This window comes from Mustela nigripes, chromosome 4 (genome assembly GCF_022355385.1).
Source record: "Mustela nigripes isolate SB6536 chromosome 4, MUSNIG.SB6536, whole genome shotgun sequence".
In the NCBI taxonomy this organism is placed as follows: domain Eukaryota; kingdom Metazoa; phylum Chordata; class Mammalia; order Carnivora; family Mustelidae; genus Mustela; species Mustela nigripes.
The window spans coordinates 49,719,993-49,864,171 of NC_081560.1; the positions used below are offsets into that span (position 1 = coordinate 49,719,993).

Consider the following 144,179-nt stretch of genomic DNA (forward strand, 5'->3'; position numbering starts at 1 on the left):
AAATTCTCAGTTAGCATCTAAGGATGTATTTTCTTTGTCCTTCTCTTGCCTCCCTTCTTAATTTTCTTAACCTCCGATTTTTAATGGGGCTATCTAAGTGGATGTTGAAACAGGCTGAATGTTCAGAAAGAGTACATTTCCTATGTAAACAAACACGGCCCAGCTTAGAGAGAAAGGAAAGCAGTCTTGTCAACCCGAAAGGACCCAGCACATGGTAATTTTCGTAACTGAAGTATTCCAGGGATCGCAGAGTACAGGAACCATCCATAAAACGGGAACTGGACCACACAAAAACACACCCATGGCTCCAGGCGGGCACGTTTGAAAGTAAGCAGACCTTGAGGAGTAGGAAGCAGGGGGCTTGCATCAAATGATCTTTATAAATGCCCCTCTAAAATTAAAACCCTCTCTAAGCTTCTTCCAGGTAAAAATGTTGTTGTCTGGGGGGCTGGAGGCCATGAAACCCAAGCGCTGTGGAGAGGAAGACAAATAGACTGCTGAGGTCGGGGCTGGAGTGACGTGACCTTGAGATTTTTGTTTCCTTTCTCAAGGTCTTTTGACATGCGTCATTGGATTACAGTTTCAAGTCTGGGATTCCGATAGAATTTGCCTCCACTGAGAATTTACAATGCTTTAAGCACAGTACTAGATGGTTGTAGACAGTCTCTCGTTTGAGTTCTTCAAAGACAACACCTAATTATCCCCAGAGAAATCATGGCCAAAAAGACGGGATGGTGAGAGTTCCTAAATCTAGACATGATTTTCTTTGGAATATCTATGCTGCTGTCAAAGGTGATTTCTTGCCCACCTGCTGGGAAAATTTTTGACTCTCTGAAGTCTCTGAATAATAAGTGTTATTGGAGCAATCATGATATTTTAAAAAGATTTTATTTATTTATTTGATGGAGAGAGAGATCACAAGTAGGCAGAGCAGCAGGCAGAGAGAGAGGAGGAAGCAGGCTCCCTGCCGAGCAGAGAGCCCTATGCAGGGCTCGATCCCAGGACCCTGAGATCATGATCTGAGCTAAAGGCAGAGGCCTAACCCACTGAACCACCCAGGTGCCCCTGGAGCAATCAGATAATTTTTTAAGACAGTAGGCAAAATGTTCATGTTTTAAAATAGAGTCTATCTGTGATTCTCATAGCTTCCATTCTTATTCCAGATGAAGTGCTGTGGGTGCCAACGTCCAGAAGAGCATTTTGTCACCTCTGAGGATTAGCAGAACATGGGGAGAAAAAGAGACCCTGTTATCTTTCCATAGTTGTGGCCATTTAACTTCCCAGAGATGGAAGTCAAAATTTCCTTTGGTGTAAGTGGTAGCTTTTGACTGGCTGTAAGGAGAGCCTGAGTTTGTTTAATTTGGAGTAAAGTTTTATGAGTTAATCTCCAGTGAGGGAAAGCAGCAGTAAACACAGAACATATTGGTCATTATTCCAAGTATTTCTACATTCTTTCTCATGCATGAAAGGAGAAAAAAATTTCAAAAAAATGGGGAGGCATGGTGTTCAAACATGTGTGTGTATGTGTATGTGTGTGTGTGTAGGTGGTTGAGTGCGCGTATACGCATAATTTTGTTTTGACCAAACCATCTGGTGTACAATATACTTCAGTAGTGTGAAGGCAAACATTTACCAGGAGATTCACATGGTTTCTGCTGTATATAAACATACTTGCCAAAGACTCTTACATTTCTAGAAAGTGGAGATAAACATAGATCTCTTTCGGCATATATTAACTCAGTTCAATCCTTTACAGACCAAACTGTGATTTATTTTGGTGGCCCTTATAAACTCAGGTGGGTTAAAATGCTAGAGAGACATACACAATCTGGAAATGATCACTGTCGTGTCTGAGGAAAACTACCATTCTCCTCAACTTTAGTAATAGAAGCGAAAAATTCAGGGCTATTGTGATATGACTGTGTGCTGAAAAGTGGATTAAATCTTGACTAAATTACAACATAAATAATATCTTAACTAAGAATGGTAAAAGTGAACTTGAAATGGTCTTAAAAACAAAGGAGGTAATTTGCCTGATTTATTAGGGGAGAGAAAAAGTAGCTTTGTGTGTGTTCTGTGGATTTCATGTTTAATGGGACAGACTTCTAGGGAAACTGCTGGGGTCTGGGGAAGCTAGACCAAGAGCTCCTAGCATGCAGGCTGGATTTTTAAGAGGCTAGAGGGAGGGAAAAAATCACCCGCCCATCACCCAAACAACCAGCCACCCAAACAAGCTAAGTGCCCAGGCCCTGGGAACATGGCCACTGTTTCCAAAGGGGGTCCTGGGTATCAGAAGAGCACTAAACGAGGGAGTACTTAAACTTCAAAAGGAAAAAGGGGATTTATTAGGTGGTTGGAGGGGAATGTTCCCGTAACTGGGGCCCCTGCTGCTCTCATTCTCAGGCTGGCGGGTTGTTGAAAACCCTCCTGTCAGATACAGATACGGCTTTGGCTCTTGGGCGTTAGAGGCAGCTTGAACATTTTGCACTTCTGTTTCTCTGAAAGTCCAGGATGTAAGGTGCTTCCTTCGAAAGCCTCTCTGTCCTTCACCAAGAATAGGCCACATTCAACTTCACTATGGGGTGGTAGTGGGGGTTGGTGGGTGCTGGAAGACATGCTTCTGGCTGGTCATGTGTCCGTAGGCAAGGGTGTCCCCTCTGGGGCCCTGTTCACTCATGTGAAATGGGGGAGTTGTTCCTTAAGGAACTTTCCAGCTCTAAAATCCTGTGATTCTCAGTGGGCCAAGAAAATCCAGCTTCTGAGCAAACAAAGCTCAGAGTGGTAGAGTGGAGTTGTTTGTCAAAGGTCCCACAGCAACTGATAGTCAGGTCAAAGAAGAACTTGAGACCATATCTCTCTTCTGACAACTAGACTCTGACATCCAATAAGGCTGAGGGCTTTGGGAGGGTGATGACCATGCCTATTTTGTTCACGATTGTATATCCCATATTCCTGGCCACAGCCAGCACTCAAGAGACATTTAGTGACTCAGTAAATGAAAGGATGAATAGAAAGCAGGGACTTCCTAGGAGCAACCTGGTTTTGAGGCTAGGATTTGCTCAGTTCTGAGGTGTGGAACCCCATGTGATCAGCGAGCCTGAATTTCATATAGAGGAGGGCAACCTCCCTGGCATGCTGGGAGAGAGACGGACAGAGAGGCTGTGTGGGAGACTAAAACATTGCTGTCATTAATTCTGACGGCAAAATCTGGCTTGTTGTTTCACAGACGCATATGTCAAGTGTCACACTTCTGGAGGCAATGCAAGGAATGTCGGATGAAAGCTCTGAATCTGGATATGGGTGAGTCAAGAGGCAAACCTTGAACTGTTGAGGGTTGTGCAACACAATCGCTGTGATCGGAAGTGTGGAGCAAGTAGGTTACCTGAGGAGTCTCCATAAAACATGTCACAAGTCTTTGAAATAGCACATTGTGACCCCATGCATACTCACCCAGTGAAGATTACAGATTTACGAGATGAAACTTTGCTTTTACTCTGTGCTTGTAACCTGATATTTTAGGATAATTCCATTGTCTTTATTTTGTTGTTTAAAAATGTGTAATGCAATGCACTAAAAGTTGATTTCATGTACTAATCCTTAATCTTCAAACAATAAGGGATATATGATTGACGTGGGACAGTTTGGGGCACGTGTGCATTAGGTATTGCCTTTGTTTCATTTTGATTTTAAAAAAATAAAAGTTTTACTGAGATACAGTTTGTGTGCCAAACAATTCACCCATTTAAAGTATGCAATTCCATGCTTTTTAGCATATTCCCAGAGAAGTGCAAACGACCCCCCGCGATTTTAGAATACTTTCATCCCCTCAAAAGGAAACCCCACATTCTTTAACTATCACTCCCCATCTCCCCATCTCCCCGGCTCCCTGGCCCCAGGCCACCACTTATCTACCTTCTGTCTCTCACAGATTTGCCTATTCTGAACATTTCCCATGAAAGGAGTCAGAGAAAATGTGGCCTTTAGCGATCAGCTTCTTTCTCCGAGCATCCATGTTCTCCAGGTCCATCCATGATGTCGCATGTGTCAGCCGTCCGTTCCTTTTTATGGGTGAATAGTGTTCCGTTGGGTGGGGTCTACCACGTTTTGTGGATCCCTTCGTGGAAGCATTTCATCTTTATTTACAGAGGCTGCTGTCTTTTGCTGCTTAAGTCTTTGTGGAGTAACGAATGTTGAGGTCGGACAGGACCGCAGGGTGGAAGCCCGGGACCCCCGCACCGTGAGAGTCTCGTGGTCCCACCGCCCCGCCTCCCTGGGTCCGCCTGTCGCGAGACGCAGAGGGAGCGCGCGGGCAAGGACTGCTGGTGCTGCTGGAAATGGGGGGCACAGAGCCCGCGCTCCTCCCTTCGGGTGGCGGGGAGCCACGAGCCGAGCGAGGGCAGGAGCAGCGCACGTGTCAGGGCCCATGAAGAACGTTCTGGAATGTCCCTTCCGTCCTGCGAATGGCCCTCGGGGCGCGGAGCCGCCGGGCAGGAAGGAGGCCTTGTCCGCTCGCAAGATTTCAGGTGAAACCCCTTCCGCAGAAGGAAGTTGCTCCCAACCGAGTTTTATCACCTCTCCTTCTTTAAACCTGCCCTTTGAAGTTCCTCAGTCTCTCCAGAATCACAAAGACTAACGACTCAGTCGCAATGGAGCCTCTTCTCAGGTCAGTGTTCCTGGTTTTTTTTGAAAAAAATTTCTTTTTTTTAAAGATTTTATTTATTTATTTGACAGACAAAGATCACAAACAGGCAGAGAGAGAGAGAGAGAGAGGAGGAAGCAGGCTCTCTGCCGAGCAGAAAGCCCAATGCAGGACTCGATCCCGGGACCCCAAGATCATGACCTGAGCTGAAGGCAGCAGCTTAACCCACTGAGCCACCCAGGTGCCCCAGTGTTCCTGTTTTTTAAAGCGTGTCCCTTCCCTGCTTGTAAGTGAAAACTCTAGAGGATACGTGTGCAGATCCCGCAGGTGGAAGACAGGGGGCGCACTCTCGCCCCCAGGGACCTTCCCACCCTGAACAGAGGATTTGATTTCACGTTCACCGCCTTTTAAAGGCCGGCTTTGGCTCGACCGGATTTCTGGAATTTTCTGGGGGTACTGACGCTGGGCAGTTTTTCATTTTCTTGGCCTCGGCCGTGACATTCCATGCTGACATGGCTGCGTCTGCCTGCTGTGTGTCTGAAATGTTCCTGGCGTTTTCCGTGGGTGTCTGCTCACCCAGCGTTGCGCAGATGGCTTCAGAGAGGAGAAACCGGGCCCCAGAGCAGGGGAGGAGAGGAGGTGGCGCCCCTGGGAGGGAACCCGGGGCCTGCCCACGCAGCCGGCGGTAAGCGGAGCAGAGGGCCGGGCGGTGCTGTGCGGGGCCCGGGTCGTGTCTCTCAGCCTCACCCCGAGGCGCCAGACGCTGGTTCCAGACAGGCCTTGGCCTGTCTGAAGGAGGAAGACCTGGGGGCGTGGGTGGGACTAGCTTTCTCGGGCAGTGAGCCCCGGGAATCAGCCGCAGGGATGGTTCTCGAGAAGGTGCAAGCGAGGGGCGCTTTTGGAATCGGGAGGATTTGTGTTTGGAAGGTGTTTACTGAATGCTCAAACCCAGAAGGTAGCCCCGTGGGCGTTCAAGGTACATGGCAGGACACACTGGAGATTGTCTCTAACTTTATGGTTTCCTTTTTTCCCCCGGAAGTGGGAATCCCGTGATCAGATATATAGGAATAATATGATTCAGGCTTTGAAAGAAAAAATAAAGCAAATACGGAATGTAGAGTGAGGTCCTCTCATTAACACACAGGTCGGGAAAGAGTCTTTCAAGGGGGTGATGCTTAGCAGGGATCCGAATGGAGCCAGAAATCGAGCTGGTGGATTTCTAAGGATTTATATTCCAGATCGAAGAGGTGGCAGGTGCAAATGTCCTGAGGAAGGTGCTTGCTTAGCATGCTAGAGGAGCAGCAGAAGGTAAAGTGCAGCTGGCACCAGGCAAAGAGCAATGGGGGTGGAGTTGCAGGGACCCCATTATATAGGGCCTTGCAGAAGTATGAGGCCTAATGTGAGTCTGGTTCATGCCTCAGTTTCCTTATTTCAAGCTGCTTGAGATGATAGGATGTAAAGCGAAATGTCTGGATGTAGGAGGCACTTAGGAAAGTCCAGTTATCATTCTCGTCTCCTAGGAGATGGCAACAGGAACATTTGTGATGCCTACAACCTCGCCTGACTTGTCCAGTTCACCAGATTATCACCCTTTCATTTTGCCTTGGGTTGGGTATTTAAGAAGTCTAGTTTATCTCTACTTTTAACTCTCCCTAGACCCCCTGGGTGTTGACTTTGATTATTGTGGAGAAAGGAAATGGAAGACCTATGCCGTGGGAATGCTTTCCTTGGCTAGCCAGCATTTCTAGTTGGTCAATATATTTCATGCCCATAGGAGGTAGAAATGTATGGTGCTTCATGAAGCCAGAGAAGTGGCCTAGTGCTGGCGATCTCTTGAGCTCTCTCCTGTGATTCTAAGATAGAATTCTGAATTTTCACTTTATGCTTCAGCACCTGTTTAGTTGGTTGGTTTTTCTCTGACAATACAAGACAAAGCTCTTCAGAGACCAAATGATAATATAAGTGGAGTGCCATAGGACCCAGTAATGTAGCTAGGAAGACAGTGAGAATGTTGGACCATCAATTATGATGTAATAACGTATTTATTTTGTCAAAGGTCTGGAATCATCCTGTTGCACTGAACCCCGTGTGTAATCTACAGAATCCATAACCCCCAAACCCTCCCAGAGGGCTTTCTGCCAGCTTCCAAAGGAGTAACTTTTAGGTCAATGTTTTCCAATTGGGTGAGAAGTGTAGTGTCAAAAATTCCAGAAATAATAAAAATTAAAACCAGGTCAGTAAGCTAGTATTTAGTAAGAGCTTATTTTGCACAAGAAGTACAGTTCACGAACTGGGAATCTTCAAATCCAAACCTGATTCAGAGCCCAGATCCATGTTACAGATGGCTTAGGACGTGACGAGGAGGACGTCATTGAACTTGACAAGGATTTCTTATCACAGCCAGAGTTTTCAGATGGTGTGGGGTTGGTGAAAAATGACCATCTTATACCATTTTAGGAAGATGAGTTTGAGTTTTTGGTTTTATTTTTGTTTTATTATCAGAGGCATTTACAAGAAATAACCCAAGTTTCTTGGGGCACCTGGGTGGCTCAGTGGGTTAAAGCCTCTGCTTTCGGCTTGGGTCATGGTCCCGGGGTCCTGGGATCGAGCCCCGCATCGGGCTCTCTGTTCAGCGGGGAGCCTGCTTCCTTCTCTCTCTCTCTCTGCCTGCCTTTCTGCCTGCTTGTGATCTCTCTGTCAAATAAATAAATAAAATCTTAAAAAAAAAAAAGAAATAACCCAAGTTTCTCTTACATTAAGTAAGTTACATTTAGTGTTTGAATGATTTTGTCTGCCTGGGGAATTTTCAGTGCTGGTCTCCATTTTATTTTATTGTGATGGAAGGAATTCCCCAGGAGTGGGCAAGATGACAGTGTCGGGGGAGGCTGGAAGAAGATGTGAGAACTCTGATTTCAGTTTTAAAGATCTTATCCTTTGGCAGTTCCTCAACTCTGCCTCCTGAGGTCTAGCCTGTCCTTCCTGTACTAACTTACTAGCTGAGAGATGAACTTTAGAACCAGATGACCAGGGTTCAAATCCCAGCTCTGACACTTCCCAGTTGTTTTCCTTTGGGTAAATTCCTTGCTCTCTTGGTTCCTTAGCTTCCTCATTGGCAAAATGAAAAAAATACTACCCTCCTGTTCCGGTTGTTGTGAAGATCAGAAGTGTGAACATATGTAAAGTGCTTGAAAGGGGGCACGAGTTACTGTTCTAGACTGCTTTGTTCCTATTTTCCTATTATTCTAAGGTGATAACTTATTGGTAAACAAAGATGAAAATATTAGGTAGGTGTCCTACATTTTTTTCAATGATGGGGTGGATGATTAAAAAAAATTGGAGATCACTCTTGAGATGATGAACACCTATGTGTTCATCTAACAGCTATGACATTAACCTTTATAAGGATATCATTTGCTAGTGGCTATATATTTTTTTAATAAATGGCACAGGTTTTTGTATCAACACTAGAGATAAAACATTTGAGATACAAAGGACCAAAGTCCCAGAAGAGCACCGAGTTACTTTCCAATTATAGATCTATTTTTCTGAGGCTTGTCTACAAAGAGCTGAGCTGCCTTGAGAACATACGGATGTTCTAGTCTCAAGAGCCTGGAAAAGCAGATTGTTCTGGAATAATTGCACTTTCCGTACTTTAGTAACAGATCCAGAGGGGATTAATTTTGAAAATCAAGATCTTGGAGATCCTTCAACTAAGAATGTCTATTGGGAGTGTTGGGGAAGAGAAAAGAAATAAAGTAAGATTCGTTTTAATTCAAGATATATTTGCCAGATACTTCCATTTTTTTGGCTCTCCAGTTCTCAGGGCTTCCATCCTCAGTGTTTTATGTTATAAGAGCCCTAGTTAACCCGTTGATTGCCAGATGCCTGACAGATACCAGCATAGACTGAACTTTCCATTTTTGAGCTGAAAGGAAGAATTCCCTTGAGAGCTAGGCGTCCCTCCTGCCCCTCCCTCCCCCTCCCCCTTCTCTCCCTCTCTCCATGGACCTGAGCCTCTCCTCCTCCACCAGGTCATCCTCTATGAGTCACTTGCTGGTGTGGGGTGGACAGGCCGAGGGCTCTCTCCAAGTGGTCTTCTATAAGCAATAGATGGAATTTTGCCTCGAAGGGACTCCTACAGTATGGGTTTTATAGGACTTAGTGCTGGCTTTGGCTCACAGATCAGTAGCAGCATCTAAAATGAAGCGTCTGTACCCTGACTCTGTTTGCAAAGGGCCACTGAGCTACAGCCATCAGAGTGGACCAGACTTTAGCGTAGGTGTCCAACAGCAGGTCAGTTCTCCAGCAGGAAAGGGAGGCAACAACCAAACCCCAAACAACAACACCATTTCCTAACAATAGTATTTAAATATCTTTTGTTATGGGAACTTTTGAATATAATACTCAGCCTTTGTACCCATCACCCAGGCTCCAAAATTACCACCTCAGAGCCAATCTTATTTCACTTACAGCTCCTTGATTTCCCCCATGCCTGGGAATATTTTGAGGCAAATCTCAGACATTGTATCATTTCACCCCCATACATTTGAAAAAAGACCGTTTAAGATAATGAACCACATGGTGAATGGTAAGAAGCAGAGAAAAGAAAGCAAAACCCAACTAGAAGCATCTAGTGTGTCTGTGAACTCAAGAGGGGCCTCTATAAAAAAAATTGGGTGAAGGAACGGCCAAACTGTACTCACTGCCCTATCTCTGACGCAGCTCCTAGGGATGCCTCTGACCATGAGTCTTCAACTTGTTCACAGTAGCAGTGGACTCAGAAGTAAACTTTATGCATTCAGCCTTTGATTTCACTTGACTAAATTACCACCACGACAAAGAGCATGTTAATGGAGGAATAAGCTAGAATCTGGGAACTGGTTGTAGTCTGAGAGGAGATCCTGATGTTCCTGTCAGCTTGGGGAGCGAGTTACGGATTCTCAAATCTATCGACCAGGGACTTTCAAATTTCTGCGGAAAAACGGCAACACTGGTATAGAAAAATAAATAATGCCCGATTTGCCTTCTACAAAGGAACCCAGGGAAGATTTCGGAGGTCTTTCAGTTGCTTTTCATTGTCACCTTGCTGGAGAGTGGGGTAGGCGCCCATTCCCTTCCCTCCCTGAGGATGCTGGTTACATGGGGACAAGCCACTCAGGTCATTTTTGAAATGTCGCCCACTCCTGATAGAGATACAATCTGAATCTGGAACAGGAAGTGAATAACTTTGTTGTTGTTGTTAGGAACTTGAAATTCTAGGATGTTTTATCCAGCATTTCTACTCATTTTTTTGGCGGGGGGTGGGGAGGATCCTAAACAATTTCTCCATATCACATATTTTGCTCAAACAACTCTATTCTTCTCTTTTACCACTATCTTAATACATCAGATTCAACTTCCTTTTTCTTTCTCTTTTCTGTTTTTGTTTTGTTCTGATGATTTTCATTTGGTAATCAGTGCCACAGGAAAAGACAGTTTTAACATTAAAGCGATTTCTCTTCCACCAAAGTAAACCATTAAAGACAATGGAAAGGAGAACAAATGTGCTTTTCAAGAGCCATTTTTCCTTTCCATTGTATCAGCTCACAGCAGATGGCATGTGTACAATTTACTTTTGACTGAATCATAATAAATGTGAGACAATATGGTATAAACCACTTTTCATAATGTGATGCTCACCAATAAATTCCAGTTCTAGCCTTAAATCAAATCAGTGCAGATGCAAAAATTATGTAAAGCTGGTGGTACCTGCTCTTGACCTTGTGCAGATGCCCCCCCCCCCGATTTGATTCAATAAACTTCTTCTTCCCTAATGATCTGGCAGTTATTCCTATCAAGAGAATACCATGGGGGTGCTGCAAGATGGGGGAGGGAAGCAGTGATTCAGAGACCACCAGGGCCCTAGAGAAGATTAATTTGTATGAGGAACCTGAAAAGTTGGAAAAATCTCAGTGCGTTTCTGAATACACATATTCATTTTGACCTGATTTCTGTTCCTCTGGTGCCCTGTAAAATTTCAAGGAATGTAGTTGAGGTCTGGAGATTTCCACAAAGAGATTAAGAGAGGCTATAAACTGAAGAAGTAGTTGTTTTGTATGATTGTTGGGCATGAAATATTTTCAGTACCAAGATGCCTTGATTTTCAGTATGGAAACTGAGTAAACACCTTATAAACATTTAGGGAACATTTCTATTAATGCTCTTAATAATAGGACATATGAGTTTAAGTCTAAAAAGGGTCTGCATCTGTTATCTTTACTTGGAACAACGTATAAGTCTCTTCTTGTCTTATTTCATGAACTAGTCAGCGAAGTGGCTGCATTTTGTGGAGACATCTTGGTCCAATTTTGTGTTTTATTTAGGAGCCAACCCATTGGGGAATCTAAATAAACACTTTTACTTAATACTTGCTGGGTTTCATTATACTAACCAAACTAATCTTTCACTTTTAAAATAAGGAGGGTCTGCCTGGCTGCATGGAACCCTGGAAGGTTCTCTTGCAACGAGTCAGGCAGTCGGCTTTGTGGCAGGGGCGAGACAGACTACTTCCAGTCTCTTCTGGCAGTCTAAATGCTGCCCCGATTCTGTAACTGCTTGGCAGAGGGAGAGCTAATGGAGCTCACTTAGAGTGGTAAGATTAGGGGATTTCATGGAATCTTATCCCAAATTTTGGGTATTTCTAGCTCAGAGAGGCCCCAGGGGGAACAAGAGTGGGGCAGGATGGGAGGAGGAACAGTTAGGTAGGCGTGAGGGGCAGCCCTTCTTGAGCTACATAAGCTACGTAGACTCAGGCAAGGGATGTCCTCTCTTTGAACCTCTGTTCAACCTAATAAATTAACTATAGTATTATTTACCTCTGGAAGAGATGTTAAGATAAAAGGACTTCACAAGTTGGTATGTAAAATAGAAAATTATTTTATTATCATCCTGTAGTTCAGAGCTGCCTAGCATCCTGAGGAATAAATAATAGTGCCACAACTTTGAATGACAAGAGGTTTGATCATTTCAGTACCCTTGGCCCCATCACAAAGTAATCTTAATTCCAAAGATATTAAATAAATGGTCTCTATGTGCTAAGGAGCAATTTTATTTTTTTAAACAATAGTAATTTAATCTATCGTAAGCTATAATAGACTCTAAACTATATAAACTGTTACTCTGGCTAATGAGACATGGAGGATGTCTATGGGGACAGATTTACTTCCCAGACAAAAAGTATAAAACATGTTTGGGAGAAAGCCTTCTGATCATCCCCTTCTTTGTTAATTGCAACAGTTATGGGGAAACATGATGCTAGAGCTCTCGCAGCCATCTTACAACCATGAGGCAATTAGCAAGAAAAGTCAAAATGCTGAAGATGGTGGAGCTGAAAGAGGGAATAAGTATGACTTTTCAATAATAAATTTGAGCTGCTGGAAGTGTTGAATTCACCCACTTCTAGACTTCATATTTGTGCTTTGGTCCAAAGCACATTTGATAGGTTTTCCCTATTAGATGGGTTTTCAGTTATTTGTACACAAATCTACTGGCTACCACAGGCATTGTTCAAAGTGGAATGTGAGAAGTGAAGCAGGGGGAAAAGAGAGGAAGCCTTTTCAAGATGAGCCAGGTGAGGAAGAAAGTTAGATGAACATTTCAGTTATAAGGAATAGAATAGACAGTGATCCAGAGGCACAGTATTTCATGGAGCATGTCAGAGGCTATCCGTAGTCTAGCTGTGGTTAAATTCAGGTCTTCTCAGCAGGCCTAACCCTCAGGGAAAATTTGGAAATGTTCCAAGGTCCAGGAGGTGACTCTGGCATTTGGTGAATGGGATGCTAACTGTTAGGGAGTTGGAAGGTTTCGGAATGAGTACAAACATCAAGCAGGATTCCATATGGAAACGAGATCTCAGTCGTCTTCCTTGTCTGCCTTGTGGATATAACATCTCCTTCAGGGACAAGAAGATTTCCTTTCTTCAAATATTGAGATTGAAGGGGTGATTTCATTTCTTACGGGTGAGAGACTGTAACCATGCTTAAAGAGCAGGGGGGGAGCTCCTGACCACCACTCTTTCGAATGTCATTAGAATTGTCTTCTTCAACCCTTCAGTCTCTCATTCAGAAATTTATTATTCTTTTTATTTTTAAAAAGATTTTATTTATTTATTTGACAGACAGAGATCACAGGTGGGCAGAGAGGCAGGCAGAGAGAGAAAGGAGGAAGCAGGCTTCTTGCTGAGCAGAGAGCCCGATGCAGGGCTCGATCCCAGGACCCTGGGATCATGACCAGAGCCAAAGGCAGAGGCTTTAACCTGCTGAGCCACCCAGGCGCCCCAGAAATTTGTTATTCTTATCGTTAAAAGACAACAACCTAGGAACAAGAAATAAAGAATCCCCACAAGTGAAAGGTTGTTCCTATGTTTAGAATAGATCCGCTCTCTGTGCAATAGGTTAATTCTAATAGGAAGCCCCCCCAAAACTCTGTAGCTAGCCTAGCTCATTCTTGTAGAATTTTAAGGACTAAAGGGTGGGCATATTTACAAATGTGAAATGTAACTTTCTTTACATTTACAAAATGTGAAACAAATGTTGAAATATTTATTTGTTTTTCTGATTACAAAAGAATACGTGCACCTGGTAAAACCATGCTGTTTATAAAGTGAAAGTTTCCTACAGGTTCCCTCTTTCCGGAGAAACACTATTCATAAGTTGATGAATTAAAATGTTTCTATGGATAAAGCAATGTGTTTACTTCTACACACGAAACACGAATGCAGAAGACCTATTTTTACATTTTGGGCAATGTGCCGTGTAAGGGAAGCCATCTCTTACAGGCTTTTTTTCCCCCCCAGAGGAGGCCAAGAGGAGAACTTTTGCTTCTTTTATTTCTTCTAGATCTGAAGGGTAAAGCTGGTATGCCCAGTCCAGTTGCAGTCTGAGCAGATGTGGCATCGGTTCTAATGCCCCATAATTAAATAGCTTAAATGTTACCCCTTTGCTATGGACTATGTCCTCCTCCCCTCACCCCCCTTCCCTTTCATGGGTTGAAGTCCTAACCCTCTAGCTTGGCTGTATTTGGAGACGGGTAATTCACGTTAAATGAAGTCATGAGGGTGGAGTCCTGATCTGATAAAATTTATGTCCTTATAAGAGGAGAAACCAGAGATTTCGCTTTCTTTTTCTGCCTCTCTCTTTTCCATCACGCGAGGACACAGCTAGAGGATGGCCGCTTGCAACCCATGGAAAGACCTCTCGCCGAACATGACCCCTGGCACCTTGACGTTGGACTTCTCACCTCCAGAGCAGTGAGAAACAAAGTTCTGGTATTTAAGCCACCTGGTCCGTGATACTGTGTTATGGTGGCCCCGGCCACCAGCTAAAAGATCCTCCTAACAAATATTGCTTCTCCCTGGAAATTCCAGCAGCGCATTTAGTCATTATTAGGGTATGGTAGCTTGGAAGAAGATTTTGTGTGTGTGTGTGTGTGTGTGCGTGTGTGTGTTGGTAGCCATTTGCAATTTGTCCATAAGTAATGACATAAAAATAGATTTCACACTCAAATTTCAATAACACCCGCTTTTCAGATTCTGTATATCCAGGGCACCACCTCTGTCTTCTATGAACAGCTGTGGGCAGAAGGAAGCCCCACTCAGGAAAATTTCCTCACATAATTACCAGCCAGGCGATAACCCAAGGCCATAGTCTATAGACATCTTTCCTTTGCCCTCATCCTCAAGATCTTAAAGCTTAAATAGGAAAAAACCAAAATCTTCCACATGGAAATATTGTACCTCATACTTTATTATCCAGAGATAAACCAAATAATAATTTTGGACAAGTGTGCTCTGGAGTGGGCCACAGGAGCAGAAGGGGAGAGACAGAAAAACATTTGCTTCAGGCCATAGTTGTTACTGAGATTTGTATTTGTGCTTATTTTTTTTTTTTAATTAAAAGTATCTGCTTCTCGTTGTCCATGAAAGATATTTTCCTTCTTATGTTTAGAAAGAGGTGTTTTCTGATGTGCATTGACATAATAGGACATGCATAAGCTAGGTGTTGGGACTTTTGGTTTGTTTTGTTTTCAACTCAGATTTACTTGAAATCTTGTTGTTTGACAAACTATTCTCTGAAAACAGTTGCTTAACTTTCTTAGGAAAAGTTGGACCTTCTCATATTTTCCTGAAGATAGCTTTATTTTACAACTTATTAGATTTCTTTCTTGATATGGCTCTTCAGTATTTCTTACAAAAACAGCTTATTGGTTTTTTTCATTTACTTCATTTCAAATAGCCTTTCAGAGGCTTCTTATGTAGATATGAGATTTTTTTGGTTAGATTGAAATTTATGTTAGCACATGATACGAAGCTACTTTTTACTCGTTACTGGAAAAATCTAGAGTAGTTTATGATGTCAGTATCCCCGAAGGGTGGGGCAGACCCAGGCCTCAGTTGTTTAATAGAAATTCCTGTTTTTCTCCTTGCCAATGTTCTTACCCATTAGGATTTGTCCAGAATGCCCTTAAGATGCCTGTGCACCTTGTTCCCCAAAAGGACCACACCATGTCTAGAATGGAGGGAAATTTTCTTCACCCCTGGAATTTTCTGGTGTGAGAAGAATAGAGAAACTGGGTTGTTCATGCCCATTCCCTGAGCAACGGGGCAAGTTAAGGTAGAAGCTGGATTATAATTCATGGTCATTGTGGCTTCACTGTGATGACCGGTTATCCATGGCTCCCTTCAGGAAGATCATCAATGCGAAGAACCCTCATTTCCCTAGTATCAGATGGCCTATTTTTCCCACGTCCCTTTCAGAGAAAGAATATATTTCATGTATTCTCTTTCTGAATGCAACAAATTATAGTTGAAAACCTCTATCATTTATAGGCCTTTTATCCTTGTGGAGAGAACAAAGCCACAGAATCTCAATGCTATGAGCCTGTGGCTTCAAACCACGGTGGGTTTTTTGGGAAAGTGCCAGAAACTTGTTTCTGGAGGAGAAACATCAGCATTTTTCTTGTGGAAATTTAATTGGAAATAGAATGGTGGTTCAGCCTAGACAAGAGATCAGAATGAAACGAGCTGTGTTTTCATCCTTGTCCCTTAATGGACCATAATCCTGGTCATAAAAACCCACCACTTAAACTTTGGCAGTCTTGCTTTCCCAGGAAGCTTTATTACTAAGTATTAGCTCGACTCAGGACATAGCTTCTCCGAGCCAGGTTTGAGCCAAGGCCATAGGGGCGAGTCGGGGCTCCCCTACGGTCCTGCAATAGCTAGACAGTGGTCCTTTGATGACATTTTTCTGGGTGGAGAGACTATGCTTTAGGCCATTCCAGACAAACTATACCTTAGGCCAAGGACACAAAGGAAGGCGTAGAGAATTTTGGGCCTCGGGTTCTTCTGAGAATGGCAAGCCAATACATAACTGTAAACCACTTCAAGAACACCTCCCCCCTTCAAGTGGATCCAGCATGCTCTGGATAATCTCATGCAAAAGGGTCAGGACCTGCAGGCCACCTGGGGATGGTGTTCCTAACCAGCTCTTGTTCATTTATGCCTAGTGTTCAGTCTGTTTATCTTGGTGCCAATCAGTCAATTCTGGGTGCTCTTGACCTTCCTTGGTGCTTGGCCCTGGATGTTTCCTGGTCAGGCTGATCTGTTCCATTCGTCCTGCCAATCAGGTCTTCTCCTGTGTAGGCAGTTGCATGTGGAACAAGGGTCCAAGCTTCTTGCCATCCCCCTCCCCTTCCCCCCCAATCGTAAGAAATGGAATTTGCTTCAGCAAAAACCCATCCGTGACTGCTTTAGGTAGCTTTCATGTCCAAAGTGGACCCGCGCCAGGGGCTGCCTAGATTGGGGATGAACCATACTTCTATAATTCCAATAAAAGACAATTCGTGTCCAAATTAGACTTCTTCCTTCTCTGCTTGCTCCTGTAGCTTAACAAAAATGCAGTGGAGATGAAGTATTTTCACTTGAGATGACTAAGTCTTATTTTTCCAAATATATTATTGAAACCTTTAGATCTCTGTTGCCCACCCTTCTGGTCCTCGAGCACTTTGCAGATCCCCCAGAGGAAACTGCTTTGCTACCCTGCGCCTGCTCCGCAGCAGTGGGGTGAAAAGCCAGGACAGTCCTGCCTGGCTAGCTTTCAGAGGGAGAAATGAAAATCATTTCTGGGTCTACATTGAGAGGGGGGGATATTGTGTAGGCGGGAGGTAATTATCCAGGTTGGACTTGGGCCAGGCCAGTAAGGTTCAGTTGCTCCTCTTGCAAAAATTACCATCTGGTCTTTAATGACCCAGAGTGGTCAGGCTGGCATTAATTTACACCTCATCTCAGGAAGGCACCTCTGAGAATGAGAATGCCTCGTAACGTAATACCGTTCCCTGGCTCCAAAGGAAGGGGGCTGGTGTTAAGTGGCGATGGAAACTGTTTGTTCACAAAAGTGTGTATTCTAGAATGAGGGCAAGAGTTCACAAAGAGGCCACCCTTTGAAACAGAAAGCAGTCAGAGCCAACACAAAAGGGCAGAGCCTAGACCCTAGTGACCCATCCTAAGGTGTGCTGGGTCCATTTGTATCATTTACCAGTTCATTTGGCAAAGGCTTATGGGAAGCTCACCAAGCATCAAGCCCTGAGTGTCGTGCTGGCGAGCACGGTGACTCCATGGCATACGGCGACCAGCAGACAGTCCAGAGGGACGTAGATGGAAACACATGCTTTCCTAGAGGTCTTTTCAAGGTGCTATCACAGTACAAGAGGGGCAAGGAAGGACATTTCCTGGGGTTCGGGGGGTGGGTGTAGAGTGAATCAAATTAAGGAGTTTTCAGAATCCATTGAAGGTGACCTAAGTGTTGAAAGATGTGCTTTAATGCAATATTAAAAAAAATTATAATAGTAGTTTACATTCATTTAAGGCTTACTCTACATCAATTGGTGTTCTAGCACTTCATATATATTATGAATAAACTAGATTAATCCTCCCAACAGCCCTGTGAAGGAGAGGCTGTAATTATTTCCATTTTCCGGTTGAGGAGAATACAGCACAGGGAGGTGAAGCTGCTTGGCCAGGGCTATCCAGAGGGGGGCAGAATCTCGATTTGAACTCAGAACAAGACAGAACATTAAATAAAAGAATATGATAAATTAGTGTAAGCCAAAAGATCGCCTTGTAAATGATGAAATTTAGTTATTAACGATGAAATATATCTTGTTAATATTAAAAATACCCATAAGGAGACTAAATTACCTTGTGATTCTTTCTGTTTGACCCATGGAATATTCCTTACCATGTTGTTATGAAGGGAAAAATGAAGGAATTAATACCAACTTTGCAGAAATCTTGTTTCAACAGCTGTTGAGGAACATTCTGCTCAATAGAAGTATCTGTAAACCCTATAAATAGTTGAAAGAAACCAGTTTTAATAAATTAGTCAATTTGGAAAACTCTGTGGATTGGGCATTCTGATAAATGGGTTCTTTGATTTTTAGCACATTAGTTTTCAATGAACTGATTCTCTGCTGCTGACTTAAGCTGATTCTCCCTCCTGAGAGAATTTAAGGTAGGGTCCTTCTCAGACCTGCGGTCTTCAGGCTGCAAGAACTGTCAGAGATCTGCCAATGTGTCATGATAAAGGTGAGGTAAGGTGGATTCTAGACAAGAGAATTCAGTGGCTGCTAGGGGTCCCCCTGCCGGGGGCCCTGGATCCCAGTGAAATACTAGCAGACCAAGTTCTGAAATCTCATTAGGGCTCCTCGCTGAGATAGCTTTGCAGAACTATACTTATGGTGTCTTATGTCTTACTGATTTCATGCAAAGAGGGTGGAAACAAATGGGAAGGAAATAAAAAAAACAAAATAAAGCGAAGTAGCTAACGTACCCACAGTCCCAAGGAGAGTAATAGATAATGTTAGAAAACACGGTGCCAACTCTCCTGCTACGCTGCTTGAGGAGGCCAGACATGGGCTAAAGAGAGCTCCCTCAGGCCCCCTGGTCTTGTCCTCTGACAGCTGCTGGATTTTGTGGCATGTTGATCGTTGGTGGGATCGATGACTCGGCCATACCGTCTGCAAGTGCTGCTGGGGTGTGACCTCCCTGAAACATTGCCATCAGATCTTTCCCCCTTTGCATTTGTGGACCCATCCTCTTTAGAATTTCCTAGAGAAGTTCTTTGGAACAGGCTCAGCCTGTGTTTCAGCACATCATTCCAGGGAGCCCGAGCAGCGCCCGGCATGACCACACCACATCAAATAGGTGCTGATGCTCGGTTGGCACAAGTTTGGCACTGCTCTGGGCCCACTGCACGTGTCTGGTTGTAAACAGAACAACTCTGAGCTTTCATGAGGGTATGAGGCAAGTCCTGGCACTTGCTTCCTGCCAGACTGCCCTGATGGCAATAAACTCGAGGCACTAACATCACCCTGGTTAGCATCTCTCGAAGACAAGCTCTTCTTCCAAGGATGTTGTAATGTGTTGGCCTTCCTCTTGGGAATTTCTGTGTTTGATATCTATTACATGTGCCCTGTCTTGGATCTCTCCCCCCTTTTTTCCCCATGAAGCTTCTCATAAAGTATGACGTTCTTAAAAACAAAGGGTGTTTCCTTCAAAATCCTCTTTGGTGGCTATCAAATGTTTTTTTCTTTTTTTCTGTTAAAGCATAAAAATAGGCTGTTAATACTGGAGGCATTCTATGAACAGGGCTACCCCTCGCCGGGACCCTGGAGGATTCGTATTTCCAATGGCAGGACTGTTGAGGAGAGGGAGCTTTCAGGGCTGGAAGAGCTATTCTGCTTTATAGTTGTGAAAACTTGTTTTCGAAACAGGTTTTTATGGATTCACAATTCCGCGTCAGCCTGGCGACCAGAGCCGTGTGTAGTTTTGCGAGATTTTTCTCCCTTCCCTTCTCCCACTATTGCCTTCATCATGGGTCACAGATAGCTCCAGGGGGTCCCCATTTCCGCTGATGTGGCAAAATATGGTACAAATTAAACCACCCTGGTGGTGCACAGAGAGCTGCCAACATTTTCTTTTTTGGTGCTTTTATCTTCCCAAGGGCAGCCAAGCCATGTGTATTTTATTTACATCTCGTACATACAAGGACAAGAATGGTTAACCAGAACTAAGCCATCTGCCATTTCTCACCACACATTTGGTCATCTATACAGTACAAATGTTGTAGCTGCTCACAGGTCTGTTTTGCTTTGCAAGCTATCCTGATGTACAAAGTTCTCCTTTCCAGCTAACACTTTGTTTTCATTTGTCAATGCAGATTTAGCCTTAGGATTACACTTACAAAACTGAAGTGTTTTCCTAGTGCTCCAAATAGAACCATCAGGAAAAAAATTGCAACTGTTAAAAATTATCATAGGCCTTGGGTTCCAAGATGGTAATTAAATGGATGTTACCAACTTGTTTTTCATCTCAGAGACCTTTGGTTTAGTTGTTTAGTGCTAGATTTATTATCTGAAAATAGAAAATAGAAATGGCTTGTGTATGGGGGATGATATCTTTTGGAAAGAGATCTTCCATTAATGATCTGGGAAATGGTGATGAGTTGGTTCTCATTGCCAGTGAATGGGTGAATGGATATGAAAATGTTTAATGTTCCTCTGAAGTAATAAGTGTCTCTGAACTTGAGGAAACATACAGAGGGTTTGGGAAGGTAGGGAGGTGAGTAGAGGCACCCTCCAAGACAAGGGATTTCTCAGGGCAAACAGTGTGGAAATGATTTCATCTTTAGAATTCCTACAGTGATTAGAGGCATGACTGAGAAAGAATGGGTCGTGTGGATGGAGAGATGAAAGGAAATAATCTGGGGTAGATGAGTGTTTTAAAACGTTTATGCATTAAATTGTTGGAATTATTAAAGAATGGTTGGGTTTATTAATAAATCACGAATGAGAAATGTTCTTGTGCATAGTAATAGGAAGTGTGGTTTGTTTGCCAAAGTCAGCTGTGTCCAAGCCATGGTCTCCCTCTGAAAAGTTTGTTTTAGAAAATCAAGGGGTGGAATTCCTTCCACTTATTATCGAGGAGCAATGCTGGAGAAGAGAACACAGCACTTGTCATATGCTTTGAACATCAAGGAGCTAGGGCCCCGCTGCCAGGTGGAGAGAGGCTCTCTGGGGACCTAATTTCCAAAGAGAATCTTCTCTTACATCACAAGTGGTCCCTAACCACAGTAATGCATCTTTAGCTTTTAAATATTCTCGAAAGAGTGCTCATTTTTCACAACAGAAACCATTTTTGCTGCATTTGAAAATAGGTTTTATGAATTAATGAGTCCCTGTTCTATATTTCCTGGCTGACCTGGATATGTTCTCTACGCAGCACACTCCCCTTTTAAGTTAGAAGAGGGAGTGATAAACTTTTTTTTTTTTTCCAAAGGAAATCAGAACTTTTTTTTTTTTTTTTTTTTGACAGAGAGAAATCACAAGTAGATGGAGAGGCAGGCAGAGAGAGAGAGAGGGAAGCAGGCTCCCTGCTGAGCAGAAAGCCCGATGCGGGACTCGATCCCCGGACCCTGAGATCATGACCTGAGCCGAAGGCAGCGGCTTAACCCACTGAGCCACCCAGGCGCCCCAGGAAATGAGGACTTTTATTTTAGTTTTCTAGTGGCAGACCTTTTAAAAAGTTATATACATTTTTAAACCAAAAAATAAAAGTGATACCAGCAGGTGATACCGAGCTTCCTATCCGGCTGTCAGGGTCATTACCGTTTGGCTGATCTTGTGCCACGTCTTTATAAAGTACAGGTATCTGGTGACATTTTTGCAATTAGACACATTCCTCTGAAGGGGCATGTGAATTGAGCTACTGTAAAGACATTTGGGATTCTTCTCTTAAAAATTGTTAAGGCGAATAAACACCCCCTTATTTTGTTTTGTAAGCGGAGTGTCTTCTATCTTCCCACTTTTCCTTTCTTCCTTGCCTTTTTGATTCACTAAGGAAGACCTCTTCCCGTATGTCGGACCAGGAGGTTGTCCTTCTCCACAGGATCGTGTCATCTGACAACTTTAATGAGGAAGTGAAGAGTGTTATTGAGAGGTTTGTGGTGGTGTTATTTAATAACTGTGTGTTTGGTTCCTGTTTTATGGTCAATCTTGTAAGAGAAAATCTTGAAGCTACTTGCTTGCAGAATTAATAACCTTAATCCCATCGTTGCTTGCTTTGCACAAGGCACGATATAACTCAGGATTTAACTTCCTAGGAATTGGTCAAAATTGCCCCTTTTATTTTTATCTATTTATTTTCTATTAACATAGAATGTATTACTTGTTTCAGGGGTACAGATCTGTGATTCATCAGTCTTACACAGTTCACAGCACTCACCACAGCACGTACCCTCCCCAGTGTCCATCACCCAGCCACCCCTCCCTCTCACCCCCCTAGAGAGTGAATGCCTCAGGTACTCACTGGAGTCCTGGGGAAGTCAGGGTGTGGCCCTCTCCCCTGGATAGAGATGGGTAACTAAGGATGCACTGTGGTAGACTCCTCTGGAGACCTTCCCAGCACCTCCCTTCCCCTTTGCCTCATTTGAGAGAAACCTAAGCCTGTTTGGGGTGGCGATGGACCCAGCTGCAAAGTGTTTCTGCCTCTCCAGTGAGATATTAGTAAAAATTTGCTGGGGATTGAAAGGAAAGATTTTGCTCTTCTGGCGTAGGCTGCTGTCACTTTCTTCCTTTCCCCTTTCTTTCAGTCCAGAACAGGGGGCTGGAGGTAGACTGCCATCGTGGGACCATGGTAAGAATCATGAGATTGAGGTGAGCAAGTTGGGGACTGGTTCACATTGAGGAGTTGCTACACTTGCCCCGATCAGCCACTTCAGGACTTCTTGTTATGTCTGGGAAATAATTCCCATTTGATTAAATTGGTAGAATCAGGTTTCTGTTGCACGTGTAGAAATGCAGTTTCAAACACACACACACACACACACACACACACACACACACAGAGCATATAGGAAATATTACCACAACCTCTTGGGTCTCTTAAGTTTGAGAAACTTTCTCAGAGAAATGTGTGACCAGGAACCAGCCTTCCAAGCAGTGAACATTCTCCTTGAAAATTTTCTCCATTTTCTATGGAGGACATGCTGAAACATGTACCTAAAAAGGGAAAAAATTCTTATTCCCAGTCTGTACTGACAAATTGGAGCAGGGCATTGAGGAAAGTGCCAAGAAAAACCTGACTTCACAGGTTCCTCATAGGAACTATTCATGTGATCAAGTCACAGATGATTTTTAGGCATTTTATGGGATCATTTTTTCCTTGACAGGTGTAGATCTGCTGTTAATGTCTACATTACTACTACTATTACATAAATAACCTGAGAAAGATTTGTATAGCTCTGTATTTTAAAATGCCTTTGTTGTTTAGCTGAGAGGGTACCACACAAGGGTGACTTATTCTGAGGTGAATATGCAGGGCGTCGTATGGTATCCCTGTGCCTTCAAATACTTGGAGAGCAATATGCATAGGAGAGACATTAAAGATTGGTCTTTTTGAGAAGTGACAGATTACCTAACACAGTAATCCATGCTTTCGGACAAATTGGTTTGAAAGGAAGACAGCTGGCTGTGTTCCAACACCAATAATACTATTAACAGCAGTGGCGGAGCGATGCCAGGAGGGCAGGGGGAGGCCTGCTTGGCAGACCTGGATCTGGAACATATGAGGGGAATAAGCTCAAAGAATTGTGTTTTTTTCTTGTTTTTCTGTTTACACTTGGCATTTGACAGCCACATAAGGGCTGTTAACATTGAATGTTGCATAAATCTATACAGCTAAAGAACAGAACCAATTTTTAAGATAGAGAATTTTCCAGCAATTCATCTTGAACACAGAGCTCCAGCATCCCTCATTCTCTGAGAGGCCTCCTGTTCCACCAGATAATTTATGACTCCCCCATTTTGGCATTTCGTTAAGACGCAAAGCATTTGACAAACTATATTTTTAAAAAAAGTTTTCTGTGAGTTGGTTTCGAGCAGGAGGAATTTATGATGAGTTGACTTAATCCTTGCTTTTCAGAGACTTCTAAAAAAAAGTTCTTTCTCTAAACAACGGAATTATGTGTAGTGGACTGTAGACCAGGCAGTGGGTAAGATGTCAGCGTTGCCGTGTGAAAGAAATCTCACCAAATGACTTCTTAAAGGCCCCTGTGTGCAGCCCAGTATTTGCGTCTGCCCGTGGAGCTAATTGCGTTGTCTGGGGATTGGCAGGCTTCCAGCTTCACCTGCACCACTTCCGCTCCCGAGCCCAGCCAGGCTGCCTCTGTATTCACTTACTACAACTAACCACTGTGAAATCATTCGCAGACCTTGGAAATAACATATGTAAGGTGATTTATTTATATATTTTGACTAATAATCTTAACTTGTCATTTCACTTTTAAAATTTGATAAACGGACTGGGGATTTGAAGAGGGAGCTGTTTGTGTTAAATTTATAACCCTGCTTCCTGGCATTTTGGAATTGGTTATTGCTTTTGGATTCCTTTTTTTGTCAGAGGTGTGTGCACACACATGTGTGTGTGTGTGCGTGTGCACATGCATGCGTGAGAGTGTGTGTGTGTGTGTGTGTGTGTAGGGTCCCCTGCTCACTCTTTTCTGGTTTTTCTGATATATGCGTATGATACTACGAAGAGAATATTTGAGAGGTGTAGACTTCATTGGATGCATTGGTGTTTTCCAAATCTTTATGCACTGACAAAGAGGAAAACTGAAAAACATGCGTAGTGTCTTATTCGTGCAATTTTGGCCTTTTCTTGCCATGCTACCCACTATAAAATAAAAATAGCATTTCAGGAACTGTTGTTATTTGACAGACAAATAGAAAAGTCAGACCCCCAAGTAGATGTGCTTGTTTGTTTCACCAGCCATTGCCAACTGCATGGAATTCAGTGATGTTCACAGTTACACTCTACTATGACCTGAATAGACATTGTTATCTTCCTAAGCCCTGTCTACTTCTATGACCAAAGAGCAATGTGTGGAGAGCTGTGACACATGTGTTTGGATATTTCATATCACAGTTGCAATTACTCAAGGGAAAAATAGGAGGACAATTATTTTGACTGAATGCAGTTGACTGATACATTTCCTGCTAGTCTCTGCCTATGCAGACACAGGTTTTTGTGGCTTGGGTAAACAGCCAACATTCTGGCAAAGAAAAATTAGAGGTGTGGCAATTATCTACAGATAAATTCAGATTCAAATAAATTCAGATAAAAAACTACTTGCCCTTGAAACACTTCCAAAGGGAAAATGGTTTTGTGGGGACTTCCTTAGATCAGAATCTAGCAAACTTTCTGTAAAGGCCAGAGAGTAACTATTTTATTTTATTTTATTTTTTAAAGATTTTATTTATTTATTTGACAGACAAAGATCACAAGTAGGCAGAGAAGCAGGCAGAGGCGGGGCGGGGGGAAGCAGGGCTCGATCCCAGGACCCTGAGATCATGACCAGAGCCGAAGGCAGAGGCTTCAACCACTGAGCCACCCAGGTGCCCTGAGAGTGAGTATTTTAGACATCGCAGACCACATCAACTCCATTGTAGCCGGGGACTACTGTACCCAGGCTGAAGCAGCCACAGAGTACGTAAAGGGATAAGCATGGTTGTATCTATAAAACTTTATTTATAAAAACAAGCAGTGGCCTGGATTTTGCCAACCCCGGATTTCGTCCTACTTCCTCATCTTACTGAAGAGCAAATGGACGCAGCAAGATGGGGCAAATCGCTCAGAATCACCCGGCCAATCATCTCTCACCTCTGGCTCCCGGATGCCAGATTCCTCACCCAGACGGCTTCAATTCGTTACTCCCTGAGGATCTTCAGTCCTGAAGTTGGATAAACCTCGACCGCCAGTGATCGCTCTGCCTCGCGGGAGTAGCGCGTACATGTGTAAGGATGTGTCCGCGGAGAGCTGACCGAGGCTATTTATGGATGTTCAAATGAATCAAGCTATAAGAAATCTGAAGTGTGTGCAAGCTACTTATTTTTTCAAAATCGGTAATGTTTTTCATGGTCTTTTCTCCTGTCAGTCTTTTCAGTGGCCCACGCTTTCCCGCACTTCTGCTGGTGGAGACCAGAGTCCGGGACTGGCTCAGAGTGCTGACAGTTCTGTGGGAAAGGTCTCAGGCAGAGACTGAAACATGGAGAACTGACACCGTACAGAAAGCAAAGAGGATGACAGGGTCTGCGATGGCTGAAGAAGGCAATAAATGGGGTGTTAAAGCTGAATTAGGCTGTGAAGCCTTCTGCTTGCCTGCCCCGTGCCTGTTCCTTAAGCCACTGTGACTAGGGCAGGATTGTCCCATGTCACCCACCAGGTGGATCAGAAAGCCTGGTCACACTGTGAGAGCATGGTTCTGGCTGTGAGGGTGTCCTTCCTCAGGCCAGAGCTTTCTGTGGCCATGCTCTCTATAACAAAGAAGGCCCCTTGGCAGGAGAGAGAATGGCACCAACGTTATATCACCCAGAGCTCGGATGAACAGAAAGAGTTCTGGTGTCCGGCTTTCCTCGGCAATGCCCAGATCAGCTCTGATCCCTGTGGCCTTTCTCTGGCTCTGTGAACCAGAGCAGGACCTCCTGAAGACTGCCACCGCCACCCCCCAACTTTGCTTGATCTATTTTTAGTTGAATATTTGACACTGCAAATCAAACAGTCCTGTTTTTTTTTTTTTTTTTAACCATATCATTGGTAAAAGTATCTGTCTTCAAATGTCAAGTTGTATATAAAGTGTATATTTTCATATAAAATCTGTTTCTTTTTAGCAAAACTGATGCCGCTATATTCCTCTGACATTCCTTATGCTCCTAAGAGAAGCAAAAGATACCTTTGAATGTCTTTTTAGGAAGAAATGTGTAATTGTATCCAGAACTTTATGAGTTTATGTGCACACGCTCATAGGACACACACATACCATGTCTATCCCTCCCTCTCAGTCTGAGAGCAAGGTTGTTATTTTGAGACACAGCTACTTTTCACAAAAATAAAACTTCACAGAGGTTTAAACCATGATAGAAGGATTGAGCTGTTGTTTTAAGAGTGCTTTCATTGCATAAGGGAATTCTTTGAGATTTGGATTCAGAATAGCTATATAACTGGGCTCCTCTGATAAAATGAAACAGAAGCTCCATGACAGAAAGCCAAGTGGAAAACTGGAAGAAAATATAAAATACTCAGTGTTCACAAACCATACATTTCAAGGAAAAAGATTCCATTAGATATACCAACTCTGCATGAGGCAATCCATAGCAATCTTGAGAAATAGCATATTTTCAAGTATCCTGTTGACTGTGTGCAACCAGACCAACAGTAGAGACAAATCTGTGGAAGAAAATGTCGATCATGCGGATTCCCCATAGTCCAGACATAAGACTTCATATACATGGAATCAAATGCCATGCGCTCTTTGAAGCTTGGCTTTTTTTCACTCAGTGTATCTGGTGAGAATCATTCATGTTATTGAATGAATCAACAAGCTTTATTGTTTTTGTTTTTGTTTTTAAGATTTTATTTTATTTGGGGCATCTGAGTGTATCAGGCATCTACCTTCAGCTCAGGTCATGATCTCAGGGTCTTGGGATCCAGCTCTGTATTAGGCTCCCTGCTCTGCTTCTCCTCCGTCTGCTTCTCCCCCTGCTTGTGCTCTCCCACTCTCTCTCTTTCTGTCAAATAAATAAATAAAATTTATTTATTTTAGATAGATAGAGGGTGAGAGTGCATGTTTGTGAACCTGGGGGAGAAAGAGAGGGGGAGAGAGAGGGAGAGAGAAGGAATCTCAAGGAGGGAGGTGGGGCTTGATCTCATGACCTGGGATCGTGACTTGAGCTGAAACTAACAGTTGGTCACTTAACCAACTGAGCCACCAAGGTGCCCCTGTTTTTTTTTTTTGTGTGTGTGTGTGTTGTGTTGTGTGCGTTGTTTTATTTTGTTTTGTTTTTGTTGTGGAATATTCCATTTTATGAGTATACCATAATTTATTTAACTATTTTGTTGCTGATGAAAATTTGGCTTTTTAAGTTTGGAGCTGTTATACATTAAGGTGCTAAGAATATTCTTGAACATATCTTTTTTTAAATTTTATTTTTAAGTAATCTCTACACCCAACATGGGACTTGAACCTGTAACTCCAAGATCACGAGTCAAATACTCCACCAAATGAGCTATCCAGGTGCTCCTCTTGTATTTATCTTTTAGTGGACACATGTACCCTTTTCTCTTTGTTAATATACCCAAGAGTGGAATTGTTGGGTCATAGGACAGGCTTATGTTTAGATCTGGTAGATAATGCTAACCAGTTTTCCAAAGCAATTATACAAATATACACCTGCCAGAAATCTTCATATCTTCATTAAAACTTGGTACTGTAAGTCCTTTTAACTTTAGTTCTATTGGTGGTCTTATACCGATATCTCCTTGTGGTTTTAATTTGTATTTCTTTGAAGACTAGTCAAGTTCAGCTATTTTTATATGCTTACTGGCCACTTGGTTAACCTTTTGGAAAGTTCAAGATTTTTTTTTATCTTATTATCCCTATTTAAAAAAAAATTTAATTTTTTAAATTAACATATAATGTATTATTAGCCCCAGGGGTGCAGGTCTGTGAATCACCAGGTTTACACTTCACAGCACTCATCAAAGCACATACCTTCCCCAGTGTCCATAAACCAACCACTCTCTCCCTATCCCCCTCCCCAGCAACCCTCAGTTTGTTTTGTGAGATTAAGAGTCTCTTATGGGGGATGCCTGGGTGGCTCAGTTTGTTAAGCAGCTGCCTTCGGCTCAGGTCATGATCCCAGCGTCCTGGGATCGAGTCCCACATCGGGCTCCTTGCTCTGCAGGGAGCCTGCTTCTCCCTCTGACTCTGCCTTCCACTCTGTCTGCCTGTGCTCGCTCTCGCTCGCTCTCTCTGACAAATCAATAAATAAAATCTTTTAAAAAAAAAAAAGAGTCTCTTATGGTTTGTCTCCCTCTCGATCCCATCTCGTTTCATTTATTCCTTTCCTACTCCCCCAAACTCCCCATGTTGCCTCTCAGCTTCCTCATATCAGGGAGATCATATGATAATTGTCTTTCTCTGATTGACTTATTTCACTAAGCATAATACCCTCTAGTTCCATCCATGTCATCGCAAATGGCAAGATTTCATTTCTTTTGATGGCTGCATAGTATTCCATTGTGTATATATACCACATCTTCTTGATCCATTCATCTGTTCATGGACATCTAGGTTCTTTCCATAGTTTGGCCATTGTGGACATTGCTGCTATAAACATTCAGCTGCATGTGCCTCTTCGGATCACTACATTTGTATCTTTAGGGTAAATACCCAGTATCATGATTGCTGGGTGATAGGGTAGCTCTATTTTCAACTTTTTGAGGAACTTCCATGCTGTTTTCCAGGGTGGCTGCACCAGCTTGCACTCCCACCAACAGTGTAGGAGGGTTCCTCTTTCCCCGCATACTTGCCAGCATCTGTCATTCCCTGATTTGTTAAAGTCCAATATTTTTGTTCACTTCTATAAAACATTGGGTTGTCATTTTCCTTATTGATTTGTAGGGGCTCTTTGTATATTTTGGGTACTAGTCATTTGTCAGACTTGTGAATTATAAATAATCTTCTCCAAATCTATAGTCTCTTTTTTTTTTTTTTAAGAAATGATACCAATTCTATTTTTTAAAATATTTTATTTATTTATTTGAAAGAGAGAGCAAAAGAGCCAGAGAGCACAAGTGGGGGGAAGGCAGAGGGAAACAGAGAGGAGGCTCTGCAGGGAACCCCCTGTGGGGCTCAATACCAGGACCCTGAAATCATGACCTGAGCCAAAGGCAGATGCTTAACCAACTGAGCCACATAGGTGCCCCCAAATCTAATTAATGTTGGGTTATGATAAACAGAATTTCTTAATATTAAGAAAGTTCAGTTTTTCAAACTTTTGAAGTTAAGGCTTTTTGTGTTCTGTTTAAGAAATCTTTGGCCACCCCAAGGTTATGATAATATTCTCTCATCTTTTCTTTTAGAAGCTTGATTGTTTTGATCTTCATATTTAAGTCTATGATCTGTATAGAATTAATTTTTTTATATAGTGTGAGGTAGGAGATCAGAATTCATTTTTCTATATGCAGATCCATTGACCCAGCAATATTTATTAAAAATATTCCTTACTGAATTACAATGTACTGTTACAGTAGATCAGATGACAATATATGTATGCATCTATTTTTGAAGTCTCTGTTTTTTTCCATTGGTGCATTTCTCAATGCCTGTGCTTCCATAACTATCTTTACTGCTATAGCTTTATAAGTTTTGTTATCCAATTACGTAAGTCTTCCAGATTTGATCGTTAAGATTTCCATGGCTAGTTCCTTTGAATTTTCATATACATTTTAGAATAAGCCTGTTAGTTTCCACAAAAAGCCTGCTGGGATCTTGATTGGGATCACATTGAATTTATAATCTTATTAAGGAGAATCAACAGTCTAACAATATTGAGTCTTCTAATCTGTGAATATGGTGTATCCTTTAATCTATTTAAGTCTTTCAGTATTCCCATCAGTGCTTTTTAGTTGTTGGTGTATGGGTCTTGCACATTTTTTGTTAGATTTATTCCTAGATATTTTATGATTTTTGGTGCTTTGTGTACGGCATTTTAAAAATTTAATTCTAATTGTTTTTAGTGTTACCTAAACATACAATTTTGTATTCAACAACCTTGGTAAGTTAACCTCTAATAAATGTAATAGTTTGTAGTTTCATTTGGATTGTCTCTGTATACTTAATCATGTCATCTATCAATACTGATATTTTGTTTTTTTCCTTTCCAATTATTTTACTACTTATTTCTTTTTCTTGTCTTATTGTACTGGGTGGGACCTCTAGTATAATACTGAATAGGAGGGATATGAGAGTGTTGGATGTAGAGTTTTGCAGATATCCTTTATTAGGTTAAGGACTTTCTCTGCTATTCCCAGTTTACTGGGAGCTATTTTTTTTTTTTTTAAATCATGAACAGTTACCAAATTTTATCAAATGCTGCATCTTTGAGTATATTTGTCATATATATAATCATATCTATGAGATATGACTATTTGAGATGAGCACATTTCTTTGTTTATTCTGTTAATGTGATTAATTATTACTTTATTTTAGAATGTTAAATCAACTTTGCATTCCTCAAGTAAATCCAATTTGGTCATGATCTGATATATATATATATTTTATCTACTGTTAGATATGATTCATTAATATCTTGCTTAGGATTTTTGCATCTGTAGTTTTCTTTTGCCAGCATCTGATATCAATGTTAAGGTCTTCACCAAAAAGTTGCGAAAGTCTTTCTTTTTTTTTTAATGTTTTGTGCAAGAATTCACAATTAAAGGCACTTGAATATGTGATTTGTTTTGTGGAAAGTCTTTATATATTTAATTTCTTTAATAGATGTAAGAATATTCAGATTTTCTATTATATTAGTTTTGGTAAAATGTGTTTTTCTGGAATATGTTTATTTCACTATATTTTCAAATTTATTTCCATAAAGTTCTTCATAATATTGTCTTATCTTTTAAATACCTGTAGGATTTCTACGGATATTCTCTTTTTAATCCCTGGAATTGTTTACTTGTGTTGTCTCTCTTTTTCAAAACTAGCCTTGCTAGGTACTTATGAATTTTATTAATAGTTTCAAGCTATCAGATTTTTGGTTTGTTGATTTTTCTCCATTGTATATTTATTTTATCATTGATTTATGCACTTACCTTTATCATTGCTTCCTTCTATTTTTCTTGGGTATAATTTGCTGTTTTACCTCCAAGTTTCTTAAGATGGAAAATTCTTACTTTCAACATTTCTTCTCTTAAAATATATGCAAATAATATATTCATTTATATTTTAATATTTGCCTTTAATTCTGTAAGTATGACTTTAAGCACAGTTAGCTGCATTCCAAAGGTTTTGATATACTGTATTTTCACTTCACTCAAAATATTTTTTCCATTTCCATTTTGATTTCTTCGATGATCTGTGAGTTCTTTAAAAGTGTGTTGCTTAATTTCCAAGTAGGTGGTGATTTTCTATTTCACTTTCTGGTATTGATTTCTCACTCAATGCTACTATGATCAAAGAAAATACTTCTATTTCAATCTTTTGAAACTCGTTGAACCTTCTTTTGTCCAGTTTATGGTTTATTTTTGTACGTGTTTCGTATGCACTTAGAAAGAATGTGTATTCTCCAGATGGTTTTAAATATATCAATTAGGTCAAGTTGGTTAATCATGCTTCAAATTGTCTGTGTTTTTTACTGGTCTTTTACCTGTAGTTCCATCAGTTACTGAGAGAGGTGTTTCAAAGCTGGTGCTAGTCTGGCTCTGGAGAATGTGGACAGGGCTGCCTTCTACAGCTGCAGAGGCTGTCCCTGCCATTATGGAATATGTGAATGGCACTTCCTGGAGGTGTGGGTTGGCATTTACGTTGAAAATGAATCTCAGCCTGGGCCCTGATAGGTCAGACAATGTCAAGATGAACCAGAGGCCTGTGTTAAACATTTAGTGCCATATTTGAGTTCATAAGTCAAACTGTGGTTTATATACTTGGCTTCTGTGGCTATTTTCTTTGCTCTGCTATGTCTTCTTTAAGTAAGGCCATAGAAACACCAACTTTCCCCTTCCAATTTCCCTCAACTCCCTTCTCCTCTCCATCTCCCCATTACCTCCATGTTATTTGTTATGCGCCACAAATAAGTGGAACCATATGATAATTGAAGGGAGTTGAGGGAAATTGGAAGGGGAGGTGAACCATGAGAGACAAGGGACTCTGAAAAACAACCTGAGGGTTTTGAAGGGGCGGGGGGTGGGAGGTTGGGGGAGCCAGGTGGTGGGTATTATGGAGGGCACGTATTACATGGAGCACTGAATTCTGTTACCCTGAAAAGAAATTAAAAAAAAGAAAGAAAGAAAGAAAGAAAAGAAACACTAACTTTCCCTAGGCTGTAGAGCACACACGAAGGTTCTGGCCAAGGTCTGTGTGAAGACGTGAGGAGTGTGAATGTCCATAGGAATAACACAGATGCTGGGAGATACATGGTAATTACTTTTTACCTGTGGAGATTTACCTCCTTAGCAGTTTCTGATTTGGGAAATGGGACTTGACACTGGCTGAAGCATGGGTTCAAACATCTCCCCCAAACTTACTTCTGAGCGATGAACACTTCCAGATAGGCGAATGAATGTGCTGGCTCCACACTGTGGCTCCGGGCTTGGTACCGGTGAGGGTACTTATCGGTGAGGGTATTTACTTAACAGCTACGTGTAGACTTCTTTGGAGCACAGGGTTGGGGAAGAACAAAGATTTTGGAATTCAGAAAGACCTAGAATTGAATCCTATTTTTTCATTGTCTTGCTCTGTGGCGAGGACAAAATCATAGGTTCTCCAAGCCTCAGTGCTTCTCTCTGTAAAACCTGATTCATGTGGTCTGTGGTTAAGATGAAGTAAGTAGGAAGCTTCTAGCAACTGTGCTTGGCTATAGAGAAAACTAGCACATGCTAGTTCCTCCTCCTCTTCTCCCAGTGTCTCAAGTGACCCAACTGAAGAATGACACTATTTTTGGGTTAGGGTTGGAGATAGACTATGGGGTTGGCTGAGGAGCTCAGCCCTGGAATAACGCTGGGAGTAGAAAGGATTGGGGTCCGCAGGACTGGGAGGCCTGTTGAATAACAGCCAAGTTTTTTCACAAAAGGAATGAGGACGGGTCCACAGCCATATTAGATTCTACCTATTGTTGTCATTGATGCTGCTGTGGGTACTAACCTCGGGAGAACTGTGAGCCAGCTAGGAAAGAAAAACCTGATTGGCACTCCAACTTCTGTCCAAACGTGGAAAAGGTCCTCACACATCGGAAGTCGGCCCATATGTAATTCTCCTGTTTTATTTTTGCACAGGACTGGGATCTGTTAGCACTCATCACATTCTGAGATTTGTAGTAAAGCACCTCAGAGGAAAAAGTTCTTGCCAGTGACTGAAGGAGGCCTGGTCGTTTGGGCTCAGCAGGAACTCCAACAGGAGTAGAAGCGTCGACTCAGGCTAGTGGAGGGCAAATCAAGTAGGAAGACTCACTTTGAGGGCTTATGTGGGAGGTTCTGGGAGCCCTAGCGTCTCTCTGGTAGGGTATCCAGGTTGACCTGGAGTAATGGAGAACAGGCATTCTGAGGGCATTCTGTAGCTATGAGCCTGTGTAAATTGTGAGAATAAGTTACAGGCTAAGCATGAGGCAGGTATGCATTTTGTAAGGTGTAAGGTCTAGTCCTGGGACGGACTATGTCTTTGGCAGGTTGCATTGAAGATTCCAGAGTTTTCTCCTGCCTTGGTGGGAGATGAGGTAGCAGGTGGTTAGTGATATCTGCTGTAGCACAAGGAGGGGCTGGTCGACCCAAGGAGGGCTCTTTCTTTTTTGATTTCTTTTAGAATTTAATTTTAATTTTTCTCAAAGGAATATATTTACATGATGGGAAAAAACGATGATACCACAGGGCATTCATGAGAACAGCCACCCCTGATCTCACCTCTCTCCCCACCCCCGGGTCCTGCCTCTTTCCCCCACCGCCCCCTCCCCAGAGGCAAACCACTACCACTTTTTACAAGCTATAGATTCTTATGTCCGTATTTCTTTTATGAAGGAAGAATTCAAACAGACATGGAAGTTGGGAGAATAGTATGAGAAACCCCTGATCCCCTCACTTGCCCTCAATGATTATCATCACATGGCCAGACCCTCTTCATTTCTCTCTCTCTCTCCACTCCCAGATGAGTCGTCTCATCTCTAAGTAAGTTACTGTGACTCTACAAATAAGGAATCTTGTTTTTAACATAAACATGTACCATCATCTCCTTAGCCTCGTCACATATCTGGTGTTTAATGTATTTGATGATCTTATCATTTTTAAAAGATATTTTGCCTCACAATTTTTAAATAACATGCTTTTATTTGCGCCGCTTATTTTCAAATCCAATAGCCTGGTTGCTCTCTTCCAGGGATCCCCATCTATTTTAGAACAAGTCTGCGAATCACTGAAGAGCACAAATGTGGCCATAGGTGGCTTCTGATGGTTTCCCAGCTGGGGTCCCTCCCCTGTGGCTACCCCACCCCCCTCCACCAGCCCCTGCAGATGCGGCATTCAGAGCAGCTGTGTCCTGAGATTAGCTTATGTGTGGCTTTTTGTTTTTACTTTGTGAATGAGAGTGCAGTTGGAAACCAGTATTGTAAAGCGAACTTACGTAATCACGCTCATTCACTCTGGCCACTGGGAAAACAGCAGAGGCGAGGCGAATTATTTCTGAGGTAGCCAGTGTGGTGTAATGGAAAGACATCATGACTTTTGGAACTAGAGAGTTGGGGTTTAAAGCCATGCTCTGTCACCTAGCAGCTATGTGACCTTGGAAAAATCACATAACCTCTTTGTTTCTCAGTTTTCATATGTGTGATACAGGGATAGCAATACTTATCTCTAAGGGAAGTTGTTGTAAGGACTCAATGAAATGACACACACAACACACTGGAATGGTACTTGGCACATATTAGGGGCATAGTAAATTCGCATGCTTGCTGTCTCTCAGGATATACATGTATATGCGGCATATATCTGGATATGGGTGTGTGAATATATATATTTCCAAATATAGTATTTTACTTTTTAGAGTTAGATGGATAACAAACCCAACTCAGTTTTATTATACATATTTATCACTGTATTTATTTAAAAATTATCTGGCCTTTCTGTTTAAACCTCCACTTATGACTGCCTAAAATAAAAAATATAAAACAACTCCTTTTAGTAAAACGCCCTTAATTCAAATTAAGATTTCAAATGATAGAAGTTAAAAAAAAAAAAGTAACTTATTCGTTTCATATAATGCTAACTAATTGAATGTAAATCCCTTCCTCTTAGCTGGGCTTGCTTTAATGGATACATGACTCACGTAGTTAAAAGTGGTTTAGTCAGGGCTCTTCTGGTTGCAAGAGACAAAAGCCTGTACCAGCTTGCTTAAGCATAGGGGAATTTTACCAGCTCACAGATGCCGGAAGTCTAGATGTGGAGTTGTCTCCAGTTATGTCCTGATCCGGGGGCTCATCAAGCATTGCTAGATTTCTCTTCTTCCTCTTGCTGTCTCTCAGCTCTATGCATTGGTGTTAGTCTGTAGTTTCTTCCAATTCTCAAAGGTGTTCAGGGTAGCCACCTGTTATCTCTAGTTCCTATTGTCCTCTCAGTCCTCAGTCCCAGGGGAAGAGGATCTTTTCTTCCCTAGGATCTGCAGATCACCTTTCAGGGAAGACTCATGTTGGCTCTCTCCAGTCACATGCTCTGAGGGAGGGTGAGAGCACAGCATGGGAACAGGGTCAGTTGCTAGGATAGACAATCTCACCGCGACCAAATAGAGGGACAGAGGTGATTCTCTGGAGGAGAAGCAGAGAGTTGATATCATATAAGAATACGGTTTAAGGAAAAATAATTGTATCACTTACATAGTTTATTTGTGAAATGGTTATTGGTCATACTAGCACAATCAATATATGATAATTTTATCAAACTGAAAAGGTGAGTTTTAAGTTGGGCTGTAAGGCAGGAGCTTATATGGATTCGCAAAAACTCGAGCAAAGTCTTTGCTCATAGGAAGCAATAGGTGTGACGGGTGAGATTTATTTAGGCTGCCATGTACCAGGCTATCTGCTGACCCTTCACGTGGCATCTTATATAATCCTCACACATGATGACACAAGGTCACACAGCTGGCATTCACGCTGAAGTCGGCTTGTTCTAGAACCCTAATTCCCATCTGCTGTGCTCTGAGATATATCCCATTAAAAACATTCTCACTGAAGACATGTTGAACTCTACTGAACATCAAGCACACCGGTGGGACTGATAAAGCATCCCTTTGCTTGTAGGCACGGGGAGATTCCCTTGGGTGTCTGGTGCACAAGTGTGTGCTGGGTTCCACCACCTAGCTGACCTAGCAAGGGACATTTACAGGCACAAATAGCTCAGTGAGATTGACACCAAGAAATGCCCAGGCTCCATTTTTGTGCTGGATCGTTGCAGTAATTTCCGTGGGTGTCTTTCCTGGACCCATACATTATCAAGGCTCTGCTAAGAAAGTGAAGGTTGGACTATAAAGTATAAGTCTAACCTTAAACCAGTAAAGCAGCGAGTCAAAAATATTCAGAGTCTGCTCACATCAACATAATCTGAGTGAATCAACCCCAAGGACAAGCCAAAATGAGCAAAGAAAGGCATGTAAATGACATAAGATCATCAGAGGCAGGGGAAAAAAAGATGCAAAACTGATGAAGCCCTCTATATGATATTTTCTAACCTACTTTCCGTCATCTTTTTGGCTACAGGGGCCACAGGCGCACCCCAAGTCCCCAAGTCCTTGAAGCTGACAAGGAAGAAAAAGGATGTGTGTGTTTATTCTATGTGCATGCATGAGGGCGTGTGCGAGTGTTTAAATTCCTGGCCAGCAACTCTGTCGTATGTGTTAAGTGGCTGAAAAATTAGGAGAGTGCCAGGCTCTGCTTTAATTGGATTTTCTAATGCATAAATAAAAGGAAGGTGAGGGAGATTCATTCTTTGATCGATGTCTCCCTCAGAGTGTGCCCAGCTGGTCCAGAGTCCCTCTCTTGCCTAATTAAGGGGCCTTATTCGGCTCATGCTCAGAGCTGCCGCCTGTGTGCTGGTCTGAAAGCTGACATCAAGCCCATGGGACCAGAAATGCCTCTAGGGGTGGAGCGGGGACAGAAGACTGGATCCCTAAATTGTTCTGGAACCCATACAGGAACGAATGATGACATAATGGACAGCAGAGGAACATGAAGTCCAATTCTGGTCTGGAGAAAAAGCCCCTAGAAAAATGGCTTCAGTGGAGGCTCAAAAATATACCCCAAACGTTTACCTGTAGGAGGCTTAATGAAGATCAGCCCAGGAGGCTTTTGGAGATCAGCCTGTTGTGGGCTGGGACCCCAGGGAAGCAAGCTGGGCACTTAGGGCACAAAATTTAAGGAGACAATCACTCTCTGGTATTTGCGATGCTACAGTGAGAGGGATCTTCCAACCATATAAATATGAGTGCCCTGAAGATGGAGTCCAAACACCTTAAGGTTACAGAAGTGCTTCTCCCATTTTTACTTGCCTCCAAATCACCAGCTGAGCTCTTGAACATAAAATGCAGATTCTAGGTTAGTAGGTCATGGGCTGGTCTTGAGATTCTACATTCCAACAAGCTCTTGGGTGATGCTGAGGCTACTGGTCTGGGATCCACACTCAGTACAGTGAAGATTCCAGCTAAGTAAGGCCATGAGTGATATCCAGTCTGCCACCTGTTCTTACACACAAAGTTTTATTGGAACATATTCACTTCCATATTGTCTGTAGGTATCTTCTTGATACAGTGGCAGAGTTGAGAAATTTTGACAAAGACGCTGTTGACAACACAGCCTAAAATATTTACCATCTGTCCCTCACAGAAAAGTTTGCTGATCCCAGTTTACAAAATCTCTTTTATTTTTTGCTGATATTTCAGATAAAAGCCATGTACTTCAATTTCTAGAGCTTTGCAAATGAAGTTACTTTTCTTTTGATGTTCTATCCCTTCTCTTTCTTACCTATTACTTTGTCATTCTGATCTCAGCTTAGATATCATTTTTCCCATGATGCCTTGTTTGATGTCCCAAAACTGAGTTAGGTGACCCTCATATATATTGTCAGAGAGTCTTGATCTTCCTGTTGAGACACTAATTGCCCTGGGCTATAGTTGCCAATTTCATCATTTCTCTTTCCCATTAGGAAATAGACTTCTTAAGAGTAAGGGCAATAGCTGTTAGTTCTTGCATTCCAACCACCAGGCACATAGTTTCCGGTTTTATTTTATTTATTTATTTATATATTTTTTAAAGATTTTATTTATTTATTTGACAGACAGAGATCACAAGTAGGCAGAGAGGCCGGTGGAAAGAGAGAGAGGAGGAAGCAGGCTCTCCGCGGAGCGGACAGCCCGATGCGGGGCTCGATCCCAGGCCCCTGGGATCATGACCCGAGCCGAAGGCAGAGGCTTTAACCCACTGAGCCACCCAGGTGCCCCTAGTTTCCAGTTTTAAATTTGATAATTTTATGACAACTTTGGACACCTTTCTTATTTTTAAGTTCCTTGAATGGAGAGAGATCTTGGCATTCCAGAGGATCTCTACCCAGTCTGCTTCCCATTACTGGTCTCCTTGAAGAGGAGGAAATACTCAGTGGTCATCCAGTCTAGTGGGAATAATGCCAGCACACACAGACACACACAGAGACACAGACACACACAGACACACACACACACACACACACACACACAAGTGGTTGTCAGTTCGGATTCCTGCATTGGCCCGAGGACCTACATATCTTTTGAGATTAAAAATATCTGACAATTGAAATTGAAGAATCGATCTGGTTTTCCTAGACTCTTCTACACTGGGTTGCTTAAGAGCTTCAATAAAAGTGTTAGCTGGAGAGGATAGTGAAACTCTTGCTTATGGTGGTTCTTGAATTATAGTTATCCCTGCTCTCCTTTAACAGAGAGAAATCCAGTTCAACGGATCATTTTGAGAAAATAAGCAACCATGAGGTCAATTGCCTCTTTTAAGAGGCCAAGCAGTGGTTTTCAAAGCTCATTTCCACTCAGCAGGGCCAGTGGAATCTTGGTTGAAGAGCCGAAGTCTGCCCAGTGAGTTGTGGGCCAGCCTCAGGTCTGGCTGCTGCAGACAGGCCCCCACAGTTCCCTCAGATTCTTCCTTGAACAACACAGCGTGTGTTTCCAGGGTGGCCCTTCAGCAGCAGGAAGTGGTGTCCAGTGGTGAGGCCTGAAGACGTTAAGCCAACCATTGACTGAAGGTTGGTAAGATGATCTGGGTGAGATGGGCCGATATAACCAGATGTACCTCAAACCACTGATTGTTCCATTCTTCCCTGAGATGTTTAAATCATCACCATGATGTTTGCACATCATGAGGCATTCACCTCCTTTCCTCACAGTCTTCAATTCTGCCTGTTTAGGGCAAGTTCCACCAGGCCCCAGTCCCTTGAGTTCATAGTTAACTATCAGAATCTATGTACGTCTAGTGCCGCGGCTTTGTCCATATCACAGATGAGTACTTATGACTTTTTAATATCATAAGCATTTCCTCCACAATTTCTCTCACTTTTTTAAATTTTTTTCCAGTGAGAGAAAAGCTCCTTAGGAGAAACTATGTAACTCTAGAAACACCAGCCAGCATTCGAGACATCCTGTGACAGTGAAAAGCCAAATTCCAGATGTTGGGTTTTGATTCTCCAAAGCAATGTGTGCAGGGATCACGGGCAGGTCAAGAACTAGTTAGAGAACTCCTGGTCCCCCCCTAGCCCTCTGACGCACTCAGAGTTAAGAGTTCAAGGCAGACAGCTGAAAAAGACTTTAAGGGACAGGTCAAGGAGGGAAGCACCTTGACCCTCTCTGCTGAGCAAGCAATAATCTTCCAACTTCGGATACCTGGCCGATCTTCCTATCTTCTGCTCTCAATAAACTTGTACCAATGGCCATCTGAGGCAGGGCAGATAGGGCTAGGTGCTTGGAGAAGAGAATGTGTTCATTTTCAGTTTCCTTGGTGCAGTCTGAATATGTTGAATGAGTTACTTCTGGATTTTTTTGAAGTTTGACTCCCCCTTACCCACATTAAAATATGAAATAGCTGCTCACTTCTCTATTTTGGTTTTGTCATAGCTGAGAGTTTTCAGGCCACACACAGACATACTTTTTAATTTTGGCAAAGAGTAAACAGCCAAGGCTCATAAATTACATCCATAAATATTTGGTGTACTTAGATGTGTTGAGGGGTTTCAAAGGGAAGGAAAGAAAACCAAGAGGGGGTAAAAATAAGCTTTATCTAGAGGTAAGTGAAATCCTTTATTGTATGAAGACTTGAAAGCAGTCACCAAGAGACAAAAACGAACTTTTGAAGTTTTCAAAGGAATCATCTTCTGCTCCCATTGTGCATAGCAAGGAAAATATCTCTTGATTTCAATATTTTTGGATTAAGTGTCCCAATGACAGGGTGAAGAAATAGTTGCTTTTAAGAGTCAATGAATCATGAAGAAAAAGAAACCAGTCCTGGAACTAATCAGTGATCTAATATGGAACTGCTCTGGGGTCAGACAGTGGGCAGGAGTCAAAGAATCTGGCTTCTCGTCTTCCATTCCTTGGGGGAAGCCTGCACTGCTCTCCCAGGTCTGAAAGAGAAAACTAGGTGTGTCCTCTGTTAAGAGACTAAAGCACAGATCTTCGCATACAGCAGAAAGGATGCTGGATAGGAATGGTGCTTGCATCGGGAAGAAACTCTTCACTTCCCAAGAGTATTCGCCTCCAGATTTATCTAGCAGATTGCCTCAGTGTGTTTAAAATAGGATTTAATTCCCAGAACTTCAATTGCCAGAAAGTTTTTTAGGGCTCTCTTCATTGCACGAAGGGAGCTATTCTTGTGCTGGCCAACTTCTCAGGCTTATAAAGGTATCCGCTCCATTATTATGTCACTTCTCTGCTCACAACCTCTGGTGTCTCCCCATTGTCTCCTGTAAGCTTTCTCAGTCTTGGCATTTTTGATATTGGGCGCTGTAGGCTTTTTAACAGTGTCCCTGGCATCTGTCCACTGGCTGCCAGTGCCATCCCCACTCTCAGTTGTAACAATCAAACATGTCTCTAGACATTGCCAAATGTTTTTCCATGGGGGTGGGGGTGAAGAGCCCAGCTGAGAACCACTAGTCTATCAAATAAAGAGTGTAGGTATTTCTTTCTCCAGCACCAAAAGTTTGGTCCCCACCTTCCTCACCCTCTCCTTGAAGCACATTTGTCTCCGAGTCCCCATGATACAAACTTTGTTCGTTATTGTTCTTTGTCCATGTGTCCTCCTCCCTTGATGCCTTTCTTTTTGCTTGTTCAGTAGAAATTCCTCCCCATCTTGAAATGGTATGTCTCCAATCCCATCTTCTTCAGTTCTCAACTCACATTCTTTCTCTTTCTAACACAGGCAGTGTTTATTGTCCCCCTTGCGTTATCTCGGCCAATAGAACTCCAGATATGGTTAGGGCAAGCTGAGAGCAGGGAGATTTTGAGCTCTTGGGGACAGCCCTCGAGAAGAATCAAGGACCCAGAAATGACCACCTGGAATAGCCCAAGAGTTTCTGTTGCTCTCAGGGGCCCAGATGTTGCTGAGAGTGGACCAGACCCTATGAAGCTTTACAATAGGTTAGGGGTGATGCCTGGTGATCACTTCAGGAGATGATTCTAGAAATTCAGATGGGGGACAAGGAACAGGGTGGGGATGGGTGCCAACACTGAGGACTAGTGTTATCGTGTGCCAGCATCTTGGCATCGCATAACCTATTTCAGATAGTCAATGGTGACACCAAGTGGATAGCTTTGAAGTGTAAGTACCACACGATCCCATTGGCTTCTCCTCTAGCCACTTCTGATGATGATGATGATGATGGCAACAGTAATTTTATTACTTAAGAGTGGCCAACTATCCCAATTTGCCTGGGATGGGTTGTGAGGAGAGCCTGGGACTTTCAATTTTAAAGTTGGGAGAGTCCTGGGGATAAGGGGATGAGTTGGTCACCCTACTACCACTATCACCACTGCAACGATCACCGCAATCATTACTGCAGCTTCTAGTGTTCTCTGTTACATACGATTTAAGTGATCTCAATTTTATGCAATGGTAACTGAAAGTTACTTTAGAAAAAAAGACTTTTTAAAAATCTGTAACATATAATCCAAGAAAAAAAAAAAACTGTGCCTATCACCCCAACACCTTTCACCTGGAAGTCAGTCCCATTGAGGCTCCTCCTGTGTGGAATTCTGGAGTTCCCACAGCCAATGGGGTTTTCATGGCACTGTCAGTGATGCTTTTCCATCTGATGAGGGTCAGAACACATGTGGTCATAAATTGCCATGGTCATGAAAGAATATGCAGATATTGGAATGAATAGCTTAGGTCTTCTTTTCCATTTCTGCAGCTCAAGCTTCATTACTGATTAAGTCAATGGGGTGTTGCTGTTGGCAGCTGTCCCATTTAGAGAACACCTTTTGTTCCAGATAGTTGGTTAATCAGGATTCGTCAACAAAACAATGCAAGCCAACAAAATGAATTTAATTGTGTGACTCTGAGTAGAGTTGGCCAGAGAAATACTTGTCCTGAACTCCAGTCTCAGACACACGACTGTCAGGCCTTACACCTGAACAGACCAGTTAATGCTCCCCAGCCTTGGCTTTCTCATCTGGAAAATGGGGATGATATTGTTTCATTTCTATCAGATGAGGTGAAAGCATGCTGAGAAGTGTAAAATGTTATGCAGATAAAAACCTTTGTACTGAAAATGCTTCCTTTTGGTGACTTTTGAAAAAGATATTACGTTACCCTTATGCTGGATTTGTGTTCAAAATCTTATAATGCATTAGCACTCAATTTCGCATGTGTGGTATAGCAGGTACTTTCGGCTAATGTCATTATTCCATTCACTGTGCAGTCCTGAAGTTTGGGCCCTGAGGCAGCACATGTGGAATGGAGACAAGGGAATTCTCTCTCCTTGGGCTCCATTAAATGCCTTGGACGTCATGCAGGGGCCCCTTGATGCGAACTCTGAGCCATAGAACTCCAAAGAATGAGCAACCATAAAGTAGTAAAAGCCTTGTTCCAGATGGACAGAGGAGATAGCACCAACACCCAACCTCAAAATTCAAGGTCAAAAGAAAGCCATCCAATTGTGTGATTCCTATGTGATGTTTCAGTCTGGGTTAGGAGGGCCAGGTGTCAAGTAGGATATAGGGTGGGGCTTTTTTTTTTTTTATTATGTTAGATAGTATATTTGGTGTTGAGAACATCATGGAGGTCCTTTGAGTGTATGTGTGTGTGTGTGTGTGTGTGTGTGTGTGTGTGCCTTTAGGGAGGATGAAGGAGTACATTAGCTTTAGAGTTAGACTACCCTGGGTTTTAAGAGCTCTTTACCTGTGACTTTGGATGAATAATTATTAAATTAATAATACTGCTAATAAATATAATTATTCCGGCTAAGTTGAGATGAAAATGTGGTCTTTGCATCAAGGGTGTCTACCTGGTTGCCTCATCTTAAGACAAGCATGGGAGGGTGCTTGAGAGAGGATGATTCGGGACAGGAAGAATCAACTTGGGCCTCATCTTGTTAGCTTGACCCTCCTACGGGAGAAGGTTTGCCTGGGAAGTAGAGATGTGGAGGGCTGGTTCCCAGCAAGGTCTACTGGCAAATGGAAGAGGAATAGAGGAAAACTGTCACATAACCATCAGGCAAAGGGGAGAATTCTGCAAAATGTGTGACTGGGGAAAGAGTCTCCAGGAGCCAGCTGCAGCCAGGCCCAGACCAGGCCCGGGGAAGAATGAGGAGGTGGGCTTCAAGGTGATATCTCTTGTTCCTCAGGAGCCCTGTCTGCCAACAGCTCTAGGCTGCTCAAGGGTACTCAGACAAACCTTACTCTGGGCTGTGGATATAATGTCGCAGTCTTGCTTCCCTCCTGGTGCCCTCTCCAGGTTCCACCCACATCAAAGTCATTTCCATCTGTTGGACCCCAACCCATCCTTTGAGGCCCGTTCACAGAGGATTCCTTCTCCACGGAGTGACACAGCGGAAAGTGCTCTCTTCCCTCTCCAGCTGTGTTGCCTGGACCACTGCGGTGAAAACAAAATAAAAACAAAAGAGGAAATAATGTGAGGATTTGGGAAAGGCAGATTTTGAATTGACAACTTTTATTTGACTAAGTAAGAATGCTTAAAAATGTACAAACAGAACTGTTTTCTTTTAATTTTATAAAAGTTAATATCTTATCCCAAAGATAGGAAGGATATGTTTCCAGAATTAACAATGCTTTTGGAGATACAACAAAATTAACTTTACACATGAATCTGTTGTGTTGTCCTTTTTTTTTTTTTTCTTTGCCTCTTTTTACCTTAAACTTCCAAAAAATTCAATGTGGGCTTCTATTTCCCTGCGGATCATATTTGATAATCTTGACCCTGTAACAATTTATTGGTTCTTCTTAAGGCCCCCATTATGCCGACATGTTTAGGGATCATGCCTATTTTATCCTAATCTCCTTTCTGTAGGATTCCATTCTTTCTTATTTCCTATTCTTTCTTATTTCTGTATCCTGTAAAACTCTTCGTGTAGAATCAGTCTCCATTAAAGTTTGAATAGATGGGTGGATAGGTTATGCTTGAACAAGACGCCCTTCTGGGTGGACCAGAACAAATGATAGGGGCTTTCCCAGGTGACCTTTGGTGGCCCTGTTCCAAACTGGAACCAGCGCTATGATAGATGGATTGCTTTAGCTGTCTTTGTCCTGTACACTTACAGTGCCCTACAAGGGGCCCAGCCATAAGACATGATGTAATTGGGTATTAGTACACTTGATACAAACAAGGGCTTGAAAAATGTTACTTGCTTATTCCCACTTGTGTTCTCGCACTCTGTTATTGCCTTGAGAAGAGCATGTTGGAGCTACCTGCTGGGAAATGGGGTAAGAGAAGAAAGACAAGTTATCCCAGTTAAAGCCAACCTACATTTGTTCAGCAGAGAGCCAACACTCAGACACACTAGCAGGAAAACTATTATTTTCAGCATAGGCAACTGGTCAACCTGCGGCTAAACGGTGGCTCTTGAGATTTCAACCAAAATCAGCTTTGTTAAAAGCTGAAATGAGCAGAAAGAAGACTGACCCAGAAGAAGGGATGGAAAGAAAAGGAAATCTGTAGGGAGGGGAGAGGTCGGAGACCACCTTTGCCCACTCAGCAGTTATCCCTGGGCCTGGACTGAGTGGCAGCCCTCAGATTCCTAGGACCAGCCGAGAGGAGTGTGGCACCTCGAATGTAGGCTCAAGTTCCTAGGAGATGCTCCTGTATTCCCCAGGGGTCTGACCCTGCTATTCCAGCCTCCAGCAAATGATTTTGCTGGTCTGAACTACCCAAGTAAGTGCTCACCTACTGCTGTGTTTGTTAATTAAACAAATATAAAATGTATCTGAAACAAATAATACATTATACATTAATTTAAAAATAAATAAATAAAACACACCTCAATATTTTCAAAACAACAACACACCATAAAAAATACCAAAGTTTTGGTATTTGAACCTAAGCCAGATTAGACACAGACAGACACACTGCCTCTTGAGGCCTTGACTACGTCATGTTCCATTGTTTCAAATCTCTCATCCAACAAGCCGAGGGGGCAGGCTTTTAAATTTTGCAAATATATGATCAGCCAGTACTATCAGCTTTTCTGAATTCACTGCTATAGAAAAATGCTTTGCCCAGCTCTGGCTACAAATTTCCCTGCCATCTTGGTGAGATTTATTGCCTTTTAACACAAGCTTCTGGTATCTCCTGTCAAGCCATAGGTCAGGTGCAAATGAACCATTTCATTCTGGCTTTTCCCAGGTTTTAAAAATTCAGCCTTCCCTAGGAGATAGGGAATTCTGCTTTGAATGTGCTTGGGAAGAGAACAAATAGAATAAATATTGGCCATTCACCAGAAATCATTTGGAACCTGAAGTCAAAGTGGTCTGTGCAAGATGTGATTTCTGTACCTACCTTCTAGAAAACATAGGACTACAACTCTTGGCTGCACCTTCATCTGTACCTATAGGAACTGCTCTGGTACTTTCCCTGAGAAAAACTACCTGGTTTAGACAAATACCTCATCTGTCTCTGTCCCAGGCAGTTGGTTCATGGTGAGGCAGTTTTTGGTGTTGAAGAGACTGTAAGCAGTTGTGAGTATGTAGCATGGCAAATTAGGGGTTCTCCAAGACCCAGGCTGTATAGAAACAGCACCTGTGAAGCTGTGAAATGACCCATGATGGTTAATTTTATGTGTTAACTTGATTCTTCCCAAACATTTGGTTGAATATTGTACTGGATGTTTCTGTGAAGGTGTTTCTTTGATGGAAGCAAACAGTTCTCCACAATGTGGGTGTGCCTTATCCAATCAGGGGATGGGTGATGGTCTGAATAAAACAAAAGACTGAACTCTCCCAAGTAAGAGGGACTTCTGCTACCAGACAGCCTTTGGACTTAAGGGTGAAACACTGGCTGGCTGATTTTCTGGCCTGATGACTCACCCAGTAGGGATGGGAGATGTTGAAGACCATCTTTGCCCAACTTTCGTCAACCTCCCTAATCACGTGCATCAGACAGTTCCTTAAAATAAATCTCTCTCTTTACATATACCCATCCTGTTGGTTTCTGTGGAGAATGCTGATGAATACAACCTCTGTATCTGAGCCCTTTCCTGTCCTTCTGATGTGGTTGTCCTGTGGTGGCCTCAGATGCTCTTTTTAGATGCTCTTTTTAGAACATCTCTGGAGGTCCATGTGACTGGTGTTGAGGACTACCGCCAGGGTCCCTGTCTCCCCATTCCATATGAAATCGGTCCTGACCCAGTCATGTCGCTGTCATTTGAGTCCTGGCTCTGACACTACCTGGCTGAACAACCTTAGACACAGAATTCCAAAACTTTCTGAGGCTTGGTGTTCCTACCCAGAAGGGACCTCAGATTGCTGTGATGTCAGAGGAATTGAGGGATGGAAAGGCAGGTGAGAGTGAATGTGCATGTGTCCCGCACCTGGTACTTTGATCATCTCCGTGGCTGGAAAACACAGGGGTCTGTAAGCAGGAGAGGGGGCTTTTTCTCCCTCTGCAGTGCTAACCTTTGGCCTCTCCACTCAGACAGGCAGCTCAGTGTCGGCCTTTAGCCTAGCGTGTCTGAGAGCCCTGGGTCCGACCCAGCTTCAGTGCAGCGGGGGCCAGGTCAGGATGGGGGGGGGGGCCCTGGATATTCAAGTATCAGCTGTTGTAGTGGATTTGGGGTCTTTGCACAGGGGTACTCTCTGGGGCTTTGGGTGAATCCAGAGGTCGCTTCACAAATGTTGGTGAAACGAATTGAAATACTGTGGTCAAATTGAGCCATGTGAGAGACCAGGAGACACATCGGAGTAATTTTCATGGTCAGCCAAAGGTGCGGCATCGTCGGGGGTTTGAGGCTCGGGTCATGCGTGGCTGAAACTGATCCCCCTCCAGCCCGGGCCCAGTGGGCAGCCTGTAGGCGGGGGCGGCTTCCTTCGTGCCGGCCTCCGATGGCCCGGCCGGGAAGCATGCCCCTAGCTGCAATTTCATACCGGGACATTTGAGAGGGTTATGGGAAACCATTTTTCCCTTCCTCTATCATCTCGAGTGAAACGGATTTGGGGCATGTAAAAAGCGTGTCCTTTAATTTATGGCAACCTAAACAAACCTGAGCAGCCGGGACTGAGAGCCAGAGATGAAGGTGAGTACGAGAGAAGCGCGGGTGTGGATAATGCTGTTGATATCCTTTCACCTCCTGCGGCCTGGGTCCGGGAGGGAGGGCTTGGGCATTTGGGCCATTTGGAACATGCTCTGCTCACATTAACGTTGTAGAAGTAGTTGGCTTTGTTGACTTCCTGCATCGTGACGGAGTATTTTTATAGCTGAAGGAAAAGTGTTTGATTGGCAAGGATTGGAGAATAGGAACTCAGCCTACATTCAGAGACGCGTACAGCCGGTAAGGGGATTTTTGCCTTATCCAGGGAAATAAACTATTCAGTGGCCACTAGGGAAATCACCTAGTAAGGTCGTGAAATTCTTGATGGTTTTAGGTGTAATCAGTGCATTTCAAGATAAACTTTTAGGTAAGGTTCTGTGCTAATCTCTGAACAGGAAAAAAGATGCATTCTTCTAATGTCAGCCCTAACGGGACTTACATTAAAATGCAGTGATTAGCACAGTACAGGAGTTCCATATTTCACTAGTGCAGTAAAAACATGCAAAACTACTTTAAGACTCAGTCTCCCCATCTGTAAAATGGATTTGATGGTGGTGATGCTGCTGCTGCTGCTGATTTTAACAAAAACATATGGAGCACTGACTGTGTGCTGGGCTCCTATGAGCTCGGTTGTGAGACCTTTCCATGCATTCCTTACTTAGTCCTCTCAAGAACCTGACTGAGTAGGCTATTATCTCCATTTGTACCTCCTTCATAGGATATAGTGAGGATTAAATGAATTGGTGTATTCAGAGCACTGAAGACAATGTCTGACATCTGCAAACCACAGTAAATGTTAACAATAATCATAATAAGTATTACACTATAATTGGTTGCTAGAAGCCAGTTCCCAAATAATTGTAATAGTTACTCTAAGGCAGGTATAAGCAGAATGTGATGAGGGTTCAGAATGGGGAAGGAACACATCTAGGATGAGTAGAGACTCCATGAGAGAGGTGCTCTTGGAATTGGACTTTCCAGAAAGGATGTGATCATGACATACAGGGTGGCCTCAAAGTCATGGAGGTAGGGGCACCTGCAAGGACACGAGCCACACAGTGACCAGGAAGCAGGCTGATGTGGGGTGTGTCAGGGGCAACTGTGACTAGGACAGTTGGCCAAGGGCAGAGGAAACCTACAAGTTAAGACTGAAAATGTATGTCATATTGTGGAGCTCCTCAAAGCATTGCAGGAGTTTACCCCAAACTGGGTAGGCAGGGAAGCCACTGAAGGAGTCTAAGTGGCAAAATCCATGGTCAAAGCTGTTTGGGTCTTGAATATTGCTGCTCCAAGAGTTTCCGAGTGAACACATAAAATACTGGCAAAGCCATCCGTTCTGAGATTTAAAACAAAAGCAGAACCAGGCCACAGTTCAAAGTGAATGTGAGTTTGGCTTTAAGGATAGGATTAAATCAGACCTGAAAACTCACAGAGGCCAGATTTGGCCCCAGCATTGGTGGCAGTGCCAGTATTTTATCTGGTTTTGAAATGGATCCCTCCCACCTTGCTTTCACCTCTTGTCCTTCTGATAGAGACAGTCAGAAGGAACAGCACAGAACACCATACCTGAAACCGAGCCATGTTGGGTGCAATTTGTGTAAAATCGGCCACTAAACATTATAGTATTTTCTTCCTGCTCCTTATTACTTCTAAGTGGGACAAAGAGTGATTCGAGGACAGTCAATTCCTTGTGTATTTCTTGTGTGATTTCAACATGCAGGCACCGAGCTACAGGAACCCTGTCTTCTAAGAGCTTAAGAGTCTTGGGGAGAGCCTAAGACCAAGACATGAATATAAATAACTGGAAGATAAAGTGAAAAGGAGGTGAGAGCATTTGAGAGCGTGTGGACAGCGTGCTTGGGTGGTGGAGGGGGTGCGGGTGAGGATGACTTTTCTTTGCAGAAAGGCAGCATATATCAACCCTCCCCCCTTATTTTGTCCTTTATCATTTACCAGACCATCTGCTGTGGGCTGTCTGGTATAGACGTGAAGCTAGACCTTGGTTTGAATCTTGGCTCCACTTTTACTAACTGGGACTCCTCTGGTAAATTTTTTTAGCTCCATTTTCTACAAAATGGTAACAATATTACTTACCTCCATAATTGTCATTGAGATACAATAAGGCAACGTAACCATTAGGATGTGCAGATAATTTTGTCTGCAAGTAGCAGAAAACCCAAGGCCAACTGGCCAAATGGGGAATTCACTAGCTTCTAATAGAGGCATCTTTGAGTGGAGGGACTCGGGTGGGACCATCCCGTCCAGGGGCAGGCTCCTTCAGCATCTAGCTGGCCATCCACCGTGCAGTTCTCCCCAGGCCTGCCCCATTACACTGTAGCACAGATGCCCACGTGCACAGACTTCACCCACATTCACTGCAGCTGGGCTTACGTGGCCAGTGCCTGCTTCTGAAGCAGGGACCATTGTTGTAGGCTCCTGTGAATTGCTGGAAGTTGTGAGATCTTATGTCAGTTACTTAATCCCTCCGTGCCTGAGCTTCCTTATCTGTCAGATGGACTTGATGATGGGGCTTAGCTCATAGGGTGGTGTTAGAATTTGATAAATGTTGGTTACCTTAGATCGGTTTTCTGAACCAACCTACTGGTAGTGGTGGGGGAGCGAGGTTTAAAACTCCACAGTCTGGTTCTAGAGTCCACATTTTTACTGCACTGCACCGAGAGTCTGCAGCCCAGGTTTACTCCCTAGATTATCAGTGTTTAGCACAGGGTCAGGCACAGAGAATAAGCACTCCATACATCTAATGAATCGACATTCATTAGGAATGTTGTTCTGAGAAGACCAGTTTGCAATCATGAAATGCTTTTCCTCGGTTTCTCTCCAGAATGAAAACCTGTAGATGAATCCATGGGAGCGAAGGAAGCTTTGATTTTCTACCTAAGTTGTGTGCTTAGTAAAGGAGAGTTGTCTTCAAAAGACCTTTTAGGGAACAGCCAAGTTTTTCATTTTTTAGAAGGTTTTTGTTTGTTTGTTTGTTTGTTTGTTTGTTTTTAAGGTTTATTTATTTGAGAGAGAAAGAGAGAGAGAGAGAGAAAGAAGGCATGAGGGAGAGAGCAGGGGGAGAGAATCACCACTGAGCACCGAGCCCTGTATGAGGCTTGATCTCAGGATCCTGAGATCATGACCTGAGCCAAAACCAAGAGTCTGAGTCTTAACTGATGGAGCCATCCAGATGCCCCAGGGCACAGCCAAGTTTTTCAAAAGCTGTGTGTGTGTATGTGGTGGTACTCGTCAGTACCAGTACCATCAAAATGGGCCATCTCTGTCACCCTGAGCTGCATTAGTTGATGGTTTCAATGGTACATCCAGAAATACATGGTGCTAGCCTCTGAGAGCATGTGGATGAGGGTCAGTGTGGTTCTTGGATTTAGAAGATGCTCTGATCTCCTCCTACGGCGTCAGGAAGGGAGCCCGGAAGACAGAATGATCTGCGAGAGCCCTGGTGTAGGTGGGAGCAACAAAGAAATATCCTGAAAGAATCTGACCTTATTTTATACAGGGCGTCTAATCTAATACAGCCGAGGAAGAATTTTTTAAAAGAGTCCCAAGAGGACTAATAAAATGGCTTTGAATTTCATTACGTTTGAGAGGGAGCCGCTAATTCAATTAGCCCCAAAATGAGAATTTTCCTTCTCCTTCTGTTTGGAGCAGCTCTGCAGATAGACTGCACCCGAGGAAGTCCCGGGCTGCCCTTGGATACAGTCTTCCTTGGGAGGAAAGACCGTTCTCGTCAAATATCCAAACCTTTATGTTTCTGCTCTGCGAAATTCTTGTGGGCGAGGCTAGTGTTGTTGAGTAAGGGCACAGAACTTGGAGTCGGCTCTCTTGCTTTCAAACCTCAGCTCTGCCATTTACAGGTGTGTAACTGTGAGCAAGCTACTCAACCCTTCCGACCCTCAGTTCCTTCGCCTGTAAAATGGGAATAAGGAAAGTGACTGTCATTGTCCTAGGACCATTAGGAGTATTAACTTAGTTAATACACACTCGAGTATTTAGAAGAGTGTCTGAGGAGGTCTCTACTCTTCCGGTCTCAGAGTCAGTAGAAAAGCACACAGAAGACACCACACAAGCTGTCAGTGCTCTGACATGGCAAAAGGCCCAAGGAAGAAGCAGTTGTCTCTGGAATATGTGGGGAAGGTTTCATGGAGGAGGTGAACTTGGATCTTGAAAGGTTCACAAGAGGCAGCAGAAGTAGGACTCAGGAGTAGCATACCTGAAAATAGGTCTTGCATGCCTCAAGTGTCTCCAGGGATTAGTGGGCATTTCCCAGGGGGTGAGGCCAAGGATTTATGGGGTAGGCTGGTGAGGTATGAGGTTGGGAGGTCCCTGGGGGCACGCAATGAACAGGACTGTTCATTTTGGCAAGACAAGATCATTCCATTAAATTAGGAGTTTTTTGAGCTTTACAGAATTCAATAATTCTTGTCTAGGTTTTTTTCTTGGATAGAGGATTTCAAATACTTTTGGAGAAAACTCATTCCACAGTGAAGTAGTCATGTCTTGGGGTTGACATTAGATCTTTCATTGGTGGCTGCTCTGGTGATACCCTTCTCCCCCTCCCCCCCACCGCCAATGGGGAATTTGGTTAAAAGGATTCTGGTTAAAAGGATTCTGTCAGAATCACAAAGAAAATGTCTGCAGTTTGTTGCTCTTAAAGCTGCTAAATTGTTAAAGTCACTGTTAGAATTTGATACATGGAATACGTGGTTTTTCATTTTGGCACAATGTGTCATTCCGCCCTTAAAATTTTTATTTGTCTGTTTAATCCTATTTACTGCAGAACCCCTACGTGTAAATGGGTGATATTCTAAAAATTCATTTATAAGTCAGTTGTGTGGACCACAAATCATAGTTCCATAGAAATAACCATATAATTTGTTTTAGGTCTTTGGGCAACTTGGCCAGACTTAGTGAACACAAAACATAGTTGAATAGTAGCTGCTGTTTATTAAGCCAACAATATAATAACAATAGTAAAGACTTCTGTTTTGAAAAAAAAAAATAGGAAGACAGTAATATTGTGTAGACACTTTACATTTCCATCTTATTTAAAACATTTTTCAGCCTTCCTAGATTGTTAGTCTATCATATCCCTGATAGTTTATAAGGCACTTTTGGATACATTGTCTGATTAAAGCCTCAAAACCAGCCCCTGAGGTCAGGGCAGATGAGGAAATAGCAGTTCAGAGAGGCACACTGGCTTGTCTGAGAACATACAACTTTGGTCAAAACTCTCTCTCTCTTTTTTTTTTTTTTAAGATTTTTTATTTTTATTTATTTGACATAGAGAAATCACAAGTAGTCAGAGAGGCAGACAGAGAAAGAGAGGGAAGCAGGCTCCCTGCTGAGCAGAGAGCCCGATGTGGGACTTGATCCCAGGACCCTGAGATCATGACCTGAGCCGAAGGCAGCGGCTTAACCCACTGAGCCACCCAGGCGCCCCCAAAACTCTCTTTTTAAAAAATAAAAGTACAATATAAGCAGGCAATGAAGGAAAGTTAGCCTCGCAGTGTCAGTTGCATAGAAATCTTGCCATATTTTGATTAGAGACTTTGGAAGACATGTTGGTTATAAGATGACAAGATCTTGCAACTACTTATCTAATCTAACAAATATTTATTGAACTACTAATCGGTCCTGTTTGTTTTTTTGGGATGGGTGGGTGGTAAAGAATCACAGGTATTTAAGGCATGGCTTTAGGTCCTTATTAGTTGTAGTGGTAAAAATCGTAGAGTGGAAGGTCTCTTATCTAATACAGTAGGTGCCAGGAGTCTCTTGGTTAATCCAAAATCAGGGTTTAAGGTAATCACGAGAACTAGAAAATACATGTTTTCAATAACAAATTTTGCTGTGTCTTTTTTTTTTTCATTTTTTAAAAAAATTAATTTCTTTTCAGTGTAACAGAATTCATTGTTTATGCACCACACCCAGTGCTCCATGCAATACATGCCCTCCATAATACCCACCACCAGGTTCCCCCAACCTCCTACCCCCACCCCTTCAAAACCCTCAAAAGATTTTATTTATTTATTCATGAGAAAGAGAGAGAGAGGCAGAGGGAGAAGCAGGCTCCCCAGGGAGCAGGAACCCTGATACAGGATTTGATCCCAGAACCCTGGGATCATGACCTGAGCCGAAGGCACCATCCGAGCCACCCAGGCTCCCTGCTGTGTCTTTCTAAATAAACCAATTTACCAAAAACAAGTCAATGCCTTTGAAAAAGGTAATAGAAAAAGCAAGTTGCTTAATAGGAGAATGAATCTCTCTTGGTATTTCTGGACCACAGAAAAAAATGAGAAAATGTTAGGCTGAGAGTCTGTGACAAGGAAAGAGTCACCTCCTAAGAACAAGCAACTTCCTTAGGCTGTGGTGGCAACTTTTCCAGGATGCATTATTCTGTGATTTTTAATTTGCATGAATACTTCTTAAAATCTGAGACCTTGCATTATGTTTTGTAGTCCATGGCAGCTAATTCTGTGCTGAGTACCTACTGCTGGAAAAATGTTTGATGACGGAATGAAAGGATAATTTAACACCATATTAGTTATGTTAGTGGAATAATAACCTGAACTGGGGGCCCAAAGAGTCCGCTCTTCTTTCTCATGTTTAACTGTCTCCCAGAGACAGCCTTAGGCCCTGGGAGATGAATCAGCTTTGGCTGACTTTTCAAATGACATGGCCGGCTTTCTTAAAAATGGATTTCCATTCCATTCCATTACACACTTTGTTCTGATCCTTGGCCGTCTTCCTGCACCTTATGACAAATCCTCCCAGAGCAAAAATCCTTCTGCAACAGGGACAGGTGCCAAGAAGGAGAGAGGTAGAATTCTATCCCCTGCCATAGTTTCTTTTTTCATTTTGAGGATTCTAAAATTTTGAGGATGGTAGGACACTTTCATCTTACCTCCAGGTTTCTCTTGGAATTTATTTTTGCCGTCTGTGATGCCTTTAAACTCTTCTCGTTCCCAGTGCATTTATTTGTAAAATGGATTTAATTCTGTTCTTGTAAAGCGTTTAGAAAGGTCTGTCAGGGGCACGCATGGGTACACAATGCTTAAGAATGATGTTAAAGTTTTAAAAGAGATTTATTTGACCCCGAGGCCAAATGGCACAGCCTGCAAATGTGATAAATCTAGCAAATAAATAAACAAATAAATAAATAAACATAAATGCCTTTGAGGAGGCAACGGGCCAATAGGCAGCTTCACAGTTGGCATTTACTTTTACAAGAGCAGTTGTTAATCCCACCTGCCCAGGACAGTTATAAAGGTTGCATTTCCTCTGCAGACCTTAGTTCCCCCGGGTGCACGGAGTGGAGCACTTTATTTGAGACTGGAGTCGTGAACGGACTCCCTGCGAGGTGATGACTTCATGTATATTGATATTGCCGGTAGGGGTTTATTTGCTTTCTTGCAAGGCTGTGACCCTTTGAAGTCAGGAACCACGACGAGCCCAGCTCTTTGCACAGAGCTTTCTGCATCGAATGTGTTCAAGAGACGTTCGTTAAATGGGTGGGTAAGAATATGTCCTGTTCACGGCCACATCTCCAGCACGTGGGAAGCCCTCAGAAAGTATTTGTGAGATGAATGAATAAATGAATGAAAGGTGCAAATCACTGTTTCTGTCTTCAGGACTCTGGCAGATCGGAAGCAAGGCCATATCCAAGTCTTTTCAGTAGCCAGAGTGGCACATCATCCGAAAAAGCCAGCGTCAGAACTTATTTGGGTGACATAAGGCACTAGATCATAGGAGAAGGAGGAAAGAGGAAAGAGAGGAGAGAGAATCAGAAGCCCAAATGCCAAACATATCTGTCTGTCTGTCCATCACTCGTTTACATATCATCTGTTGACACAGATACACACACATATGTAAAATGAGCTGTGGACATGTATTAATCAGCAGGGAAAACCTTAACATCTACCATCTATTTCTATCTCCATCTATTTATATATAAATATTGTCTGGGCCTTTCTCCTGAGTGTAAGACCAACAGCTGAACTGCTGGCGGACATTTCTACTCGTATGCCCACTGGCAGCCTAAACTCTTTCCTTTGTCCTTGAGCACAGAACAGGTGGGCTCTTACTGAAGGCAGCTGCATCCATCTTGGGGTGCACCATAGGTAAGGCCACTATCTCTGTGACTCCCTCCACTCTTTTACGTGGAAATTTTCTATGGGCTCCTCACTGGAGTCTTGTAGATTTATCTGTGTAAAGCCTACTCTCACCTCCAGTTCTCCTGCTCAAAGACTTTCAGGGGCTCCTCATTATCTATAGGTTAAAATTCAAATTCCTTAGTCTTATTTTCAAGGAACTATATAACCTGCTCTTGGAACTCTGTCTTAAGACTCTATTTATAAGCCCCCTTTTCCAGCCACGCTTGTCCTGACTTATTCTAGAGAAATGGCTGTTCATCTCCGTTTCCCCTCTGTGGCCCTCCCTGAGCACCCTGCTAGGTACTAGGCTCTCCATAACATCTCGTTTGTTTCTTCAACTGTTCGCTGGACACGGGATGCCATCTCTGCCTCCTCCCAGTTGAGCCAAATCCTGACCATGCTTTCGGGCTTGTCTCCCATTCTTGGTCCAAGTAGCCTGCCTTGACCATCCTAGCCTTGTCCTCTTTCCCCTATTTGAGCTAGTCAGTTACTATTTTGTACTGATAATTGCATTGTTCCTGTAATTGCATTGTAATAGCATGGTTCTGCTCCCATGAGCGGAAACTTCCATCACAGCCTGTGTGTGTGTGTTTGTGTGTGTGTATGTGTGTATTGTTTGCTGAAGGCACACATTAATAGGTGGTCAGCTGATTGTGTAACTGCTTTCACTGTTTTGAACCTCTTATTATTTTCTAAATTTTTACCACTTTAACAAATGTGCCTCTGAAACACACATTATTAAATAATCATACTAAAATTTCTCATACTAAAATTTCAAATATCAATATTAAAGTACATACCATTTTAAACATGGACATTTAAACATGAATTTGCCCTTTGAACTCTATTTACCAACTTTTTTTTTTCTGAAATGTTGGTAAAAAAGTAGGCTTATCACACTGATTATTCTACTTCGTGAGCTCGAAAGGATTGAAAAAAGTGCCACCTACGGCTAAACGTTTCCCTTGTCCCTTGTGGAACGTTTGAAGGGTCGTAAGGGAAGACTGTATTTCTCAGGCATCTAGTCACTTCTCCGCCATGGACTGACTCTGCCACCTTCCATGAGGTACCCACTGCTTTGTGCTTTGCTGTCCTCACATATACAAAGGGAATGATACCAGCTGGGCCTGAGGCTGTGGAATGCTCAGGAAAGTGTTCTGAGAACTTTAAAGTTTTTTCTAAATGTTAGGTCTTTTCACTATCGTCATGCCATGACCAACAGGGCCATCATTTTCTTACCTCGGCCACCATGGGCCCCCAGGCATCGAGGTGGGAGCTGCTGTTGGAGCTGGTGATTTCTTCTAGGATGGGACAGTCTGCCATTTTCCAAATGTGGGCGCTTTGCAACCTGTGCCTTCTCCTGAACTTGGAGACTTTAGAGGAAATGGGGTGAGATAGGCCATTTTCCTCCCCTGTGGCCCCGAAACCTCTTCTGGTTTTTGTGACTCTTGCTCCCATGGCCACAGTGGGTCTGTTGGAATACAAAAAGTCTCTTGGGCATGGACAGGGAGATTTAGCTTAACATTGTGAGCAGGTAGTCCGAATATAGTATTTTGTTGAACATAAAAAAAAAAAACATCGATTGTGAAATACACCTTCTTTCAAAAATCCCCAAGGAAGGAAAAGCTAACAATTTTCGAGTATGACACGCCACAGATTACGGATGCATGCCCATTTCAGAATTGTTGAAAGGTGAAAAATGAGTGTCTGGTACTAGTCACATGCAGCAGGGCCATTGCTACAAGGGTGTGTTTTGAGTCCTCTGAGCCCCAGCCATGGTGGGTCCTGGGATCTCCCTGCTCCCTCCCCTGCCCTGGCTTCCTCCACAGACATAGACAGCTAAGCACTCCAATGCTGAGTTGCAGCTGGCTGACCTCCTGCTTCTCCCAGACTTTTGATTCTGTGTCCTGCAAGGGCGGTGGGAGGAGGAGCTGGTGTGGGCAGAGGTGAAGGCGAGGCAATGCTATCCTCTCAGCCCCCTGTTGCTGTGTTAACTCAGTACGGTAAGAAGTTTGCCCCAGCGGCAGACCCTTCCAGTTCAGAAGAGGCACATCGCCAGGCTTACATGCTCTCTTACCCAGAGGTGCTAGGGGATCGAGTACCCACTTGAAGCTTTTCCCAGCCCTGAGTGCCTCCTATTTGGTAAGGGTTCATCTTGTGTTATGGACCTGCCCAAGTGATGAGTAACCTGATGCCCTAGCCTTGGGCCTCAGCAAAGTGGTTTTCTTTTTTCTGCAAAAAAGAAGCAAGGGCTGGGGGTGAACAGAAGGTTCAAAGCTATTTGCAGCAAAAGGCATGGTCCCTGATGTTGCGTGTGCAGGGTGGGGACGGGGGTGGCCACCCACCGTCTCACGTGTCACTGCCAACTGTGGCTGCTTTAGCACCCCTTTTCCTTCAAACGTCTTTGGTTTCAGAGAGGGAGGTAACCAGACCCTTCACATGTGTCACAGTAATGCTGTTTCAGGCCCTGCTCCTTGACCTTCGGTGTCACCTGCTCCTCTTGCAGTACTGTCACCCCGGGGGTTGAGACAGCCACCATCCAGAGTTTGCTGACAGTATCAGCAATAATGTGTGGCTCTAACTCGTGTCCTCAGTTAGTGTGGATCTTGGAGTAGGTTGCGTCGTATGTCGTTCTATAGTGGCTGTAGAACGTGTTTAACTTCTTTCATTTGCATAATGAATTAGAAGATTCCATGGCAATTGCCTCTGCCGCTGAAAGGTTGCGTCATCTCTCCACAGACTTTGTGTCTGCAGTAGAAGTCTGCTCGCTAAGCACTCACGAGGAGAGGCTTTCAGTGGCTTCCCAGCCCTGCCTCAGGAGGTCCAAACTCCTTTGCGGAACACTCATTGCTGTACTGGGCAGAACTCCTAGCTCCAGCTGGCTCGAGGGAAATCAGCTAATGACTCAGCAGCTGAGAAATCCAAGGGTGGACCTAGAGTTTCAGACAGCGTTGGACCCAGGGTCCAATCCATGCCTTCTGGGTCCTGTCTCCCTCATGTCATCCTCTGGCTTTCGGGTCCTCATTATCCTGGCTTCACGCCATAGGCACGTTCTTGCCAGGTAGTGGGGAAGATGGCTGCCCACATGCAAACTGATATCCTTTCAGCCTGGGAAAAAAGAGGTGCTTCTTTTTTCTGATACCGTTGTATGAATCCAGGGAAGCCCTGACTGACCTTGCTTGGATCTTGTACCCAGTCCTGAGCAGTTCTTATTGCTGGTTCCACCCAAGCCATGTGCCCACCCCATGACTGTGGGTGCCTGGACACAGTGACGACAGCACCACGGGGACCACCCACAGTGGAAGAGGAGCAGCTGTCTAAAGACAGTGTGGGGAGAGGGCAGACAACACCGTATGTCCTCTGTAAAGGTCCTAATGGTTTGGCCCCTTGTATCTGTCCAGCTCCTTCTAAGATTTCTGTGTAGCCTCTTACCTGCCAATCATATTGTGACTATTTGCTTTGATGAAAATCTGACTTCAGCTTAACACCTTATTTATTTATTTATTTACCCTCAGCCTTCCCTGGACCTTTTTCTTTCCCTTCTATATTTGTCAAAATTCTCCTTGGTCTTCAAAGTTTAATGAAAATGTTATTTCCTTCCAAACTTTCTCCTATATTTCTAGTCCTTCCACATTGCAGTCGAAATATTTGGCGGATGGTGCATTTATGGAGTTCGCTATTCTTCCCTCTCCCTGCACCTGCTTATGTGTCTGTCCCGGAAAAGCAAAGAGGAACCTATTTAGTATTCTTCCAGTGTCATATGGGAGAGATGCAATAAATATATGTTGGATGGAGAAATGCTCTGTCAAGATCTTTTTGGAGAGGATTGTGGATTGGACTTACGCAAAGACACAAGCACATACACTGTTGGTGTAAATACATGGCATTTTTGTATAGTCCCAGCAGCACTCTGGGAATGACACTGTTATTTTAGTTACAACTATACGGTGTTTTTGGGGGGACTTTTCTATCTCAGATTAAGGAGCAGACTGAGCCGGGAATGGGGTCACAGAAGCAAATCTGTCAAGCCAGAACGAGTGGGTGCATGATAGGATTGAAGCTCATCATCTCTGGGAAAAGAGTAAAAGCTGGGGGAGGTACCTGAGTATCGTGGGTAAGAATGCAGATTTGAGGCCAGGTCCCACTGCTTGTTGGCTGTGTGATCTCGGGCAAGTTAATATTGCTGAGCCTTATTTTCTTTGTAAAATAGAGATGATAGGGTTTCCATGTGGCAGGATGATTGTGAAAACAAAACATGATAATGCATGTAGAGCACCTAACATAGCACCTGGTTTCTAGAAGGTGCTGCCCCCGCCATCTGCCAACACACACACACACACACAGACACACACACGCACGTACTAGGGTGCAAATAATTGCATGATTCTTTTCTTCAGGGTGACTGGCCATGTTGGGTATTATTCCCAGCCAATACTGGGAATGCATTAAGGAATGCTCTCTCTCTGCTCTCATGTGGTTATCTGGCTAATACTGTCACTATCTAATGACCAGAATGATGAATGCACTGAGAGGCGGGACTAGGTGGACGGCGAGAAGCCGGTCACCTCTGTTGAGAGCTGCCATGGCAGCCGCATCAGCAGCAATGGATGATGGGATTTTATCTCCACTGCATCTGAAATATGTAATTAGCCTGGAGAGTGAGGAGAGCAGAAGCCCCCTTTGTCCTGATGACACCTCGTGTGTGGAGGAACCCCCATCTCTGGCTGAAGGATCTGAGTGTTGAGGGAAGGAGACTAAACCGTTCTGTGGATTAACTCTGAGCTTATTTGTAGTAACCTAATTGTAGGCTCTACAGGAAAGGAACCCCACAAAGTGATCCACTGCCAGAACGATGACACCTCCAGGAACTTTCTCTGATTCTGATTACCCTGCCTATCTTACCCATCATCTTATGTATTCAAGTGCTTTTTCTATTTGTATAGAATCACTACGATGCTTCACCCAGACCAATGCACCTCACATCAGAGAGGAAGACACATGTGTGATTCATTTTGTCGAGCCTCAAGTCTCAGGATTTACCTAAGGACCCAGGAATGTTGTGAGGTAAGTTTTGGAAGTGTCTGAGGTAGTGCGGTGATTATCGATGGGCAGGCTCACCTCTTCCACTAATTGGCCATGGGCTTGCACATACAAACTGTCATCCACTGTGTTAATCATCGGATGGAATCTTCTAGGATGCAGAGGAAGTTACACTGCTTTCCTGGTAAATGGACGGGGGGGAGGGGGAGGGCATCCGTATGCCCTGTGTAGCAGCCCTGGACGCTGAAGGGAGGCCGTCAGGAGCGAAGGCTTTCCTGAACCATGGAGTGTCGGGATGTAGTTAAGGTTGGGGGACTTTAAAAGTTATCTGTGCAGGAGCCTGGGTGGCTCAGTGCGTTAAAGCCTCCGCCTTTGGCTTGGGTCATGATCTCAGGGTCCCCTCAGACCCATTCAGGGTCTCTGCTCAGTGGGGAGCCTGCTTCCCTCCTCCCCCTGCCTGCCTCTCTGCCTACTTGTGGTTACTCTCTCTGTCAAATAAATAAACAAAATCTTTAAAAAAATAAAAAATAAAAGTTATCTTTGCAGACCCAGTCATTTTACTGATAGAGATCCAAAGAAGCAATCCCGGCTGTCCAGGGCTCTCCAAACCTTTAGTTTGGGAATCCTCGCTTTGGGATTCAGCACGTTTGCGTGGTGATTGCTTGTCTTCCCACATTAGTTTAGACACTTTCAGCTGCAAGTAACAGAAAACTCAACTCAAACAACTTTAAGCAAAAAGGGGACCTTACTGGTTCTGTGACCTAAGAGTTCAGTTGGATCCAGAGTCTTTAACAATGCTTTTAAAGATCTTTCTAATCTCTCTCCAATTCTCAGTCTTGCCTTTCTTGCAGCTGGCTGTTACTCAGATGTGCTTTGCCAGATGAGGACAAATGACTGTCAGCAACACTACAAATTGCTCTCCCCAGCTCCAAATCCAGAGGAAAGAAGAAGACACTGCTGTCTGCTAAGTTGGCTCACATTGGCTGTGAACCACTGGTGAACAAATCATGTGGCTCTTATTGGCTGGGCCCAGCGCATGTGCCCTGGAGACTGGGGTATGGTCAGTCTTACCTAAACTGCAAGGAGTGAGGGGGAGGGTTGTTCATTTTTTAAGTTTTTTTTCTCTTGTTTTTGTTTTTTTAAGATTTTATTTATTTGAGAGAGAGGAAACATGAGAAGGAGGAGAGTCAGAGGGAGAAGCAGGGATCCCAATGTAGGGCTGTATCCCAAGACCCTGGGATCATGACCTGAGCCAAAGGCAGATGCTTAAACCTACCCAAACTCCCCTTAAGAAAGTATCCTGATTTTGCTCTTTAAAGTCAGAAATGTCAGTAGCTTTGGTTTTTGCCAATGCAATGTACTTTAGCAAACCGATTGACCCTTTGGTAGTTTTTGGTAACTTACAGGTGTGCCAAACCTGTAGTTAGAGCAGGGATTCTTTCCCTATTTACAAGATGAATACATTGAGACACACAATGGTTGTGACTTGCTCAACATTACATGCTTAATCTTTGGGCCACTTAAACACAGAATCTAAATTTCCTGTCTTCCCACAGAATGTTCTGTACCCAATCACAATTTAAGCTTGGATTTGCACATACAAAGTGTAGAGAATAATTGAGACAATTATCCAAATCATTAAAACCTAAAATAGCTACATAATTGAACTCAATGTCTCCACTTTACATTGGACCTCTGGAAACAGCCAAAGACATGCTACCCCAATCTTGCCATTGTGTTGTTTTAAGCGCTACTGATGATGGCGGGTATATATTTTTAAATGGTTGGTTCCATTTCTTGAAGCATTTTGTATTATGGGCCAAATTCCTCCTGCTTTTTAACTAATGGAAATGAAAATGAAGTTCCAGCAAAAATAATAAACTCTTGACAGGAGGAGAATTGTCATAGTTATGACTGATACATTTCAGACATGTATAGAAACATACTACAAACTTGAAGGTAAGGTTACTTAGTAAGTGTATACTTTGTGCTCTGGTGTCATACTGATTTCAAAGTGATTCTTTGCCATTGTTCTATCTGCTTGAAACACGTTTTCTTGTCTTGAAGATTGGAATTATACTCAAATACTTATAGAAATAATAATAAATAGTAATAAAAGTAATAGGGGCACCTGGTTGGCTCAGTTGGTTAAGTGTCTGACTCTTGATTTGGGCTCAGGTCATGGTCTCAGGGTCCTGAAATTGAGCCCTGCCTTGGGCTCTGTGCTGGGTATGGAGCCTGATTAAGATTCTCTCCCTCTCCCTCTGCCCCTCCCTCCACTGGCTCGCACATGCTCTAAATAAATAAATAAATAAATAAAGTCTTAAAAAGGAAAAAAAAAAAACCACTAGTAATAAAGAGGAATCTAAAAAAATTCTGGCAATAGGATAAGCTCCAATCCAAACTCAAAAGTAAAATGTTATTGTTTCTGGCCTTTTCTCTGTGTGGTGGCTGATATTTAGGGTCGAGAGTGGGAGCTTGAATTGGCCCGGTTTATATAGAAATTTATTACATTCATAATTGTGTTATGTTGGGGATCCTCCCCTCTTTCAAGTATTTTTAAAGTCCCATTGAGGAGCTGGTCACTGAGGATTCTGTCACTTCCGTGTACTGCTGCAGGCGGGTCCCACGGAGTCCTCCACACTGCCATCCGCCTACAAACCGCAGGGCCTCCGCTGAGCATGAAGGCCTCTTGTGCACGTTAGCAGCCCAAACTGTGAATGTCAGACCCACATAAAGAGCACCACAGTGGGTTTTTTGTTGTCTTTTTCTTTTTTTAACGATTTTATTTATTTATCTGACAGAGATCACAAGTAGGCAGACGCAGGTAGAGAGAGGAAGGGAAGCAGGCTCCCTGCGGAGCTGAGAGCCCAAATGGGGGCTCGATCCCAGGATCCCGAGATCATGACTTGAGCTGAAGGCAGAGGCTTAACCCACTGAGCCACCCAGGTGCCCCACCATAGTGTTTTCTGACCCCTATTTAAATGTGTATGAGTGGTGACTGTCTAGAAAAAGAGCCAAGTATATGAACATCTCACATACTTAAAGTAGAAAGAGCTCTCGGTTTTAATGGAAGTGCTTCTAAAAGAACTGAAGAAAAGTTTTAGTTTGCTTGATGTTGACAAACACACCAGTTTGGAAAAAATGGTTTGGGGTGTATGATTGGCTCCCAGCTTGGATTTTGAGTTTCCCTGTAGCGTGGGTCATGAAACAAACAGGGGAAAGATCAAGACTTTGTAGAAAATCTTGAACAGGCATTCAAAGAAAGGCCGGAAGTTTACACTATCCTGGCAAGATCCATATGACGTACTATTGACATTATATAGTTGGGAATTAGAGAGGGGCAGGACCTTAACCATGGGGTCCTTGTGGGAGAGACAGTTGGAGAGAAAGGCGGGACATCTTTTAGCATCGTGTGTTTGTGGCTTACACCATTCTCACTGGTCAGCCTTCGCTCGAGTTCCACGCTCACACATTCACTTAGGAGATGACTAGGAAATGGGTCGAGTGTTGATAGATTCTTATGGAAAAACGGAGAATTTAAAATGTTCTGATTGAGTGTATGGAACAAATGAAAACCAAGATGAGCTAGAGTTTTCTCTCTTGATTCTTTCATTGCCAGTGACTTCGAAGAAGCTTGGAGGTTTCAAAAAGCTACCCATTTCCCAAGAAAGATAAGGAGGTTCCAAAAAGGAATAGGAATTGGCTTTTTAGTATTGTGAACTTGTCAACACCTCTTGACAGAGAAACAAATGGTCAGGGCAAGAAAACTAAGCCTTGGACCTTGGAACATTTTAAAACAAAGATCTTCTGCCAAAGATTCTTTAATATCTATTACTCCCTCTAAAGTTATAATAAATATACCATGAAATTCAATGAAACACACTCATTTTCAATATACAAACAGTGCTAGGCGTTTGGTCCCAATGAAAGACATGTTTTCCCAGGGTGTTGTGATTTGTGAGAATTTGTTTTTTCACAAAAGGTTAAACGGCACTTTCGTGTAACCTTCTTCAGTTTCTAAATGCATAGGATGTAATAAATGTTAGAAGTTAGGGGAAGAAAAGGTGTTGGAACAGAATTTGTTTGACAATTAGCTCCTTCAGGCTGTGTGTGGAATCCCCACGGTACTCAGTTTTCTTTTGGAACAAGCTAGGCTCGCTCTCATTGTGTAGTTTGAGCATTAATTGAACATAACCATCTTGAGAAACATCATCTGTGGCTGGTTCATTTTTGGGCTGCTCCAATCCATCTTTTGGGCCCCGTGGCTTTTTCAGCCCTCAACCGAGCTGATGATAAACACACATTTCAGAGATGACTCATTGTTAACCTTAGTAACAATCTGAGCCGTGTTACTTTCTTACATCTTCTCTTGTTCTGTTATCTCCTCCCATTCCTTCTCTGTCTATATTTAAGAACAAAACAAGTGTTTGAAAGTTCAAGGGCACAATAATTTTCAAAGCCAGTCAATTGTGTAAAAGAAACAAGAGAAGAAGTCTATGGTCCACTGCTCTTGAGGGGGCACTCAATGCTCAAAACACAATACTTCCAACCAGAGTTAATTTTACTTTTAGAATGACTTTACTTTGGAAGTTCCCTTTTAAAAAGCCAGTCTTCGCCTATATAATGATTATTTCTAGTAAAGTCATTATAATCCATGGGGTCTAAGAAGGTGAAGCCAAGATTAATGTGTCTGTGTATCTTTAATCCCTGGTCTGAGATCATTGCTGAGGTTCAAGGTCTTAACTTGGAAAAATGTAGCCTAATTACTGTTTAAGGATCTAACAGCTGTCTCTGTACTTTTAATAGAGAAATTCCATTCATCTTTTCAAATGAGTTTTTCCAAAATGTTTCTGTGCAGTGCCAAAAATATACTTCTCATATTTAAATTTAAGGCAGATATATTGGATATTTTTCTTAGTCAATTATTTTTGTTTTTTTTTTTTCTGACTCGTTCTGTATCCCAATTCCTTCAGAGTTAGTGCTGTTTTATCATGAGAACTGTGGATGTGGCTAACAGAAAATGTGGATAATTTTGAAAAATAATGAAACTTTATATACCTTTGAATATGAATATATGTGATATTTTAGAAATTCACAACATCCCAAAGAGCATGTTAGACTTATTCTCACAGGATTTGTCCCATTGGGGATTATAGGTGGTCATTTAAACCCCTACTTCTTATCCCAATGTGGAGAGAGACAGAAAGATGTAACTGTTAGCACAAGGCAAGACGCTAAGCATTTGTATTCCTGGCTCAGCATTATCCTCAGTTAGAAAGTAGGGAAGAAGTTAGGTACTTTTTGTTAGGTACCTCTTACTGATCCTCATGGTTTGCATGGGGGTAAAAATGAAAGATTAAAGAGTGGTGTTTATGATTGATTGTAGTGCTCTTTTAAGAAGCTGGGAGGAGTAGGGTGGTTCACAGTTGGGGTATCCTTTCATATAAGTGAGAGAGACTTGTCTAAACTTATATTTAGACTAAAATAGCAGCAATCAGTTATTCCATTGAGTTTGAACCGTAACGAGTTTGGTTTAAGGTTATTTCCAATGCAACCAGTCAATGGGAAATACTATGAGAATGTCCAAGTCAAAGAAAGTTGATACCCAATGAATATTATATACAAGCAAGGAAGCCTCACTGTCACTGAGGACCCAAACAACCAGTTAAGTCCTGTTAGCACAGTGCAGAGAAAAACAGGAGAGACAGGTGCCTCATAGAGTAGAAGCTGGGATGTGGGGCCAGAGGGCTATGCAGACCCAAGGTGGATGCAAACAGTCCAGAATTTCTCTAGAAAGTAGTCAAAAATGATGGTTGTCTTTCCAGCACAGACAATTTGATATTCAGATCTTATATTCCTGGGCCTTCCACTGAGAAACATTTGGAAACCATTGCCTATGGTAAGGCCAGAAATGTGAGCATCCCACAACACTAGATCTGAAATCCTTTCAAAGAATCAGGAAGAGAAAGGATGGGGTTCTAGAGCTTTGGAGAGTCACATGGAGCCCCAGGATGGGAACCTATGTTACCATTCAGCACTCAGGAGCTCCAAGCATCTGCTCACTTGGGGCTCCCAAGTGATGTTTTTGAAGCAATCCATCCTGAGTGAAATGCTCTCAGTATCTTTTTATCCAGTGACTGAAGTCCCTCTGTGGTGATGCCCCCAGAAGGTTAGAGCTCTTTGTGTGTACTCCTACCTACCTCCCCAATCCTTTAGGTTGGTTTCCTCTGGGCTTGAGTAATGAAATTATGCCACAATCACAACCCATTTGGAAATGTTCACTCATTAGTGAACCCTCAGTGCCTCTCACGGCGGCTGCCATTTCTGTTGGTGCAGATGGCGAAGGGCTGGCTTCTGTGCCTTCCTGAGGCTGTAGAGTAGAGAGATGACAATCAAGTCAACCTCCTTCTCTCTGATGATGCTGTCCACTTGTTCCTCTGCCTACAACCCGAGTGCCAAAAATTCTGAAATTCCCCTGGCATGGTCTTCATGGGGGTGGTACAGATCCAAGCCCCAGCATCTGGATGAGTGAGACTGGGGTACTGCTGTGTGGACAGATTTCAGCCTCTCCAGACGGGGTTGATGTTTGGGAAGTATAGGATCCCTGCAGATTTCAGAATGAAGGAAGAAATATGCCACAGGAAAGAGATACACCTCATGGCCCTGGCAGCACGGAGAGAGCTTTATGAACATGCTCTTACAGGGTTTGGCTAAACATTGTGTACGGTTCATGTGAACGTGTGAAGGGCAGCAGAAGTGTTGCAACACAATGGCCAGCCACGGGGCTTGGCAGCGGTGCTCTCCAGCACTCAGTTTGGTACAAAGTGCTGTCATTACCATTTGGAAGTAGCTCCGTGTAAGGTGAAAAGGTTACCAGGGAAATGTTCACAGTCACAAATACGGCTATCACCGAACACGGGAAGGCAGCCATGTATCTTTAGAACCAGTTAGCATCATGGCTGCCATTCACCTCCCTTGTCTCGGGCAGAACCCGGAGAGGGTAGAGAGAGGAGAGGAGGAGGTTGGAGACAGTAAGGCAACTTTTCCCAGCCGAGCCAGGAAGCTCAGGTAAACTCACCCCTTTGTAGGCTCGGGTATTTGGGGTAATCCACTGAGGCCAAGGAGTGTTTGGGGCAAACCCGAGTTAGCCTGTGTGTGTCTGCCTTGGGGAAAGGAGAGAACAAGGCAGAAAAACAGAAAAGTGGGAAGTGGTTGCTTGGTGCTGAGTTTGGCTTAGAGTTTTGAGCTCTGTTTGAGCCTTTGGGCTCCAAGCAAAACTCAGAGGGGAGTGAAAGCCGCAGGAACCTAAACAAGGTTAAGGCTTGGCAGGAAGCCCTTTGTGGGGCCACACTGCTTTTCACACAGCTCTGCCTTCGCAGGCCTTTCGGGTGGTTGAGCCACCTTTCACCACAAATGGCATTTCTCTGGGCTCATGTGAACCAGGCTTTGAATGCATTCAGTCAAGACTTCAATTTTCCCTGAAGCAGAACTTCTTTCTAACACCCAAGACCATGTCCTTGGCTGGCGAGTTACTATTTATCCCATAACCCAGCCAGGCAAGGGAACGATGTTGTTTTTGTGAGGAAATTCACCCTAGGGTTGAAGAGATGTGGGGGGTTGTAAAAGGAAAATATGAACTGAGATTTGGAGCTGAGACTCTTAGACTCTGTTGGGTGAGGCCCCCACCCCCCTTTCTCTATAATAGTCCTAGAAAAACAGAGGTGATGTCGTCATAGCAGCTGCTGATGGCCTGACAGACAGTTTCCGCAGCGCTACATGAGGCCCTTTGCTGTCCCTGTCAGGAGATTGGCAGCTGAATGACACCAGTGAGGCCAGGCCTGTATTCCCTCTGGGAACGCCGCCCTAATTGATAGACAGAAGGCAAAGAGAAGGATTGTTTTTGAACCTGAAAAGAATCCCCTTTTTTTTCTCCCTAAAGCTCATGCCCCCACTCTCCACAGCTCTATTTTCCCCTCCCCCCGACACTTTTTTTTAAAGGTGTTTTGTTCCAGAGCAGTTACAGAGCTTAATGGAACCGAATGACTTTTACCCTTCACAATCTGTCAGTCAAAAGCCCGACTCCAGGACTGTTAAATAAAGTCCTTTCAGAGGCAGACAGGAGAGGAATGTGTCAGTCAGGCAACAGACCCTGTTGTGTTTTCATCTGTCAGAGGGGTGATGGGGGAGGGCAGCAGGCCCCAGGCAGGGCACATTCCCAGCAGCCGTTAAGAGGCCTTGACAAATCCAGGTGTGGAGCCAAAATGTCACCCAATCACCAACATTCTTGAGGTGTGGGCTCAGAGTCCCTAGGCACTCGGGTTTGCAATCAGCTATGAGATGTTTGGGCAAACTTTCAGCACAGGTTTTCAGACTAAGCATTTTTAACATAAAACCAACCACTAAGTGCTGGGTATCGGCACAAGGCATGGCTTTCAAATTAATACATCGCTCAGCTGCGAGCCCCGCAGACAGTAATCCTCTGGCTGAAGGGCCTTCACCGAGACTCCTATTCCAAACCAATTTTGTAGAGCCACTTTCGTTTTTTTTCTAATACTTTCCTTTCACATTATATGACAATCCATTAATCTTGCCCATTAACTTAAAATTGCTGGGCAATTTTTTTTTTTTTTGAGGATTCTGAACAGTTGCTTTTGTTCGGTATGGATTCAGAGCTTTACACAATAAAAAATGTCCACCGTTGGACATACTAATGATCTATTCCTTATGTTTTGGTGACATTTGCTTTAAGGATTTAAAAAAGAAGTTGGAGAAGGATGAGGGTAGAATGGAAACGGTGCTGAGGAAGTGGAGAAGTTAATATTGAAACAAGCAGGGCTTGTTCTTATCAGAAGGCTACAGAGTACCAATGCGGATATTTTTACCCAGGGCTGCAGGCCTGGGTGTTCAGGCAGGAAAGCCACCCACTGTCCCTGACCAGTGGCTTGCTCAAGGCCATGGGGCTGGCAAGAGAGGAGATTGCGAATGTCTTGGCTCTCTTGTTGTTTTGGCTGAGGGCTACACATGGGCCTGTTATTTATTACCTGCTTGCCCGTTTCCCTCTCCTTGAGAGATTTTTGCATAAAACAAAGGAGTTTCTCCCCATTTCCCAATTTTCTTTCCTTTGAGATGCTGTCTTCCACCTCCTGATACACTACACTCAAGATAGGCAGAATGAGCAAAAAATTCTGTCTCCCTCTTTTCTCCTTTTCACCCATGCCCAGATCCAGGAACGGGGGTGTCCATCCCCTAACCCTCCCTGGGACCACTTTTGATATTTGTGTTTGTACATTGCTACAGTAAGCAATGAGAAACTCGCCCCCCCCCCCCCCCCCCGCCCCTTCTCTCCTTCCATCCTGCTGTAGCCAAAATGGAGATGCTGTTTTTCCTTCTATCCATGCCTTCGGGCCTCTAGGGGTAAATGGGTTTTAGGCAGAGTAAAATGAAATTAGAAAGGCCTCTGGCATGGGCTGGGGCTGAGAAACTCAGGCTGAAATAGTTCTAAACGTGGTTAAAAGAAATTCGGCACACTCTGTGTTTTTAGAGCTAAACATTTCCCCCCAAAATGGATTTTCAGTATTCTGCAACACTATTTAAGACGGGAGAGTCAAAAGAGGCTAACCCTGAACTGATTAACAGCCAAGCAAAAGCAGCTCGTTTCTGCATTGGGGTGGAGAATCGCACTTCTCTTTCCTCCCCTGATAAAGTTCTGGGACAATCATAGAATCTACCGCTCCTGCGTCGTTTCCGTGGTGCTGAGCTGGATGGCAGGCCCAGAGGAAACTTCACGGGAGCAATATTCCTTCCAGAATATTAATGAAGTCTTCAACTTCAGCCCTAGAAATATGTGCGCTGAGGCTTCTTGGGTCCATCCTTCACCGATTATTAATGATCTGCTACACTTAGAAAAAAAAGCCTTTTCTCGGCTCACTTTCTGCCTGCCTTCCTTTCCCTCGGCCTAAAACAAACATTGCATCTGGGGCACTGCTGGAAACAAGGAGCCTTCTTCACAAGGGAAACAGTTTTCCTTTATGCCTGGAACGCAAGTGGATGCCATGGCTTCTGTTTTTAACATTAATGGCTACATAAAAACTTGCAAGCAAAGCCTCACAGCTGATAGAAATGCTCCTGAAAATGGCGGTAGGTACTCCAGTGGAAAGAAAAATCTTTAGGTAAAGCCCTCTTCCCTGCAAATTCTCTTTGGTGGCCCTCAGAAAGTTGCTCTGGTTAAAACACAAATAAGCACAGATGAGCCAATAAAAGTAAACCCAAATCCTACTCATTTCTCTGGCAGTCCTCATATTCCATGAAAGCCCAATTCAGAGCAGTTTTGCATCCTTCTTGGGCCATTTCTATGGCTGTCTATGGGGAGAGGCGGACAGAGCGTGTGGATGAGGCCTGCTCGGCCGCAGAGTGCGGACACTCTCAGCCTTGGGTTGGCTGTGCCCACAGATGAGCAAAACCTCCCGTCCCCCCAGTTACAGGTGTAGCATGTGCTGTGGTTCGTCGGTGGGTGGATAGAACACGCACATATCGGCCATGACATTTCTCAGCCTTCAGACTTACATGATTCTTATTAAACATATGTCCAGATAGGTTTTCCTTCGGTTGGCTGCTTAATCTTTTGTCTTGGATGGATGCGAATATGACACAGTTTCCTCCCTCGAGTTGTACATGGAAGCAGCTGGAAGCCACATCTGAAAGGGGTTGATAGGGCTGCCTGGGTGGCTCAGTCGGTTAAGTGTCTGCCTTTGGCTCAGGTCCTGTTCCCAGGGTCCTGAGATTGAGTTCCACATCTGGCTCCCTGCTTAGTGGGGAGTCTGCTTCTCCCTCTCCCACTCACCATGCTTGTGTTCTCTCTCTCTCTCAAGCAAATACAAATCTTAAAAAAAAAAAAAAGAAAAAAAAAAAGAAAGTGCTTGGCAATGTTAAATTCATTTTTTTGGATTGATTTTATTTCAAAATTCTTTTTTAAAAGTTCTACTATTTTAATATTAGCAAGTTTATTGCCAATTGTGCAATAATGTACTCTTGGAGTTTCATTTGAAGATGTCAAAGCCAGGTCACCAAAAAGGCTGAGGAGTTGGCTCTCTAGGCAGAGCCTAGAGGTGTGGGGTGCAAGCCTGTAGATCAGTCCGTCAGGGACTGGGGGTTGGAAACAGACACAGAACCTTGGCCACCACTGGTCCAGTTCCTTTGTCATTAGTTCTTATGTGAGTTTTGATCAAATGAGATCATCTTTACCATCAATTATGTGAGATAATAATTTTAGTAATGATTATTGATTGTAATATGTTGATGAGACCTTATATTATTGGTGTAACAGTAATGACGGGTGCTGGGTGCCTTCCACACACATTCTATACACACGATCTCACTTATAGGACAAAAACCCCCCTGTTTGGGGCAGTGTTTATAGCAATTATGAGCATGACCTCTGGTGACAGACTGTGCGCTTTCAAATGCTGGTCCTGCCACTTACTGCGTGTGATCCTCCTCTGTAAAACAGGGGTGATAATAGCCTGCCCTTCCCAGGGTGGCTGTGGGACTAAATGTGTTCCCCTGTTGGAAAGCTTTTAGCCCTGTGCCCAGTGCATCGTGAGTGCTGTGGGGTGGTTCGTACTCGCTCTTGTTTTGTTCCACCGTGTGCAGCCTACATGAATCATTCGGGGGGTGCTTTTCACCAATGTGTAACAGCATTCTTCACCAACAACAATAAGCAACTCATTGTTCTCTTAGGATACCAGATGGCCCAACCCTGGAGGCCGTGAATGCCTAGTGAGGATGTGGCTTATGAGAAAGCTTCTGGGGAAAACTCACTTGTGAGTGGACAACCCCAAAGGGAGGGTTTTCCCCCTCTGAGCAATGCTGACTTCGTCCCGGGGTAGGATGGCATTCTCTACAAGCGACTGAAAACTTCTGAGGAACCCCAGGATGGCACCTCGTTCCTGGGAGCCCCGCCCGGTCTGCTCACTGGGCCATCTCAGAAGTGCGGCGCTTGGCCCTGTGAGGCCATATTCTTTCAAGATGTTTGACCCTTGTCTCATTAGACCTGTCTCGGTTCTCCCCCAGTGGCTCTTGATCTGCACCGGGAAGGGCCGAGGCAGGATATTGAGGTGGCTGGCAGCGCTCTGGTAAAAAAAAATACCTGGAAACTGAGAAGACCTCCTCACAGGGCACACGGCTGAGAGGGGCTGCTTCATAAGGGTATTCCTGAAAGCCAAAACCTCCTCCCTTGGCCCACCCTGGGGTGTTGTCAGGCCATCTCCTCCAGTGGATGAAGTCACACCTTTGGGTTGCAGCCACAGGCGAATTCTGTCAGGACACTCTGCCCACTGCTTCCTAACTGCTACCAGATTGGCCACTTCCCTTCCAGGAAGACAGCTAAGTTCACTGGTCCCGGTGTGCCTGCCTATATAATTGAAAGACCAGACCATCCTTAATTTAATCCAGTTTAATTCCATAAATATTCATTAAACACCTATATATGCTGTTAATCATTTATTTTCTTTCCTCTCGATCAGTCCCTGGGTACAGATTGTCATGAAATGAGAAAGCCTGCAGAACCAAACTGCCTTAACTTCATTTGCTGATAAGCTCGGTCCTCCCCAAATTTATTGTGAAATGCCTATGATTTTTGCCTCATTCTAGAACTGCCATGTAGCTTGCTTTCTGGCTCTCACCTCTAGGAGTAGTAGGTTTGTGCTGGTGCCCCCACACAACTTTGTTTGGTTTACTCTAAAGTAAGGGGTGCTTGATTTTGAACCTTGACTAGGTCTGTTCTGGCTACAGTGGAGTCTGTGGTCCTTGCCCCTGACAGGAAGCAAGCCATGGATCTATCCTCTTCTTCAGGAGGTGGCCGTGGGTTGGGGAGGGGGAGGGTAGCCTTGTCCAAATTCGAGTAGGTAGTGAGTTGGTCTTTCAGCCTCCTGGATACCAACTTTGTCACATGAATATAGTTCGTTAACCAGCAGATGAATTGTTCCAGAGCTCACAGGCAGGATGGTGAGCACATGGGTATGGATGGACAAGGCAAGACTGGACATCTGTGCTTTTGTCTGCCTCCCTTCTCCTTCCATGGGGGGATGTCTTCTTCTCTGTCCTAGATGGTTCTGCTGGATTATTAATAATTGGGCCTCCTCCCTGGCTGTCTTAATCTGTCAGGCTGCTATAACAGAGAACCAGAGACTGGATGATTTACAAGCAAACAGACATTTACTTCTCACAGCACTGGAGGCTGGAAGGCTGAAGTCAGGGTGCCAGCGTGGTTGGGTTCCCGTGAAAACCCTCTTCTACACTATAGACTGCCGATTTCTTGTACCCACATGGAACGGAAAACAGAGGCAAGCAAGCTCTCTCATGACTGTTATAAGGACACTCATCTCATTCAGGAGGCCTCTGCCCTCACAACCTCATCTCCTCCTGATTACCTTCCCAAAGCTCCACCTGATACTGTCACACTGGGCAGCAGGATTTCAGGATAAGAGTTTTAGGGGTACATGGATATTCAGCCCATTATGCTGACCCTGGGGGTAGGCTCATGACTGGGTTTGGTCAAATCCAGTATTCCTCTCCTCAGGGATTGGGCATGCAGCCCAAGTAAGTCAGCTGGATCTTTCCAGGGACGCCAGGGTGTGGGCCCCGGGGGCAGGTTTAGGGCCTCTTGCTTTTGTATGTAGCAAAAGCCTGTGATTAGAGAGAAGGAGGCCAGTATACAAAAGGAGACAGGTAAGCAGAACAAAGGGATGGAAAGAGTGGGAGAAATTAAAAAAAATATATTGCTATTATTTGAGTCCCTGTACCTGAAAAAAACCCACCCTTAACTTCCCAGTTTATGAGCTACTAAATCTACTTCTCTACTTAAGGTTGCTCACTTTGGGTTTCTTTCGCTTGTGATGGAAAGGTGACTGACTAACATAGAGGGTTTAGGGAGCAATACAACAACATTTAGCTACTCCTCCATGAACTACTTGGCTTTGGCAATGCGTTAACTAATCTACATCTCTTTCTTCACTTGTAAGTGGAGGTAGGTATGGCTAGAGTGGTGGGCACACAGCACCTCTGAGGAAATGTATGCGGAATATTAGGAATAACGGATGCGGAAAGTCGCTAACAGTAGAGGGATAGTATTGGTTTTGACCTTATAAGACCGCCAATATCTGTCATTTTGGTCTTACAAAAGAAGCAGTTTTGTGTGGTTAAGCTAATGGCATTTCTAGTTTGCTGAGAAAGTAGAGCCACATTGTCAGTCCAAATTTGTTGAGGCCTACTACGCACAGGCCTGGTACCAGAAGTTGTGAGGGAATTAAAGATGGAGAAGACCAGATCCCCATTCTCAGGGAGACCACAGCCAGTGAAGGACACACAACTTAGTAAGAAACTATTGCTGTAGTGTTGGCCTCATTCTGTAAACTAATGAAAAAGAATAGCATTGGTTTTATTTATTTATTTTTTTAAGATGTCATCTTTCTCCATGAAATGTGCCTTGTACAATCTAAGAAGCATCTAGATAGTGTCAAATTCAAAGAAGAGATCTGACACGACACTTCCTAGAACCTCTCTTTTTGCAGCTTCTCCCTTTGAATCCTTTTGGAGCTGTCACACTTCAGCCTGAAGATCAAGGAAAACGCAGACGCCGCCTTTTCAGTCATCTCCATGCCGATTCACCCTGTCTGCATGAGAATTTCCTCCTTTGTCCCTTTTGTCTGGGAGAGGACCAGCTTAAAATCTTATCTGTGCTGCATCAAATCCTGAATTTACATCAAGCAGAGGCTGAAGGGTCGGGGACTCAGCTGGAAAATAATGCAAAATTTGCCAGGACTTTAATTTGCCCACGTGTTAACTGTGGCCTCTGAGATGCCCGTTTGTGTCCATATTTCTTGGTTTCGATGTCTAGACATGGCACAGCAGTCGGCTGAGATGGCTGACTCTAAGTGTCTTGGTTTTAAGGTTTTTGTCTGTTGACTCTCCTACACCTAAGGTGTACTTAAAACAGAGCCAGAGCCTTGCAATTTGCTGATCCCATGTAGAAAAAGAATCACCCATCAAGGGCACAGTTCTTCACCTTCTTTGAGCAGCCCTTTTGTTGACTTTCCTTTGCCAGCCATTTTGTTGACTTTCCTTTGCGAACTCCCTGGCGCCTGATAACTTCTACCCAGGAAGGGAGTGCTTCCCAGCTTTGAAGAAAACAGCCTTCTCTTCCTCCCTTCTTTATGTTAGGTCCTGCTCCCTCCTTTGACTGAAAGAAAAACCAATCACCCTCACGTGAAATAACTTGCTTTTTGCCAAATCTGTCCAGCCACGTAAGGAGGCTTGGGACTGCCTTGGTGAGCCTAGGAACAGGGGCCCTCATGTGTGTCCTGTGGGCTGATGGAGTCCAAATGCACGTGGGAAAGGCCATAGTCGTTAGCATGCAGCCCTGATGTTTGAGTTTATCTTTTGTAAACAAGAGAGCTGTTTTTCTTCTACGCATACATAAACACAACAGTTTAATGGAATCCAAGCTGTGGCCTGTGTGGCCACAGAGCTCTTCCGGCCCTGGAAACCCTCACGCTCGTGTACACACACGTGACAAGGGGCTATTCCCGTTGTTAAAGGAACTCGTGGCCCTTTATCGTGAATGTGTTGTGATTGGCAGGAATGCTGGCGGTTGTAAGTATCATATTGTTCCGAGCTAGAGAATATATTTTATTGCTAGTTCAATAGCATTTCACAGTTATTAAACTAGAGTCATTGTCCCGGGAAAATCCCAGAGGCTCAGAAACTTTGGGGCACCGGGAAAAAAAATACACAGGCACAAAAGCTGTCATTTATCCCCCATTGTTCCAATGTGGCTGTCATACTCCGCCTGTGGTGTTGAAAATGTTTTGGGGGAAATGTTGAGAAAGTGGCTTTCTAAACATATCATTTATAGCCAATTTTTTTCATAAGTAAGGATTTATGGTACCACGTTCGATCACAGAATTTCTTTTGCAATGCTTAAAAATAAAAACTCCTAAGGAATGGCACACCTATGTAAAGCATGCAAATAAAAAATGTTCACAGTATTAGCAGATATGGCCAAATAGCTCATAAACTCCAAGATAAATGCCTGCCTGATATCATGGCTATGCCCAGACAAGAGGATGCAAGCCCGAGATGCTTGGATGGGATCGGGGGAAACATGTATATTTCTCTGTGAGTAAGAGCTCCCCCAGCTTATCTAGCAGATAACAAGTCTGCCAGCTAGATGACCTAGTGCAACCGGCAGGTATTAGATGACACCTGAGAAACTTGCCAGGAAACAAAGACAGCCCCTTTGACCAACCTAAGTGCTCATAGGGGGAGATAGTGCAGGGCCTTGGTTGTTCTGTAGGGCTACTACAAAACCCCAAGAGGAGCACCTTGTCATATGTGGGTCACCCCAAGTAAGAAGCACTTCGGGTCTTTCGCAAACACCCAACTTCTTGGACATTTGGCTAGCACGTTGTTATTTCTCCTGACAGCCCTGAGCCAGCTCCTGTAGCTTTCACTCTCTTGAGCCCTTTGTGTTCTTTCTGTATTGTTCTCTGTTTCTTCTTCAGAGCAGAGTTTGTGAGGCCCCGAGGACCATGCCAGCACTTCAGTTGGCAGATGTACGGTTAATCTTCCACCAAAAGAAAAGTGTATTATTTCTCTTCAAGTGTCTCTGGCAACGTCTGGGCGTAGGCGGAAACTTGGGTTTATCTAAACAAGGACAGAAGATGTATGACTTCTCTTAGTACTTCTGGCCAACTCTTCTCTCATGATGGCACTCTATGGCTGGTTTCTAAGAATCTTCTATCTTTCTAGAAGTAATTGCTGCTTCAAAGGAAAATACTCTGGTCCCTGTTTAGAGGAACATGGCTGGATGGATATATACCCAAATGGTAGCATGGTTCTTTTCAGGGAATTTGGGCCATTTTTTTTTATACCTGTCTGAGTTTGTACTTACACCAAAGAATTGGTGGGAAGATATTTTGCTAATAGCCCTTTCCACAAGCATTGGGGTGATTTCTTAAGGGGTTACTTGTAAAATGAATGTGCCTCCAAAGAGGATATGAGCATAAGGCCCGAGTCTGCTATTACACTAGGATATCACCTTCAGTAAGTCAGGTTTTCTCGTGTAAGATAAGGACAATAACGTTCATGTGCAGAAACTGTGGTGAGACTCCAATGACGTGACGTATGGAGAAGACTTTGGTACAAGTGCTACCCTTACAGGAAGGATGACAATAGCCATCATTTGTTGGTTGAATAATCGATGGGGCAAATGTTGACCAAGGCATCTGCAACAAGGCAGTGTGAGTCCTGGTGACCTGAAACACGTGATAAGTTACTTTCATTTGCATGAACGCAAGAACCCTTCCTGGGAGCTTTCGAGCTTGTGCAAACAGTTTTATATTGTTAGTGCCAGCTTCCAGCATTGTTTTGTGAGAGGAAAGTGTGTGTATGTGTGTGTGTGTGTGTGTGTGTGTTAGTAACCAAAGTGCCCACGTGTACTATGCAGTGACATCAAACTACATTTAAAAGTAATCATCGAGGCACCCCTATCACCCCACTCCCAACCGATTCAAGATTTTTCTCAAGACCATCTTATGTGGTGACAGACAGAAGAACAGTCTCTACAGAATAGTCAGCTGAGCCAAACAGCTAGTTGGTGACCCCAACAGCAGCGGTGTTTTCTTGCTTCTCTAGCAGAGGACAAAGTGGAAGACAGAGTTTGGCCGTGTGACCACAGACTGCCTTTTGAGGGCAGAGGCAGGTGGAAAAAAAACAGTGTGTATGTGGGAAGACCTTGACCGTCCCTGAAAACACTGCACACTCCTGGGTCTGGGCGATGACGCGCTGTCTATACCGGCGCAGAACCACGTTCCCCACAGCTCAGGTGCAGGAGGGACTGCTCATCGCCGGTCTGGACTGTCCAGCAGGGAAGGGGTTACGCGTAAGAGTGATCAAAGATTTAAACTGTCATGTCGACCGTAAGCTGGGAAACAGGCTGTTCAGGGGCCTTAATAAATCTGCCCTTGACTTATGGCCGAACCTCATTCAGCAGAAAATTATTTCTGCAGCATATTGAGTGCTGGGCTCTGATGGAGACCGAAATAAAAGCAAGGTGGAAATGGGGAGAAGAGAATGGAAATTCAATCCACATGTGGCGGGGAGGACTCTTCTGCAAATTCTTTCTCAGATGAAATAAGAAACAGAATGTGTAGGACTCTCAGAATATGGCACATTCCTTTTCCTAAAATGTCTTAGGGGAAGGAAACGAACGGCAAGGAGTGATGCTCAGGGAGAGACTCACATGGAGACTGGGGAGCTAGAAGGAGAGAGAAAATCTTAGTGATTTGAGACATGATTATTCATCCATTCATGCATTGGTTTATCCAGACTCTACTGAGCCCTTACTATGAGTGAGACGCGGGATATGGAGATGAACATGATCCTGAGGAGTTCACTGCGCCTGAGATATATCCACACGTTCAATGTACACCTGAAATTTGTCGCCCACCAGCTCGGGTTCGAGCCAGCACGGTGGAGATGCTGTGCTGTCTTGAGGAGCAAAGGGCTACAGGAACCTTCTTTGAAGAAGACATGAGAATGGCAGGCAGATTTTAGGTATCACAGAAGGGTCAGCTCCTTTCCCTAGTACATTTCCCCAATTCAGTGTAAAGGATAGACTTTGCATTGATTTGAAAGTCTGATTAAAAAAAAAAAAAAAAAAAGACATTGCTTTTTTTTGAGGATATGTGATTTAAATCTTCTTGTTGCTTTGCCTTGTGGCATTTTAGAAAGAGAAGAAAGGGTTAAGGTTGGGGGAGTCTGCATTTTTCAGTCCAGTTCATAAAGGCACGAAGAATCCATGCAATCCCAGACCAGAGATAATTTGAATTCAAGAGACAATTTAGGAGGCAGGACGTTATCTTTCTCTATCAGTTTTGAAGCTATTGGGAAAAACTCAAGAAAATAATGAAAGCTTTTTCTCTTGTAAATAATTTATTCGCTGTTTGTTTGTTTGTTTTTTCTCCCTATACTTTCATTCCCAGAGCTGTAATGAGTTTTAGGAACATAAGGTGTCAGATATTGGCTTGTTACTCTTGTTGAGATCTCCAAATTCATGACCCCTCCGGGCATTTGAGGCGCAGATAATATGTAATTTACAGAGATCTGCAGCTTTTGTATTCTCTTCCCTCCAACTTTTGGAGTTTTTTGTTCTAAGGGATGATTTGTTTCTCTGTAGTGGAACCAGCCACATTTCCAGAAGTTTGAACATTGGACCTGACACTCCGTGGTATCCCGAGGTTTAGCAGAAACTTGGTAATGAGTCTCCATACTTCTGTGAGCTGGGCTTGTGGATCCTTCCTGTCTAGGGGAGGAGAGGGACCAAGGCAGAACCAGCTGTTTGTCTTAAGGCCTTGAGGTGAAGTCTCCTGTGGAAAAATAAAGATTTTCATCTGTTCGCAAGCATGGTGCTTGGTTGAACCGGAGTTAAGGGTATGGTGGGCAGAAAGGGAGGAATTATGCTTGTGTTCCTCTCTCAGTGCTTTGGAGAACAAGGATATGGTTAGCCCAGGGGTGTTTCCATGAAAGACTGGACGATAAGTTAATAGCTGGGTGAACCATCCAACATGAAACACCCCAGGGCAATTTGTTCCCAGTAAAGACTGTAAGTGCCCAGAGGCAGAAGCTATGCAAATGATCTTTTCTGAGTTTCCTGTATCTGTATCTGTATCCGAATTCCTATCCCTCTCTCCATCTGATTTTCATCCCTCTTTCTCTTCTGAAAAAGGATTGTTGAACTCCGAGAGGCCCAAAGGGGCGAGGGATTGTGGTTGGCTCTCCCAGGTAAACCTGGATAGAGCCTTGAGGTTGCAGATCCAGAGGGGCTGATGAAACCAACTGTTGCCAAGAAGAATGAGTGATAAGCTTCTCTCGCCATGTTACGTATGGAGTGATGTGTTTTATTGCTTGAAGAATGTTATTCATAAACCCAATTTAATATCTTCTTACGTGTGCAGTTTTTTAACCCTACTGTCTGTTTAGCTATACAAGTAAACTTCATTCTCACAGGGCATCCTGGTGAAGAATCTAATACATGTGGATGTTCAAAACCTTTTTACTACTTCGCCCCCCCACCCCCACCCCACTGTGTTCCTGGTTTTCCCCACTAGTGCAAGAGAATAATACACCGCTTGCTTTTACTTCCTGCATGGTGTGTAAATACTGAGAGGATCCCCTCTTCACCCTATCCCCCTGAAGTCTTAAAGTTCTCTGTGAAGCTTCTATAGAAGTAAAAATAATGATAGTTTAATATTTTTTTCCGATATAATTTGACCACTTTAATTTAGAACCAGAAACAAAGTTGTAGACATTGGATGGTCTCATGAACGGTGTTTAAGTTACAGGTTCTACGTTAATTCACGATCAATGACCCCATTCCTGTTGTCTCCCTTGGAGGCCATTTATCTCTTTTTGCCCCAATCCTGAGTTCTTGGAAGACGTTTCTCTCTCTGCTTCAAAGATAATTGCTAACATCTTGAGCAGGGGTCAGGGTGGCTGAAGCCCCCTTGGGCTTCCCTTTTTTCCCCTCTGGCTTCCCTTTTCTTACCTAGACCAAAGTCCTTCTCTTTCCACTTGAATTCAGAGAGTTCATGCTGGACAAAGGGGTTGCAGAGCTCAGAGGGAACTTCTGACAAATATCTTGGTGTGAGGGGTGAGGAGGAGGTGGGAGAAGCTAAAGGGAAAAAGGAGGGGGAGAGGTGCAGGCGATGGGGAGGAGGGTTTGCTCTTCAATTCTTTTTAGCATTCCTGCTTGGGCAGGAAACAAAGACACCCAAAACACTCAAAAAAAAAAAAAAAGGAAAGCAATGGAACTCAAACAAAGCTGGTAAATTAGAAGAGCCGGTGTCAGGCTGGTGGGTCTTCTTCTGAGGATGGATGGATGGAAACCGCGCCCCCCCCCCCCCCCCCCCCCCCCCCTGATTCAACCCCCGGCGAAAAGGAAAAGAAAGGAATGTGCCCAACGACGTTTTTTCCCAAACGCAAGCTTATTTTTTAGCTTGCTGTATCTAAGATTGAAACATCGCCAAATAATTGCAGGGAAAATATTTGGTTAGGTTTCAAAAGACTGTTTGGAGAAACTGACAAGTCGTAAAATGGAATATTTGGGATGACCTTCTGGGAAAGATAAACTTCAGAACTGGAAAGGTGCACCCTATAGGCCCGAGAGAACAGAAAGACAGGGGCGCTTGGTATTTTGGGTATTTTGTACCTGTGAGGATGAGAGTTCGGGTGTCTAAGCAGTAGTTATTTTGCAGCGTTTTGAGTTGTGCATGTCCTTGATGTGGCTTCCAGGAAGGAGTCTGACGTTAGTCTCTTATGCAAAGTGGTGTCTTATAATAGAACAAAAAGCAAATAGCCTCTGGTTATGGCATCCGAAATCCCGAGTTCTGCATCAGGCATCCATCTCATGTCTAGTGAACTGTAGAAATAAAATTGGAGGGAATTTGGCCTTCAGGTTATAGGGCTGGAAAACGCTTTGAGAGGCCTTCTGGTTGGATTACTTCTAAACCCGCCCTGACAGATGAAAATTTATCTTATTTTTAAATGTTCCCCAGAGGAAGAGTGTCCACCAACTCTCTTAGTAACTCGTTCCAGTTCTTAACGACCTCCACATTCAGGAAATTCCTTCCTCTGTCTTACCTAAACTCGATCTGCTCCAACTTAAGTCCATTTTCTTTTGACCTGCCCCAAAGTAAAAGGAGAAAAGAGGTCATCCCCTTGTATAAACAAACTTTCGCATAACTAAAAATTTCAATTTTTAAAATCTAAAAAGTTCTGTATCTCCTCTTCTTGATCATGTCAAATCTCCCTCTGTTGCCTGGAGACTTGGCTGTGGGCTGGAGGAAAAGAGAAAACATGGCAATGCATTCCTTCTTTCCTTTCTGTGGCCTTCCTGTGCCAGAGCTAATGTCAGAGGCTAAATGGACTGATAAGGTAGAAGTTTAACATTTTTCTTGTCTACATAATATTTGTTTTCAAAGTCAAGTTTTCTCATACATGAGGTCTGTGGACATTTTAGAGGGGTACATATCTTTAGTTTTTGGAGGAGGAAAAAGGAAGTATGATAGTACATCAATCCAGTATACTAAGATTCATGAAGTATAATACAAGGGTTTTTGTGATGGTGGCTTTTAGTTAAGAAAAAAAAAAATCTACTTTCTCCATGGGGATAGGCATTTCACAAATTACCCTTTCAGCTCTGCCTAATTTATTTTTGAAATTTTCCATGTATCCATTACTATTCCTTGGGTCAAACTACTGATCTTCCCCTTGTTCCTGGTGGTAAAATCCTAGAACCAAACTAGATGTTCCTGTTGCCAAAACTTAACTTAAATACTACCAGGGCAGGGCAAAGTCTTGCCTTGTTTTCTTGGACATCAGAACTGTCGACTAAATAAACGAATGTACCTTTTATGATTGACTTTTGCATGAAAATAGACCTGTTTCTTTTCTGTTTGTACAGTTTCCAACAAATTTAGATATTCAAGGTTAGGGGAATCTGAGATGACTTTATTATAACTTGCATTTCTAATTTCTAAAAACTCCAAAAACAATTTGAAGCATTCTTAGTTTCCCTTATAGTTTTCAACATATGCTTATGAGGGTGTTAAATAGGGAACAGAGGCTTTAAAAAACCTATTGGTATTTTTATGACTCACATGTTTACTCTTACTTGTATCTTAGCAACAGATCATAGAAGCAGCCAGGGTGAGTTGCTTGTCAATCATTATGAAGAATGAGTTCAGAGCAAACCAGGGGACAGTGCCGGTCCGGAGAGGGAGTCCCAGAACTCTCTAGGACTCCACATGTGTCCTCTGGGATTCCATATATTTGCTTATTCTTGTTCTTATTTATTAAGGGGTGCCATGTCAGGCCAGACAGTAAGCACCAGGGTTATAGCAGAGAATTAAAAGAGATAAAATCACTGCCCTCAGAGAACCTACACTGAGTTTGGTTTTATACATTTATCTCCCACAACACCAAATAGATTTGAAAATTTTACCTTTCAGAGTGTATCTCTTGTTTTATAGCCATGAGAAACTTCTAATAACACAGAGAATGCTTTCTGGGTTATAATGTTAAATGAAAAAAGGATACAAAGTTGTATGTATGCATTCTAAGTTAAAACTCAAAACAATGAAACCATCTCTTTAAACACACACACACACACACACACACACACACACAAAGACTACAATAAATAGGCATACAGAAAAGATTTTTTAAAAAGTACAGCATAATGTTAATGGTTTTTGTCTTTGGATGGCAAGATGACAGGTAGTTCTGCTTTGTACTCTTCTCCATTTATCTTTTTTTTTTTTTTTGTAGTAATCACATATTACTTTTAAAAGAATGACACATGTTCATTTAAAAAAAAATATTCTCTTGAATCTCTAGAGCCTTTAAGATTTTGCAGATTCTCAAGGTGCCTGGGTGCCTCATTCAGTTTAGCATCTAGCTTTGGCTCAAGTCATGATCCCAGAGTCTGGGGATCAAGCCCGAGGGGTCTCCTTGCTCAGCAGAGAGCCTGCTTCTCCCTCTGCCCTCCCCTGTTGTGGGCTCCCCATCCGCCTCTCTCTCCTTCTCAAATCAAATCCTTAAAAAAAAAAAAAAAAGATTTTGCTGAGTATCTCATTAAAATGCATATGGGGATGTTGGTCCCTAAGCCGCTGTCAGGGAAGACCTGAAAGACAAGCACCTGGTGTAAAGAGGTGGCACTGACAGAGGAACATGGGAAGGAAGCAAAATCAAATTTCAATTGCACACACTTTCCCCACTCCCAGAGAGCTACATTCTGGACACTCTTATGGTCTAGAGGGCACAGGTGTTTTTTCACTTGGGGGTAGAAGGAAGAAATTAACATTTAATAAGCACACCAGGCATTGTACATTCAGTCTCATCTTATGAGTAAGGAAACTAAACTTGGGAGGCATTTTGGAGTTGCTTAAATAAAGTAAGATGAGACATCAAGATTCAAATACAGCTCTGCCTGGCCGGACAGAGATCATCTGCTTTTCCAGAACTCCCAGAAATGCCCCTTAGACCACAGGGGCAGAGCTTCCCAATGTTCTGGGTGGGGTTTAGGTTTGGCAACTATGTGCCTTGAGTGGTCAGAGTAGTCCTTATTTAGAAGAAAGAAATTATATTATTTTTAAGAAAGATTGTTTTTAAAATATGTAACCAAATGGACTATAATTTTGGTAGATTTTGTCAGAATTTTTTTCTATCAATTCATTCATAAATCAGAAAAATACTGCTGTGACATCACCAAGATGGTGGGCATTATGAGAATTCCAGATGGAGAAGAAAAAGAGAAAGAAACAGAAAGCATATTTAAAGCAATAATGGCAAAAACATCCTAAACATGGGGAGAGAAATGGACATCCAAATTTGTGAGGCCCAAAGGATCGTAAGTAGGTTGAATCCAAATTGAGCTATACTGAAACACATCATAATTAAATTGACCAAAGTCAAAGACATAGGGAGCATCTGGGTGGCTCAGTTGGTTAAACGTCCAGCTCTTGGTTTTGACTCAGAAAGTGGGATTGAGCCTCAAGTTGGGCTCCATGCTCAGCATGGAGTCTGCTTGATTCTTTCCCCTCCCTTGTGGGGTTCAATCCTGGAAACCAAGGATCATGACAGCCACTTAACCGACTGAGCCACCCAGGCACCCTAACAGAGAAAGAATTTTAAGAGCAGCAAGAGCGGAGAAAGAAGTTATATATAAGGGAACTCCCCCACAAGACAGCAGATTTCTCAACACAAACTTTTCATGTCAGAAGAAAATGGGATGACATATTCAAAATATTAAAAGAAAGGAAATATTAACCAAGACATTCTATACCTGATAAAGCTGCCCTTCAGAAACAAAGGAGTGATAAAGACTTTTCTGAACAAACACTGAGGGAGATCATTACCACCAGACTTGCCTTACCAGAAATGTTAAAGGGAGCTCTTTGAGCAGAAGTAAAGGAACACTAACTAACAAAATAAAAACCCAAAACACAGCATAAATATTATTGGTAATGGTAAATATAATCATAGTTAGGTTCTGTCATATGGTCATGGGCTGCATAACTCATAACTGTAGTTTGAAAGTTAAGAAAATGAATGTAGCAAAACCAACCATGAATATAATAATCTCTTATTATTAAAAAACTCATGAATTGTAATAGCAATAACCTAAAATGTGAGGGGAAGAAGTAAAAGCGTAACTATTTGAATTCTGTTGAAGTTAAGTGTTATTTTAAAAGAAAGCGTTATAGTTTAAGATATCTTATATTTGCCTCATGATAACCACAAAAAAAAAATCTTGTAGTAATTACATAAAAGAACATGATATAGAAGTTAAAGCATACTGGTACCAAAGATATAAAACAGAAAAAAGAGAGCAGCATAAGAAAAGAGGTGTGAGAGATCTACAGAACAACCAGAAAACAATTAGCAAAATGACAATAGTAAGTCCTTACCTATTAATAATTTCTTTAAATGCAAATGGATTAACTTCTCCAATCAAAAGCCATAGAATGGCCGAACAGGTTAAAAAAATGTTCCAACAATATATTGTCTACAAGATCTTCACATTAACCTTAAAGACACACATAGACTGAATGTGAAGGGATTGGGAAGACATTTGCTGAGTGGCAACTGATACTGCAGAAATTCAAGGCTATGGACTCTGAAAAACAATCTGAGGGGTTTAAAGTGGCGGGGGTGTGGGAGGTTGGGGTACCAGGTAGTGGGTATTATAGAGGGCACGGATTGCATGGAGCACTGAGTGTGGTGAAAAAATAATGAATACTGTTTTTCTGAAAATAAATAAATTGAAAAAATTAAAAAAAATAAAAGATAAAAAAACATTACTATGAAAAAAAAGATACTACGTGAACAACTATTCACCAACAAACTGGACAACCTAGAAGATATTCAAAAGTTCTTAGAAATGTACAACTTTCCAAGACCAAGTCAAGAAAAATAGAAAATCAGAACAGAACAATTACTAGCAAGATTGAATCAGTGATCAGAATCTCCCAACAAAAAGCCTGAGACCAGATGGCCTCACTGATGAATTTTACCAAACTTTCAAAAAAGAATTAACACTAATCCTTCTTCAACACTACCAAAAATTCAAAAAGGAGCAAACACTCCCAAGCTCATTTTATAAGGTCAGTATTATTCTGATACCAAAACTGGAAAAGGACATTACTAGAAAAGAGAACTACAGGCCAATATCCCTGATGAATGAGATGCAAAAATTCTTAGGGAAATCCTAGCATATTAAAAGGGTCATTCAATGTGAACAAATGTGATTTATCCCTGGGATGCAAGAACAGTTCAATATTGCAAACCAATCAATGTAATATATCAGAATAATAAAATAAGAGAAGAGAATGATATAATCATATATATGTAATATTTCAATCTGAGTTCAAGATTTGTGCTGAAAGTCTCTTATTTCTTGCAGTCCTCATATGGCCACAGAATCTCTAGGGCTGACTGGCTTGTGAGTTTAATCAGAATTCTTGTAAGCTCGAGAAGTACTTTCCTAAGGTTTGTCTTCGAAGGACCAGAGGCTGTAGAATGAACGAGCTAACATTTTGTTCACTCTTTCCTTTCTCAGCTTTAGGCCTTAGAGGTTACTGATCACCGTTTTGGAGATTCTCTGACTTACCATGAGAGAGACGGTAGAGTCAAGAAAGTTAGAGTTAATCTGGTTCCGTATTCAAACAGCCAGAGATCACACAGCATTGGGAGGTTTGTAAACTACTGCACTTCCGACTTGGGGATCCAAATAAAATAGCTGTTTTGCACACTCAGCCTCGGTCACTCAGGAAACCAGGGTTCCAGAACCCCTTTTCAACTCCTGTTGGAACTTCTGAAACCACCATAACATCAAACATTTGGATAGGAGTTAAGGAAGGAGCAGAAGCTGCTCGGGTGATTTTTTTTACTTTCCCTTTTTTAAAATAAGGAAACACAATCAAACTTTTGCATAAATATATGATAAAGTTCCATGGCTCAGCTTTAATGATAGCATGAACTCTAAGTAAACATGGATGAAATACAACTTGTCAGCACAAAAATACCGCCTGTCATAGTCATTTGTGTATAAAATATGACCTGCAGGTTTGGACCATATGGTTACACGAGTTCTAATTTACGTGGCATCTTCTTAAGTCAGCAGAATGCGTCCCGGCCTGCCTGTGGGAGGCGGCGTCAGCACCTCACCCAGCGAAGTGGAAAGGGCTCCCAGGGGCTTCGGTCAGTCTTGGCTGCTAGAGTAGAGATTGGAGATTTGCAAGGCCCATGGCCCTTGCCCAGGCCCCCGAGGGCCTCCCTTGCGATGCCATGGCTGTCCCCACAATCAGCCCACAGAGTTGGACATGCGAAATTGAAGTCTTAAACATCACAGCTTGCGACTTAGGCGTTCCTTCTGTTCCCACTGGCGGGGGGTAGGGGGTAACACAAGCCCCTCTAGGTGCAGTGGGCAGAGCGGACATTTGGATGCCATTTTAAAGCAATGTTTAATGAAGTGAGAAAACGCATTTGTAGCGTTGTGCTTCGTGGCACATACAAGTGAGCCCAGAAGTGCACAATGGACACATTCTGCGATTTAGACATGAATGGGAGCAGCCAAGGAAATGCCAGGAAAATAAAAATCAGACTCTGAAAGCTAAGCTGAGCCAGAAACAGATGTACTTTTGGCTACTTATAAAAGAACTTCTTCTGTCTTCTCCTCCTGTTCCCCTCAAGCTGTGTCCTCTCACTATCTTAAGATGACCTTTCCAGGAGGGCTCCCTGAGATGCTTTCAGTTAACTGGTTGGAGCAAGCGACTCTTGACCTTTCTGCAAATACGCAGGGAGCCCTGGGGTTCTCTGGCTGCCCTCTGGGTGGTCCCTGAAGACATGGTTGCAGATGTCTGCTCCTGATAAGTCTGGAGACCCATCCTGGGCTCTGGGGGAGGCCGCTGGAGCAGCTGTGCTAAGTGCTGGGCCCCAGAGCAGCTGCTCATGCTGGGACACGGAGGGCTGCAGCTCGGGCTTTCTGGTTTTCTGTGTTTTTGGCAGGTGTGGGGGAGGTTGCTCTGGCTTTTTGTGGGATTTCTTTTCCCCTGCCACTGTCAGCTGACAATAAAATCTTTCTGGTGTTGACATTCTGCTAAAGGACACTATCAACACTAAGACCAAAAATAAGGCTTATTCAGTCCAAGTAAGTCTCAAAGCCAAGGTTGTGATTCACATCGCTTTGAAGAATATACAGAGCCGCCTTCTTAGGGAGAGATCACTGACCAAGCACACGTGTAACACAGAAGATCTCTAAATCATTGCTTTGGTTGCCAAAGCATGAGGAGACCCCATGTTTAATGAGTCCCTGGTAAGTATCAGGTAGGACCCCAGCACTTTCCAGGACATGTGGCCTCGTACAGTGCTCACCACCACACTGTGAAGCTGGTAGGATTGCTCCTGTTTTCAGGATGAGAAACTGAAGTTCACAGAGTGAACCCAGAGTGATCACAGAGTGAACACCCCCCAAGTGTGCCCTTGGGCCCAGAGCTGATACACGGGTGAGCCAAGGGACCCAATTTGTCTGAATCTCAATCCTGCCTTCTTTCTCTCGTACCAGCCTAATAACAGCTGGGCCAAGGGGCTAGGAGGCTGTTGTTTAAAATTAAGAATGTGTTCTTCATTTCCAGTAACAAGCTGGAATTCAGCTACTGTGACCTGAGATGCAGTATTCCTACCTGGGAGTTTTTCTGCACAAAGAAGTTCATCCTGTTTTGTCCCTTTAAAGGGACCCTCTTTCTGTTTGTTTGCTCCCTTGTGTCAAATCCCCCTGAAACATATAGATTTTGTCTTTGGATTTCATCTAGCCCTTTTACTGATCGTCGCTCTGTTCTTTCCTGTGCACAGATTTCTTGTTCTCGATCTTCTCCTTCTGGTTGTTTGGATTATGTGTCTTAGCTACTGTTCTCTCTCTGCCTTCCTCCCAGGAACCTGATTTGGCCTTCTTCTTTGGGTGCTGACACCGTCCATGCTCCCCAGAGGTCAGAAGTGCCTGTGCGGAGTGCCTGGTTCTCGAGGCAGCCGCTAGCTTCCCGCCTCCTTGGGCAGCCCTTTCCCTGCACCATGGCTTGAGTGCAATGATTTGTTTGTGCATGGAAATACCCTGACAGTATAATACACGCTTCTGTTTCTCAAGGAGGGATATTAAAATTATTATAATATGGTGGAGCAAGGTCATAATATGGCCAGGCCATAGAGAAGGTCAAGTCCAAGAGCCTCTTGACATTTCTGCTACTTTGTTTTACCTCTGCTTCTGCAGGTAATATCTTGTCTTTCTGCTATCAGTGTAACTTTTCATGTGCAGTTGTCTTAGTCAAACTTGAAGGTACTTTTTATCACTCCTGAGGTAGGAAGCCCATGGGCTTTTGATAAGTCTCTCGGTTTTTAAGGAGACCTCCTTGGCTACTTACCTCTCTTACTCTCTGTTCAACATGATTAAGGTTGCCTAAAGTGGGTGGTTTGTTATCAATGAAAAATCCTGCCTTGAGGAATATAATATCCACGGCTCTTAAACTTTCTGCCAACTCTAAGTACTTTATTATTTTCTTTTCTCAACCATCCAGTATTTTGAAAGATTTGATCAGCAAATTGCATTTGTTTCCACGGCTATTCTATTCATTTCCCAAAAACACATAGTCATGCAGTGGCAGAATGAGATTCCAACCCTGGTCTGTCTGTTAACTAAAACCTGAACTCTTGGCGCCTTTGCTGTAGGTCAAATTGAGACAGCACTGGGTTGAACCATACGCGATTATCAGCATTCCACTCTTTTCTGACCTACAAAAATGGCAGTGGCACAAGGATCCACCAAACAATATTGTTAGACTTAATGAATATCATTTTAGACAAACCCAAGGCTTTATATGTCAACTAGCCTAGGCAGATTTATCTTGGAAAACATACAACTTCTGGGAAGACTTTTGTAGAAACTGCAACAGAGCTGTCCAATAGCACCTTCTGCAATGATGGAAATGTTCTGTATCTGCACTGTTCAATAGGGTGGCCACTGGCCACACGTGGCTAAATGTAACTGAATTCTAAGTCGGGATAGCCACATGTGCCCTAGTAGTGCACCTCTAAAACCTGCATTCGTGTCCTTGCCATGTCTTCTCCATTTGGGACAGGGATTCTGAAGAGAGAGGAAAAAGAAGGAACATAAACTCTAGCATCTGATTTGATAGATATAACGCTTTTCCACCGCTGACAGGAATTGCAAGAGGTTGCACGTGAATCTTACCCAATTTCCTAGTGTGAAACCTGCTAGACCCTATGATATTCTGATTTGTTTGGGAGTCTTAAACTGTATTGTACCCCAACCCCCTCCAGGACAGGCTAGAACCAAACTCTCTCAGTTTCTTTCTAGCCATATGGTCTTAGGACAAACATGACTAATTCTTGCTCTGTTTGGTCTGACTCTTGTTAATCTGCCAAATGGTTGGTACCCTGTATAAAGCAGCTTTCATCCAGAGATTCTCATTAGCATGTGAAATTAGTCTAAGCCTAAACTCCATTTTGCCAAATTCCCTGTCAATCTGCTTTTGAGATAAAGTCTGTTCACAATAGAGGTTTTGTTTCTTGAGTGTCAGGCTATCTTCCATGAGGTCAGATCATTTGCTTTAGAAATTAAAAAAAAAAAGAATTAAAAAAAAATTTTTAGATACATAACACTATTTGCAGCAGCCTAAATTATGGTAGAATTATATAAATATTTAAAAGCTTTATGTCTGCTAGAGAGAAAAAAATATCTTCCATTGCCCAACAAATGAATTTCTTATGGCTTCATAAAAAATCAGTTTAAATTTTAATTTTGTTAAATTTCACTTTATCCATTGATGCATCTAATTATTCCCTTGTCACTAAAATCTCTCAACATTGCCAAGAAACCTTGCTTTTTTACACTCTTTTATCAGTAGTTATAAGTAATACAAAGGATCAGAAGTGGAGAGATTAAGAAAAAAATTAAAAAATAAAGTTATATCAAGGAGGCTAGGGGTGTATATGTGGTTCCCCTAAAATTTGTGGTTTATTTCTTTCAAAATTATTTTTATTAGTTTTTACAAAACAATCCATACGGACCAGAAAAGATAGAAAATTCAGAAACAGTTACCCCAAGACTTTCTTAGGAGTAAAAGTTTTTTTAAGAAAGTAGTTGTGTGGTTTTTTGTTTTTGTTTGTTTGATTTTTTTTTTTAACTGATACAAGGTGGCCAACTCTTTATTTGGCCAAATAAAGAAAATTTTTAGAGAGAAAGAAAAAGAAAATGAACATTTTCTATCATCATCATTTCTTAGAAGAAAGGATTTTATAGTACTAAAAAAAAAGAAGGAAACAGTCTCAGAAGGGAGAATAACCACTTAGAGTAAAGCCTTCTAAGGCCTTTGCAATGTTTCCTTTTCCTCCTCTCGACCCAGACCTGGGAATGTCTTGCTGGAAGGAAGGCATTTGCGGAGAAGATATTGGTCCACCTTGCAGACTGTTCAACGATTTCATTGCACTTTATGGGAATAGTGATGACTGTCTGACAGAGGTCTGCATTTCCATTAGTATCTCCTGCCCCTCTCTGACTTGTCTCTCTCTCCCTTTCTAGCATGTTTGCAAAACCTGCCCAAAGGACAAGCCTACAGGAGATAGTATGACAAGCCATACTGTCAGTACAATCTTTAGAAACTCTTGAGTCACATCTGTTTTTCCCATCTTGTTGACTCTCTTTAAAAATTATTTATTAGTTCAACCAAAACAAGATGGGAGATAGCTTGAATAGGAAACGTGTGCCCTAGTTTCCTCTGACCCAGCCAAGATGTCACCAAGCCATTGGGAAGAATTAATGGTCTACTAGTCAAGAGCTTCGGTTTCGGAGCCCACTTCTCTTGGCACATCCATTTACCAGCTTGGTGATGTTCTGAGTGTCGGTTTTCCCATCTGTACAATGGGGATACCTATGTCTTCCCACCTCTTGAAGCTGTCGTGAGGATAAGCTGTCAGTTGGTTAGCCCAGATCTGGGCCGTGGTCAGGGTGCAGAGAATGGCAGCTGCTGGTATTTTATCTGCAGGACACTGGGCGCTGGGTGGAAGGTAAAGGAGCTTTTGTGTTTCTCATTGTTCGGGGTGCATTGTCACTGCTCACTAAGTATCAATCCTAATCATCATAGAAAGTGGGTGCCTGCTTTTTGGAAAGGGCACGGAGGGTCTGTGCGGGGCAAATGTCAGCCTCTTTGATGTGCTGCTGGGTCATAGCTAGCTTCTTAGAAACGCCAGCTGAATGTCGATGTTCTCTGAGGTGCAGAATCCAGGAGGGAGAAGTTGAGAGAAAGCTCCAGTGTGGGTGGGACCCCCTGCAGCAAAGCAGTCCCAGGAATGCAGGGGGCTGGCGCCCAAGTCATCAATCCTTTGTGAAGGGGCCCAAGACCGCAGATGCTGCCTGGGAGGGCTGAGCTCTCTGAGAAGACAAGTTCTAGGAAAAAGTCCGTCACTTGGGGGAGAGTAAATATACTTGTATTTCTTCATCTTTATTCTGATTTTGTTTTTACCAATGGGGCAGGGGTGGACTGGGGGAGATGGAGTGGGCCACAGAAGGACAGAAAAACTCCCCCACGAATTTACGAGGCTAAAGCAGCTCACGTTCCAAACGAGGATTATATATTTTTCTGTCCACTGAAACTGGCTGGGTTTTCGTTGGAGGGTTTTTGGTTAATGGGAGAAGAGGGCTTTTTTTGCTGCAGATAACATTTTCTTTTTTCTTGGCTATTCCTCTCACGAGGAAAGAACCCTTGACAGCTTGTGGAGTGTCAGATGGTATTGTCTGAATCCAGAAGTCATTTAGCTTGACTAAAATATCGGGGCTCTAACTTTGGCAAATTATTTAACTCCCCTAAGCTTCCCTTTCCCCATCTCTCGAGTCAGGATAATAATAATACCTCGCTTCTAAGGCATTTGAGAGGAACAAACATGACGACGCTTGCAAAAAACCTGAGCACTCTGCCTGAGCAGGGTCAGCCCCGAGGAAGTGTCAGGGGACAGTGTAGTTGCCATGGGACAGGTAGAACCAGGATCCATGGGTCACAATTCATGTCACAGATTTCTTCCCCTGAGAACTTGTGGGCGCCTGTCTCCCCCAGCCCCCCGCACCAATGAGAGTCAAAACTAGGGTTGATGGTAAGAGGAGTCATTGCTTCTCCTGAACACTGTCTTAAAAGAGCCATGTGTTTTCAACACACTTTAAGGTAACATGTTGACTTGAGATTTATTTATGACAAAAGGATACTAGACGAAGCCATGAGAAATATGTTATTGGAATGCAATCCAGTTGGACAGAATGGAAGCTTTCTTGTGTGTTCTTTCTGTCCCCTTCCCCCGCCTCCTCCTCACCCCCGTGTAGGTCCTTGTCTTTTTTGCCTCCAGCTCAACCCACTGTTATTTGAACACTTCTACCCTTCTGCCTCCCAGTATTGGGGTCCCAGTGCCCCCTTTGCTCCCTCTGCTCTTCTAAGGGTTAAGTCATGCTTTATTTGGAACTTCGGGCTACATAAGCCCCCTTCTCCCACAGCGGTTGGAACTGCCAGTACAATGACACAAAGGCGCTCAAAGACTGTAAACACTCAAGAAAACAGCCTGTCAGTAAGTGGTGCCTTTTCGAGTTCTCTGAGTGTTCTCTAAGATTGTGTTGCCTCTTCCACATTTTCACTTTTGTGATAAACACTTATTAAATGGGTGGTTAGGCTTGGAGCTGCCATGGAGTTTGTGCATTGACTTTTGTTTTTCCTGTTTAAAGCCAACTGTTCCACTGTGGGGACAAAGCGTATGCCTTTCAATCTGGTGAGTAGTATTCTGTCTTCCAGAGGCCTCCCAAATCTGGCCGCCTATCAGAAAAAACTGGGGGCCGTGGTTTTCAAACAATTCTGGACCTTGCCCTTGAAGATAATTCAGTGGCTCTGGACTGGGGCCTAGAGGTTTTCATTGTTATCATCTATCCTGGGAGATGCTGATGGAATCAGCTCAAGGACCAGCATTTAGGAATTGCTCTATCAGTGATAATCACTCCCCCCCCCCCGCCCCAATCACACACTCTTGCTCCCCAGCAGATAATAAATCCCACCATAGGATTAGAAGCTCAGGGCCTCCCTTTTCCAAAGGAGACAGCCCTCAAAAAAGATTCTGAATGATAAGAAGCCAAGCCCAGTCAAATTCCCAGGGATGGAATTTAACAGTGACTGATTACTCATCATCTGCTAGTTGAGTATCATAATAAAGATGAATGGGAACTTGGGAAAGATCCCTCCATAACTCACCTCCAGCAGTCAATGCACTGGAGACCACAGGCCAGGCTGCTGGGCTCTGAGAAGGGCAGTGATTAGTTAATAGGTACACACTGAGCTTATAAAATGTTTTATTAAATGACAAAATCCTAAACATTATACCGAGTTCTATTTTGTGGTCCGTATGCTGACTAAATCCCCAGATGACTTTAATGAGCAAATGGCAGCCCATTAAAATTACAGTAGTTTTGCAAAGAAAATAGCTCCCCGGAGGAGGAGAAGAAAACCACCAAGCTGCTACTGTGTTGATAGTTGTCCCGAGAGCTCCTTTCTCTTGCCCAAAGCTCGCTGGTGGAAGAAAGTCGGCCGTTTAGAAGAATGGTCCTTCGCGCCTGTCTTCCTGTGCCTGGGAGACATGCTTTGCTCTAGCTCATCAGTTCCCAGCCTGGCTGACCTTGAAGCAACGGAGAGAACGACACCTTGTGTGCATTTTGCTTAGTAAAGAAAACACAGCTAGCCCCTGGGAACAAATGTATTTGTTTTTTCCATCTTGGTATAGAAACCTCAGCTTTCTTTCTGAGAGATGGTCTCGTAAGACAATCACGTCTTCTACTCGGTTATCACATTGGAACCTCTTGTTGATGTTAAACGTCACTAGAATTTTGCTTTGTTCTGTCCTCGGAAAATACACTGTTCCATGCAGACCAAAGGGACAGTTTCTGATTTCCTCTCTTTTCCCTCCTGTATTTTTCTGAGTGCCCATGTAATGTCCAGACAAGCTTGGGATACGGCTCCCACTGTCTTAGCGCTGGTCTTTGGAGATGGCATCCTGACTATTTCTTTTCTGTGAATGTCGCCGTGCAAATGTCTTTCATACTGAGTGAGATGTGGGAAGAATTGTTAGTAATGCCTGAGATGAGAAGGCTTCTGTCTCAGCTCCCATAAGTGGTTTATGCTCTGTGCAACATTCTAGAACCCTAGCCATCACTGGTCCTTAAGTGCAGATAAATGACAAATTCTCTGAGGCAACAGAACAAAAAAGATATTCACTATATTGAATCATATTACAGGACACTGTACGTACTATATACTGTGTGGCAGTCCTATCCAACAGAGATCTCCGGGATGATGGGAATGTTTCATATTTGTTCTGTCTGAGAGTAGCCACCTATGGTTATTTAGCCCTCGGAATGTGACTCGTGTGACTGAGGATCTGAATTTTTATATTAATTAATTTTTTGAAGATCTTGCTTTTTTTAAGAGCAGTTTTAGGTTCACAGCAAAATTGAGAAGGAGGCACAGAGAATTCTCACATCCCCCTGCTCTGACTCATGCATAGCCTCAACCATTAGCATGTTCCTCCGTCATAGCAGACCACTTTTTACAGCCAATGAACCTACACTGACCCATTAGTATCAGAAAAAGTCCATATTTTACACTAGGGTTCACTCTTTTTTAATAAGAAGTGGGCTCCATTCCAACGTGGGACTTGAACTCCCAACCTTGAGATCAAGAGTGGTGTGCTCTATTGGCCGAGCCATCCAGGCGCGCCCCACTCCCCCATTCCCCGGAGGTTCACTCTTGGTGTTGCACATTCTATGGGTTTGGACAAATGTATAATGACAAATATATCCATCACTATAGTATCATCCAGGGTATTTTCACTGCTCTAATAATCCTCTATGCTCTGTCTGTTCATCTTGCCTCCTACCCCCTACCCCCAACTTCTGGAAGCCACGGATCTCTGCTGTCGCCATAGTCTCACTTTTTCTAGAGTGTCATATAGCTGGAAGCATACAGTATGTAGCATTTTCAGATTGGCTTCTTTCATTTTGTTATATTCATTTCAGTTTCTTCTATGTCTTTTCATGGCTCGGTAGTTCACTTCTTTTTAGCACTGAGTAATATTCCACTGGATGGATGGACAAGAGTTTATCTCTGCACCTATTGAAGGACATCTTGGTTGCTTCCAAGTTGAACTAGCCATGATATGAGTAAAGCTGCTATAAACATCTATGTGCGGGCTTTTGTCATTTGATGACATACATCATCAAATACTAAGGAGCAGGATTGCTAGATCATAGGTAGTTACATTTAATTTTAATGAATTAATAAATGAACTAATAAAATTAAAATAGCCAGATGTAGCTGTTAGCTACTGTATCAGATAGCCAAGTATATATATATATATATATATATGTATATCAGATAGCCAAGTGTATGTATGTATATATATATATATATATATATATATATATATATATATGATTTCTCCAGAATGAATTTGAAGCAAAGTAGGACATACAGTCACACCTTAAAAAGAGGGATATAAAGGATGAAGAAAAGCAAGAGGCAATGGGGAATGAAGAATAAAGTTTTAAAATACATATCAGAGTAATCCACCTCCTTTATGGACGAGGCCTGACCTGAACTCTACGTTTTCTAAAAGAGAATACATTAAAAAAAAAAAAATCAATTACCCAAATGAGGATATCTAAGAGCCCAAAACAAACTGATCATTTAGGAGAATGACAGTGTAGTTCTAAGATTAAACAGAAATTATTCCTAAACACTCTGGGCTGTTTTTCTGCTTAAAACCCTCCAGTGGCTTCCTACTGACCTTGGAGTAAGATTCAAAGTTCTGACCGTGTTGTGTCGGTCCGAGTTCTTGGTTGTAAGAAAAGGAAGTGAATTGTGGATAATTCCAGCAGCAAAGAAGGTTATTGATAGGATATTGGAGTGGGAAGCCTAGAACCCTCAGAGAGGCTGCAGGAGAGGCTCAAAAAGCAGTCAAGAGCAAGGAAGGAAAAGTGGAGTCAGGACCACAGCTAACATCTCCGCACTGGGCTTTTAGTGAGCACACTGCTCCCACCATGGTCGAACGTTCCAGGCCACCACGTGATGGCCACCCCTCCTCTCATGAGATGCTGGACTCTACTCTCAAAGCGTGGCCTCGGTTGCCCCTGGAAACCTACTCAGATGCAATGCGGCATCACCTGAACTCCCAAGTGGATTCTCTAGGATTCATTCTTCTTCGTGTCACTAGCTTCTGGTTTTAAGACTGGGGCTTGTGCATCCAATTGGCTGTTTATGTAGATCATGGAACAGCACCCAGGCACAAGGGAGGCTGGGAGAGTGTCTTTCCTGTTTTCCAGTTTATACCAAGATGCAGTATGCCTCCCATAAAGACTAGAAGCTAAGAAATCCCAGAAGTTCCTGAAACATAAAAAAGGGGTTCAGCCACCGGGTATATGCCAAGAAGGAAAGGAAAGAAGGGAGGGAGCAAGGGAGGGAGGGAGGACCCACCAGACATGCCACGTGTCCTGCTTGATCTGGCCCCTACTTGACTCTACAGTCTCTCCAGCTGTACTGACTTTCTTTCTTTCTCTTTTTCTTTTTTCTTTTTTAAAAGATTTTATCTATTTATTTGACAGACAGAGATTACAAATAAGCAGAGAGGTAGGCAGAGAGAGGAAGAAGCAGGCTCCCTGCTGAGCAGAGAGCCCAATGTGGGGCTCGATCCCAGGACCCTGAGATCATGACCTGAGCCGGAGGCAGAGGCTTTAACCCACTGAGCCACCCAGGTGCCCCTGTACTGACTTTCTTTTCCATAACACGCTTCTGCTTCTGCACTCACCATTCCTTCTGCTGCAAAGCTCTGACTCTATTTCTGGTCATGACTGACTCTTCATCATGTAAGTCTCCTTTACAATGTCACCCCCTCAGTGAAGCTTCCTCTGACTAGCCGCTCTAACTCCTAGTCATCCCGGCTTGTCACTCTCCATCTCCTCCATCTTTACTGTATCATCCTGTCTTGTCTTCACTCTAACACTTGCCACTAGGTGATACCATTGTGTTCATTTACCGACTTACTTCTGTTTGTCTGTCCCATCTCTGACCCTGGAATGGAGGCACCATGAGAACTGGGACCGCCGACAGTCTTGTTCACCACTGCATCTCCTGCACTTAGGACAGTATTTAGCTCAGGGTGAAAGAAGACGAGGTTTGTGGGGTGAGTAATCAATGGAAATCCTTCACAACATCACATTTGATGTAACAGTGTGTTTCATTTAACCAGTTACAACAACTTGAGTACAACTATTATTCGAATCCATTATATTGGAAGAACATTTTACATTTTTATTATTTTACAGTTTCATTATTTTACTTATCCTTACAAAAACCCAGTGATAGATATATCAGTATCTGTGTAGCCCAGGGCATGGAGTCAATCACACTTGTGTCTGCTACCCATCAGCTGATCCTCAAGACCACAGACCTGTGGTATCTTTTACTGTTAAATTACGGGGATTGCCATAATGTTTTGATTGCTACGATGTTAATGATCTTAACACTAAGAATTTTAAAAATACAATTTAGTAGGTCCCATATAGAAAAGCAATTGATAGGACTTTAAAAAGGAAGTGTTTTCCTACCCCCTGCTGCCTGTTCTGATCTGTCTGCCCAAAGTGGAGCTAACTGCTAAGTCCTTGAGCTCCTCAGTCTCTACCCCAAGATGTTAAATAGAAGACTTCCCACAAGTTTCATTTTTTACATTCTCTTTCCTTATAGTTGATATTCCACTTTTTGAGTGACAGAAATGGTCTCCCACTAAATTTCCTTCTTGAAGCATTGGTGCCATAGTTTTTTTCAGGTGAGGGAAGGTCTGCCAATAGCTTTGCTATTTTGGGACTTGATGTCGTCTAATGGGGAGGTTGTATCATTGAGACTAACTACAATAAAAGATACTGACCAAGTGAAGAGGAGGAAGTTACTTTTTCTTTAACCACATATAACTGTCCTTTTTGAGAATCCCAGAAAGGAAGTCCTGTTGCCTGGGGTGCTGGCTTGTTGGCAGTAGAAACCTGCATTGGGGGTAGGGTGCTTACCATTGAGCCCTGTTGAAGGATATTGAGGATCCACAGGTTAAGTAGATTAGGTGAGCCATCTGTGTGTTCTAAGTCTCACACTGCCTTTAGTCTATGACATATGCATAGATATTGGAGTGAAGGACGAAGTTTCAGGACAGAAAGACCACTTTGGGTGTGCCTTAGAGGCTATAGGAAGTGCGTGGTCCTTGAGTCTAGCCCTATAGCCTAGAGAGTTTAGGAAGTGATGGTGTATGTGACAGATACACAGAGTCACACTTGTTCTCGACCTTCAGGGCTTAGCCATTGTCCCAGATGTAAACTCTGGCCAAATTAATTTTACTGTAGAATCTCTTAGCTGGGCTCAGAGAATGACAAGTTCTTGAATCATTTCCTACCATAGTAGAAGCACATCTAGGAGAAGGTACATCAATTTCCCTTATAGCTCTGCTATCACAAGGTAGTAGACTACACTTGGCATGTGACCCGTGTGTACTTCATTCCACAAACCACAAATGAAACCTGGTTTTGTCACTGTGTAGTTACACCATACCAAGAACATGACTGTTATACCTTGGAAATTATTATGGTGTTTTAAAGGGAACACTTGTATATAGACGTATAAGGTTTTGATCAGAAGAAGGCTGGTCAGGGATGAGAAAGCAGGGCCTTCCTTGATCCTTGCCCATCCTGGTCCTTTTTTTGGTTCACGAGCAATGTTGCTTCTGTCTGAGAGATGCCTTCATGTTCTTGGCATTGACGTGTTCTTTGTTTCTAGGACCGTTATCTCCACTTACCGTCAGTTTGGGTGACTGTTGATCTCAAGACAGGTTTGGGTGAGAGATACCAGGAACTGAAAATCTGGGCTTTTCATTTTATGAATGAAATTGACTTTTTATTTATATATACCCTCTATATACCCTTCACCCTCTGAGCCACCCAGGCGCCCCTGAAACCAACTTTTTAAAGAGTGAGTGGAAGAAAACGAAATTTTTTGTCTGAGTCAATTTAACACAAAATGGAAAGGGGATGTGAGAACCAGTATAAACTCAATGTAAATACCTCTCCCAATCATTATAGGTGCTATAGGGGCAGGACACTGTAATGCGCTGGGGATACAACATCAATAAAGCAGGCATGCCAGGAGCTCATAGGCCAGTAGATAATTATAAGTAATTAACACAAAGGTCTCCATAAATTTCTTTTAGAATTTAGAGAATTCTAGGATTTAGATGATGTCAGGCAAGGGGTGGTGGAACGATAGATCCAAGTCTTTAAAAAGAATTAAGAGGAAGACACAGGCAGAAGGAAAGGGATTCAAGACAGGGAGAAGAACACCTGAACGTGAATGAAATCAGAGCAGTTGCAAGGGACTGGTCCAGAGAACACAGAGCTGGAGAGGATGGAGAGGAAGGTGATGTCATCTGAACTGCTAGACTTTCTGAAGAAACAAACATGGCAGCATCGTGTGAGGTCTGAGTCTGGCTGGGGATCTGTAAGATAATTATGCTGACAATAAGCTCACTTACAAGGGTTGAAAACAAGATGCATGTCACATACATCAACCACATTCAGACATGTGTTGGGGGAAACTGAGAGACTTAAGTCCTAGCAATATTGTTAATATTCTCCATCAAAGATTGGACCCAAGCCAGAGAAAGTTTTCTGTAATAATTTTTTTTTCTTTGGATTTTATCCTGTGTGATATATAAAGCTTAGGGCTGTCTGTTGAGACACATTCTTTTTTTTTTTTTTTTAATGGTTTCTCTTTCTTTCTTTCTTCTTCTTCTTTTTTTTATTTTTTTTTTAAAGATTTTATTTATTTATTTGACAGAGAGAGATCAGAAGTAGGCAGAGCAGCAGGCAGAGAGAGAGGAGGAAGCAGGTTCCCTGCTGAGCAGAGAGCCTGGTGCCGGGCTTGATCCCAGGACCCTGAGATCATGACCTGAGCCGAAGGCAGAGGCTTAACCCACTGAGCCACCCAGGCACCCTGATATACATTCTTTAAGACAAAAACAACTGATATTTCAGTCTTGTAGAAATGCAATCTGAAAAGGATGGAAATTATTTTTATTCAGCAGAGCATCTTTGTTGGAGAGATTATAAAGCCCAGTACAAACATTCATTCCTTGAGCCTTCCTCTTTGCATGCAAAAACGTGCTCTGTTGGCCCACGGATGCATCAGTTTTCTTGCCTGAAATGGCAAAGAGGCAGTGATACGGAAATTGAACTTAATCAGTTTGGAGACATACACCAGTCATACACCAGGTGCTTTTCTAAAGACTGGCCTAGCAAGTGCCATCTTCTTGAACACACCACCAGTCAGCCTGTAGCAGTCACTCAGGAACTCAGTAAGTTATGACTCCCTTCATGTGGCAGGCTCAGCACAAGACTGTGGGTCCCAGGGGCCAGCCGGACTGAAATAGGCCCTTGTTCCCACAAACCTCGAGTTCTGGTTGAGGGACTTAATCATAACAAAATCGTAAACAAGAGACTACCAAGAGGTGGTTCATGCCTTGAGGACAACCTAATAGGATGATGGGAGAGAGAGAGTGCTGGAAAAAGTCAGGGAAGGCCTCCCTGAGGAAGTGATACTAGGCAGAGGCTTGAAAGGTAAGGAAGCAGCTATGCAAAGACTCAGGGGGAGGGAAGAGCAAAGTCCTTGAAGAAGGAATGGGTTGGCAAGTTCACAAGTGTTATGGGGTGGCCCAGGCTGAGGGTTCTGAGACCTGCCTGTCCTGGTTTGATCTCAGCTCTGCCGCATAAAACTGTATAACTTTAGGCACATTACTTAATCTCTCCAAACTTTACTTTTTTCTCTGTAAAATGGAAAATGTTAGAGTAGCTGTCACAGACACTTTTATGAGATAAAGCTAGTAAAATGTCTGACAAAGACTGTGCACAAGTCTGTGTCACCCTTCTTTCTCAATTATTAGTTCAACACGTTTTTATTGAACATCTACTATAGTCCAGGCATCATCCTGCAAACTCATTGCTGGGTCCTTCTGCTGCTGTCATATACTCCTAAAGTTTGGGGAAACATTTCCTTCTTTAGGCCATGATTTTAAAATTGATAGAAGACATATATGTAGGGGAGAAGCTGTCTACTATAACATCACATGTGGTACTTTTGAGGTAACCAGGTTATTGTCCCTCAAAACACTTATTTCCCCAATAAATACTTACTGTGTGCCTGCTCTGTTAAGCAATATTTTGGGTGCCAGAGACAAATAGTGGATAAGCTAAAGTATTAGAGCTCATGGACTTCATCACTGAAAACTTTTGGAAAAGACTTTTCAATGTCTAACTTAATTAGAGGTTTCAACAAATAATCCTAAAAAGGTATGAGATGCTCTTGTAGCCTTTTTCCAGGTAGAGCTGAACACACACACACACACACACACACACACACACACACACAAGCAGTTCCCTTTCTGACCCCCAGCAAAATTGCGGTTATGATTCGGGCTCGTGGTTGATCATAATAATAAAGACTCTGTTGAGGCTAGATTTGAGACATCATTTAGGGAACTGTCATTTCAGGTGCCCATCACCTGCTAACCTGAGATACAGTTTTTTTTTTTTTTTTTTTTAATATTTAAAAAAATAGAGAGAGAGAGAGTGCACATGTACCTGTGGGCAGGGGAAGAGGCAAAGAGATAAGGACAGAGAATCTTAAGCAGATTCCTTGCTGAGTGTGGAGCCTGACTCAGGGCTCTATCTGATGACCCTGAGATCATGACCTGAGCTGAGATCAGGAGTCAGACACCTTATCAACTGAGGCACCCGGGCGCCCCTGAGATGAGTTTTCTCATTAAAGATAGGGAGAGTGATGGCTGCTGACGGCAGTCATGTGGGCTGGTTGTGTGGAGGAAACAGAGGGCACCGTACAGTGCTGCAGAGAGGAAAGAAGAACCATGGCTGTTCCTCAGATGCAGAAATCTTGGGCTGGGCATAAAGTTCCCAGACTAAATTGTCATTACTGAAAAAAAATTTTTTTTTAATTAAAAAAAAATTGTCATTGCTGGATGGTGTGGGGAAAGGACCACACTCATGGGATGAAAACTTGCTTGTTCTAAGTTTGAGGCTGAGAACAGACAGTGCAGACTTAACCTCATTTACTCTTGGCCAATGGCAGCGTGCTGTCTCCTGAGACAGATGTGACTAAAGTATTACTTTGGACGTTGGACAAACATGTTGGATAAGTATTATGAAGCAGAAACTCTTGGGACGAGTTTTCTTCTAGGATGCAAATGGGTAGAAAGTTAAAGAAGATGAGACTATTGAAGAAAAATTCACATTTTGTTTTTCTAAATGAAACAGAGTTGAAAATTTGAGCCGTATGAGACTTGAAAAACATTCTAAGCATATAACAAGCTTTAGAGAGATACATATTCATCCAACAAATATTTATTAACACACTCTATATTCAGGCCATATTTTATGATTTTTCTATTCTAGGATCCTAGACCTCAAATTTATTGTGTATCTGGTGTACTCATCCCAAGTGTATTCTGAAAGTATAGCTAAAATTTATCCAATTTCCAAACAAGTCAATGTATTAATAGGGAACATGTGAGTTTTCGTTTGATTAAACTTTGAAATTTAGTTAGTAAGTCTCAGGAGAGTGCAGCTGAAATTATTGTCAGTATTATGCAGTAGCTGATCCAATAAGATCTTGGCCAAATTTGTTCTAATTGTAGAACAGGGAGAAGAAGTCTATGGACTTGCCAGAGTGAGCCATCCCCAAGCCTCCTCTTCTCTAGGAAAGGACAGAATTCTGTTTACACACCAATTTTGTATAGATAGAGACATAGATATAATTTCTACACCATTGGCTTCTCCATCTTTATATCCTACCCTTACTAAAACCCAAATCAAAATATCTAGAGATATTACAAGAAAAGGAAACCACAGACTAATATCTCTCATGAATGTAGATGCAAAACTCCTCAGCAAAATATTAGCAAATTGCATGCGACAAAATATAGAAAGGGCAAATACATCAGGAGCAAATACGTTTTATTCCAGGAATGCAAGTCTGGTTGAACACTCAAAAATCAATGTGTATTGTTTACCATATTAACAGGCTAAAGAAGAGAAGCTATTTGATCATTTTGATAAAAAACAAGCATTTGACAAATTCAACAATCACCCAAGATAAAAACTCTCAGCAGATTAAGAATAAAAGGAAAATTCTCCAAACTAATAAAGGACATATATGAAAAATCTATAGCTAATAGTAAAAATAATAATAATAATAACTAATCTATAGTAGTGAGAGACTCAAAACTTTCCCCCAAAGTTTAGGAACAAGGCAATATTCTGTCCTTTTACCAATCTTATTTCTTGTAATTGAGAAGCAAAATAAAGGAAAGGTGTACATATTGGAAAAGAAGAAATAAATCTATCTCTGCTTTTAGACAATATGATTGCCTATGTAGATAAGCCTAAAGAACCTATAAAAATGCTCGTTGGACTATAAAGTGAGTTTAGCAATGTTGTAGGACAGAGTATCGATACATAAAGTCAATTATATTCCTGTGTACCATCAATGAACAATTGTAGATAAAGAGAGCTCGGTTGTAACTGTGGATGGAGCGTTTGTAGAGAAACAAGGGAGTAATGCTAGAATGAAGCCAGTGGTGCTGGCTAGGGATCAGAGTAATCAACATAAAGTCCCATTTGTTTTCACAAGTATACCATCGAACAGACACAGAAGTAAATATATACAGGGGCATACACATGGGTCAGTGTACATACATATGTGTCCTAGCCCTGTCCACTAATAGCAGGGAATATCCCCTCAGCAATGAAAACACCTGATAAAGTTAATTTCTCCAAATATCAATCTCTAGATTAACCGTTAACACTATTAATTGATCTCTAAATTTTCTTGTTGTTCCGTAACGTTCTTCCTCTTCGTTGGCTCCCAGATCCGACCTACAATCTCACATTGCATTTACTATTTCTTCTTCTCTTCTTCCTCTCCTCTGATTTCAGATACTTCCTCAGTCTTTCATGGTCTTCGAAGACTACTGGCTGGTTATAATGTGGACTGTTTCTGAATTTGTGTTTTTCCAAATTTGGGTTTGTCTGGTATTTGATGCTTTTCTGATCGCATCACTCTTGATTAAAATAAAAACACATAACTCAAAAATGTTTCCTCTTTTTTAAAAAATTTTATTTATTTGGGAGAGAGAGGGAGTTGGGGGAGAGAACACAAGCAGGGAGGAGGGGAAAAGGGTGAGAGAGAAGCAGACCTCCTCTGCCCCCACCCCATCACCACTGAGCAGGGAGCCTGATGCAGGTATCCATCCCAAGACTTTGGGTCGAAGGCAGACGGTTAACTGGCTGAACCACCCAGTCATTTCTTTCTTTCTTTTTTTTTTTTTAATGGACATTACCTGGGCAATCTTTTCTGATGTCAAATACGTTCCTCTGTCAGGAATTAGTTTTTATATATGAAGCCTTTTCTAAGGCTCTTAATGGGAACTTCGTTTTCTCTCTGGTTTCTTCTTTGGTGAAGGTGAAAAACAACCCTGATTTCTAGCCCCCTCCTCAAGATTCAAGCTAAGAGCAAAGGAATAGTAGGTATGCTTCCCTGGGGTCTGGAAGGAGAGCAGCCACAGAGGCAAGACCCCGTTTGGGCCCTGGCAGAGGTGTCTCAGGGTTTGCTGAAATGAGAGCAAGCCTCCTTAACCAAAGGTTCTGTCCCCTGCCCCCCAACACCGGCGCTCCTCCCCTCTGTAGCTGAGCACTTCGTTGCCCACCTCTGCAGGTCTCTGCCCATCAAACACTTACTTTTGGCTCAGTCTTAGCCTCTCATTCTCTTTAAACAAAGGGAGTGGAGCCCCTCGGCATCTCAAATGCACTCTCTGCCTTTTGAAGCTTTGAGAGCCCCTTCTCCCCGGCATAAATCAAAGGACAGTGAACCTACTCATTTAGCTCATCAGAAAAATCCCACTGTCATCATGTCACATTCAAGAGTTTATTCTTTTAATAGCTTTATTCTTTTCCCGTTAAGGAAAGAATTGTTCCAGGGCCCTCATTCCATGCTGTATATTAGCCATTTCATTTTTCACGAAGGGAAAAAAGTACCTTTCCACACATGATTAATACTGCAGTTGGATACCAGAAGAGCCGACCATGGGCTGGCTTTGGGCCATCCATCAGCAGTTTAACATCTGTAATCTAGCCAGTGAGTCACTGTCAACATCATGAACGAATCATGGCTGCTCCGTGGTCAGAGCAGTTTATGGACTTGGTGGGAGCAGAACACGCGTTCTCCCCTGGGATCTGAAAAGGAGGATGGTCTCATGTAAGGAACGCCACAGATGAGAAGAGGACCTACAGATTTTTGTCTTTAAAACATTCCTATTATATTCTTTGCCAGTGGGAGTTCAAAGCCCTGCTCTTTGCCCCTTCAAGGAGATCAGGAAGATGAGAGGAAGGCTCCTGTTTTAGAGATGAGGGGACAAGCTCTGTCCGAATGAGGCAGAATCAGAAAAGAAGAAATAGACCGATCTCGGTTTTTTTTTTTCCTTCCTGGGTCTACATGGTGAACGCACAGAGTTCTCATCACACATCTCAGTGTAAAAACTCTCCATCAGATGCTCAGGCCTGATGGAAATAGCCCGATGTCTCTTGGAACGAGTGGACTGGGTTCGAGTCCCAGCCCACACCTTAGCATTTGTCTTTTCTCTAAAGAGAACAAGGTGTATTGGCTGGAATTAACCTATCAAGACAACTTTTCTGGAAGTTAGTTGAAGGGCAGATCCTTTAGGGGAACACGAACAGCTTTATAAATTGCCTTCAAAAGTCGCACCCAATCCTTTAGTCGATTTTAAAGGAACTGTTTACCACTGCATATGGCAGTCATTATTTGGAATAATAAACCCTCAGAGAATCTGAACATTCATGGGCCAACAGATGGGTCAACCTGCTTCGCAATTTAACAAAGTAATTTATTTCAATCACTGGGACAGGGCATGTGAAGATTACTAATTCAGTTCACAAGCAAAAGGAGCAAACACCAATTGTGGCTGGATGGCGCAGCCGTTATGGAAATGCACACCTGTTCAATTGGTTTTGAGACAGTCTTCATTTCGATTAGTCTTTCCTTTTCTTGGAAGGTGTGTATTAAATTGCCGTGGATTCTTCTGCTGAAACTCATGTGCTAATTGGTGTCAGGACAAGATAAAGATCTCAGGGAAATTTTATACCAGAGCATCGATAAAATTAAGGTCATCAAAGTCGGCTTTGGGAAGTAAAACAGGTGTATCAGAAGTATATTCTTATAATAATTGGGCAATGTGTTGTTCTTTCTTGTTGAAGCAGTCTGCCTGGAGTTTAATAGGGAAAGAAGAAGCCAGGATCGTTTATTCTTCGTCTTCAAATCTGCTGAAATTTTCCACATCTTGATCTAGTCTCTCTCTCTCTCTCCATCCATGCTCACTCAAGAGCCAAAGGGAGCAAGAAATAGAAAGGGTGGTCAGAGAGGTTCTCAGGAGAGGACTGTATGTGCTCAGAAATGGAATTTAAGGTGTTAAAAATGAACTGGAGCAGAATTTCCCTGATATTCCTATCTCTTGATCCCACACCCTCATCCCGAGTTGGACACAACTTCCATGATTCTGTTAGGAAGCTTCCTACAGAAGATGGCATCTGGCTTGCATTTAAGATTTGCCATATGCTAGAAAAGTTTACTAATGCTCTAAGGTGGTTTTGTTGCTCTTTTTGAAAGGAAGGTGCTTTTCTTTCTTTTGTATAATCTTACACCGTGAGGTCCACTGTTATTATTTTAAAATAAATGGCTTCCCCTCTCCTCACGATCCCTCCCCAAATATTTATTTATTGAGTTGCCTTCTCTCTGCCAGAGGCCAGGCTGACTACAGGGGCTCTAACCCCATGCCATCCCTCAGGCAATGAGGAGACGGGGAGGGACACAGCGATTACCACTCAGTGGAGAGAGTGCTGTACTTGGAGGTAAATGCAGGTTAGAAGACACCTCACCACAGCTATTAAAAGACATTTCTATATATTAAAAGCCTCTGTGTATATTAGGACAGTGAATAAACATCCCAGTAGCATTGCAAAATTGTGGTGCAATTTGCAAGTTTATACTTACCAAATTTCCAACACCCACACACATTCAGGGACTGTATATATGAACTCATGTAAAGGCAATGTCAAGCTTCAGTTAGAGAAAGTGCATGAATCCAAGGTGTGGGCCAAGGGACCCCTCCGTTCCCACCTGGCCACCTGGCCCTCACTGTTCTTCATCGCCATGATCCCCTTAGCTCCGTCTGGATGTCCTACCTGCCCAAATTCCTGCCCTGCCTCCCCCAAGCACTTCAAGCTCAAAATGTTTCAAACTCATTTTTTCACCTTCCCTACAACCACCAAATCACTATTTCCCCCTTGAGTTCCTCTTGAGGGGGCACCATACTGTCATCCCGTAGCACTCCTGCCTTGTCATCATTCCTTGGAATCTAGCCTGTTTTCAAGAGCTGCAGGCTCTTCCTCTGTCTGCACCTGAAACTCCACCCGCCCCATCCCTCCTGTGGATGGCCCCAGCAGGTGCAAGTCCCCTGCCGCTTATTGCAAGAGGCGTCTGCTTCTCCTGCTTCTCATCCACACCCTCCTTCCCTTGCCCACTTGGCAGATGGCATCCCCCAGCACCCAGAACTCCCCAGCTCCCTCTTTCCCACACAGTACATTGAAACTTGCCAGCCTGAGACTCACAGCCTTTTCTAGAACAGTTGCATTGCATTCCCATCTCTCATCCCTCCCTTCACACACTCTAAGTGCATGAGAAACAGGAATACGAGCTGTTCCTCCAACTCCTCTTTGCCTTTCCGCCTCTGAGCATTGACGTATGCTGCTCCTCTTTGCCGCGCCATCGCCGCGGCTTGGTGAAACTCTACCCTGCCTTTAAAGTCCACTTCAAATGCTTCAGGAAATGGTCCCCCCCTTTCCCCACCCTCCTTCAGCCAGATGCATGATTCTCTTTTTTGAACACTAGTAGCCCTTTGATTCTTTTACTGTCTTATGGAACCCATCATTTTATAACTTACATTCAACTCGATCCCTTTTCACGCATGTTTAGCAAGCACCTATGCGCAGCCAGAGACTGTGGTATGTGCTGGGGATAAACAAGATAGAGAAGGTCCCTTTCTTCATGGAGTTTATAGTGTAAGGGAGGAAGCTGAAGCTGGCAGGTAAATATTCAGTGATAAGAAGACGATCAAGCAGGATGTTATCCGATGGTAGCACAGAGAAGAGCTACTGACATCGACTGTGGAGGAGAAGGAGACACAGAGTGGGCATGGAAGAATATAGAACAACTTTCAGTTATTTATATTTTTTCTTGGGGGATATGTTCATGAGGGAACCTGGCTCATAGGACGGCATCTTCTTTAGGTCTGAGTATTGTGCCCACACATAGGCAAGTGAACGATCGTGGAAAGACATTTTTTTGTAAATAACACTTAAGTCTTAAATTTGCAGGAAGGTCCCCTGAGGAGAAATAACAGTCTTGGGAGTAAAGTAAAATAGAAGAAAATGTGAAGAGGATTTTTGACATTGAAGCCTGTACTTCTTTCCAGAACTCGATTGGTCAGTGTGCTGCCCTTTTCTCCACCATCAGTCCCATTTCAACACTTTCACAAATAAAGGTACAGCCCTTGGAGAGCTGAGATCAGGAAAAGAGCATCTGGAGTCCAGTGGCTTTGCTGCCCCATTTGTCACCCCAGGAAACTGCCAGGACCGTTAGCAGAGTGAGTTACCCTAGGGGTTGGTTAAGCGGATACTGAGCACCGAACATGTTAGGATTGGGGGGAAGTTTTTAAATTTCATAACATGCAGACTGGGATCTATAGACTCTAGCTGTCTGCCAAACCCTTTTCTTTCCTTCCTGGCACTGGAAATGCGGTTCCCGCCTCACTCATGGTTAGCTTGGTCCCGCAACTGGGTTCTAGCCCAAGGAACGTGAGCTGCTCTAATGGGCACTGCTCCTGTCTCCATGCTCTGTCTTTGCTTCAAGGCTCCCTGTGGAAGACACCGAGGCAGGGAAGGAGACAGTCTGGGTCTCTGCATTTCCATGTGAAACCTGCCAGCCTGCTGGTACACCACATTGGACCCTTGGGTGAACAAGAACCCTTCTACCATGAGGCACCTGTGGAGACTGGGGTTCACTTGCTAGAGCTGCTGGCGTCGCCCACCACCCTAATGACACAATCCACATTGCATTGTGTTCAGGAAAGTGAGGACAAAGAAGCAACACAGCCTCACGAGCTGTCTGGGAAACCAGATGGGCCTTGAGGTGGGTTTGCTGCTTTGTCTCTGACTGCCCTGGGTAGGTGGGGGGGCGGCGGCGGCTGAAAGCCGTTGCTTGTAGATTTGTTCAGTAGTAAGCTTGAAGTTGTTCTGCATTAAATTAAAAAAAAAAAAAATCAGTAGTTTGAATGTGGATGCAAATTCCTAATAGCTTTAGCAACTGAAGAAAAATTTCCAGATGTTTCACAAAGCCCTAAAATACTGTACATTGTTTTCTTTTTCAATGGGAAATTATTCACAGGGCAATAAAAAGTTGTTTTTTCAGTAAACAGATTATGTTTCGGTCTGCGGTGTGAACACTTAAATAGAACGATGCAATACGCCACTTTTTAAAAGAGGGTTTTAAACATGTCAGTACAAACCTTTCAGTCCTCTGTCCCATAAATTCAACTTTTTAAAATGAAATCAACCTGCGCCTTGTGAAAGCTCGCACTACTATATCAAAACCAGCGAATTCTGCCTGTTTATTGCTACTGATGGAATGTGGCAAAGAGACATTGTTTTCACATGGGACAATTTCTTCAACTTTACACCAAGTGAAATTTAATTGCTTTCGCTTCCTGGACTCGTTAGGCATTAGTCCTGCTGGAGGCGGAGCCAAAAGGGGAAAGTGACAAGTAAGTCTGTGTTTAATACATTTCACTTTGGAATTTTATCCTCCTTCCCTCCCGTACTGGTTAGGCAGCAGGTTCCAGCCTGGGAAGCCACTTGAGAAAAATTTAAGGAGGAGGGAAACTATAAAGCCAAAGAAATGACAAGTGTCCCTTTGGGCTGAGGACCCCTCTGTTCCAAGCAATTACTCATGATGCCTCAGTCGTTGCTCTTAATCCAACACTTGGAATTTCTGATTCTTTCAAGTTCATTTTTGGTGTGGTTTTGTCTTCATACCCCCCCAAAAAGTAGTAAGTGCAGGAAGAGGTGAGCAAAGAGAAATATGGACACCGCTGGCTCTGGGGTCTGGCTGTCGCCCAAGTGGGACAGTCAGAATTGGACAAAATGAGGACCGTGCAAGGTTTGGGTTCAGGTTGCAACAGGTCATTCCACTTTTCAGAGTGACTCATGGATCCTTAATTTATATTTCGTTATAAACCATCTATGAAAGTTCTTTATGGAGGATTTGAATGACTATCACGGTGAATACTTGACAGATAGGAGGACAAACAGGAAACTGAAAGGCTTTTGTCAAAGTCACCGTCTGAAATGAAGGTGAACCATCTCTTCCCAGGCAATGGAAGACAGGGGGAAGTGGGAGCTCTCGGGGACTCGGTACTCTCAGATCATGTTCGCCTTGTGAAACAAGGTCTCCCCGTGTTACACGCTGTAACTATCCTTCTTCAGTTTTCAGAACCCTCATCCCATGATAATCTGCAGAACAGGCATTATAATCATAAGGCAGGACATAATTAATAGATGACTGAGACCTGACATCACTTTTGGGAGACACCAAAGACGGAATATAGAGTTGAAACATGTCCAAGGGGGGAAAGGAGCAGGACTTTTTGTGGGGGGGATATGAAAGGGAGAGAACAATGAAGTGAGAACAGCAATATCTTTACAAGCAGGAATTTCCATTGTACACATGTTGGTTTCATAGTTCAATAGAATTGGAACTTGAGCATCCTAGAAATCAGTTGTTTTATCTTGTTTTGTTTTGTTTTTTCAAAACAATGGGCACCGTTCTTTCCTAATGGGTAACTGTAAACTCTGTGTGTGTGGTGTGTATTTAGACAACGAAGAAAATAATTATTTCCTACTAGAGTGTTCTAAAATGTGGGTAATTTGGGTACAGGAAACCCAACTTTATTAAAGTCGCTGTATTTCACTATGTTTGAGTGCTTACACTTCCAGTTTACGTTGAAGGAGTGTTTTTCAAGATAGGAGGTTTAGAAGGTATTTCATTTGACTGTTCATTAGCCATTGATTTTAAGCTTATAAATATTTAGATGGGTGGTTTTGGGGCCTCCATCTGTCCTGCTGAACCAGACCACACAACTGTTAACAGAGGGACCAACCCAAAAGTCCTCAGCCTCTTCCTATTCTCTCCCTTACCTCCAGAAGATTGTAAAGATTTTCCCCTCAGAAGCCCCTTTGAATTTATTTCACTGGCTTTCACCCCAATGTAACATTTGGTTTAGGGGAAGTTTCTCCTTATTAATTACTTTGTCCTACAAGGAAGGAATGCTTTCTGAGGGCCTATATGTATATTTTCCCTTGTGGACTTTGGGGAGGTCATACTAGCCAGACAGACCCAGTTTCTGCATTTATGTGGCTTAATGGGGGTGGGGGGGGGGCGACATGTAAAAACAGACCCCCTCAACACCTACTTATCCACTGTGTGGTCAGTATGAGGGGTCCTGCGAGGAAGGCTACAGAGCCTGTGGCTGTGTATGAGGCAGAACTTGGCAACATTTCTTTACTGACTCTTTGGCGGAGACTTTTTGACAATTGACTAGGGTTTGATTGGGAAAAACAGACATGGAGACCAATTTGGGGCAGAGCCTTAGTTCAGGGAGGCTAGGGATGGGCAAGTGGTTGGGAGAGGAGGCTGGACCAAGTGATGGGGTGGGTGATGAAGAGGCTAGTCTTGCAGGCGGGGAGAACAGAGTGGTGGGAAGTCAGTACCCACTACTAGGGCAAAAGGTCTGGAATGGGCCTTGCTTAACTAGAGGTTGCCTGCAAAGATTGAAAACTGTTCGTCCTTGCTGGAAGAGTCCCCAAACACTTTTTTTTCCCGCCTGGGCTGAATCTCCTTCGATGGGGCAGTCAGCAGAATGCTGTGGGCCACGGAGGGACTTTATCCAGCCATCTGAGAGAAATGGGAAGCCACCAGAGGGTTTTCAATAGAGGAGTGTCTCAGATTTTTCAAGTACCACCAACTAAACTGTTGTCTGGACCCAACAAAATTAGTAGCTCCCACGGTTGAGACTTAAAAGTTTTGCAAAGAACATTATAATGTGTGTGTCTGTGTGTTTACAACAAGGCATGACAATTAATTTTTAGAAACTGCTTAAAGGGGGATGGAGCTAGTTAAACCTGAAGACACTTGATCTGTCTAATGGTTGTTCAGTCCAACAGCACATAACTACATTAAAAGAGAATTAAACTCACTATTAACATCTGACTTATAACTGCTTGGGACCCACTTATTTTTGCAGTAATCTCACTCCTAAAAAAATTGTGTTCTTAAAAGAAATTCATGGTGAGAGGAGCAGAAGCTAATGCTGACATGTCAGTCTTTGATATGGAGGTACAGTAGGCAGACATGAATTTTCCCAGATTAAAAACAAATGTGTAATGGAAGTTGAAATATAAAGAATTTCTCCATTTATCTTCTTGACTAAAAGGAGAAAAAAAGCATCATACACATTGTAGATCATTTGAGTTTTAGGCTGATGATTTGAAACATTTTTATAATAATTCAGTGGCTCTTTTTGAATATCCAGATGTTAATAATGGTTCCCTGCTATGTGATTAGGAATGAATCTGCCAAGGAAAAATGAAACCTTTTCTCTTGGGGCAAGTTGAGTTACTTCTGTTATTTTCCCAGGCTTCCTGGGGAAGTCTATCAACATATGAATAAATGATGGGAATGGGAGTCTGGCTGGTCACCATGGAATTAGCAGCCTTGTTTTTTGAGTTAGACCTTTATTATTTACATACTCAGTTTGAAATATGACAAATGTAGTAAGCTTCCAGTGATTTTATTCCTTGAAATCTAGCAGTCTGTATAGGTTTTGAGGTTGAAAAATCTGTTCTAAGAAAAGTTTCTGTTGTCATTGCTTGTGAAAGCCATGACTGTTGCCTAAATTAAGAAATAATATGATTAACAATGGGGGGGGGCTCCCTCCTTTAGGTTTAATTTTTTTTTTTTTTTGGAAGAAAAATACCTTTTTTTTTTTTTTTTAAGAGAAAAGAAACATTTAGAAAGCAAAAACCTCTCTTAGAGATGTCTGTCAGAGTAACTGGCTTGGATTTTTGTTTTATTGCTCTATGCCTAATATCACACCTGCTTGAATTTTCTCTTTAGTATTTCAGGTACCATGCTAGGGTTTGTCATTTCTAGAATCATTTTCAGAAAAAATTCAAGCATTAAAATACTTCATTCATATGGTCTTTATTTATTTTTACAATTTTCATTTATACTTAGGAGCTGGAGCATTTCTAGTATAATACCTAAAAAATTGAGATTTTTTAAAAAAAAGAAGAAGAAGACCTCTAGATCAGAGCCTTTCAAGGCATGGTGCATGGACTGCTTCCAGGGAATCCACAAGATCAAAGTGTTTTCATACTAGTAGGAAGATGTTACTTGCCTTTTCACTGTGCCAGCATTTCCATGGGAGACGCAAAAGCAATGGTGGGTAAGCCTGCTCTCCTTAGGATAAGTTAAGGTCAGGCATCAAATTGTACTAGTGTTTCTCACCACCATGTACTTACTATAGAGGGGAAAGAAAGCCAATTTTACTTAGGAACACCATTGATGAAGGTGTAATAATCATTTTACTGAAATGTGATGCTTAGGTATGCATCTTTTTTAATATTCTGTGTGACAAAATAGGACAGGAGCATAAAGCCTTTCTCCTGCACACTGAAATTCAATTGTCCTGAGGAAATCTCTGGTGAGATACTTTGAGCTGAGAGCTGAACGGTCACCTTCCTTCACGGAGTCCCATCTTCACCTGCGGAGAATGCACCAGGTGGATATTTAGACTTGGCAGAGTTAGTAGATCTTTTCATGAGAGTAAACAAAACGCACCTTATTATAGCAAGGAAGTCACTGATGGTATGTGTAGCCAATGAATAACGAATTTAAGCTTTCAAGAGAAAATTGGAATTTTGGAAGACTTGTGTTCACCACCATGAAATTGATAAGTTCAGAGCACTGAAAAGACACTTCTGATGACAGGCAACTTTTTGGATGTTGTAAAATTAAACGAGGCAACATTTGGAAGAGGGAACCAACATTTCCCCAACAACCCGTAGTCGAAGTGAAAGAATCATGCATGGTCCAAGAGTTATATAAGGTGCAAAGAAGAAAATAGATTTTAATGTAAAAAAAGTATCAAAAGTTAATTTGTATAGTTTCAGATTCTACATTATAACTAACCTTTAAGAAACTACTACTTGGGGTGCCTGGGTGGCTCAGTGGATTAAGCCTCTGCTTTTAACTCAGGTCATGGTCTCAGGGTCCTGGGATCAGGCCCCGCAGGGGGCCTGCTTCCCCCTCTCTCTCTGCCTGCCTCTCTGCCTGCTTGTGATCTCTCTCTGTCAAATAAATAAATAAAATCTAAAAAAAAAAAAATAAAGAAACTACTACTTGTTGAATTTTGGTGTGTTATCAAAGGAGAAGACCTGTGATTATCTGATAAAGTTAATAAAATGTTTTCTTTTTTTTAAAAGATTTAATTAATTTATTTGACAGAGAGAGAGATCACAAGTAGGTAGAGAGGCAGGCTCCCTGCTCGGATGTGGGGTTCGATCCCAGGACCCTGAGACCATGACCTGAGCTAAAGGCAGAGGCTTAACCTCTGAGCCACCCAGGTGCTCCCTGTTTTCCCTTTTCATCACTTAATCGTGGAGGTGAATATTCTTCATATACTTTGATCAAAACAATATATTGCGACAGAATGAATGTAGGAGCAGATGAGTGATAACCAGCTGTGCTAAGTTAGACAAAAAGAAAAATGAGATCTGCAAAACAGTAAAAGGGTGCCATTCCTATTTCCCTGCTCAATTTTAAAAAAATTTCAATCATGGCAAAATATGCATAACATAAAATTTACCGTCAAAACCATGTTTAAGTGTATAGTTCAGGGGTGTTAAGTGCCATCAGTTGGTACAACTCTTTTCATGATGCATAACTGAAACTCTGTGTCCGTTAAACTACTCCCCACTGACCCCCATTCTGTCTCTGCGAATGTGCTACTCTAGGTGCCTCATAAAAGTGGAATCACACAGTATTTGTTTTGGTGTGTCTGGCTTATTTCACTTAGTAAGCTCTTTTGTTTATTTTGGGAGATAATAAAAATGCTACTTATGTTAGTGTGCACTTGTTGTTATTTTTAATGAGCAATAAAATCTTTAAAATTCTCAGCTTGAAACTCTAATACAATCAGGACTGATAGATACAAATCACCAACTCTGGGCTGCTCGGTACTTTTTCAGAATGTATAGGGACCCTGAGACCAGAAACTTTGAGAGCCACTGTTCTAGATACATTGTATCATTGCCTGCTTAACATTCTGTGTGGTTTAGAGAGCTGGAGTAATTTCTCAACATTCTATACAGCTAACAAGTGTCTGAGCTTAGATGCCACCTCTTCTAGGAAGCCGCCCCAGCAGAACGAAGCACTTTCTCTTCTGCTCTCCTAGAGCCTTGTACCTGCCTCTTTTGCACCAGCCCCAGCCTCGCTGTAATTTTAATTCTGCTCTTTGTCTTCCCACCGTATCATGGCTATCATGGTTGGAACTAGATAATATTCGTTTTGTGTCTCTATTTATTTTATATTAATTGAAAACTTCATAAGGGGATGAATGATGAAGCTCGGATTGCAGCCAATGAACTTTGAAAGTAAAAGATCAACTCTTTGTCCAGGCACATAATGTAGCATTTTAAGGGGCTCCCAACTGAATATTTTTAATGGTTATGATATAGTTTTATGTGTTTGAGAAGAAATAACTTACATATTGAACTTGTCATTTCACATATTTCGTTGCTTAGTATGAACTTAGAGTTAAGTGTTAAGTAAATAATACTGGAGTAAGTGCCATGGAATGGCCCAAAATTGTGAAGGTGGGACCCTAATGCGGAAATTTATGTTAGCTGCAAATTGTGTTTCCTCTGATGAATATGTTTTCTTGCTATCTTCCTTTTGTATATCAGCTGATCAGAATAAATCTATTGGTTGAGATTCCTTGAGATTTTTATAATATGTGCAAATATGAATTAATATAGCATGTAAGAATTCCATAGTATGGGATTCGAAAACCCATGCTAATAGATGCTAATCCCTATTTTTTTTCATCTTTTCTTGACAATGATTTTATTTCTCCTTTGTTAAAAACATGCTTTAAAGTCTTTCTCTTGATGGATGTTCTGTTTCTCTAAAGACATGGAGCCATCAATAAACTTGATTCAAAATAGTCTGTGTTAAAGATTAAAAACTTAGAATGACCCATTAAGTCCTCACACTCTTCATCTTTCATTAGTAATAATTACAGTTAATACCTATAGATACTGCCATAATAAAGAGATTTTCAGTGCTGTAAACATTGTTTTCTGATTTACTATGATTTGGGTATTTATTGATATAGGACTATTTTTCCAGCATGAAATTATGAGGTTTTGGGGTCTAAAATAGGCAAGATATCAGAAGATCTTAAGTTCCACAGGGAAGAGTGTCTGGGAAATGTGCCGTTTGCTGGTCTCCATGGAGCAAAACTTTTGATCTTCTGCATTCTTGGCTTTGATTTACCTGCAAAGCCACGTAGACCACTTTGGCGTGCTCGGCTAACTCAGAGTCTTTTGACAAGAGCAATGGGACAGGCTTCCATTCCTCCTGCATTCAGACCAGATGCAGGTCCTGTCTCCCCCTCCCCACTTGAAGAGTGTGGGGAGGATGTCTTATGAATAATGTCTTCCTCCTGGGGACCTGGTCCAGGGATCAGGAGTTCTTGGAAGTGAGTTGGCCCCGCTCTTTTATCTAACCCTGTTTAGTTCTGAAAATCACAGATTGTCTGAACTGAAAGGGCATCAAAGACAAAGCTATTCAATACCCTTCTTTCATGATGGAAGAAACTGGAAGCTAGAGGGACTAAGTCATTTGCCCCAGTCAGTCATGAATTGGTGACAGAGTTGGGGCTGAAACTCGGGTCTCTTATTAGCAGCTCACTTTTCTTTCAGCTACCCATTAATGGAGAATATTCCTGGGCTTCTTGGAACTCAGTCCTGGAGTGTATAGTGAAGTGGAGTCAGGCCCACCCCAACTCTCTCTCTTCTCTCTCTGTCACACACACACACACACACACACACACACACACACACACACTACTAGTCTCAGCTCCAAAAGTCAGCAGCTATGTGGTTTATGAAAATTAAGGCTCAAGGGGGTAATTGGCTCCACAGAGATGCTAATCCTTGTGCTGGTTGCTGCCTGGGTTGCCTGAGACTGTGTCTGTGGAAGCCTTCTGTGAGCTGTAAACTGCTGTGAGTGTGACAGAGCGCTACTAACAGAAAGCCAAGCTCTGAACTGCTTCCGTGTGTGTGGTTCTGTGTACAAATAAGCAACCTCGCGAGCTTAGGAATCCTGCCGTCCGTTCTCCTTGGCATGATTCACACTCTGTGATTATAATATTGTTAGGCCTCTCCCGTTGTCTCTTCCTCCCTGGCAGCCTCTTAAACCGAATTCTCCATTTCAGACCTTGCAGGAGATTCCCCTTGGACCTTCGGTTTGTTACTTCAAAGCTATGATAAAAAGAGTTTCAGGGCACGGACATGTTTTAGAGAAATATACTTATTGCTTTGGGCCTTTCCTTTCATTCTGTGATCCTTGGCAAGCTTGTTATACTTGCTGGAGCTGGGGGGCTGGGTTAGCTGGGGGAGTGGCTGGGTTTTGACCCCTGCTCTGCTCTGTGTCGCCTTGGATCACTGTGAAGAAGGCCGGCCCAGAGAACCACTGTGGGCCCTGTCTTAGCAAGCTCAGGCTGCCCTACCCACATACCATGGACTGTGTGGGTTAAACAACAGGAATTCTGGAAGGTGCAGTCTGAGGCCAGGGTGCAGGCATGGCTGGGTTCTGGTCAGAGCTCTCTTCCTGCCTTGCAGAAGGCTGCCTTCTCTCTGTGTCCACACATGGCAAAAAGAGAGAGAGAGAGAGAGCAGTTTGAAGAGAGTTTTGTTTTTGTTGTTGTTTGGTTTTGTAACTCTGCATTTTTTTTCCTCCATGAGTTAAGAGGCAAATGCATACAAAATAATGATAAATACCTGTGTTATGGAGCACACGATATATACAGAGATAACGTGGCATCAGTAACAAAAAGGGAGACCAGAGCTTTATAGGAGTAGAGATTTTGTACGTTACCGAAGTTAAATTGGTATCAGTTCACACTAGATTGTTAAAAGATTTAGTTGCTTAATGTAACCCCCATGATAACTATAAAGAAAACATTTAATAAACATACACAAAAAGAGGTGAGAAGGGAATCAGGTTCACTACCAAAAATCAACTTAACACACAAGATAATCAGTAATGGAGAAAGCGAGAGACACAAAAGGTAGAAAACATAAAGAAAACAAAGAACAACATGGCAGAAGTTCTTCCTTATACTATTTACTTTAAAAGCAATAGGCTGAAACTCTCCAAACAAAAGACAAAACTTGGCCAGATGAGTAACAAACAAGCAAAGGAGAACTGTCTGTTTTCTTGTACGGCTGCTCATCCAGTCATACACTGTCTCATCGGCACGTAATTATTTCCCCAAAGCCTCACCTCCAAATACCATCACACTGCGGGGAGGGGAGGGCTTCAGTTTATGAATTTTTGTGGGGGGGCAGAGATACAGTTCAGTCCCCAGCAGGCCTCTTCTAATCTAAATGCTGTGAATCAATATTACGTGTGAAATGTAATGTTAAGTACTGAGAGATACCAGAACATTCTTGGTACAGAAAATCCAAAAAACCGCTGACTCCAGAGGATAGCACAGCTTATTTTGGAAAGCAACTGCTGTACAAGGCCACGTGAGAAGACTCCCACAGGAACAGAGACAATAGGGTCTGCAGGAATTCAGAAGAAAGAGAGAACACTTAAGGCTGGGGGAATTTGGAGGTCTTCCTGGAGGAGGTGGGATCCACTTGGATTTTGAAAGATGGCAAGATGTCCATGCATGATGATGGGTGTGCAGTGGGTGTCAGGCGACGAGCACACAGATGGAAAGGAGGTTTTTTTCTTGGAGAACAGATGAGTCAACCTGCTCGCCCTGAGTTTAGCTGGAGATAGTCCTGGAAACACTGCTTCCACTCAGACTCTTCCATAAGCCAAGCTAAGAATTTTGGAGCCTATGTGATGCCTGGAGAACCTCTTTATTTTATTATCAATCAAAGAGGGCTTTTGGGAAGTAACCCCGAGGTCTGCGTGGGGCAGAGAAGAGATGAACAGAGAGACCAGTTAGGAGGCTGGAGGAGGGGTCTTGAGTGACTCCACGCTTCCTCTTAAATATCTAGGCTGACTTGTTGCATGCAAAAGAACAGCCTTGGACTTATTCACCCCTGGAACCTGCAACCTCCCTTCTGGTTTTGGCTTCTGCTTTGGATAATCACATTTATTTCCTCTGGTCAAGCATTATATTCTGTTGGCATAGTAGCCAGAGGCTCTGGGTACATCCTGATTAGGGTCTCCAGCCAAGACAAGAAAATGGTTTTAGGAGCAGCTGACACAGGGGAGGGCTGGCATTTCCCTGGTCTGGGTTACCTCCTCTTTGGCCGGATTGGACTTGAGGGGAAGGAAAGCAGGAAACACAGCATGATCTGCAGGACATCTCGGGAGCCATCTGCTTGAAGGAGAAAAGATTCTGGCCCCGTTTTCAGTACCCCTGACTCCTACGAGTCGAGACAGGCGATCTGTTTGCCTCTGAACCCGAAGTTCCATAGGTTTCTCCCGCTGGTGAACTTGTGTTTTAGGCCGCATGGTGAGGGCACCGGTGCCCTCCTGTCCAAGTCTCCTGATTTTATTTACGGGACTGTTTCCCATGGGTTCACACAGCTCTCGGGGCCCTTTGTGGTGTCCATTTCCTGCAAAGGACCTTGAGAATGATGACTCCTGGGGAATCTCACCTCTACTCCTCAGATTGTTCTGGACACTGATTACTGGAGCTTCCACAGACCTTAGAAGCTAGAGGCCTCCTTCAGCTCTCGCTGTGCTGGAGCCACTGTGTGCTCAGGGAGACATGGGGGGACAGGTTCCACGGTCTCTCTTCGGGATCTTCTTTGGTGCTTGTGGTTGGAGCCTGGAGCACAAAGCTTCCTTCTTGCGGGCTATCTTCCTCCTGACAACAAACACCCAAGCCCACTGCTTCACGAGATTTTCAGAAGCAGTCTGACTCTGAATTCCAGAGCCCGAGGACCCCCACGCCCCACACCAGCCTGGACCCGGTTGGCTTCCAATGGGCCTTGCTTCCATAAGCTGGAAGGTGGCTGGACAGTGCAACGGGTGGCTGGACACTGGTGGCTGCTCCCAGGGTCTGGGGGTGGTTCTGTGGCGGGCCAAAGGGTGACAGAGAGTTGCAGGTATCTGAAGTGTCTGTACATTTCATTTGCACGAATACCATCAGACGGGCTGGGTTTTCATGGGTTAAGGACAGAGCTGGGGTTCTTAGAGGAAGAGCTTTGTGAACCAGCCCGCTGGCCGAGGGCACTCGTTGCCTGGGCAGAGTCAGGGGAGGGCGAGGGACAGTGCTGCGGGCCGGCCATCCCAATACACCTGCTCCAGACACCCCGCACACTCTCACCACACTGCGTGTGGTCCACCTAGACCGCATCCGCCTCTGAGTCCAGCTGTGCTCATGAGCACGTCCCCAGTCACTACAGCTCTTTATTCTTAGGGGCACTCATGCGACAACCCCCACCCCGGGGGCCACAGACATTTAGGTTGCTTTTCATCTCGTGCTGTTTTAACCGTAGCACATCTAACCTACCTCTCATTTCACGTATGAGCAAAGTACTCCTAAAGGGCGAAACCTTTTTTCTGAAGTGGACTTGCTGGATCAACCTGTAGGTCCATTAAAGGTAAGCTAAATAGTACCCAGTTGTTTTCTACAAAGGCCATCCCTCTTTCCCCTGGCGCCAGAAACCTAGGAGAGTTTCCATGACCTCACACTCTTACCAACACCTTCTATTTTTAAAACTTCTTGGTCTTGCCAGAGGGATTGGTGCAAAAATGCTTTCCCGGAATAGTTACAATTTGTTTCCCATTATCTTGCAAGAGGTTGTGCACCTGAAGAAAGCACCTTTAGAAGTCATGTACCAGGCAGCCCTTGCTGAGGAGGCAGAGGACAGAAGGGAACAATAATTCAGAAACAAAGGTCTCCAGCAGCTGAGAGATAATTGCAACACGTTCCTTGAGGACAAGCACGTGCCGCTCCCCGTTTCATCTTCGCGGGCCCTCGCAGCTCATCATAAATGCGTGTCAGGCCGAATTTGTGTCACCGGGGGGTAAGAGGGGGAGCATTGTTCATATCTGCCCTTCAAACTTTGATGTTTCCCTTTCAAAAGTTTGGAAGTGCTTTCCTGAAAAATTCTATTCAAAGAGTTCAAACTTCATTCCTGGTTAGCGTTTTACCTCCTGAAGGCCCCCTTAAACAATAATACCATTATTTCCATGACTTTGTTGTTGTCTTTCTAAAAATCACGGTGGGTCTGGGAGGAAGGTGTTGGAACCTGTGGGCAGAAAACACACCGCAAACTGCCTGGACTCTGAAGCTTGAAGAAAAGTTTCTCAACAGCTGGTATCTGCCACGAAAGTCTTCATACTGCAGAAAGGTCATCGGCTCGGAGCTCTCTGGCACATTCACCTTAAGTCCAGTATGTTTACCGAAGGAGTTCTGATGGCTGCATCCCAAAGAAAACATTAGTATTACAATCTGTATTACAGCCAGTATTGAAAACTTTATGAGGATGTAGCATTTTTTAATAAAAAATTCTATTACTATTCATATACAGGAAACACAAATGTGTTGATCTGGAGCTGATTTCTCACTCTACCATGTCAGGGACCCAGTCTCCTTCTGTCTTGTTGAGACAGAAGTGGCTTCTACCGTGTGACCCAAGATGGCTGCTCAAGCTCCTGCCATCACATCCTTCCAGAAGCCGAGAACAGAAAAGGGAAAGAAGAGCATGCCCCCTCCCTTCAGGCACAGTTCCTAGGTGCTGCACACATCACTTCCTGCAGTTGCACACATAGCCGCAAGGGAGGCTGGGGACTGCTGATTACTCAGAATCCCTTGGCGCCCAGCCAAAAATTAGAAGTTCTTTTATCAAGGAACAAGGTGAGAAAGAATTGTGTGGGATAACCCTCAGTCTTTGCCACATGAAAGCCGACAAGAGGACCGTCTTGAAGTTCTGTGAGTAGTTAGGGTTGGGATCCCTGGGCCAGTTACCCCAGATCTTGCATCTCGGGCATTACCAGAACTGCTGTATGCATGCATGTTGAAGACAAGGCAGAGAGGTTGGAGAGGGAGCTTGTTTCCCGAGGCATGGAACATGCAAGCATTTGGATCCTAGGTGGACCCACCATGTGGGTCCCACCATGTGAACCAGTGACATCTCCAGGCATGTGCTCCTCAGAACAATACTTCTGCACAAAAGAGGGGTTCTAAAAGAAGTTTGTACTCAGAGAAATGAAGCAGGCCTCTTTATGGTAAGTCTCAGAAATTTAGTGTGGATGATAAAATATTGTGGAACCCCAAGGGTAGAAGAGGGAATTTCCCCCTCCCACAGTGCATCTCCAGGGTCCTGGGGTGCTGGCCTGTGTACACAGAGACAGGCAGGACAAGAGACTCTGCGGGTCAGTCATCTGGCGTTGTCTCTGGTGATGTGAGTGATCGCAGACTGGTGCTCAAGGGGGGTGATGGGAGAGCAGCAAAGAAAGCAGAAGAGGCTGAAGTTCAAGTTGAAAAAGGAGGACTGGATGAGACAGCACGGGCATGAGGATTAAAGTGGAAACTCTCAGGACAGGTGTGGAAAGAACGATGATCGATCCTCCTTCTAGGATGGCAGAGAGAGAGAGGACCTGACCCCTGTGTTTCGTTATGACCATAACAAAGATCGGCAGCATGTTTAAACCCGCAGGAGTGAGGGCTCTCCACGTGTAAGGTACGGGGCAGCCATGAGAGAATGACAGCTCAAGAAAGCCGGAGGGACATCAGATGTCTTCTTCCACAAGCCTTAGCGCTTCCGGATAAAGGGTTCATCACAAACACTGCTTGTAAGCTGAGATGTAGTCCTCCAGAAGGATGGAGAATTCTTTCTCCCGGATTTAACACTTTTCTTTTAGGGAAAACTTTCCCCTTTCTCCAAAAGGTGTAGGGAAAAGAAACTTCCGTAGTCGTAACTGATGATGGTGTGATGGTGAGGTTTGCAGGTGGTGGGGAAGTAGCACCGGCCTCCCCTCTTCCCCACTTTCTCTATGGGGCTTCTCCACATCACCTGCTGTGTGGAAACAAGTGTTTGTTTGCCAAGCCCACCTTCAACAGGTGGAGGGACAGAGAAGGAGGGACAAGAGGAGCAGGGCGAGAAAATACCATTTTTCTCTTGCAGCATACGTCCCTACCCCTTCACCGTAGGTTCTCTTACCTCTGACTCTTCCCACCATTACTGAAATTTGCTCTTTGGATACCATCTTCTGGATGCCCCTTCTGTCTCTCCATTTGGGGTTCCCATTGTGTACTATGACTTTACCGGAGAAATCAGATCTTGGCCACTGGCTTTTCGAGACGTTGAGAGCACACAACCATGGCTTTGTTATAATGGGCACCCCAGGGGAGCCTCGATCCCGGGTCGGGCTGGGGCTGAGATGCACTTTCCAGGCTGTGATTGAGGGCCAGGGAATAGGTCTGCCCACAGGTGTCAGTAGAGATCCAAAGCCCCTAGCACACACACCTGTCCAGTTATCTTACACCTCCTTCAAGCTGCCTTTAAGGATTATTTTAACCTGATCTTATTTGAATAGATATGCTCGAGATCCAGTGAGGGGTCGAGACAGAGTAACGCTAATTCTCCCTTCCCTCTGCCCATCAAATGAACCATCTACTTGGCGTAGAGTGGAACCAAAAATTCCTTAGCCTTAGTTGTTCCCATGTCCATTGGAATTTAAAATGCAGAGTGATTGTCGGTTCCAAGGGAGACCCTGCTTCCCCTGTTTGAAGGGGAGTATCACAGTGTGTATTTCAGCTGAGTTGCTGAAATGGTACCTGCACTCCCCTCGGGACACCGTTATTCTAGCACGAGCACATCCCCTAGCCTTGTGCTAATCTGCCCCAATGCTGGGGAAAATAAACAGAGGGAAGGATGAGAGAAACCACTAATGTGTGACTGACGTCGGGGCCGATATTTATTGGATTCATAAGCCTGAGTTATTCATAGAGAGATGGGGGCAATAGAGTTGTCAGTGGCATTAGTAGTCTGTGCCAAGGGATAGAGGCACACACACACTGAAGGACAGCGATAAAAACACGCACACCGGGCAGGAGGAGGGAGACGTCCAGTCACCTCTGGCCAGCGCAGCTCGAATGAAATCTCTACCGGACCCCAAACTGGAGACTCTCACATCAAGACTTGATAAATGTGCCACTTCATTTCCCTGAGCCCTGCATCCCCTATGTGGCTAAACACGTCAACACTTCAGACCACATCCTTGCAGACTTTAGGATTTTTCCAACCAGCGTGGGTTTCAAAACCTGACATCTTGGATGCAAGAAGAAAGCTTTTGTGGACGGACCAAGCAAAACGTTCAGCTGGCCGTGGCTGCTGAGAAGGAAGACAATATAGGCATTTACAGGCTGGACCTTCTGGAATCCTCGTTGAGAAGTGCTGGATGTGAGCTCCAGAGAGGTCTGCCTACCTCCCCATCCGTACTTAGCCCCTGTTGCTCCCTCTTTCAAATATCACACAGCAACATCAAGAGGAACAGAGCCGCTTTCTTTCCCTGGGCGGGAAATGTCGTCTCAAGATGTGTGATTTGTCTGGGGCAGGGTTTTTGTTTTAAAATTATTTTTACTTTTTACCGTCATTAAGTATTTTGGAATAAACTGACATTTGGTACCCCACCCCCATCCATGCCTCTCTTGGCAGCAGTTAATTTCTAGGTCTGGAATACTTTCAAAACCCACAAAGAACTAACTTCTATGAGCCACTTGGCTTTCAATCATAAATGTCACACACATAAACAATGTGTGTAGCACTGTCCCACAGAACACAATTAAAAGATGTAAATACAGGATCTTTCAGACAAATCGACTGTGCAAATAAATATCCTGCGGAATGTTTTACATATGCGCATCTCTGAAATGATAAACACACACACGCCCATCTGTTTAAATCGTGAATGTCCGAAGTTTACACACAAGTAAGAGTTGGTGATACTATTTTTTTTCTTCCCAGACTATTAAAATGAAAGCACATTTGCGTGCAGAAAAAAAAAATTGGGTGCAGTCTAAAAATGATGTGTATTTCCAATGTATGTTTTTATATAAAGTGAAATTAGCCATCTTACTTGGCATTTACATTTCCCTTCTTCATGAGCGAGGTTCTGACAGGATTGTGTGTCTAACCGTATCTGCTGAAACCTGCTCAGTGTCACTATGACTTTTGAGGGACTGAGGTAAGAGCCGACCTGGGCTGTAAGCTCAGACCATCCCTTCCTCTGAGGCAGCTCTATGAAGCGCGCAGGGAAGAAACCATAAAGTGAGGTGAATGAGGATTCGTTAACATGGAGGCCCGCTCGGCCTGTAAATATTAGCACATCTGTCCGTCCTGTCACCCTGTCGTTTACATGGCAGCCGGGGTGTGGGGGTGCGGGGGGGGGCAGGCTGAGGCCAACTTTCTGTCATGCAGCTCAGCACGTGAGCTCAGACACGGGTGTGAGAGGAAGACATTTTAATTCTCACATCTACTCCTTAAAGTCAACACACTTTTGTGGATGCCAGTTTCTATCACGTTGCAGAGTATTTTGTGCTGAAAAACACGCTGTGATAGTGCTTGGAGAGGTAGGGAATGAGTAACTATTCTAAACAGACAACAGCCACAGTCACAAGCGCATCGGTACTTGGGGCCCTCATATACAAATGACCTCCCGCACAAGAGGGAGGTGACATCATGGATCTCCATCCCCTGCTGCAAACGTCCAAACCCACAGGGGGTTGACGTTTATGGCCCTGAGGTCCAAGCACCCTGGGTCTCTCTTCCACCCTCCAACAAAGGGAGATTGCAGGGCACGTTCTGTCAGAGTCATGGAATGTCTCAGAGTGGTGGGCCCTGCCATGAGGTATTGACCTGGAAGACCCAGAGAGGCTACGATGTGCTCTGAGAGCCAGTTAGGGACAGACAGGTCTAGAATCTGGGTCTAGTCCAATAATTTTTTCTTTTTTTTTTTTTTTTTTTTTTTGAGCAGTTTCAAGGTTTATGGAAGAAGATTGAGGAAAAAATTACAGACAGCTCCCATATGCCCTCTCTTTGATTCACCTCCGATTTCCCCAATTTGTAAAATACCATTTCGCGTAAGTGTGGAACATTTGTTACAACTGATAAGTCAGCATTGATAAGTTATTGTGTTTTTAAGGATTTTATTTACTTATTTGTCAGAGAGAAAGTGAGAGAGCACAAGCAGGGGGAGCAGCAGGCAGAGGGAGAAGCAGGCTCCTCACTGAGCAGGGAGTCTGATGCTGGACTCGATCCCAGGACTCTGGGATCATGACCTGAGCTGAAGGCAGATGCTTAATCGACTGAGCCACCCGGGCGCCCCAGGACTGATGTTGTTAACCAAAGTCCACAGATTATATTAGGGTTCACTCTTTGTTTTGTACATTCTGTGGGTTTTGACGGATGTGTAGTGACATGTGTCCACTATTATAATATCATAGAACTTGGTTTCACTGCCATAAAGACACCTTGTGCCCCACCTACTCATCTCTCCCTCCCTCTTCTCCAAACCCCAGCAACCCCTAAACATTTTCTATTGCCATAGTTTTGCCTTTTCCAAAATGTCATAAAGTTGGAACCATACTGCATGTAACCTTGTAGATTGGCTTCTTTTACTTAGCAATATGCATGCATCCTCCCTGGCCTTTGGTGGCTTGATAGCTCATTTCTCTTTGGTGTTGAATGATATTCCATTGTCTGGATGTATCAGTTTACCCATTTACCTAGTCAGGGACATCTCGGTTGCTTGCTTCCAAGTTTCGGCTGTTATGAATAAAGCGATTATAACAGTAACCTTTTTACCATGGTACATTCCTTTCACATGGATTCAGTATCAAAGGTAAGTCTTTGCAAAAGGTTTTTCTGAAAGTGATTGCATTTGGCAGCATTTAGGTCCAGTCACTTGCCAGGGGTATCTGCCCCGTGTAAACTCTTGTCAATCTACAAGATCCCTCTATTCCAGCTCGGAGTAGCCCTACTGTAACATACCCGCCTGCCTCTTCAATGAAGCATCTTCTCAACCCAGAGGGAGGAACGACCAGATTGGGGTGGTTTGAATCCCAGCTCCACCGCTTTACTAGCTCTCTGCTTTCAGGCATGTTAGTTCTTGGAGTTCAGTTTTCCCATCTATACAATGGGTCTATCCACATTGCAGATTGCCGTATGGGTCTATGTCAAGGGCCGGGAATACCTCCTGATGCCTCAGTAAATGATGGTGCCTTCCTTCTCCTCCTCCTCCTTATCACTGCCATTACCACCTCCCAATCCAGAACTGATTCTGCCTCCTCTGGATTCTTTCCTGTGTGTGTCCATGTCATGTCTCCAAACTAGAGTGTGTGTGTGTGGGGGAGAGTGCACACGCACATGCACACGCATGTGTGCACAGTAGAGTATGGTGCTTAACCCTTTGGCACACACAGGGCTAGGGGCAGGGTTTTGAATTGCATTCCTTTTGGTATTAAATGGGCGACATTCAGCAAGAACAACCCCTGTGTTTGTAGAATCCCGTGCCAGCTAAGGTCTTTGTCTCTGTATGGGATGTGCCAGTGTCCCTAAACACCATTTTTGCTGGGGCTGCAGGAGAACACTCTTCCTGGGTGTCCAGAGGATTTCTGAAAGAATAAGAGGACAACCATCTCAGGGGAGGGTATCAGAGAGTGGCTAGTGTTCTGTGCTCTTCCCTCCATTACTCAAGGCTAAGGATCTCTTTGGAGGATAATCCAGACCCTCCTCCCTTCAACTGCTGCTTTCCTGCCCCAGATCCAAGCTAACCCTGGGGATGCAGACTGAGACGAAATCGCAATGATGGAAGTTTTATCGGGAGTGAGAAATCTATAAATGAGTGGGAAAATTAGGAAAACAAATAACTTGTATTGAAGTGGATCCTACAAATCTGATCAGATCTGGGAGTATTTTCTGTAGAAATAATGCAACGTGATTATGCACATAACCCAGTCGCTGATGGGATGTTACCTCCAAGGAATTCTTGAGTCTGCTGTGCAAGTCACATTATTGGTCTTAGGTTTAACAGTATGGATCAGCAAACCTTTTCTGGGGAGGGCCAGATAGTAAATAGTTTTAGGCTTTGGGGGCCATAGAGTCTCTTGCAGCTAGTCCGCTGCCCTATTGCAAAAGGAGCTGCAGATAACATGTAAACAAATGGGATGGTTGTGCTGTACTGAAATGTAAGTTTCATATTATTTTCACGTGTGACGAAATATTATTCTTTCTCTTTTTTATTAACCATTTAAACATGTGAAACCCACAGTCGTAGCCCATTGGGTTTTCAAAAACAGGTGGCAGCCGGTTAGGCTGTAGTGGGCTGTTCCCCTGGATTCCAACAACACAGAGAAAATTGGCTTAGGTGGAGTTGGGGTGAGTCAGGCACAGCTCTTTGGCGGGTGAAGTGGAAACAATGAATGAGAAATTCGGTAGCCCTTTGTCTCATCGCTTTCATTCTGAACCCAAATCCATAGATCTACCTATCGCCTCACATTAAGTTGATCAAGTTAGTGCAGTATTTCTCAAACTTGGCACCATTGACATTTTGGGCTAGATGATTTGGGGTGGGGAGGAAGGGGCGTGTCCTTTCCATTGTGGGATGTTCAGCAGTGTTGCCAATTTCCATCCGCTGGATACTAGAGGTAACCCTCCCCTCTCTAACCAAAAACATCTTCGGATATTGCCAAATGTCTGCTGAAGGCAAAATCGATCCTAGTTAAGAGATGCTGAGCTAGTGAACCTGGGAAGTCAGTGTCCCCTTAGCAATCAACTAATTGGGCAAGAGAAGCGTGTGCATGTGCGTGTGTGTGTTTGTCCCCTGACAGGGCAGTCTGCCCCAGATTCTCACACAGGAGGGAGAAGTGACTAGTTGGCCTTCTCAAAGACAAAAATGTCATCACAAGTAATGCTCCCCCTGAAGGGGACACTCGCTCAGGGAAGACTACCCCCTGGTCTAATCATTAGCAATCAAGTCAGGCTCCACAGCAAGTAAATAGGACTCCTGGTGTTTAATAAGACCTTTATTTCATGACTATCCTTTGAGTGGCAATGAAAATGTCTTTTTAGTGAGGAAAATGCTTCCTCCTTTTTATAGAAAAGAAGCCTCAGAGGGAATAGAATCATTTCACTCCTTGACCAGGAGGAGGGGAAAAAAAAAAAAAAAAGATAAAAGAAAGTAGGGAAGGGAAAAGGAGGCTCTTAGGAGGTGGTGGGGGAGTGCTTAAATTCAAAGGAAACTTTGACCTGCTTTAACCTGGGTTTCCAGTTTTAAAATGTTGACTAGAAACTGCTGTGGTGTAGATCTGGACGCTGTTCAGGGTCTGGTCCTTTGTGTACTATCAGGAGCTATTCATGATCTTATATTAAGAACCTGCCTTGTGAACATACAAGCACACAGTCTAAAAAGCACAACTGAATAAAACAACGGGCACAGCTATTTACTTAGGGAACACCTTTCTTCCCTGGTTCTTCGCTATTTCTGGCGAAACTGACATAGCGATGTATAAGTATTAGTTTTGCTGAAATGAGTATCAACCTTATGGGCATTGTGATTTCCTTTGGCTATGGCTAGGAACACAAGTCAAGGTTGAGCTGTTTGCCAAGAGCCTCCACGTCTCCCCTTCCCACAGCCTGCCCCCAACCCAAAACTCTAAAGCAAACTCAAATAACCTCAAGCCCTTCAGCCCTGTGGAGGAAGTTAATTGGAATCACCCAAGTGGGTTATTGCTCCTCCTTCACTCGTTTGCCACAAATCAGTTTGTTTTTATTTGCCTCAAAACCCCCATTAAATAGAATTTGTCTTGTAGCATACAAATCATTTCCCATGACCAAAATGCAGATCTGTCTCCTTTTCCTAGGAAAGAATCTGAGCTATGTTTCTTCTCAACAAATCCCTATTCCCCAACCTCCATTATGCATCTCACCATGTTTTGTCTGCTTGTCTTCTGATTCCAGCTGTGTCTTTTTCATTATCATGCCTCTGTGTCTCAGGACAAACATCATCAGGTCGGAGCAAGGTAAGGATGCCGGGCGTACACTGTGAACCCGAACTCAGTTCTTACGAGCCAGCATCCTTAACCAGTGACCTACACCCCCTCACTGTTGACAGGAGAATTTTTTTTTTCCTAATGCATATTTTAGTCTTGATTGACCATCAACCATATGGCATGATTGTCCTGTGGGTAAGTTTATTATTAACAGCTCACAGCTGGAGTTAGAATAACTACACGCGGCTGTGACATTGCACTAATTGACCAAGACACGTCTGAGAACAAGATGCAGAAAGTGGCCATTGCCAATGACTTCAAGCACAAATGGAGAGCTTAGTGGGCAAGTCCGATTTCACATTAAAGGCTCTGTATGTGAGGACCAAATCGGTCAGGGGACAGGGGCTGGCAAGAAGAGGTGGATGAGTCATGCAAAGCCTTCTTCGGAGCTTCCATGAGGTCCTTATTCAAGTGAATTATTTTAAACAGATTCCCGTTAATGAGAAAGGAGCAGCCGCACTTGAAGGGGCATTAATCCTGAATTTTTAAGTGCTCTGACAATTAAATCACTAAATCCATCGGGTGCCTTCTGTCCGTATTTCCCTGGTCTAATCCCTCTGTCACAGTGAGGCCAGGCAAGATTTGAGAACAGCGTGTGCTGTGTTAGCTCCCTCATTTAGCATTTGGGTCAAAGAAGCTGAGTTTGGAGGGGACCCGGGTATTGTCTGGGACTGGTGAGTGGGGTGACGGGGCACAGGGACACCGGCGGAGGGTTGTGCCTGCGTTAACAGGCTCCCCCTGGATCCCCCGGGGAAGACTCCTGAAAATTATGAAGTATGAATAGGCTGTTTGTGCATCTCTCAGTAAATTTCTTTCTCAGATGTTTGCAGCCGGTACAACTCGATTGAAAAATGGCTGGGGGAGAACAGAGGATAGAGCCAATGAGCTCAGTGTCTTATAAATCAGCAGCACCAAGCTGAACTGAAGCTGTCAACCAGTGGAAAAACCTGCTGCCACACAAGCTTGTGAGTCTTTTCAAAAACAAAAACTCACCCTTGTCCTGCTCTCTAGATGGGAGAGGGCTTAATTAGAGTGCATGGAGGAGTGAGGAGTGGAAAAAGAAATACGGTTTGCTAAGAAAATTTTTTAAAAAGCACCAACTCAAGGTAGTGCATATGTAACATGTCCCAGTTCTGATCTTGGCTCAGGCACAGAATTACAAGTGGGGTCATGAAAAAGAGCTAAGTGCTGTCATTAGTAAATCCTGCCAAGAGGTCCAATAATACTCTCTGCTCCAAAGCCAGGGAAGCCAGGGAACTGAATAACCCTCTAGTCTACCAACACCATCATCCCCATTTCATGGATGAGGAGACTGAGGCACAGAAAAGGCAAGAACCTTGCCTAAGCTCCTTTAGCCACCTGGACCGTAGACCAGTCAACTGTGTTGGTGTCAGAGTCCCTGCTCCCAGTCACGGTGGCACTGGTCTCCCTGTAGGGACATCAGAGACGGCAGGCTGTCACCCTCTCCGGGCAGGAGGCAGGGCTGACCCTGCCCATTCTCATTCTAAGGTCTTGTTCTGCCTTCCCGTGCCTCACATGCATTCAGATTCTGAAGTTGCGTCCACGTTGCTGAATCATCCCACACTTAAACGCCTCTGAGATTATCTTACTGTTTTTTTAAGCCTTTGTAACCAATTGCTGAAAAACAGCTTTAAATCTGGAAGTGCAGGCTTTAGGAGGACCCCTTTGGGTTTCCAGCAGCGGGTGTAATTCTGCCAGGTGGCATTGTCTCCGACGTGTGAAGGGGTTGGGGTCGGCCCCGCTTGCACCGGGAACAAGGCCTGTGCACCCAGCCTGAGCTGTGTTCCTGTTGCCGGGGGAACCGTAATTGAATTTCCTGAATTATACACAGTGCGATAGGACGTTGAATAACCGTATTTATTTGCCTTCTAGGCCCTGTGGCATCTGTTGTTTCGCTCACAAAGTTCCTATTGACTGAAAAACGGGTTTGTTGATCCAGAAAGCTGGGATGCGCGCGTGAGGCGGAGAGCCTGAGGACTCCTGGGTGGGGCCGAGATCCCTCCCCCAGTTCTGCAGCCCCCAGACAAATGGCCTGGCACCAGCTCACCGCCCCTCCGGCCCGGGGCCCTCGTGTGAAATCGATCCCCCTCTCCACTGATGCTCTCTTTTTCTCAGCTGAGGAGAAGAGAGAGGCAGCGGGAAGGAGGCAAAGGGGCTGCGAAGTTAGGGACGGGTGGTGGAAGGGGGTTGCAAAGCCAGAGGTGAGCTCCTCTGTTCTGTGGCCACAATGCGCAAGAGGGAGTGGCAGGGGAGGGGCGTGACTCGGGTGGACGAATTTGCGGGTGGAGGACACACGTTCCCACCTCGTCAGGGCTCTCGATACTTAAACAGATTCTGGAATGGTCTACAAGCAAAGAGCTGAGGGGATTAGAGGAAGGATCCTTTAGCTTTGATGAGCAGGCTGAGCAAAGAGCTCGGAGCTTGGTGGCATCTAAAATTGTTCTTAAAAGATGAATGGGATTTCGGTGGGAGCTGGGCTTCTTGAACTCGGTGGCAATATAAGTGAAAATAACAGGCAAGAGGGGATAAAAGCCTCAAATGGACCCTGGGTAGTCCCTGAACTGGTCACCCCCAGCCACCAAATTCCCCCCACTCCTCGTCACCACCACTGAGTTGACCAACAAATGGTGACATCTGTGGGGCAGAGTGGGGAGGAAGGGAAGAGAAGCGGACTTCCAACACGGGCCACTGAAGCCTGGAGCCCTCCGTTCAGCCACCTGCTGAGTCAGACTGCCTAGGGCCACAGGCCTTTGCTGTTAAAGCTGAAGTCTGGGAGTGTCTCAGATTAGAAATAGTTTCTGAGTGAAGCTTTCTTACCTGCCATGCCTTGGGGTGTGGGTGATGTCTCCCCTGCTGCTGGCTTCGCTTCAGTGTTTCAGTAAGGAGGGAACAGCAGGGGCCCCCCCGGGGCCCCAGACATGTCTCTTCAGATGCTCCAAATTATCCGTTTGTCCTGCCTACTAAAGAAGGCGTTTTAGAAATCTTTTCTTCCAAAATAACAAGGTGAAGGAGACAGGACTTACTTTTTTTTTTTTTTAAAGATTTTATTCATTTATTTGACAGACAGAGATCACAAGTAGGCAGAGAGGCAGGCAGAGAGAGAGGGGAAACAGGCTCCCCGCTGAGCAGAGAGCCCGATGCAGGGCTTGATCCCAGAACCCTGGGATCATGACCTGAGCCGAAGGCAGAGGCTTTAACCCACTGGGCCACCCAGGCGCCCCTTTTTGTAAGCTTTTTTAAGGGAACATTTCAAACACTTATAGAAAGCAGAGAGCATTGGGAAAAGGGGGATGGGGTTATGGACATTGGGGAGGGTATGTGCTTTGTTTGGTGAGTGCTGTGAAGTGTGTAAACCTGGTGATTCACAGACCTGTACCCCTGGGGATAAAAATATATGTTTATAAAAAATAAAAAATTTAAAATTTAAATTTTTAAAATTTAAAATTTTAAATTTTAAAAATTTAAATTAAAAAAAGAAAGAAGCAGAGAGCAGGGCCCAGGGACCCTCAGGTTCCCATCATCCAGCTCCCTCCTCTCTCAGGGCTGATTCTCTCATTCTCCACAGGCCACTGGTGACACCTCCGGGGCCCAGCACCCCGTCCCCCGGATTATTCTGAAGCAAACACCAGACATCGTAGCACGGCATCAATAGATGCTTTAGTACTATCTCAATAAATAGCAGCTTTTAACGACGTGTCATTACAACGTTGTTATCAAGCCCGAAAATAACAATTTCTTAATATGGTCACATTTCCAGTCAGTGTCAAAATGCCCCCAGTTGCCTCATAAGTGTCTGCTTCCTAATAAGCAAGATGAAGGCTTCACAATTCAGTCAGTGGTTGTGCCTCCTTTAGTCTGTACCTTGCCCTCGCCCCTTTTCTCTTTACCATTTGTTTGTTGAAGAAACTAGGAGATTGGGGCTGTGGAGCTTGCCTCATTCTGGATTTTCCAACTCTGAATGAAATAATAAATCGAGGCAATGGTCATTGCAAAAGCTTTAGGCGAGTGGGCAACAGGAACTTCCAAATGGACGTGACAGTTGGTGGTACCTGACTCCATGGACCAATCCTAACATCTCAGAATAACCCGAGGTTCACATCCCCCTTTAGGATGCATGCTTACCACAAGATTCAGCTGGAATCCCACGGGGCCTCCAGTTCTAACTCCCAGTTTATAGCAAATACAAGGGACAGAAGAATATAAAAATCACATGATAGGCTTCTTTAAATTTCTATGTTGATGTAACCAACATTTATTTAAAATTTGTTTGGTTACTCTGTTATTATCAGGCCTTAGACTTTCCTGAGGGTTACTGAGGAGTAGGGTGTGTTTATGTCTCACTACCTGAACCCAGATTGCTAGGATATTTTGTTCTTTTGCTGGCTTTTGTACACTTGCCCCTACTTCCTAGGGCCGCTGACTGCCTCTGTGAGCTTCCCATCCTCTTTCCCTCGAGCCTGGTCCCACAAGGTTCTTTCCATTTCACTGTGCAGTGAGAAACCAAACACCAACTTTTCCAGAACTTCTAAAATAAAGGTTCTATGTAAAAGCTAAGGAAGGGCTCCTCTTAGTAAAAGCACAAATAGTAGTAGCAAGATTTTAGTAATAATAATCATTACGTTTTGGGTGCCTGGGTGGCTCAATCATGATCCAGGAGCCCTGGGATCAAGTCCCACATCAGGCTTTCTGCCCAGTGGGGAGTCTGCTTCTCTCCCCACCTCTCATGCTCTCTCTCTCTCTCATTCTGTCTCTCTCTCTCTCTCAAATGAATAAATAAAATCTTTAAAAAAAATATAAAGTTTTTCAGGTTTTTTTTTCTCACTAATTCTTGAACACAGTCTGGACAGCAGAAGCCCCTGGATAAATGAGAGGTCACCAGTGTTCTACACTAATCCCATTGGATAGAAAGTTTGCTCACAACACCCAACAAGAAATCATGGTATGCATAGGAAAAATGGCAAATTTCCAATTGGGAAGAACCCAGCACTGTACACATTCATGAAGGTTTGATGGGAATGTCACCTCGATTGGGTCATTAAAGACAAGGAAATGCAACAGCCTTGCTGTTGACCTTCCTATTTTCCCAAAACACCCTCTTTTGGATTCCATGACCTAACACTCTCCTAATTTTCTCCCCTGTCTGGGGATTCTCCTCTATCTTTCTCCTGGCTCATCTTAAATATTGGAAAATTTCAAGGCTTGATCTACTGCCCTGTTCTTCCCTCTGTCTGCGAGCTCCTCCATGCTTATGGTTTTAATTATTATCTATATGCTGATGACTCTTAAATCTGTATCCCCAGCCTAGGCTTTCCCCAGAGCTGCCAGCCATAAATCCATTTGTGTATTCAACATCTTGACTTGGCCATCTCACAGCACCTCAAACTCCACATGGCCAAAAATTGAACTCATACCTTCTCCCTTCAGCCTGTACCTCCCCCAACATTTCCTGCTCTCAATAAATAGCACCGCCATCCAAAGATGAGCAAACAGACAATTGGCAAGCCATTCTTGACACCTCCTTCTCCCTCGTTGCCAAATCCGCTGCCTCAGTAAGGAGTGATGATCCTCATTTCCAAATCTGTTCACGACTCTCTATCTTCACGCTGCCACCATGGTCCAATTTCTCACACTTCCACTCTGAGATTACCTCTAAAGTCTTCTATTCTCACCATGTCTGCTCTGTGTCTAATCCATTCTGCAGCCACTGTTCTTGGAAATTGTACAAAATGTGCGGTTTATCAATGTCTCATCTTCCCAGTGCCTTTAGGAGAGAGACTGAAATCCTTATCATAGCTAACAAGGCCCTGTGTTACCAGGCACCTACCTCCTTCATTTTCATTTCCTCATTTTGCAACCTGCTTCCCTGTTTTCTGGGATCTGGTCATCCTGGTTTGTAGGAGTTTGGGCCTCAGGACCTTTGCACATACAATTGCATCTGGTAGGATTTCTCTCTTCTCTTTTCCTTCTCTACCTGGTTAACCTCTCTATGTCTTTCTGAATTCAGTTCTTTTAGAAAAGTCTCTACTGCCTGCTGGTTTGTCTCCCTAGTGCCATGTTCGCAGTCCTTGTTCTTTATGATGGAAACAACTTCACAACTCAAGAAATGGAGGCCCAGAAATGTTATGCAACATGCTTAGGGATCATGTATCCAGGTAGTGGCTGTGCTACAACACACACTGGAATAATCTCCCTTTAATAACAGCTGGATCTGTTGTCGAGTATTAGAGTTCTGGGTCAAGTTTCAGTCTCTACATGATATGTATAAGCTGGAATGGGTTGAGAGAAAAGGCATCCACTAATTAAAGGGGAGGCAAGTTGGACCTCTGAAGAAAAGTTAAAGGAGACAGGGACTGTTTAGTCTAGCATAATGTAGAGACATGGGGAGAAAAGGAGATTTAAAATTCCTCAAGTTCGGGAAGGTAGAGACGACAACAAAAATATTTGTTTGAATGACCACAGGGCACAAGAGATTATATGAGGTTGCACATCTCTGTAGGGACGAGAAGACTCAGCCAGAGAGGGCTTGGTGTGACAAGAGAAAATGTGACAAAAGATTTGAACAAAACACAGAGTTAGCTCCTGAATGTCTTCTGGCGGAAATGGTGAAAAGCAGGATCGATAAAGGTCTAACTTCCCTGGTGGTTTCAGTGTTGACCTACCTGGGGCAGGAAGCTGGGCCGGCTGACCTCTTGAGGTTTGTTGGAATGAATAAAGGGAAAGGATGAATGTGAAAATGAGCCTGGCGATCGGTCACGGGCTAGATCGTGCTCCCACCCTGCCTGGTGTGGAAAAAGAAATACTGAGTGGCATGCGTCCCCAAGGGCTCCTCAGCTGATCACATTCAGTTGGCCTTATCTGGCTCCCAGGTGTTTCCATTTATCTCTGATAAACTGTCAGCCAAGAGCCAGCTTTGTGATGGGAGGTGGAGGGGGCTGAGCGGAGGGGAGGCTAATACCCCAGATGTTTTCCGAGAAGATGGGAGAACGTTATTTTTTGGTACTAATGCATGTCGTCATCCCCTCTGCGTGCAGATGTTAGATTTGGGAACATTTCCAGGTTCTTTTTCTTTCTTAAAATAAAATTAGTTGTGTATTTAAAACACTCAGGACCCAGTCATCCCTAGGGATGTTTCTCTTTTGCATATGGATAACGTTTGGGGAGTGGAGGAGGATTCTAAATTTTACTGGCTGTGTTTGTTCCAGCCCGAAGGATCCTGTGGGCTACCTCCTTTGGAGAACGGGAAAGATGATAGTAATCAGACGTTCCCTTTACTGAATGCCTACTGTATGCAATATAAAATCGAATCTTGTGGCAACACAGCCAGGGTTATGTTAAAATCCATTTTATAGATGAGTAAGTTGCTCCCAAATTGTGTGGTTTCTCCAAGTTCACAGAACTGCTAAGTAGAAGAACCTGTTTAAAACCAGGACTTCAACTAATAATGGCAACCTTGTAGAGCTTTCTCCTGAGCCAATCACTCATTAAATCCTGCGGAGTAGGTGCTGTTGAGTCTGAATTGCAGGTGAGGAAATGTAGGCATAGAGAAGTCCAGTCGTGGGCTCAAGCTCACGCACTTAGCAAGCGGCGAAGTGCCAAAGGCAAACAACTTGGTTTTGGAACTTGTGTTCTCTCTGTCTCTCTCTCTCTTTGTTTCTTTCATTTCTTCTCTCTCTCTCTCTCTTTTTCTTTCTTTCTTTCTTTTTAAATTTATTTATGAGAGAGAGGGGTGGAAGGAGGAGCAGGGGGAGGGGGACAAGCAGACTCCCTGCTGAGCATGGAGAGCCCAACACGGGGCTCGATCTCACCACTCCAAAATCATGACCTGAGCCGAAACCAAGAGTCAGATGCTCAACCGACTGAACCACCCAGGTGCCCCTGGAACTTGTGTTCTTAACCATGACCCTGGACTGATTTTCATCCCCTTTCTACACTCTGTAGAGAGTTAGGCTTGGCTGGATGCAATTTTTGCACAAACTAGCTGATCTGAGCTTGTGAGAGCTTGCAGGGACAAACTTCTCTCCCTTGTGTTGTCTTATCTTTCCACTGATTTTCTGCTGTTGGAGCAGCTGCGGTCTCCCCACTCCGGGAGAGCCTTTTGCACGCTATGCCATTGGCTACAGGTGGCAAGGTGGTGGCTCCAGTTCAAGGCTCTCCCCCGGAGTTGGATGTTCCAGAAAGGACACCGTGTTCTGTGGAGCTGTCTCTCTGGCGCAGGCTTTGATCTGGGAAAGGGTGAGCCTCACTGCAGAGCTGAAGCTGTCTCCCTGCTTTGTTTATGCGAGCATCCTTCCAGGACTCTGTCTGCTTTTAGGGAGGAAGCGTCCTGCCAAAACCCCCCCGGCTCTCCATGCCGGCTGCATAGCCAACATTACCTCCCGCCTTTTTGATGAGTCCTCTGCCCTGGATAGACAGCAGTTGTCTCAGAACAGTTTGGAAACTACAGAAGTTTCCCTGGCAGGATGAATGATCTACTCCAACGTGCTCTTGCCTCTTGGAGTTGCCCTCCAAGTTTTCCAGCCCCAATCCTGTAAATCATTTCATCTTGTGCAAATACTGGACTGTGAACGCAGATGACCTCAAAGGGGAGGATTATTTAAAACTCCATTTAAGAATCTACCCTCCTTTCAACAGATTAATGCAGCTTGAATATGTGAATAAACATGTTCTCCCAGGCACGCTAATGCACAGGTAGCTCCGGGGCCTTTGAGAGGAAGTAGAATGTCCTTCTCCTCCAGGAGGCTTTGGAAAAAGTGACTCGCTGTGTATTGACAACTGATTTATCACTGGGAGTGTCTGAGCTTCGACCCTGCACAAGCGCTCACGGGGTGGCTGGAGGCGATGGACGGGATGAAGTGGGGAAAACCGAAATGTTTTGAAAGAGATGCGTAAGACTGAAAAGGTCATTTAGAATATTCTCTTGCTTTCTGTCATCCCAAGGAGATGGAACTCTATTGGGGTTTTCAAAGTAGATTCAAGCTCAATAACTCACGGAATTGAGAGAGCGTTTGGGGTAACTCTCCGGAGTCTTTCGTGTTGTAGTCTGTCCTTACTTGCCCTCAGTCCAACAACAGAAGAGCTGGTGGGAGGCGGGCTGGGCCAGAGAAGGTCCAACAAGCACAAGGTGGAGACTCTTCCCTCCGAGAGGAGGCTTCTGGAGCCTCTCTGCTGCCTTCCACCTCTCTTTGCCCCCATGCGGGGACCGTATGCATTCCTGAACACTCCTCAGGCTTGGATGTTAGAAATTATCTTGCTGGTTTTCGGAGTGAAGGCAGAACTGCCTCCTCTCAGCTCACTTGGAACGGAAGATCCAACTTGTTTTTCTGAGGTCGAGCACATGTGATTGGGTGTGAGGCCATGAGTCTAACAAAAAGGTAACAAAACAGTTCTGTTGAAACTCTTCTTTCCTTAGGCTAGGAGACTCTCTGCGTCGAGCTACACCTCGGGAATGGGATTTCGGAAGTCATGTAGCAGAGTTAGGGAGGAAGGCTTTCCGGGAGGTGACTGAAGCTGACGAGCGTGGGGGAGAGACAGCAAGAGTTGGCAGCCTCCTGTGAAGCTTCGCCAAATGTCATTTCCTGTACGTTGCATAAAGTTTTCTCCTTTTCACAGATGAGGAACAGAGACTTAGAGATGTTCAGAAACATTTCTAAGGTACAGTTCATCTGCGGTTGAGCTTGTGAAGGAATCATGGTTTTTAACCTCTGAATCTAGTGCCCCTCCAGCTCCCAGGCTGTCTCGATACTGCCCGGGGAAAGCATCATGGAGGGCATCCCCCCTGCCTCTTTGCAGCAACTTCTGACCAAGGCAACAGTGTCACGTGGAGGACAGGACGTAGGCTGGGTCTTGCATTAGGCTGCCAACTGCCACTACCCCAGCTCTGTGGCTCTCTGGCTGTGTGGCTGGTGCAAATGACTCAAACGCTTTGTCTCTCAGTTTCACAATCTGCAAAGTGGGGATATGACTCCTGCCCAACTCATAGGGTTTTGTGAGTAATTACATGAAATGGGAAGTGCTTCACCCAGTATCTGGGGGGAAAAATGCTCACCATATCAATATATTTTCCTGTTCTATTTGGATCTTCTATTCTGTCTAGTTATCAACTTCTTTATCATAAAACCACCCAGAATGAAACACGGAGACCCTTATGAAAGGCAGAGGTAATCTCTTGTGAAGAGGATTAGCTAGACCAAAGAAGATGCAGACAATCCTCTAGAGAGCATCATAAAATGGCCGATCATTCTCGGTTTTCAAGAAAAATAGAAATTCAGAATTAAGGAGCAAGACCAGAGCAAAGGTGAGAATAGTAAGGTATTTCAGTGAAGGCCAGTTCTCTGCAGTAACCAGGAACCCAAGGGCCACTCAGGGCAAGGAACCAGACTAATGCAATGTGGCTTTGTTACAGATAATTCCAGCAGGGCCTTTACCAGCAGTGTATTTTTTTTTTTTTTAAAGTGAGTTTAAGAAAAGACTCAGTTGTATTAAAAATTAGGTGTCGGGTAGCCTCCAAAATGAACTATGAAATCCAGTCTTAAGCCAGAAAAAAATGTTAGCCATCCTGAGTATTCTTGAAAAAAATCTATAGACGTTTCTTATTTATTTATTGTTTTTACTATGAACATTTTGAATTTTCCATCATGTGAAGGGTCTGAAGTCTTTTGCCAAGAACAGTGAGATTTGTTGGAAGGAAGGGAAAAAAAAGCTCACAAAACACCTCTTTGTATATCAATTCCATTAATTTCTACACAATCAGAACGCCTATTAGTTTTCTCTGCACCACTGGAAAGCATGCTGACAGACGGAGTCCGTCCTGGATATGTCAAAACAGGACCCTTTCAAACAATTTCAACAATTTAAAGTTTCTTCTTTAAAACAGCATCTTATTATTATTTTTTTTCCTCCAAGATCTCCCTTAAAGAGATTGAGCATCTGACTGTGCTCACTCCATACAGTTGTGCATCTCAGGGGGATTTTCTTCCACACTTCACCTTGGTGGTGTTACCATGCCTCTCTGTTTCTCGGGAAAAGGGAGGGATTCATGAAAATAAAGCTCAGCGCTTCCCTATCTCCTTTGGGACCATGTCGTCTT

General features: G+C 43.5%; 1 long non-coding RNA gene across 1 annotated transcript; it reads left to right on the forward strand.

Moving 5' to 3' along the window:
* Positions 1-5,040: 5,040 nt before the first annotated feature.
* Positions 5,041-64,222, forward strand: LOC132015007 (uncharacterized). Its single transcript, XR_009403522.1, has 3 exons — positions 5,041-5,324; positions 61,162-61,282; positions 62,093-64,222. It is a non-coding gene; the product is annotated as an uncharacterized LOC132015007 (long non-coding RNA).
* Positions 64,223-144,179: the final 79,957 nt, after the last annotated feature.